General features: G+C 38.5%; 8 protein-coding genes and 1 non-coding gene across 21 annotated transcripts; 6 read left to right on the forward strand and 3 right to left on the reverse strand.

The window, feature by feature from the left end:
- The first annotated feature begins 4,820 nt into the window (after positions 1–4,820).
- LOC132911557 (U2 spliceosomal RNA) lies at positions 4,821–5,012 on the forward strand. The gene has a single exon (XR_009659035.1). It is a non-coding gene; the product is annotated as a U2 spliceosomal RNA (small nuclear RNA).
- A 908-nt stretch (positions 5,013–5,920) lies between these two features.
- LOC132911535 (disks large-associated protein 5-like) lies at positions 5,921–8,698 on the forward strand. Its single transcript, XM_060968240.1, has 3 exons — positions 5,921–8,026; positions 8,102–8,230; positions 8,316–8,698. The coding sequence occupies exons 1-3, from the start codon at positions 6,247–6,249 to the stop codon at positions 8,354–8,356; spliced, it is 1,950 nt and encodes a 649-aa protein (XP_060824223.1). The 5' UTR covers positions 5,921–6,246; the 3' UTR covers positions 8,357–8,698.
- A 1,066-nt stretch (positions 8,699–9,764) lies between these two features.
- Positions 9,765–17,516, forward strand: LOC132911206 (microsomal triacylglycerol transfer protein). 2 transcript variants are annotated; one of them, XM_060967642.1, is made up of 5 exons: positions 9,765–10,029; positions 10,470–10,493; positions 12,557–12,750; positions 13,846–14,499; positions 14,968–17,516. In XM_060967642.1, exons 1-5 carry the CDS (start codon positions 9,963–9,965, stop codon positions 16,711–16,713), a joined length of 2,685 nt encoding a protein of 894 aa, XP_060823625.1. In that variant the 5' UTR covers positions 9,765–9,962; the 3' UTR covers positions 16,714–17,516. The 2 variants fall into 2 exon arrangements, with proteins under 2 accessions (XP_060823625.1, XP_060823626.1); XM_060967643.1 differs by lacking the exon at positions 10,470–10,493.
- Positions 17,517–17,527: 11 nt separating this feature from the next.
- Positions 17,528–18,936, reverse strand: LOC132911209 (uncharacterized). The gene has a single exon (XM_060967648.1). The coding sequence runs from the start codon at positions 18,934–18,936 to the stop codon at positions 17,707–17,709; it is 1,230 nt and encodes a 409-aa protein (XP_060823631.1). The 3' UTR covers positions 17,528–17,706.
- Positions 18,937–20,117: 1,181 nt separating this feature from the next.
- On the forward strand, positions 20,118–29,786 carry LOC132911207 (long-chain-fatty-acid--CoA ligase 1). 2 transcript variants are annotated; one of them, XM_060967645.1, is made up of 8 exons: positions 20,118–20,251; positions 20,812–20,935; positions 21,131–21,467; positions 21,891–22,359; positions 25,511–25,801; positions 27,624–27,845; positions 28,000–28,317; positions 28,592–29,786. In XM_060967645.1, exons 1-8 carry the CDS (start codon positions 20,177–20,179, stop codon positions 28,727–28,729), a joined length of 1,974 nt encoding a protein of 657 aa, XP_060823628.1. In that variant the 5' UTR covers positions 20,118–20,176; the 3' UTR covers positions 28,730–29,786. The 2 variants fall into 2 exon arrangements, with proteins under 2 accessions (XP_060823628.1, XP_060823627.1); XM_060967644.1 differs by lacking the exon at positions 28,592–29,786 and having other exon boundaries at positions 28,000–28,482.
- LOC132911210 (vesicle transport through interaction with t-SNAREs homolog 1A-like) lies at positions 27,383–30,964 on the reverse strand. Of its 2 annotated transcripts, none has more exons than XM_060967649.1 (5): positions 30,836–30,964; positions 30,645–30,703; positions 30,044–30,391; positions 29,665–29,898; positions 27,383–27,843 (listed from the first exon to the last, which is right to left on the reverse strand). In XM_060967649.1, exons 1-4 carry the CDS (start codon positions 30,927–30,929, stop codon positions 29,740–29,742), a joined length of 660 nt encoding a protein of 219 aa, XP_060823632.1. In that variant the 5' UTR covers positions 30,930–30,964; the 3' UTR covers positions 27,383–27,843; positions 29,665–29,739. The 2 variants fall into 2 exon arrangements, with proteins under 2 accessions (XP_060823632.1, XP_060823633.1); XM_060967650.1 differs by having other exon boundaries at positions 28,038–29,898.
- Positions 30,916–35,814, forward strand: LOC132911208 (protein ERGIC-53). Of its 2 annotated transcripts, none has more exons than XM_060967646.1 (11): positions 30,916–31,040; positions 32,002–32,210; positions 32,642–32,698; positions 32,923–33,193; positions 33,283–33,382; positions 33,460–33,571; positions 33,648–33,822; positions 33,891–34,087; positions 34,158–34,351; positions 34,420–34,625; positions 34,718–35,814. In XM_060967646.1, exons 1-11 carry the CDS (start codon positions 30,916–30,918, stop codon positions 34,752–34,754), a joined length of 1,683 nt encoding a protein of 560 aa, XP_060823629.1. In that variant the 3' UTR covers positions 34,755–35,814. The 2 variants fall into 2 exon arrangements, with proteins under 2 accessions (XP_060823629.1, XP_060823630.1); XM_060967647.1 differs by having other exon boundaries at positions 34,161–34,351.
- Positions 35,815–48,439: 12,625 nt separating this feature from the next.
- Positions 48,440–97,719, forward strand: LOC132911051 (talin-1). 9 transcript variants are annotated; one of them, XM_060967381.1, is made up of 15 exons: positions 48,451–48,940; positions 60,870–60,971; positions 79,380–79,569; positions 80,100–80,501; positions 80,870–81,140; positions 81,490–81,993; positions 82,340–82,437; positions 83,644–83,666; positions 84,062–84,520; positions 84,793–84,828; positions 85,235–86,259; positions 86,653–88,555; positions 88,681–89,427; positions 92,252–92,890; positions 93,296–97,719. In XM_060967381.1, the coding sequence occupies exons 3-15, from the start codon at positions 79,431–79,433 to the stop codon at positions 94,325–94,327; spliced, it is 7,278 nt and encodes a 2,425-aa protein (XP_060823364.1). In that variant the 5' UTR covers positions 48,451–48,940; positions 60,870–60,971; positions 79,380–79,430; the 3' UTR covers positions 94,328–97,719. The 9 variants fall into 9 exon arrangements, with proteins under 9 accessions (XP_060823366.1, XP_060823365.1, XP_060823364.1 ...); XM_060967374.1 differs by lacking the exon at positions 83,644–83,666 and adding an exon at positions 83,238–83,326 and having other exon boundaries at positions 48,452–48,940; XM_060967375.1 differs by lacking the exons at positions 48,451–48,940; positions 83,644–83,666 and adding exons at positions 50,579–50,699; positions 83,238–83,326.
- Positions 97,720–97,778: 59 nt separating this feature from the next.
- LOC132911105 (spermidine synthase) lies at positions 97,779–102,294 on the reverse strand. Its single transcript, XM_060967508.1, has 6 exons — positions 101,963–102,294; positions 100,731–100,937; positions 98,965–99,085; positions 98,613–98,859; positions 98,213–98,442; positions 97,779–98,129 (listed from the first exon to the last, which is right to left on the reverse strand). The coding sequence occupies exons 2-6, from the start codon at positions 100,862–100,864 to the stop codon at positions 97,977–97,979; spliced, it is 885 nt and encodes a 294-aa protein (XP_060823491.1). The 5' UTR covers positions 100,865–100,937; positions 101,963–102,294; the 3' UTR covers positions 97,779–97,976.
- Between the last annotated feature and the right edge of the window lie 361 nt (positions 102,295–102,655).

Here is a 102,655-nt window from a genome sequence, read left to right on the forward strand (position 1 = left end):
CCCTTAGCTTCGACGTCTGTTCTCGCTATGCCTCCCTCCTCGAGCCCCCGGATCGTTACGCCTGAGACAGAAATTTGATAAATTTTCTGGTGTCTCCGGTTTGACGACTTTCTTACACCGTGATCGTCGGATTTCGAGGGTGAGGATCGCGCCAGCTAGCTAGCCACCGATACAGCCACAGATTGTTTCCAGCGGTTTGTTAGCGAGCTCGAGCGAACCACGAAGATATCCAAATCTATTTATACTATCGATCATAAGAAATTATTTTTTAAACAGTATGAAAATTCATTAAGAAGTGGAAATGTAGTTGGTCAGTCAGAAATTAACTGGAAGTTTGTGCAATTTTTATTTATATTATTATATAAACGATAAAATTGCGATTTTACGAAACTTTTTATCGCATTAAGGAGACGTGATAATTTGTTTCGTCGATTAACGAATAGCTCAAGGCAAGAATTCTATTTGAGCGCGCAATGCATAATATATATTTTTAAATATTTGGTCTCTGCAACCCCAAGCGATTATTTAAGCGTAAACCCCCTGGAAACCGAGATGCGCATATGTTCCTGGACATGCTAATTCATTTGCTCCAAAGTTACAAACTTACAAAGTAGTCGGTTCTTTCAATTAAAATATTTCAGCGTTCTTTCCCCTAGATAATATATATATATGAAAAAGAATGTTATTGATAATTAGCAAAATAAGTAAAAGGGTAGAATTTAATTTTATATAACGTAGAAGGCGTTTTGTACGATCGTATAATAGATTAAATATTCTCTCGACTGTACCAAAACACTCGTAAATATATCGAAGAGTTTCGATAATTCGTCGGTACTAAATTTTATTGCGAAACGTTAATCTGAGGAAAAAAAAATACCAAACAGTTTCAATCGAGTTACACTGATTAAAAACGCGAGTAATTAACGCGGTAAAAGTTAAACAAACAAACTACGAAGTTTGTTCGTTAAACAAAGACAAACCGTTTTCAGAAGCAAACTCGCGATTCTGCGAATAATCGTTAATCAACGCGACAAACATCGAGCGCCTCGAAGCGCAACGAATTTGTCGAAGAGATTTCTTTTCAGGAAATTAGGAAATTGCGAGATAAGATACACGTTTCCGCTTTCCACGAAAGAAACAAAGCTTCGAGGCTAATATTAATCCACGGCTATATAGAAATCCTTCCCTTACGAGTTAGAAACTCCATACGAAAGACTCGTAAACGTGGCCCCGTCGTCGACGCGGGGCATAGCACGTGGAAATCTGAAATGTCGGTTAGTTACCGGGAAGTTTATCGACTTACAGGGCAAGTTTTCGCCTCGTGAAACGGCAGCATAAAAGTAAGGCAACCAACGTGCAAGGAACTTTAATAAAACCGAGGTTCCTCGCCCCGAGTGTGCCAGCTCCAAACCCCCTTTCGCCTCTCTTTCTCTCGCTGGCACAAAAAGGATGAGTTTCACGATATCACAGTGCAATTATCTCCGAGGAAATGAGCTTTGCATAGGCCGCCAGGAACGTGTGCAATACCCGGTAGAAAACATATATATGAAAGAGGTCGCGCTAAGGCAAAGACTCGGTATTTATACGTTTCACGAGGTAAAACGACGTCTTGGGGCGTTCAAGCATTTATGGTGCACGTTCCACTTTTGAAAAGGACGGGGCGATGCACGAATGAATCGCCGTTCTCTGGCCATGATTTTAAAATCGCCGGGGAAATTAGTTGACAGAACTAGCCCGGCCAGAAGAGCGGTCCGGCGAAAAATCTCTTCGTTAGATTTAATAGGGATTCGACCTTCGCACAGAAACGCTCCACGTTGATGGACCATGAATCTTTCATGGGATTTTTGCGTGTGCCGGTTCTAGGTTTAAGAAACGATTTCGAAGGCCGGGATCAAACTACGAAACTGACTGCGGTCTGAATACGCCTGTGATCGCGTAAAGGAGGTAAGAAAAGGTAGAGAGAAAAAGGAGAATTGAAAAAGTCGCTTTCACGTTGATACGCTCTTGACTGAAGCTTCTTGGGTTGGCCGATTCAACCAAACCGCGCATAATAGCAGCTCGACTAACCGTAATTTCGTCCTATTTTGTCGGATAAATCCTACCGACTGTTTCGAGCGACTGGCGTAAAAAGTAGTTTGCGTGGAGCTTTCAATTGCGACCGTTTCGTTCCAAATTAATTTTCAATGTGTAACGAGGAATTTTTGGCGGTTTTACCTGGAGATTTAATAAATTTATCCTTCGATAAAAAGCGACAGAATTTAATACATTTTATGTTGGTTTATTACGCGTTACTTCTGTAAATTAAATCCTTTTGCTGTTTTTCAACGAAAGATTAAAAACGCGATCGTTTCGTATATCGCCATGTGACCGCATGTTAAACGGAAAAGATGCTACCAGAAACCGATAGAAAAGAAAAGAAACAAATCAATTCTGTCTGTCCGTTCGTTAAACCTACAAAGATCCTTCCAACTCTCGACTCCGTATGAAATTGTAGGAAATCGGCCTTAAGGACTCGCGTTAATCTACGCATCGAAGCGAACGGAGGAATTCTCAATTCCTGCAGTTTTCCAGCGTGTGCAAGCAGAGTCACCGAGAAGAAGCAAAGAGAAGGAAGAGAAGGAGGTGGAGAAGGTGAGAAGGGGTCCTCGCAGAGAGGGGCGTCCTCTAAGCTGAATAATTCAAGCTCTCATTAGGGCGACAAAAGCACCCTGATGGATAGCTGCTTGGCTCCGTTGCTTGTCGTTTGTATGGAGCCACACGTACTTACACACTTCGCGTTTCATACGCTACCTGGCCGTATACGTATGTCAGTGGTCCCTTACTCGGCCCTGGAATATACATATAGGCGCGCAAACATCCCGTAGACCCGACCTCTCCCGACCACTCGTTACGTTTCTGCGTTCTCTACCCCCGTCCACCTTCCGACTCTCTTTCGCCCCGCTTTATCGCTATCAAGATGTGTTTTCTTTTGATTTGTTCGACCTGTAGGGTGTAGATTGGAGTCGCTGTCCAGCAGATGCGAGCCAGGGGCTGATACTTCAAGGGTGATACTTTCGCTGCGTCGAGGATTGGGATGAGCGAGACTTCTTCGGTCTTTGATTCCAGTTTCAATACGTACATGCACTCGCGTGTGTACATATTTCTAGGTGGCAGTAGAAGGTTTAGAGCGAACTGAGAGACGAGGTGATCTTAAGAGTAAGATAACTTGTTTTTTGTACGAATATGTGGGCTAGAAATGTCGCTGAAAAGCAGAAGGATACACGCGACATGTGAAATATAACGTAGCAAAATGTAGGATTTATTTTCACTCTGTTTTCCATGTTTGAACAATAACCGTCTTATAAAAGTTAATCAGCGCGTTGAAATTCGCAAAATTTATTCAAATAAAAGTCGATACTGCACCGTTCGATCTGCGTAAATCCAAAACCGAGCATCAACTGGAAAATAAACTTGATCGTTGCGTCTAAAATCTCTATTACAACCACCTGCAACCCGAGAACCGTTGCATTCCAACAGTTTTCTCCTTCTCATTACCACTTATTATCACAAAGACTCGTTCCCGGGATTGTAAATATCTTTCTACTATCCTATTTATCTCTCTAACTCTCCTCCCTTCGGCCTCGTCCCCAACCTTCTTCCGACTACCTTGTACCCTCCACCTGCAGCCTCTTGCCCATCCCCTGTCGCAGCCTCTTTGTTTTATTTCGAATGTTCTTTCATTTCTTAAAAGGTTCTCCGGTGATAATTAGCACAATGCGCGGCGGCATTAATTATTACCTGCGCTAATTACCCGAGGATAAATCGCTCTCGGCGAGGGGTAGCCGGCGTTGGCGGCGGATTCGAGGGTCGTCGGGGCGGTTTCGAGGGGTTGGGCGGCTGGTCGAGCTGGCCCATTACCGTTATTGCTGCAACAAACCGTCCAACAACAGCGATAAATACGGGCGAGAAGCTGGCGTTACAAATGTCTCTCTGAGTTATGATTATTTAGCGCGACTGCTGCCGGCCGGATCGTTCGTTGCGGCCTGCAAACCGACCGGTTCCCATTTCTGCGAGAGTTTATGCGGCCACAGCTTTTGTTGCTGCACGTGTTTCGCGTATTCCTTTTACGTTCAACTTGCTTCGCTTTCTTTACAGCTCGTTTTTTCGCACGTGTTGTCTTAACAGAGTCCTATTCTTCCGCTTATTCGGTATCTTGTTTGATTTAATCCCGTAATGCATAACCCCTCGTCTTATACGAGCAATCGTTAATTTTATTAACCATTTATGTATATATATATATATATATTTTCGAAAATTTCGATCTAATCTAACGATCAGCGCGAAACGCGGCTCTGTATAACAGTTACTACAAAAATAAATGAAACAATTATTAAAGTTTAATTTATAAATGTATTCCTCTGTATGCATTTATAAAAATAACTAAAAATATTTCATGCGAATTTCGATAATTTATTTATACCATAGGTAATACAGGTACAATACTCTGTGTATATTGAACGCATAGACACTTTATATAGTGTATATAGAAACATTCTTATAACGTAGGAGTGTGTGTGTGTAGGTACCGGATTAGTTGGGTTGGACGAAAAAAGTGATACGAGTTTGATACCCACGACATATGTACGAATGCTCAAGTATCTAAAGTTGTCAGTGACGATCCACCTTAGCCCCTGACGAACTGTAACCGTGTTCTGTCATTTGTAGAGGGGTAAAGATAGTTTCCGTACAAACCGCTAGAGGTAGTATACTTGCTAGTGTCCTTCTCACAAGCGAAATTACTCACCATCCGATTTATAAAAGCTGCTGAAATTAATTTATTTATCGCTTCTCGGCCTTATGGCTAAGATCAAAGTGTAGTATCTGTTCTTATCAGCTTAATATCTGATACACTCCCCATTGGGGAGTCAGAATATTAACCTGATTTTTGAAACTAGACGGAGATGAAGGGCTTGCTCTTCCTCTGTCACGAGTCGGCCCGGCATTGCAGTACAGCCGGGAACGGCTCAATAATAAAATTCTAAAATTAAATATTTACTATATATATAACTGATTTCTGGTAGTTTAGTATTTTTCAATAAATACACTGTTAGTTTCATTAAAAGCTTTAACTCTGCAAAATGTCGCTAATTTATTTGTAAGTGAGTGTCTCAAATATCGGTGCTTACACCGATGTTAGTCTTTGGATACGCTTCAAATAATTCTGTGCGATAAAGGTAAGTTGATACATGTACGACAATTGCAATCATAAATAAAGTCACAGATAAACAAGCATCCCGTATTCATCAACACTTATGTGTAGTGTGGTATAGCTACAAGTAATAAGAGGACTTTCAAGATCTATTTAGTGTAACTTTCATTAAAGTTATTGAAGATTAGATTCGCAATTTTTAAGACCTTGTTAGTGCATCCTGGTGGAGGCTTACACAACTTGGTGGATTGAATAGTTATCTATCGAACACACGTTTCTTTGCTTACTGTAGTTGAATCACAACCGTGATGGCTCGACGTTCTCTAGAGTGGCGCTAACTAGCATAGGTAGCATAGGATAGCATAGGTTTGCCATTTACCAACCGTTTCCCATGTTCTGAAATACCGATCGTTCTGTCATAGACTTTAGTCACCAACGGTTGTTAGACATCTTAATTATCATTCAGTAAGAATAAGATACTGTATACTTGCCTAAAGTCGTATACACAGGTCTAAAAACTCCAATGGAAGGAGTGAGATTCTTACAAGGGTCAGAAAATATTTCCCAAGGCGTTCCAATCGACTTGTTAGGCTTCGTGATATAGTACGCCTTATGTTTGTAATCTGCGAACGTAAATTTATTATCATTTATTTAAAGTAATTTAGTTCATATCCTTTATCTTCGGTGGTAAGCGCTATCTAGCAGCCAATTTGTAAAACACAACATAGAATATCAAACTATTGAGAATCTTAGCTCCTCCATTGCTGTTTCCAATGTTCCAGACCTATTGTGGTTGTGTATTATTGGTTATGTTTATACGACTGTGCCTTAGTGCCTCTGGCAATGCTTCAGTTACAAATTATACATGAATCTATGATGGTTCCATATTATTATAGTTTACTGGTTTCGTTCGACTGTGATGATTGTGTTATGTCCCTTACAAGCAGCGAATGTAGAAATTACATGAATGTATTTTAATATTTATATATATTTAGTCAAACGTGCTTCATTTATAAATATCTAAATTTTTTAAAAATAATAGTAATGAAAGTAAAATAATGGCTAGTACGGACAAAATACGTAATACTAGTGTTAAAGAAACAAGTTTTTCTTCAAATAATAATGTATCTATGTCAGAACAGTCAAATTTTCCATTTATTCCGATTATATTTTCTCCTTATGTAGTTTCTAGTCGTGGAAAATCCAATGCTAGAAGAGAACAGCAGTTAAAACGTGGTTTTAGTCTTCGTCATTCGCCAAGCGATGATGATGTTCCTACCAAAGACACTATCATGAAATGTTTAAATATTTCGATTGAAGAAGAAGAACGTACCGCACAATATTTTCACTTTCTTTTGAATAGAGAAACGGATAGATTAACCGAATTATGTGAAAAATGGATGAAAATTATGGTAGAAGCTGAAATTACAGAAAATGATCAATGGGAAATAAGTCAAGTTATTGAACAAACACATTTGTTAATAAATAAAAAATTTGATAGATTTCGTAAATTGGTTACTAATTGCGAAACAGGGAAAGGAGAAATGTTAGTTACATGTAAAGATTTGCAAGGATTTTGGGATATGATGTACATGGATATACAAAACTGTGATTTACAATTTGAAAAATTGAGGGACCTTTGTTCGCAAGACAGGAAAGAAGATGTGCTTATTAACAAATCAGTTACTAAAAAAAAATTAAATTCCATTAAAGCTACCTTAATAAAGAGCAAACAGAAGATGACAGAGAAAATTAGAAACATTGGTGGTAAAAGTAAACTTAAATCTAATTTATACCAAACTTTAGGTGATAAATATGATAAGAATATAAGTTCTGGGATAAAACACAGAATAAAGGCTATATTTAGTAGTTCTAATGAAAAAAAACTTTCACCTGTAAAGTACGCTAAAAGATTAAGTTTACTGCAAAAAGTACAATTATCTGAAACACTGACGAAACAAAAGCCTTGCTCAAAAACAATAAATCTGAGTGAAATATGTAAAACACCAGAAGTTCAGTTAGATGATTCGATATCTTATATCAATTCTAATCAAACACCAGGAAAGAGCATATTAAAACAGCCAAAGAATTCACCTAAAATAGGATGTCTCATGAAATTTACAAATAAAGTTAATTTTGATGATCATATAGTTTTAAATGAAGTACCAATTGACGAAGAAACAGAGGTAAAATTAAATTTAGCTGCGGCATTGTCAAGAATAGATAATTTAGATCTTGATAGCTCTAATGAAGTAACAGCTTTTAGTGCAGAAAGAAACTTTTTTTTTGATGATGTTAGATCCGATGAATGTAAAAATGATATCAAAGAAAATTCAAAAGATAATAAATTAACGTCTCCACGAACGCAAACGACAATAGCATTTCAAGAATTGAATAAAAATCTCGGTACACCACAAGAAAGAAGCACGAGAAAACAAAATTTTGTAGATAAAAATATGATACCAAATCAAACTCTGCCATTCGATAGAAATATTTCCACACCAATTAAAGAAAATAAAGATGTTAAAACTGTAAATACACTAAAACAGAAACATACTCCTAATTATAACAAAAAAGAAATCAACAATAGTGATGAAAGTATAAGAATTTTAAGAAATAGAACTATTATTTCAATGGATACATCTCTACCTAAGAGAAGATCTTTTAGCAAAATGTCTATGGATATAGAAGAACGAGAACATAAAGAAAATGAATCACCTTTAAAGAAGAAAAGAAGAACAAGTTCTTTCAAAATTAACGTTGATAATAATGAAAAAATGAATATAAATGAAAGTAATAACAACAAGGGAAGATCTATTAAAAACGTCAAATTTTCTGGTACTGATAATTCCCAGTAAACTAGTATTTTATTTGTTCTAAATGCAATATTCGAATAAATATGTTTTATTACAGGAAAAGAATATAGTGCAGAAAGAAATAGACCAACCTTATCTATGACTTCTCGTGTTCAAAGGTGTAAAATAGATTCCAACAAATACATTCCAATAGAAGATTCTATTTCTTTGGAAATGCAAACGAAAAGTAATTATTTTATTCTAATTTTTCTTAGTTGGAGATTATACTTAGATATATTATTTATATGTATATGTACATAACTTAATTTCAGCTCCAGAACGAATTAGGAGATCTAAAAGCAAAATATCATAGTTTGTATGACTGATGTACAAATATAAAGTTTTTATAATTTTTAATCAGTTTAATAAAACTTTCAATTGTTACACGTTTTATCCACGAAAATCCTCAAGTATTTATATGGATTATTTTCATTGAAACTACATTTTTAAGCATTTAACGTCTTCGTTTTTAAGTTTAGTATATACTTTATACAATATTAATATGTAATGTTAATGTACTGTATATTAATATTAGGTTAAATAGGATTTCATCGAACAACATATTTGTTTATAAAGAGACAACCAGAGGAAGTTAGAAAATTTGTGCGTCTTGTATAATGATATTTATATTAATAAAATTTATTTTTTGTCAGAATCATGTGTATGATTTATGATCACAGATTACGAAAGATAGCACAAAATTCGTTGACCTTGTCATCTATGGAAAGACATCTATCCTATTAATCTAATAATGCGTAATCGCAATATAAGATTTCTTTACCTACAGTTGGATTGTAGTAGGTAATGTCACATTAGATTTAGGAATGTACCACTAGCACCGTTTTTAGTTCTTAAACAAAACCTTTAATCCACCAAGGTCATTTTGTCGATAAGTAATTATCGACATGTAACAAAATATGTTACTTTTTTCTATTCATGTCGATTTGACGAATTTTATTGCGAGAGTGTAACAGCTTCGGGAGAATAAAACAAAGAATAAAGCTTGTTTTGTCGTGTAAACACATGAATTTATACGTTATTACTGAATTGTTATAATAATCAAAATCTATTTTCGCTTCTGAATCTAAACATAATTTAAAAGTTGTTCTATCTGAAACTGAATATATTATCTCATCTTGTAAATTTTTTTTTAAAATATCTTACTTCATTTATTTAGTTCTATATTTTATTAATACTGTCCTTTCTTTCTAATATCGATATTTGTTCTTAATTAAACGAATAAAATATTTTGTATAGGACAAAGCGAACCAGTACTTTTTATTTTAATTTATTATCACGGTTGTTTCCTTTGGCATTTCATAAAATTATATTTTCCGATAGAGTAATATTTCTTTCAAAGATCATTTTCTACATTTTCTATTTGTAAAGCTGTGAAATGCCATTTGTTACGAAGAATTTATCCAAGTAGACGATACATGATGTGTACTACGTTTCATATAAATCATCGTTGTTATGCACTGCCTAGCAACAATTACTCTTTAAAGTTATCTTAATCCCTCTTACTTCGCGGAACGCATAATAGTCAATTCCTACATACAAATAAGACAAGACCTAAGAACAAGACGTCTCGTTTTCGAATACACCGCGCCTGAAACCAGATCACCAAATATCCCCACATTCCATTTATTCTTCTTCCACCGTAAAAGCAGGTCCAATGGAAGGGGTTGATACATTATCCTCGTGATATCGCGAGCAATGGAAGGGGAATAGTTCCGCGTGGTGTGGTGGGGAATGTTAGAGATGGTCGTGGGGTTCGATAACGCACGCCTGCCTTGTCTAATTACTTTTACTTGTATCTGCTCATATTTACTGGTAGAAGGAGAAGAGCCGTACGGAGCAGCATAGAACACGAGCTCGGGGCAGTAGGCACGAGGAAGGTCGTCTGTGAGAAACGAAGGATGGCCTGCTCGGGAACGCCGGTCACGACGCTTACAGTCTCCCTCGTTTATCTTCTGACACTTTTCGGTGAGTTACCAACTTACAAGTTGGCCCGCCTGCTTTCACGTTTCGATCTTATGTATTTTCCCGCGCGACGTTATGCATCCTCGTTAATTTTTAAATCCCTTTGCTATATTATTTGTCATTTTTCAATGGTTCGACCAACTATCGAGGAAACTATTCATAGAAGTGGTTGACGTTGATTAAAATTATTCAAGTGACTGTTTAAACAGCTGTATTTGACGCAGTGTTTGTTTCTTTGTTCAGTGTATCTATACATTCCTTTCTGGTATTTCACTTTCTATTGGTTTGGTTAATCAAGGCTACAAAATTATTTTCTAACTTGGGGCATAGGACAATTATAGTAATTGGCAACAGAACTTTAGGATTTAAGAACAAAAGATAATTCTTTAATTACTTTAAAGTGCTACGAAGATCGTCTCTGATAGAAGTTTCTTGTATTTCAGGTTCCTACTGTCAAATGGCCCCAGGTAAATTAACATCTTTTTATTTTATATTCATGATATACTTTAATATAAAAAAACTAAAGGAAAATAAATAATAAATGTGATTTTTCTCTGTATAATTTACTTTCAGCAATTCAGCTAAGTTCATTAGTAAGATATAAAATAATTGAAAAGGTTGTACATACGCGGATCTATAAACTAAATATAAATTTGAACCTGTTTGGCAGGATAACTGATCTGAGGTAACATAATAATGCTTAGGAATTCACGATTGGATTTTATTCCGTTTAGCGTCGATAATTTTACTCGAAATAGAAGATTGAAACGAAATCAAGCACCATATTCGAAATTCAATTTTCTTCATTTTTAATTTTTATTAACGTACTTTGGTTATGGCTATTTTTGTTTAATTTCCTTTTCATCTTCGATTACAAAAAATAGCTCGATCCAAAAAATAGCCGCAATTCATCCTTTCATTAATTACGAGAACGGAGTTGCTATTTCCGTTTCCTTGTCGTGTAGCAGGGACTTGGTGAATTAACGGTGTTTATCGTTGGAGTATATTGGTGATGTGCGATTATACATTCGTGTACACAAGTAAGGCCTGTGCCTATATATGCATGCATCTCGTATAGAGCACATCGAGGGCTTCGTCGCTTTTAGAAGAGCGATCCAGACTGTGACGATTTTGTGTGCGTAGATACGCGTACGTTAGTATACAGGGCGACTCAAAAATAGGGATTTGTACTATGTAAAATATGAATCCACTAAAAGTTTATTTAATTTTGAGAAAATATATCACAATGAAATATCTCCTTTTATTTCATTACTTTGTTTCCTAACTTTATCACATAAATGTCTATAAAATCACGCGAAGAACTATCTCTCGAGAAAAACGTTTATTTCTGCATTTGCAATAAGAGACTACAAAAGCAATATTCGTGGAGGTAAGTCAGCGTGTGTCAAGCAAATTGATTAATTTAATTATTACGGAAGCGAATTTCAAGGGATTAGGTTTAGTATTAAATTTGTTTATCGTACGTTTATACCAATGATATATCTATTTCGACTTTGTTATTTTTAAATTGGATTTGTGAACGTGCAAACTAATATGTATCGTTTAACTGTGCCGATGCTGGCTGTATTGTAAATTCTTAGACTTCTGATTTTACCTTCTTTTTGTTAGCAAACTTATTCGTTGTTATACAAAAGATCTATTATTGCACATCAAAAGGCACTATTTATTTTTCCTATTTTCGTCATATTTTTGAGCCACCTTGTATATACAATCGTGTGAACATATTTATCTTCGTGTACCCATACGCTGCATTTATAGATCCTTAAGTGCCAACGCTGATACATATTAAGTGTTTCCACAAACATGTAATTAGAATCATAGATCTTATCTGTTTTTCAAAATATTATTTTCTTACATCAAATTAACGACATAGAAAGTAGTGTAGTATAATACGGTAGAATGACTAATTACGACGTGACGATTTAGAAGCAGATTGGCAAGTTATTTTTTAAATGCAATTATCGCATCGATCGGTATAATTACATTTACGTACTAAGTGAAAAAAAGCTAGCTACTACAAGTTATTCTACTCTAAAGTTTCGTATAAAAACAGCTCATACACTTGCTAACGAGTACAAACTCGAATTAAAATAATCACTGATTCTTCCTTTTGTTCTTTGCAGCTCTATCACTCCAGGATATCGGTAAACAAAAAGGAAAACGATAAAATATATGTTTTATAACTTCGTAATCGCGCCAAACATTCTACACTCACGTATCTAACCACACGCAAACGTCAACCAACGATCAACGTCGCACTTACACACAGACAACCGCTATTCAGTGTGTCCCATTCTCATTGGCTTATAGACGAGCCATTACAGAGTCCATGGAGTAACAATGTTTGTCAGTCGACCGGTGACTTTGCCAGATCGTATACCAAAATCGTCGCGTCGAACCTCGATCGATCTTCGCCGGGTTTTGTCGGAGGACAGGGCGGAACGATAGATCCACGTTGCTTCTGTTATTTTATCGATCATGTATTGGAAAGTGTGCGTGATTTTTGCAGCCATGGCTGGTGCTACCAGAGGTTGGGAACTGGCAAGCGGATTGAAATATAAACTAACGACGACGTTGCTGTTTAGCGAGGCAGCGCCGTCGAAATCCAGCGGGGACGTTGGCTTTCGATTAACCGGCGAATTGGACGTAACCGCCGTTTGGCAGAAACCGGATGATCCGAGTAGCTTTTTGCTGAAAATCGAGGTGGGAATCGTTACTGTTTTATACAACTTCATTTATTGACACGAAATTTTGGCTAGTGTTCGATCAAACGAATTTCCGTCGAGTGGATTTCTTCTACTCTTTAACGATGAATTGTCGTCGCTTTAACGAGAAGTCGTAAATGGCAGGAGACTCGCTGAATTCCTTACCGTATACCTAATACGTACTTTGCAAAGTTTTGGTAAAATACGAATTATTTGTAACTCGATGTATACAGATTCCAATTCTTATCTTTGCTGTTCCTTCTTTCCAGATACGTTTGTATTAAATTTCTTTCTTTATTCGCGTACCATTCCCGTGCCATTGATAGCACGCATGAAAGTTCTTATTCAAGATATAAAATATCTGATATTATCGTTTATACATATTTGTGTTTTATCAATAGCACAGTGTTCAGTCTATAATCGCCGAGTTCTATTGAATTTAACGAGAACATATATGAAATGAAATAATTTATTCATGAATATTTTATCGCGTATGGAACACTAGGATTGATAATTTCAAAGTTGCTACATGCGAAGGAAAATCATTTTTATCGAGCAACGAACGATAAGTGAGAAGTTCGTATTAGGAATATTAAGCTATGATAACCTTTTCTTAAAAGATTAAAGTACAGCACGTTTTACTAGATACCGTGAATGTATAATATATACAGTCGTCTCGACAAATAAGTTAACGGTCTTACGTTTAAACTTTTAGCGGAAACGTTAACTTATTTTCCTAAGCAATTATATATTATCTTCCTTGATCACTGGCAAGGCTTTGATCGAGGTGGCCGTCATGTATCAGGGCTGTCCTCGTGCCTCTTGCTTTTACAAAACTTTTCCTTTTTCGCCTTTTTCATATACTTACCATTTAGGACTTGCCAGGAAAACATCGAATGACGACTGCATGACTAGCCTGTATACGCTTCCTAATGACTCACGAAGGTTACTGCACAAAATATTTGGAAAATTGATTTGTTTTGCAGGGAATTCTGCTTAGATCGGTTATTATCATTTCACTATCGTTTCATTTCTGCTACACATTTTCACAGTAATCGTCATGGATAACGACAAAGTTTTGTATTTTCCGTAGCTCCTGCAACCACAACTGTGGATCAAATCACGAAGTGCTTCGGAACTGGAAGGATTCGTCGAACACTCCTCCAGAATAAACGCCGTTGCACAGAGACCTTTGCTGATATTTTGGAGAAACGGCAACGTAAATTCCATCTTCATGGATACCGCAGAGAGCGTCTCTTCAGCAAACCTCAAACGTGGCCTAGCTAGTTTATTCCAATATACGGTGTTCGATAACGACGTCGAGGAACGAGACGCTTCCGGTCTCTGCAAAGTAACGTACCATTCTCTGGGTCCGAGGACAATGGGAAAGCGAAAAATATCCTGCAAGCAAAATATTCTACCACCAAAGAAACGGCATTCGAATCCATTGTTCGGCGTGAAGCTTACGAGTACTCGTAATTCAACCTACGAGTTCACGGAACAGCTTTTGCCTAGCTCGATTCGTGACGAGGAGAGTCATCGAATGGCACTTACCGCCAGACCGGAAGTGGGCGCCATCGTCACATCGGAGAGGATACTCAAGCTGCTTCCTGGCACGCTCAGCGCAAAAACCGTGCAGGCTGATACCTTGAATCAAGCTCTCGCTGCTATGCAACCTGGATACAGAGAAACGAGTATCGAGCTGCAATTGGAACCGTCCTCGTGCCCCGACTACGGATGCCCGACGGTTAGTTCGTAAAATTCTTTTTCCTTGTTTTTCTTCAGAACGTACAGTTTCCTATTAATTTATTCTAATTTAATACATGCAATTTGCTAACCTTCCTCGGCATCCCATAAACATCTTACGTTGTTATGGAAATTGATCTTTCGCCAAAATCAACAGCGTGCTGGTAAGCTGGGATACTTAAAATTATCTTCGTTTAAATCAACAAGTTTATTTGTCGAGTGTTTCCTGTTCTTTGTTTGCTTATGAGTAACCAACGATAAATGAATCAGGTAGGAAGTGGAAGAAACGTCACTCCATAACATCTCCTCATAAAGCCATTCATTTCATTATCCTACTAGTAAGTTAATATGTCCAACAGATTAAGGATTAAACAGATTAAAGTACAAACAGATTTGTGCTATCAAAATTATTGGAAATAATCGACTATAAATAAATACTTAATCGTATTTTTGCAATATTTGATTTCAGATCGAACAAACGATCGAAGAGTACCGCAGTGCCCTGGAGAACAACGCTTTGGGTACTGGAAAATCTGCTTCGGCGTTCCTCAAGTTACTACCTCTAGTCAGATCAGCCTCTCCGGATGAACTGCAGAAGCTTCTAAAAAGTCCACGATATCGTCAAATAAAACCTCAACTATTAGACATCTTTGGCGCCGCCTCGACCATAGCAGGACATCAAGCGGTCATGAAAATTCTTCGACAAGACGAAATAGGAAACGAGACCGAAAGATATCTTTGGGCTCTGTCTCTGTCTCCAACGCCGAATGCAGATATCGCCAAAAATATTCTGAGACGATCGGAAGAAACCAATCCAAACGATAAAGTGTCAGAAACGATAGCTTTAACCGCAGCAGCGATGGCACGTCATTTGGAGTCTCCAGCTATGATCGAGAAAGCAAGAATCAGTTTGGAAATCGGTCTCGATACTTGCACGGGGGAAGAGTGCAAGCTCAAATTCCTCAGGGCTCTAAGAAATTTAAGAACCAAGGCTGCGATCCCGACGTTGTTAAAATTTGCAACGAACGAGAATAAAGCACTCAATGTCGCTGCTTGGAAGGCCCTGTCGGCGCTACCCAGAGATTCGCTGACGCCTGAAGTAAAAAAGGTAGCCAAACGAGTCTTTTACGAAATAGGTGGACCAAAGAGAGACAGTAGCTCTAGGACTATAGCCTTGGATATTATTCTTGAAACGAATCCATCGAAGGAAGATATCAGACACTTGGTAGAGTATTTAGCGAACACAGATCTTGATTACGAGGTCCGGAAGTATCTCAGTCAACGATTGGAACAACTCTCTGATAAGGATCTTCGATTTGCCAAAGATCTGAACGAAGTTTTGAGCACGTGTGGAAAGGATATCGTTAATTACAACGTGTATTCCCAGAAAGGTCTTAGCACAGCGTTCACGAGAAACTTTCTAAGGTCAATAGATAGTAACGGATCATTGGTAACTATTCAAGAGATTCACTCAGGTTTGATGAAGCGTGGAATAGTCGACGTAGTTCTCCAAGTTGAAGAGCACGAAGAGGCGTTATTCTCTCTTGGCCTATTCGCGGGAGGCCTAGGAAGCTTCGTTTCGACTTCCAGTCAGGAAAATGACGTTCAGGATGTCGAACCACCTACCGCAGGAATGGAGCTCGATTTCCTAGGTGTTGGTATCAGGCCATTCGTCTTCTTCTCTGGCCAAGGGGAACTTATGGGTCACGTCTGGTCCGGATCAGCGTCCGAACGAACTCCAGCCTTCCAGGCTTTAGCTACTCTCCATAACTACAACGAATACATTCCATTGGCCTCGGGAATCATAGCCGAAGTCGACGTCCAAGGTGCGGTTAGCTTCGATTTAGGTGGACAAATTCAACTGAGCCTATGGTCCAGAAACGCTCAGTCACTGGTGGATCTGAAGGCTGGAATTATGATCCAGGGAGGAACGAAAGTGCGTTCCGACTTTGTGCAGAGCATGGCTGAGTTCTCCATGTCGATGGAACCGAAATTGGAGTTGGCCACCGACGTAGACTTTTCCGGACCGGTATCTCTGTGCATGAGACTTAGCCAACCAGAGAACGTGGTGAAGTATCAGGTATATAAGGTTGAAAGGGTAGCTGGAAGTAGGCACAAATTGAGAAAAACCAGGAGGATGAGATTGCATAATCCTGGAAGGTCTTATCTGTTGAACAGAAAGAATAACGAGATGTGCTCGATGGTGTTCAGTTAATCGATGAAGACTGTTCGGGTTTGACATAGAACTTTATAGAATTTACGAAGACAGTTTTTATCGAAGATGTTACTTTCTTCTTTTTCCAATCGTGTCTCGTGCAATGCGTCGAGGAAAGGGAATCGCGCGTGCTGCACGAAGAGGAACTGTATAGGTATATTTTTGTTGTAATTTTGTATTTTGTAATTACATTTTTTCTATTTTGTTATAATTTATATAATTTATGTACTCGGTACATCTATGATTTACGGGAAAAAAGAAATTTTATTCCGATGAAAATTGCGCGAACTCGTTCCACTTTTATCAACGCTATTTGATTTGCGATCCATTTTGATTCAATTTTTTATGGTTGAATGACCCTTAATAATCGAATTATCTCATAGCCTTTTACATACGTGCTTTGCATATTTAAATGATACGCTAAGCGTAGAAGCTATAACGGTTCTCATCAATTTTAATCAAAATATCTACGAGTACGCAAAATATTACTTCAAAATCGATATTAACAAGCGAAGAAATGTAATACATTGTAGAGAGTTAAAAGTATATCGAGTTACTTATTTTTTGATGAATTTATAATTTATGAAACTTAATGTAATGCATGTTTTATACAAGGAATATTTTTATTCAGATATTGCTAGTTCAGAGAATATCGTATGTTGAAAGATATTATATTTTATGATATATATAGGGAGAAGTGGAAGAAGGCAGATCTAGGATTTATATCGATATATTGTATTGAAGAGAAATGAACATCAGAAAGTTTATACATTTTCTAAATTAAATGGAGAAATTTTAATTTATTTGTCGGAATATGAGATAAGAGATATAAAAGCTGATCTTGCATAAAGTAAATCGTTGGAATAAATTGATTGAAATGTAAGGATTAAAAAATGTCTTTTCTTTCGATCTTTAAGAACCTATCTTAATTTTCATAAAAATTCATGTTCTCCTTACTCAATTGCCTAATTTTAAACCTATATTTTGAACACTTTAACGACAGCCACACTCGGCAACGACCATGTCTTCGTAGCCGTACTGATAAGTTAAAGTTCCACTGGCATCCAGATAAAGCAGACTGGTAGGCGCTAGTCTCGTCGGTACGCAGCAAGCTCTGCCAACAGGTTTGCTGCCGCCCTCGATAGCCTGGAGAGCACCGTGTACCAACGTCTGCACGATCGCATGCTTCGTGGGGCTAAGATGATCGCCGAACGGGTAAAAACACTTCCCAGAGCACTGATAGGCTTCGTACCCGGGTGGAGCAACGACCCATTCGTCGTACGCGATCAATGCAAAGTCTACGTAAAGAGATCGTCGCCTGCAGGAATTCTTACGTCTTCTTCGGGGACCGTCGTCTTCGTCCGTCTCTTCTTCTTGAATGGAACGCCTCGAGCGCCTCTTCCTCACTTTGGCGTAGCTCAATAACAAGATTGGGCCGTCTCCGCAAGGATGATAACCGACTCTACCGTATACTCGGAATCTGACGGCACTACCACTGCTTGCAGCCACTGCAGAAGTAACATTGAAAGCCCTCCAACTATCGTCTCTCCTCGATTTGCAGCTTCCAAAAGCGTCCGTATGATCTAAACGCACTCTGAGAATGGATCCAACAACGCCAAGCAACTCCGCTACCTCTAGAGCTTCGTCTGGGTCGATCGGAGGTATCGAGAATACCAGAATCCTGGCTCCTTCGTTGGTCGGACCTGACACATGAATCGGTTCTAACGCTCGAACTATGTCCACGTCTGATCTGCGCTGGTACAGCTCTAGCATGTATTTAGATACGACTCCACGATACTTTTTATGACTTTTGCCGATGGTTTTTCTGTTCGTTTTGTTAGAGAATCGACGGAAAACGGATGGAGAAGACGATGGAATGGAGAGGTCGAACTGAATCGACGCTTTCGCGTGTACCGTGGAGGTTCGCCAGGAAAGAGAACTGGTCTTCCACAATCCATAGACACAGAAAGTTCCAACAAAGAGTAAGAAGATATATTGAGAAGGGTTCATGACGAAGAGCACTGGAGGATTTGCTGATGGTTTCAGGGATTTTAAATCGACGCGAAAGAGTGAAAAATTGGATGATTTCGAACCGAAGTCGACCGGATTTGGCATCCAACTGCCAACGAATCCTTGGCCGGTGGGTGAGGTTGAAGGACGGCTTTTAAATAACTGCCAATGGGAAGGAGGGATTCGAAATTGCTGCTGGAATGTCCTTATCATCGACAGACTGCCACTCGACCTCCAGGCTAGTCCGAGAGTTCGATGGTGCGCTATGAATCATAGCGGTGTGCAAGTCGGTCCAAACTTCAAATATATGACATATTCCTTGAGCTAATTTTCACAATGGGGTTTTTTGATTGATTAGGAAATTCAAAGTATATTTATACTAAGATCACTGTTGTGAGAAACAAGATACCTTATATTCCTTTCTATATTCAACGTTGATTTTGGAAAGATTTCAAAGTATGTATCGGCTGAAACGATAGGCCTCGAAATGATAGCTTAGGCAATAGATCCACAGCGTAGAAGGATGGCATAATGTTATCATCGTATCGTCGTCATAATAACTGTCTAATTTATAACTGTGAAATTTATTTCTAAAAGCAAACACTAAGAAATCACCAACATCGTCTCCAAGAGCGTCTGCACGTCCCACCTCGATCTTTTAGGGTGCTCTCAGACGATCAATAATATTTGAAATATTATATTACCTTTGATACACCTTTGATAAAAATTTGATCTACTTTCGATCATTATATTTAGTCTCTATAAATCGTAATTCAATTCGATTCGTCGTAAATCAATCTTAGCCCCTGCGGAGCGCCGGTAGCATCAACGCAAGCTACTCGTTGGAAAACGCAGATGCAGGAAGATCAAACCACACTTAACGTCTAACGTTTGATCGATATTGACTCTTCTTAAATCGATAGCACCGACTGGAACGCTTACATTAATCGCGAGCACGATGACTCTCTCGGTGGTGGTTGAAAAAGCGGCTGTCGTCGTTCACGGAAGAATCTTTAACGAGCGCTTTCAGCCAGCTCGTTCGACGTTAAAGTCCGATGGGTTGATCGATTTTTTCGCTGGCGATCATCCAACAAGTTCGGTGGCTGTTGAGGACGACGCTCGCTCCACCAGCGGTCCACTATATTTAAATATAGTCGAAGATCGTCGTAGAGAGATGAGCAGCTAGTCTTATGTGCGAGCTACTGATAGCAGCCGCTCCTCTCGGTGGAGCAGCAGCAGCAGTAGCACTTCTGACAAGCAAAGTGATTGAGAGGTGAGCTCCGACATTGAAGAGGTGGTGTCGATCCCGTGGCCGGTACGGGCCCTCGTCTCGTTTCAAGTGACCGTGCGTATCCCGGGCAAGATCTTCAGCTGAAAAGGAGCAGGACGTCGGCCCGTGGCCGCTCGTTCAACGGGCTTTCTCTGTGTAGCGTTCAACGATCGTCTCGAGATTATGACGTCCAGTTGTTTCTCCCCTCCGCCTCTTCGACCACCGATCGACATCAGCGATCAATCCGACACAGTCAAGGTGGAGTGTTTTCTTAGTTCTCCGATTCGATCGGTTCCCTGTTCAAACCGTCCCATTAACTTTCGTTCTTCGCCATCTCCGGGACCACCTGACGGCATGCTAAGTTAAATCTTAGAAAATCGTGAACAAATAACCGCGATACAAAACCATTTCTCCTGGTTTATCCCCACAACAAATGGTCGATACGCATTAGACCATAGAAGGTTCTGATGAAATCCACGAGCCAGCCTGTCCGATGTCGAAGCACGCGCGTGTGTAGGTGGGCAGACTTGTTGCACAAGCGACTTGGCGACGTTGAATCGTCGCAAAGGCGGTAGAAGAATGGTGGAAGGAAAAACAGGAAAACGAAGCTCGAGCGACGGTCGCTTTCCATTGTAGGGGTTTCGTGATTTCGAGGGCGGGTTGATACCTCGACGTACCACCCCATTGCGTCTACGTGCCATACAATATCCCCGTCGCACGACGTGTCCGATATTCTTAGATTTGCACTTGGCATTCCGTTATATAACGATGAAAAACATATGTCGGATTTCACGTGCGCAAACGTGTGTGTTTTGCAGGGTACTGACCTGATCAAAGTGTCGAGGTTTTATAAGGACAGCAAGGAGGGAAAGTTCGTGAGCTTCTTGTACGAGGATACAAGGACTCTGTACGACGGATTCCGTAAAGGCGCCAAGGAGTCCAGTAAGTTCGAACTCGTCCCAGCTTGGTTTGCGAATCGTTAACACGCGAATCGTCTCGTTTTCGCGTCTATCCTGTCACACGGGACTACAATTTCGATAGACGCGCGACTTGACAAATTCTCATTTTTGTAAATACGTGTGATCTTTTCCGGACGTACGTGGCTATTATTCGTTAGCTGGTCTTCTTGACACACAGACAACGGACCCTGTCTTGGCTGGCGCGATGGACCAAACAAACCATATCAGTGGCTACATTACAACGAGACCCTGCTCAGGGCGAAGAATTTCGGTTCTGGCTTAGTGTCTTTGGGGCTGATGCCAGGATCGCACGCACTCGTGGGTCTCTACAGTCAGAACTGTCCGGAATGGATCCTCGCCGAGCAGGCTTGCTACACGTACTCGTTGGCAGTGGTGCCTTTGTACGACACACTGGGTCCTGATGCCTGTGCCTTTATCATTAACCAGGCTGAGATCAATTTAGTCGTCTGCGAGAACGACAGCAAGTGCAATTTGCTGCTCGACAAGGCGCCGAGGTACGTGCCTTTCGTCGGAATTTGTTCGAGAAGTATAATTTTATCGAACGTAAGCCTCTTGCGTTAAAAGAATCGAAGACGGAACGTTTCAACGTGTTTTCGACCAGACAGTGATACGAGTTACAATTCCGATCACTCGAGAACGTGATAGTTGGGTTGTTGCAGTGGCAGTATGCCACGAATCGATATAAACGCATTTTTTACAACATCGACGCGCGACACGATTTACAAATCTCGCGTGGTATTGCAAACAAATTTAAACGTTTCCGTGCAGTGTTCTGAGACATCTTGGCACGGTAAACTAACGTGACTTTTTATCGCGATTTCGATTTAACGTAACAAAGTAACGTATTTTAAAAAAAGCCAAATCTTGCTTATCCCCTGACTGGACTCGACCGATCGGATAACCGTCTTTCATTCCAGATGTCTAAGGAAAATGGTGGTGATAAAGGAGACGAGACAAGCGACGAACCAGAGGGCGAAGAACCGCGGCGTCGAGTTGTTCAAGTTCGAGGAAGTAGAACGTATCGGCGCCCAAAAAAATCATCCGGAAGTTCCGCCCAAGACGACGGATCTGTGCACCATATGCTATACGTCCGGGACCACGGGGAATCCGAAAGGCGTGATGTTGACGCATCAGAACGTGATGGCGAGTATAAGCGCGGTTTTGATACAATTAGGCGAGCACAGGCCCTCGTACAAGGATACGATGATCAGCTTTTTGCCCCTGGCACACATGTTGGAACGGTGCTGCGAGAACGGCATGTACATGGTGGGCGCGTCCGTGGGTTTCTACAGCGGTGACATTAAAAGGTTGCCCGAGGATATGAAAGCCTTGAGGCCTACCGTGATGCCAGCGGTGCCGAGACTGTTGAATCGAATGTACGACAAGGTGAGCACAACTACTTACGAAATTCACCGATTTCCCAATCACCTCGTACCTCCTTGTTTCCAACTTTTCTGCCACCACCTGACGCTGGTAAATATACACCGAATTCATTGTTTCTAGTTTTCTTCGCGTAATTTGCCACGAAACCAACACGGTAATTACCGGTGCGGTTGAAGTGGAAGTTGATTTTCGAAATAATCGATATTTAGATCATTAGCGGAAAAACGCGCACTCGCGTTTCGCGTTCGTAATTATATTCATAAATCAAACAAGTAAAAACAATTACGCAAATAAAACAGTGATTTAGTAACTAATAACTTAAAATATCTTGAGACAGGTGTAACTCTTCGAAGAAGAGATTAATTTATGTTTATTACTACTTACCACGAAACCTTGTGCCTCCCTTCTGATATATCTTTTCCAAACGTTCGTAAAACACTTTTCCACGCATTTGGTCGAAAATAGCACTAAACGAAAAGTTCCTCTCGCCGCAAATATAATTATCTAAACAAAATACTTGACGCGGATGTGTTTAGAAAATTTCTATTCCGTGTTTACCATTTGGGTGGCAGTGGCGAGTGTTCAAGTGGTATTCTTGGCGATCAAAGTTACCGGAGAATCGAAAAAGATATTTTAGAGTGCGCTCATCGAGATGCAAGGACGGATAACCCGTAGGGCGTAGGAAATCGCGTCCCACGGAAATCGTGGAATTCGTGACTCGTTCGTCTCCAACGAGTAGCAATTTACGAGTGAGGTGATATTTTTACCCTTGACGAAGTATCGGAGTGCAAGAATACGCGCTAAGTAATTTATTCCCGGACAATTTATCGGCAGACGAGATCGGTCATCTTGTGAAACGCTTAATGAATTTCCCCTTGTACCGGTGGCTAAAAATAATTTGACGAATATCACGAGTCGCCTCGGCTACATTCGAGTTTGATGGACAGTTGCATTAGCGAAATTATCCAGACGTGTTTGTTTCGCGCGAATGTCTTCTACGTATACGTATCTCTGCTCACGGTCGAAATAATAAACCCTCTTTCCTTGTCTATTTTCAGATCGATGGACGATTAACGTATTCCGTGTCGCGAGAAAATGTACTCGTTTTACGAGTATCTTAAATCCTTGCGAAAAGAAGCTACGTTTTAGGAAATTTAGAATATACGTATATTTCACGACTGCTAGGGTAACTATCCTATGGTCTAGGAAAATTTCTTGTTAAAAAATACACCGATTTATATTCCGTTTGCAACTACTTGGACGATTTATGGTTATCTCTTCAGCTTCTGATTACTCAAAGGGGATTAACAAGTTTCGCTTTACACGTTCTTTGACAGAAAATGGTCTTTTAGTTGTAAATGTATGGTTCTTTGTCTATCGAGTATAAATCTGCGAGGCTCAAGAGACTTATGAAAAACGTATGAATCAGCGGATAATATATTATCGAGTCAATCCCGTGCGATTTTTCCTTAACTATGTGTTAAGTGATTCTTATTTAACGGTAAGCTTATTTTTCTAAGGTTTAGCTTTCGATGATTTATGGAAACTTAAACACAGTTAGCAAAGATTTATTACCTTCGTTCACTTCCAAACATTACAAGTCTTTGTGAAAACAAATTACGCGGGATAAGATCCTATTCATCTCGTTGTTATTACAAATGAAATTAGAGGAGTTTCGATAACACGGGAATAATCGATCACAGATTTTAATTCCATATATATTTTTCTAGGAAACTTTTTGCACTTTAAAAACGAAAATATTTTCGCGATAGTACATCGACACGAAGTGCATACGTAAGAATATATGTCGCATTTTATTAAGGTCAATGTTACGTAATACATTTTGAGACAGTACTGGCAGAACCAGATCGAGGATGACAGGGATAGCGCGACGAAACAGGTGGAGAGGCAGTTCCATCTTCTACCGTGACCCTGATATCACGAATGAATGGAATTTGTGCATTTTATGCTTTCATAATAAATCTACGTATCAAATTCGTGATGTGAATGAATATGTACACATGTTTTCTCTCGTTTCACAAGTTCGATGAAATTGAAATATAATAATAACGAATATAAAATTTAATACAAAATTTCTCGGATATTAGATTCAGCAAAAATCCGCTACCGCTACGATTAATATCAGACTTGACAGTTGACACAGCGATACAGCGTATCAACGAGAATTTATAAAGACGTCGCAATTTTCTTATTTATCTCCGAAGGACGTAATTTTAATGTCTAATATAAAGATTACTGCTTTCGATACGTTCGTAACACGTAATCCGTGCAAAAACGCATAACTCTATTCTGTTCTTGAATGTGCTACGCGTGAATATATTCGCAAAAATAGCCAGATGGCATGACTTTGCTTAGAGCCGTAAATTAATGCAACACTTGAAAGTCCACTTTATCGACTAGCGTAGGCTCGATGTTTTCCTCCGATTCTAAAGAACGACGATGACAGTCGAATAGAAAATATGTCGATTATTTAATATTATATCGATCAAATTTTATTTATTTATCAGAATATTATTCTAATTATTACGTTAATCGTATGGAACGGAGTTACAGATGTAAAATCTATATAAAGCTGCTATACTCCATAAATCTCCTATTACACAAAACTGACAAATTACCCAAACGAGCATTCTAAAGGTGTATCATCGCGCGATCACGTAACTCATCGATGCCAGTAAACAGCTTTTCTTCAAGGAAATCGTCCACTCACGCACAGTTAAGATTCAGAAATAAATATTTCGAAAGTAGGTTTGGAATAAACCGTAACAACCGTACAAGCCAGAAATTGAACTCCCTGGTAAACAAGTCTGTCTTAATAGTACAGAGACATCAAAAAGATCGATTCTCCCATCTCTAACGTTTCGAAGAAGTTCCTCGAATTACAGAGCTGTCAAGACGATGTCTATACTTGACTGTTCCGACATGGAAAAGCGAGAGATCTCGTTTCGCTTTAAGAATGTGTCGATCGAGCATCATCTAAAATTTCTTTTCGGGTATATAAATGGAGCTCTATTGTAATTCGTTCACCCGCCGGTTGCCAGTGTTCTTCGCGAGAACAGTCCACCACCAAGCTGGATCGCTCGATCAACCACGTTAAATATAGCAGGCATAGTCACCAATCGGCATCTTGCAGGTCCAAACTGAACTTCAGAGTTCGTGCTTGAAGAGGCTGGTATTCAGCCTGGGTATGCGGGCGAAGGAGGCAGAGATCAAGAAAGGGATCATCAGGAACAACAGCGTATGGGACAAGCTGGCCTTCGCGAAGATCAGGGAATCGACAGGAGGCAGGTTGAGGCTGATGGTCGTTGGATCTGCCCCGTTAGCGGGCAACGTTCTCACCTTCACCAGATGCGCTCTCGGCTGTATAGTCGTCGAGGGATACGGTCAGACCGAGTGCGGTGCACCGATCACTCTTACTGTCCAGGTTAGAATGGTTCAAACGCTAACGACTGGGCTGTAGATGTTTATACGTCCTTAAGTGCATCGCACAAATTTCACCTTACGTTTTTACATTCTTTTTTTTTACTCGATTAATTCGTGCGTTAAGCAATCGATCGTCGATCAGTGTTGATGGTACTAGACACTCGGCGCTTAACACCCGCTAAAAAGACGATTAATTTCTATGTTTCGCTCTAACAAGAGATTAATTAGTCAATTACTTGGATAGCTCGCGGAACAGAAATTTAGATAAATGTATCATTTGACTCGACGTAAACAAGATAATTGAGACTAACAGTTAACAAGATGTTAATTTTAACGCCAGTAATTTTTTTATGGCACCGTTATTTGAATCTACGATCTGTCTTATCGTGAAAAGTATTAATTTGTTAAATCGGGAAGCTTTTTAAACGACATGTGATTAGTTCTCTTCCTTCCAATTCCACGTGTTGCACATAGCTGAACGTGACAACGTTGAATCGAAGACATGCGGTTACCTCAAAGTATGTTTGTCGTTTGACCGTTTCTTACTCGAGTAATGCTATACATATACACGTAGTGAATGGAATGCAACGAGGGGAATAAACGAGGTACGTTAACAGACGTTTCAACTCGAAACGGATACATAGCCGTATCTCTCCGGCGAAAGAGCCGGTCAATAAATGCTCCGTAAATAAATCGCTCGTGCACTCGCTGACCTTATAAATCGCGGGTTACAGATTTCAGCCAGCTAGAAAAGCAAGCCATTTTGTGTTAAAAAAATAAATTATCAGAAAGTTATCGTCAATTTGAAATACGATGTTTACGCAAAGGATTCTTGCAGCGTTTGATTCGCGAATAATAAATAATAATTTAATTTTGATGGAAAATTCGCTTGTTAAAACTAATTTTTTCTCTTCGTTGGAATTGATAGCCTCCAAATGGAAACAAATCAAGAAACAACGGTGAACACGCGACGAGATCGTTCGATTTCGATCGAGTTCAACCGTACAACGATCAAGTGACACGCGTGGTCACTATTCTTGGCATATTTACAAGTATCGATGTATTATACGTGGCTAGACGAAACCAGCTATTATTTATACGCGGGCATAGGTATATTCTTGTCGGGCAGACCGGCGAGAAAAAAATGTTGCAACCACGCGCCAAAGCACGTGGTAAATCACGTCACTTGGTAAATCATCACGATCGACCGTGTAAATATATGTATGCATACGCGTCTACAATTACTGTAAAATATTCTATCATTTTGTACAAAGTCATTATGGTCTAAATTACGTTAAAAAGGGAACATTTGTAAATTGTTCGACGTACAACGGTACACGGTGTAATGCCGAGTGATGACATAGAATACATAATTGCTCAGCTCGCGATGACAAACAGCCGTTTTGTGTAAAATATGGTTTTACTATGTGTCGTAACTGACATTCCGATATAACGAACAGGACTAATAATTCGAGGTAAATTATATAGGTCAGATAAGATATCCGTAATTTATAATTTCTACTTCGGTGTTTAAACTGATAACTGGTAGACTTATTGTTGCAATCGTACAAAAAAAACCAAATTTATATATTTCTCGTACGTATGTTGATTTGCAGATTTATTCGATTTACATAACACGTTACACAACAGTTTAACAATATTTGCAGCGAATGTTTCAAGTAATTACGAAGCGTTCGCCCGAATGAATTATCAGTTTAAAAACGTACAATATTAAAAATACAATGAAAGAATTAGCTAAAAATGTTTTCGATATCTAATAGTGAGAATGTGAATTTATCTACCTTTATGCGTTATTATTATAGGGCGATCATGTACCAGAACATGTAGGTCCACCAGTCCCTTGTTGCTGCATTAAATTGGTGGACGTTCCGGAAATGGAATACTTTGCGAAGAAGAATCAAGGCGAAGTGTGCGTAAAAGGCACCAACGTTTTCGTAGGGTACTTCAAGGATCCCGAAAGAACTGCTCAAGTTATCGATGAATTCGGCTGGCACCATACCGGTGACGTTGGCATGTGGTTACCTGTAAGAGGAAACGATATAATTAAACGTATTTCTTATGATACATCTGGTTCAACGCAAGTCCGAATTAATGTTTTTTGTTACAAATAGAACTTTTACTACTATTTGAATATTTTCTATTTGAATCAATCAAATTAATACAATTCTTTCTTTCTAGAACGGAACACTTAAAATAATCGATCGAAGGAAACACACCTTCAAGCTTTCGCAAGGAGAATACATAGTTCCAGAGAAAATCGAGAATATTTATTTACGCAGTCAATATGTTCATCAAGTGTTCGTCCACGGGGAATCCCTAAAATCTTGCGTTGTAGGAATAGTAATACCACACGTGGATGTTGTAAAATGTTGGGCGGTGGAGAACGGTATACCAGGTACACTCAGCGTATTATGTGCTAATCCGCAAGTCAAACAGTTGATCATGGACGACATGCTTTCGTGGGGAAAAGAAGCCGGTCTCAAATCTTTCGAACAGGTGGGAAAAATCTGCCAATATTTTTACTTAAAAAAATTAATTTTTCTTTCATTTGTTTGCGCGCATAAAGAAAAACAAAAAAGGAAAGTTTTTTTTATCGACGTGACAATTAAAAATATTTTTCAACCAAAGTATCCAAGACGTTTAAACGCACCGCTCACGTAACGTTTAAAAGATAAAAATTTTATTGTAAAGTGATATAATTTCGAAGTAACTTCTATCATTGACACAGTTTGCAAGTTATATACAACACTATCGTTTCTGTTCGTATCAGGTGAAAGACATTTATTTACATCCGGATCCGTTCTCCGTACAAAATGGCCTTCTTACACCAACATTGAAAATGAAACGACCTCAGTTGAAAGACTACTTCAAACCGCAGATAGAAGATCTCTATCGACATTTGGACTGATTTAGACTGAGCATTGTCTTTGATTCTGTTTTCTTTAGCATCGAGAACAGCAACGCGAAAAATCGAGACACGTTTGCGTCGCATTCATAGAGAAATCACTTTCGCCATCGAATATTTGTTACCCCGCGATACTTTATTATATCATTTTCTTCACAATTACATAGAGGCGCAAAAAAATAAACAGAAGAAAAGCACCGTTTAGGCTATCAAGATAATCGATAACGTTATAATAAAATGTGTTATTATTAGGTGCGTCTCGTTTTCTCTTGACTATAGTCATCCTTTGATATTTGTCGCGTGTATTTACAGATTTCTTCGTCTCCCTAATTCCTGTATTTTGATACAAATTATTACCGCCTTTATGACACACTTAACGGTACATTATAGATGTATATTTTTATCGATAACAATAGTCAAACGAATTCTGAATTATGATCTAGTACAAAGTAGGATATTTAAAAACGAACAATCATTTATTACCGTAAAATGCCATCAGGTATATGTGCAATGTGTAAAACGAACTTGAGATTAATGTAATAAAAATCGATTGCAAAACCGGACAACTTAAAAACGTATTACAAGATGATTCTAAATACATGGGAACATTTTAATAAATTCCGTTTCTGTGAACAATGTTCACATACGGCGCTGAACAGATTAACTTTTTATAATTATTAATAATACATTAGAACTTTTCTCTCACTGTTTGATGTAATTCTGTCATATTTAAGCGTTTCTTCTTGTGTGGTAACATTAAATATATATCGAATCCATACGGAACTGTGATTAACACTAATGAGCATAGAAGGCTTAAATTATAATGATACTAAATGCTCCAAATGAGTGAAAAGATCAATGAAAGGATGATATATAACATTCCTTCGTGTGTAATTTAATAATCCCCTAACAAACATTGTATTCAATAATCATAATACCTGAAATTGAGTGAATATCAAATATGGCTTCTCAACCAATATCTCCCAACCAAAACGTTCGTTCTACTTTCGTCTTTAGCTTTTAGATTTAAAGCTATAGTACATGACAATACAAGCAACAATTATAAGCGTTAATGCCACTACTGCTAAAACAATTCTTTGTTGAAGACTTCTAAACATCATTCCCGAGAGTAAACGTGAACCACGACCTAGCTCTGCATCCGTATCTCGTAACTAGAAAAAATAAATTATATTATCGTATCAATAATAACATTGTAACAGTAACAAAGCAGTTTGAATACTCATATTTGACAAAAATTTATATATATGTATGTATATTTATATAATATATACATATAAGATCAAACTAATATCTTACCCTTGCTCTTCCTTTTTGAATCGTCTCTCGTTGCTCGTGCAGTTCCTTCAATACTTGAGAACCAATTTCTTCTGTTTCTAATACCATTCGATATCCATTCTGTAAAGTTCTACCTGTGCGGTCTATTTGTTCCGAGGTATCTAATAATCTTTTTTTCTGGTCCTCCGTAATATTATTCTCCCATGAATCTTCCCTGCTTATCTCAATACTTTCATCCTTTGCCTTTTTGGCCGATTGAAATTCTTGTGTCAATCGTTTTAATTCTGCCCTATGACTCTCTACTCGACCGCGCAAGCGATCACGTGCTGCACCATTCACCCCACGAACCTCCAATTCCATTTGCTCGAGCTACAGGTCAAACATAAGAACAACAGAAACTATCAAAACTTTATATAGTTATTCAGTCTTTGATTAAATACTGTCATTAAAATATATGATCCTTTCATTCTATTTATTTTCATATGCAAAATAAAAATAAAAAATCAATTTCACTCTAACCCTAAAACTGAAAATATAAACTTTCTGAAATTTTTAGCAAACTGAAACTTTGATGTATTAGAATGATTTTAAAATAGAAGACAAAATAAATATTTCATTTTACCAGTTCTTGAGCCTCTTCGATCTGCCTATCCACATCTTGAATGGACAGTCTTTTCTCATCTGTAAATTACGTCACGTGTATCGATTATTGTTGTTTAATAATGCCAGAGGATAGACAGCGTTCACTTTAAAAACAACGATTTGTGCTCCACAATATGAGGACCACTATGATTCTGTTTTGATCGTACTTACTGCCGCTTTGTGTTCTTATTCTACCAATTTTTGCAGTAATGTCAGCTGTCAAAACGGCGTATTGTTGCTCATAGTTGTCAATGAGCGACGCCATCTTGAACGTATTTCCATTGGAGACGAATATATGGAAAAGAGGACGTTCACTATCAGAGATTACACGTCGAATAACTTGTAACAGCTGCGTTCTGAAATCAGCTGAGAAAATGTATGTATTTGGCGTTGTATTTGCAATCATTCTCTACATGAAAAAAAATAGATATGTACATATTAATAGCTGATTTTTGTATCATATCGTATCATATATTGTATCGACCTTTTTGCTTAAACAGAAAATAGAAACAATAAAATAATTATATGAAATATTAATATACTTTAGCTTTTTATATGTTTACATATACTCTAATATATCCGAAAGATTTGTAAATTATATATTTGTGTCTGCATGAACTATTTACATACATATTTTAAACCAGTTTGTTAATATTCGTAGGGATTATATTTTCTCTCTGGTATTGTACATATTGAAGTTTGTAAAATTTAAAGATACATATGATCGAATACAAGGATAAGCAAATTTTATCAGTGATACATCAGCGATTTCGAAAATTTCGCTTTATCAGCGACAATGAAATAACAGTTTTATCTTTACATAATTAAATATGCGCAATAAGAATACTAAAAATATATATGTACTTAACACGTTTAGTAAACAATTTCTCAATGTATATGCTATTTTGTACTGTCTATGAATTATATATCGTCACAGAGTTTTATCAATAATATTTGAAACTATTTACTCTACAAAAGCTGCATTCATGCAATTCTAGATGAATGAAGTTCATTGATAAATTCTTTATTGGTTGTTAAATGTACTGGACGCTTGATTCATTATAACGCCATGTTTCTTTATGACACGTCCTCAAAAAACAGAGAAACATAAATTCAGCACATAAGGTTCATGGTTGGAAACTAATAAACTTCTATGTGATCCTTTTACCAAGTCGAATATCATAAGAAAATAAAAAGTTACAATACCAGTAAAATAATACAATAGTGGTGGAGGGTGAAATCCTCGAAATATGGCTACAAAATTGACACGTCATTGGTAATACACCAATCAAAAGAAGAATTTATAGAGTACTACCAATCGTTTTAACTGGTTGCAGAGTCGACTACGGTCAATCTACTTTCGATTCAACAGTAGAAATGAAGATGGCCGCCGAGGTGAGGTGGCTTTTAATTTTTCATGTGTTTTGTGTAATTTATGCGGTTCTCGGTGAGACACCCCATCGAAAATTCGAATATAAATACTCGTTTAAGCCACCGTATCTCGCACAAAAAGATGGGAGCGTGCCTTTTTGGGAATACGGAGGAAGTAAGTAAAGTATCAACCTAACCAATTACGCGTGTTATAAAATACTGCCGTATGTTCTTTTCTTATAGTCGGCTTTTTGATTATTTAAATGGAAATCACTATTATTTTGTTTAGAAATTCCAATTTTAATTGAATTTCATGCTCTTGAATGAATTTATGTATTAAAATGGTGATATTTACTTGGTAAAATTTGATGAAATTTCAACAATCACAACACATGTACATGTTGTTATTTACATTTGAAATACTAATTTAGTTTATTCTAAACATTTAAACTCAGCTAATTGTTCGAAATCTATTTTCATATGTAGGAATTCAATTTTATAATTCAATGTTATGATATATAGAAGTTTATTATCATATCCATGAACTTATGGTACATTAATTTTTTGTTGTTCTATCATTTACAACAAATACTATCTTTATTTCAGATGCAATTGCAAGTGCAGAAAACGTTAGAGTTGCTCCATCGTTGAGAAGCCAGAAAGGTATGTGAAAAATTGATTTTATTAACTTTTACTTTTAATTTTCTTAAATTATAATAAAGATTACTTCTTAGTGTAAATAAAGATATTTTAAACTGTCACTTGGTAGTTATTATATGACATCCAATATTATTATATCAGGCATATGGGCAATAGAAGTTAACATAATGTAATCCTTTTATATTAATAAAAAGTGGTATGATATTTGAATTTAAAATAATATTTAGGTGCAATATGGGTGAAACAGCCTGTTACCTTCAATTGGTGGGAAGTCGAATTAATATTCAGAATAACAGGAAGAGGAAGAATTGGAGCAGATGGTTTAGCCTTTTGGTACACTGCTGAAAAGGGTGCCTATAATGGCACTGTCTTTGGAAGTTCTGATCAATGGAAAGGTCTTGGAATTTTCTTTGACTCCTTTGACAATGACAATAAACACAACAACCCTTACATCATGGCAGTCCTCAATGATGGCACAGAAAGCTTTGATCATACTAAGTGAATTAGATTTTTTATAATATTTTTTAGTGTTATTAGTGTTAATTAATATTTTCAATGAATGATTCTTTATCTTGATTTTAATATAGTGATGGTACAACACAGCTATCTGCCGGTTGCTTAAGAGATTTTCGTAATAAGCCATTTGCTACAAGAGCAAAAATTGAATATTATGAGAACATTCTAACAGTAAGTGTATATATAAATTTATATGTATTCTAATTTGCTATTATACTTGTCATATAATTTTTAATGCTTAATTAAAGGTGCTATTCCATAATGGTATGACAAACAATGAGCAAGATTATGAAATATGTTTCCGAGTTGAAAATGTTGTTCTACCAAAAGGAGGCTACTTTGGTGTCTCTGCTGCTACTGGTACTTATTATAAGAAGAATATCAAGTTAATCTTTATTTCAATATAATTACAATTTTCTATAATGTTTCATTTAAGGTGGTTTGGCCGATGACCATGATGTTTCACATTTTTTAACACATTCTCTATTTCTTACTGGTCAGATGAGGACTGAAGAACATAAAGTATCTCTCGAGCTTGAACAACAAAAGCTTAGTCAGGAGTATATGGATTACCAGAAAAAATTGGAACAACAGAAAGAAGAGTATAGGAGGTAAAGAACATAACACAAGCATATTTCAAGTATAGAGTGTGTTTTCACAAAATAATTTAATTCAACAGAGATCATCCAAACGAACATCGCGAGAAAGAGGAATTTGTAGAATATTTTGAAACTGACAATCAAAGAGAATTGCGACAAATTTTCTCTGGTCAAAGTCAAATGTTCGATGCGTTGCGAGAACTTAATAGGAAACTCGACGAAATAGTTGGAAGACAAGAGCGATCTTTAAGTTTAATATCCCAACTTCAAGTTGGTGGTAAGGTCTTATTGAATCATCGATAATTAAACATAAATGTAAATAGGAAATTTAACAACTATAAAATAAGTAGGTGTGCAAGTGGGAGGCCAACCAGGACAAATACAGCTTATTGATACAATTCGCCGACAAGAAGTCGATACTGTATTAAATAATCAAAAAAATATAATAAGTACAGCAAAACAAATAGAATCCTATATAAATGAGGTGCATTCCAAGACTGATCTTATTCTTAACAATCAGGCTCGAAGTCCTACCGCTCAGGTGTTTATTGATATTTAACTTTGTTAGTTTCCCATTAATATTTTCAACTAAAAATGAATATTATATAGGTGCAGCCGATGGGATACGATTATCATTCACTTATTTCGGAAATGCGAGATGGACTTAATACATTAAAAAGAGATATTACTCAAATAAACACTAAAGTAAGCAATGGTGGAACAGATTGTCCAACAACGAACTGTTTAACAACAACGATGTTCTTACTTTTTGTGGCAGTTCAGATGATCATTTTACTAGCGTACAGCATGTACCGGTAAATATTTGCTTTATTTTAAATGTTTACTTTGTCTTATATAGATGATGTAGTCATAGTTTATCGGACTTAAATTATCTTTTTGTTTGCAGAGACAACAAAGAAGCACAGGCGAAGAAGTTGTACTAATGCTTGTTTTCAATCCTACAGTGCAGATGTAAGGGTATAAAGATAAATTTCTACCTTTGCGTACTGATTTAATATTTTTATCACTTGTTAATCTTATTCGTAAAACATGCATTTTTGCTGAACATTTGTACAATAAACACATTCTTCATCCACGATAGACCTAACGTGATATGATAAGGAGCAGTCAATGCTCCTAAAGTATGATAAAAAAGAAATCATTAATTATGCTCAGCTTGGTATAATTCAGACATTTTGAATATAATTCTCAACGCGTCATATGTTTCTTGTCATCGTAAACCATAGACAGATATATATATATATATACAAAGTGGCAGAAAGTAGACGCGAAATTGAGGTGAATAATCTAACATCTCATTGATATTCAGTGATCTTCGAACGTGACAAATTTTGTTGTGTTTAAATGGTTGTGTACGATATATATTCTTTTATCATCGTTCATTAGAAATATTTCGTGTTATGTGCACATTTTTTCTTTTTTGACTAGTTTTCTTTAAAAAATAATTGTTTCTTCTTACGTATTGATTTATCGTAATATTAAAGAAACGTATAAATGTTTATATGTAAATTTCGTATCAAAAATTGGCATATCGAATAACGGAAGCTGAGACAATTTTTTTCCCGAGAAATTCAATAATTCTTATTATATTACTTATGATATTTGTCGATCTGGTACTACATTCCCTTAGGCGATCGAGCGTGTAGGTAAGTTCCACGTTTCTAACGTGTCAGATACTTAAAATTAAAAATAAGAAACTCGTAATATGGCTCTATCGAATTCAAAATAAAAAAGCAGAATGGGAAAGCGACGTCGAACAATCACTACGTCCCCGAAGCTCTACTATAAGAAAAGTTTTTATTAATCGAATACGTACTTTGTAAGTATATATGGTGTATCGAGTAGAAGCGTAGAGAAAAACAAACTCGAATTATCCGCAAACTCGATATTCTTGTCAACTTTATTGCATTTGTAAAAGTTTATCGAAGATTGTAAATGTATAATGAAATATATCTGATAATAAAATTACTAACCGAAAAAATATGATTTGAAGTTTAATAAACGAGTTGAACTTCAAAAAAACTTGCACGAGACTGCGATTATTTGAAAAATAATTGTATATATCGATATATTGATATATCGATCAACCGTAATCGTCGAAACGATCGAAGCGATTGATCGAAATCTAATGTAACGAGTAATGTAACAAATTACACAACGGTTTTGCTGAGTCTTATCAATTTTTGAAGAATTGGATATGGGTATGTGATTATTCCGTAAAGTTTTAAAACACACATTATATGTTAAACTTTATCAAATGTCTTTTGTACAAATAATTGCATTTTTATCTCCTTTACAAATAAAATATAATTTTCTTTCGTACCATGTAGTTCCCTGATGAAACGGTATAGAAAACTAGATAAAGAGTGAAACGAAGAGTTAAAAAGCGTAAATTAAAGTATCATGGTTATAACCTATAACGTAACAACGAAACAGAAAAACGGTGAAGCTTCATAACTAATTAATAAAGCTTTTAGCAAAATTTAAAAAATTAACTATTAAATAAAACTGTTATTTAAATAGAATTGTCCAGTTCTGTTTATAAGCATAAAGCTATTTCATTACTAATTTTATTGATTTCGCTAAGGATTATTCCATTTATCAAGCACTTATGCCTAAAGAAATATTTGTTTAGCGTTGTATATCGCAAAGTAATATTTTTTAAAATTAACATTTTTATGGAACAACAACTTTATTAATTCGGTATCAAAAATTCGCACATACAACAACATAAGTTTCACGATAGGGTTCTCTTAAACATTCAAATGCATAATATTAATTTTGTAGTTTTTTATATTGAGATAGTTTTTGTTAAGTTTCCAATTTAGTTATACATTATTTAATTCAGTATTTCTTTTCTTATCAGTGGTTCCCAAATTTTCTTTAATCACAGCGTACTTTAGAAAATGTACAAATATTTTGATCCACTTTGTTGATAGATTCTAAAATTTACTCGAAAGAGGTATTTATATGTATCAAGATTGGAGTAAATTAGAGATGTGTAATACAATTAAAAATACTGAAAAATCGTAGATACGTACGTTAGTCTAGCGGCAGCGGCGCACCCTATGGGAACCACTGTCATAGACAAAGGTTCCTTCGAGTTTGCTTCTTCAAATTTATAACGCAATAGCAGAATTTTAAAAGTTTCAGTAGCCAAGTCACATAAATTCTAGACTACGAAACTTGTGATTTATAGGTTCGATTATTCTATCTTTTATTCATTCGCGAACACTCAAGCACTTTGTAACAATCAGTGTCAAACGAGGCGAAAGAGAGAAAACGCGTTGTGGTTAAATCTTGCGAATGATTCAATGAAAGCTGAAACGATGCTTTTGGAAAGAGAAACTGATGCATATTTGCAATGAGATAAGTACGTTGTCTTCTTATGACTGAAAAGATGATCCTATTTTATCTTTTTTTATAACGGATGTTTCAACTTGTATATACAACGCTGTGCTTGATAAAAATGTTCGCGTAAGATACGTGAGATAAGGTACAGACGTACGGACGTTGTTTATATTCGTAAATATTGTATGCAAATCTAGAAATTTGACACGTCTTTGAACAGATATAACTGAAATGCAAAGCGAATAAGCAGTACCGGAAGTCGAGGATACAGCGCGTTGAATTAGAACATACGATATTATATCATCTCTTTATCATTACTCAAGCGAGATGTGGAAATGAATAAGCGGTTCTAGAAACTGATAATACAATTCAATATCGTTATATTCTGTTTAAATTTTGATAGATAAGTTTCATTTTTGACTAATGACAATACCTTGAAATACGAAGAAGAACGTACCAAATTCAGTTACCCGATATTTTGCCACATCTTCCGCATACGAAGAAGAACCAACGACGTATCTTCTTCCACGGACCATCTCGACTATTAAAAAAAAAGAGAAAAAAAGAATAAAGCAGAAGAAGCTCATCGAGACGTGGAAGTACTCGTAGATGGTGGGCGTTCGAGAAAAGGCGGTAAGGGGTGAGGTAAAAATTGGAAATTCGCTGTATTTCACTCGGATCGTCCATTTCTGGGAATGTTTCACCCTGACACGGTGTACCAGCCCCTTTGGCGAAAATGTGACCAATAAGAACGGTTATCTAGTGGCGCAGAATCCGCAGAATTCAACCCTTGTTGCGGCGAACAGTCTCGATTGGTGCGGTACGATCCAATCGCACGCTAGCCGATATTGATCTCCTTGAACGGGGGTTGAATTGTTGAAACTTTTTTATTGGCAAAGTTGTAAAGTGTTTTATGGCTGACGGGGAAACTGGCGGCGGCGGTGTTACGCGATGACCATGAGTTATTAAAATTGTCGAGGACGCTTCGATGCTTTTGCGAATTAATGGAGAGGATTCGCTGAAATGACCAACGGAATGGTTATTATAATTTTCTATTTTGGAGCGTTTGATAAATTTCGTTCTCCCTATTATGTTATCCGTTGCCAAATTTGCCACTTGATTTAAATGTGAACTCTTCCCTAGGTTATGCAAAATTGAAATATAGTTACCACCAAAGGTTTCCACAAACGTGTTTCTTAATACAGATATAACTATTTGGAAATTGCGGCTCAGAATTTCAAATGTTCTTTGAAAATATCGTCTCGTCGAATGTTAGATGCAGATTGTTGTCATAACGAAATGGATATCCATTGGGAAGGCGAAAGATGAAAAAACAGCCTCTCTTAAAATAACAGTTTAGAGAAAAACCATCGCCACTTTACTGTGTAAGCAAAAGTTACCCCCCGTTGCGATATAATGGCATGTCGCACTCGATAGTATGACAAACTCTACAAAAAATGCACAGGGAAGAATGAAAATATGTCAGGCATTTATAAACCTAATCAAATTTATTTTCTATGGAGAAGATACGAATAGATTTGGCTTGATGCACGTGACGATGTTGTGTTTTTATTTTCCGAATATCGATCGAATATCTCACATCGGATATGAACATTTCACAATATTATTTAGAAATCAAAATAGAAGGAAAGTGAGTGGAGGATAGAAGAAGAAAGCGAAACGGTGGAAGAAATAACAAGCTTTTCCTTTAAGAGGAGGATCGGCAAAGAGGGTATACAGAGTAAAAAGAGGGATGGGAATGGAAGGAAAGAAGAGGAAAGAGAAGAAAGAGAAGTAAAATTGCAATACGCGTAACAAAATCAAAAAAACAAATACCACACTTTTATTCATCGATATATATACTGTAATTTACTAATATTTCAATTAGTTAACAATAATATAATATGTATTCGTAGAAATCAAACGAATGATTCAATTATAAGTTAGATTTCATTTAAATTTCATTTTTCCCTCGGACAAATGTCTCGTGTGCGCGAGTCACCCTAATAAATCAAAAATTCAGTTCTGCGTGTCCAATCATCGATAGTGCGAATCGCAGAGAGAATATCGGCTATAACGAATCGAAATATATTCCGTCACGTGCGTACATCTGCAAGGGTGAAGACGATTGTCTAATAGATTCGTACAAATAGACATCGATATACACATACAAATATACACGGTATTTCAAAAAGAAATGTTTCAACAGTGACGACCATTTCTTTTAGTGTTACCCTGTGCTCGAAGGACATCCTTCACGCAGTAATTAATTTTATAATAACGCGAAATCATAAGAAATAATTGCCTGATTCTTCATGAATATCGCGTTATTTACTCTTTGTTTAATTGTGAAGTGTAAACATATTGTAAATAATGTCAATGCAGCAGACAATGAAACTTTACGTCATTTTTCAAGAAAATGGTTGAGTTGCGACCTGTAGTTCCTCCGAAATCTTTTGTTCCTCAACAACCTTGTTTGAGACGAGTTCTATACGATGCAATAAAAAATTGATTTTAATATTTTAATACAATAATTAGATAGTGGTCACGACGCTTATTTTTTATACATTCGGGACAGTTTAATCGGTCATCGATGTTTCGAGTTCATCTTCTCCCCGATATTCCTTAGGTCGATACTCTAAATTAACGTTTCCGCTGCTCATTTTTTGGACAAGTACAAACTTTAGGCCAAACTTTACGGAACACCCAGTATATACATTATATACGAAAGCGAGGCGTATAGAATGGCGCAATACACGAAATGCGCGATTTATGTAATCGGTCCCGATGCAAGGAGGATGATTTAGGATAGTGGGAGACGTAATTCACCGAACGATTTGGTTGATCGAATTGCCAAAACGCGTCTATCGGTTCGATTGATTAAAAGCTCGGCTGCACTTTTGGGGTGGCCCGATTGAAAGTCATATTCATACGGGAACGGGGAAGGCTGCGTTTTGTCGAGATCGTGTTATCGTTCCTCCTGCTAGGATCAACCCCTACGACGAACAACCCCTAATTTTATTCATTACGTATCTGTTCAGTTTGGTTAAATGTAGGATTGTGCAGCGACGATTAACGCGCAATTTATTCGATTAACGAATGTATTGAGCAATACGCGAATGCTGTAAACGAACGAATAAATGTTAATTGGCAGATTTGAGTGGGTTATGGAGTTTGTACGATATGTACGAACCTATAACGAGGGATTGAAAAAAATTGGATACATTGGGATCGTCTTTAGGTGTTATACAAAATAACAATACATACGATACTACGATGTCGAAGTATACGATACTATTTGCGATTGCCGATGATATCGCGTATTTTTTTCATTTCTCCGAGAGAAAACTTTCGCGATAAAGAATAAAAATTGATCGTCCATGGAATCGCAAGCCTGAGAGTAGACTTTGTTCGTTAAGGTTCGTCGGGCAAGGAACAATAAGAATTTATTGAGCAAGAAAGAACACTAGGGATGATGACATTTATAATCTTTCACGAGAATCATAGATCAACGATGTTTTTGCTCGGCTTACAGGGGTGTCTTTGCACACTGAATTCGATTTTAATTATTATTAATCGTCCTTCGTCACCGGCAGGGGACGTTCCTCGCTTTCCCGTATAGCTTTCATGCTAATGTTCATTAGCTTTTAATCTTTCTGACAGCGAATACAAAGTTAGCAAAGAAATTGCTTCACACGAATTACGCAATTTAAACGATCAATATGACAACGATAATACGTTGACGTACGTGAAATAAAGATATCTGTAGCGGCACACGAGTTAGAGGACAATTCAATTTATGTTGTAGTTTTGCCTCGGAGTATCAAAGTCGTTAGGATACACGTAATGTAAGAATACATAAACTCCGGGCAAAACAACATCCCCGCTACGTGCAACCATCGAACGAAGACGAATTCGAATTTTCCGACTCTCCTCCGACCAGTATAAATAAACGAACGCAATGGAAAAGAGTTACAGTCAGTTGTCGATCAGTTATCACTCAGTTATCAACGAATTATCAGCGATCTAATTAACGAGTCATTAGCGATCCTATTTTACGACTTATACACTGTACGAGCGTCTCAGCGAATATAGCTTGTATACTAATTTATTATTTTAAATATATTCGACGGTTTTAACAACGAGCAATCAATTCTCTACACATAAACCTCTATATATCTACTATTTGATGTGCAAAATCTCGGAATATCGATACCCTAAATTGATTATTATTTCTTCTTTTTTTTTTGCAACTCGTTAATAGGTAATTGATTATGGTGTTACAGAGAACGAACCACCGAATGTGGAAACGTAGGCTTTTATCGCCGTTGCAAAGTGACGACCGAGGAAAACAAAGTAGCGACTACTTAAGAGGAGAGTATCGAACCACTTAAGCTCTAATCTGTCGAGGAACGTCCTCTTTATTCGGCCCTGTCAGGGGTGCTTTGTGTACACTGGCCAGTGTACGTGGCAACCCCTTGTAGGGTGGGGTGTATCCTGCGTAGCTCGCCGCAAGGGTAAGTAACTTTTGTCTCTCGTGGACACGCGATTCTACTGGCAGGGCTCTTTCACGAGAATTTCGGAGCACGTAGATGGAAGCTAGCCACTCAGAATGGTCAGTTTATGTGGTTTCTGGATATTTATGGGGTGCAGGAACGATCCGAGGGACCGGATCACCGCTACCAGCTATATATCCTACAAATTGGACGCGGAAACTCGTGAAAATGCGAGCCAATGGCATGATCGAATTTCCGCCTTTCGCATTCATTCGCTCTATCGAGCTTTCGAATACTCGTATCCCATTTAATGTTTTCGAAAAGACGGGTGGTTTATCAACGACTCTCGAAAGTATTCGAACGTTTACCATGGAACATTCTACGCTAAATTTTTTGAAACTTCACTAACGCTATAACGAGATCGTAGTTACGTTGGTAAAGTTTGAAATAAAAAAATAGAATGTAAGAATAGAATGAAAGAAATGGATATGAAAAGGAAAGGTGTTACTGAGGATCTTTTAAAAATACAAACTTTAAAAAAGCAACGAGTCATACGTATTGCAAGGTATCGAAGCTTAATACGAAGCAAATGATACGATGAATTACGTGTAGCTGTATATGTATATTGCGTTATGGTGCGCTATACGCGAGCACTTGTAATTTAATATTCGCACCCTGTGAACACGTTCATTACTTAAGTCCACACCCGGTACAATGCATCCCTTTGCTCGTATATCCATGATCATTCTACCAGGACTAATGCACCGCGTGGCCAAATGCTCGATGCGATTTAAATGCCAGGGGTTAGTCAAGTATCTCGTCTACGGTAGTTAACACCCTCGACACAGTTTGCGCGAGCAATTCCCTCTTCCTTCTTTCCTCCAGGGACTTGTTAACAGCCGTTTCATTCGCAATCCACGTCTGCTATCGTTTATTTGCATTTTTTGTTCTTTAAGCTAATTTAGTAGCGTAACGTTATCGCGTTCAGTTGAAAAAGTTTACATCGTTCGGAAGGAATTACATCGATCGTTCTTTGTAAGAAGAAATGCACGAAATTACTTTAGCCGTGGAATAAAGGACATAGATAAAGATAAAGATGAAGGAACAGTTTTTATAAACTCAATTATCGTAACAATCGCAAGATGTAGTAAGGTTTCGATAAATTTTCTTACGGCTTCAACTTGTTTGACAAGTTATGCTATGTGATATTTCATTTTGGTGGTCGCTGGGGGTATTTCTTGCGTTGAAACGTTTGACGCGATACATTATACGAGGGAGTTAATGTAACGAGCCAAATTACGAGCGACACGTGTGCTAATTCGAGTTTATAATTTTAACGGCGCGTACAGAAACGATGCGACGATTCTCGCTGATTTAATTAACCCCAGGGGTTCCATTTCGTCTGTCGTTTCGAGTAACGCGTCCTCGATGCTTTTTAAGAACAGTGGTCATGGAAATAGCGACCAACTGTAACGAATCAGTTTATAGTAGCGTTGTCAGTCGGTAGACTGTTGCTATTAACAGCAACGTCTTAATAACTTTTATGTTACAAGATACAGAATACACCAAATGAAACGAAGTTCTTTGAAATAAACGAAATTAATAAAAATTAATTATCGGAAACTCGCGGATATTTACGACGTCGACGAACCGTCTACCGAGGCAGGGTCGTTCGAATTAATTACACTTCGATGCAATTTTTCTCTGTCCCATGGATACAAATCGGAATAGAACTCGAGGGAAGCTCCTTGGTTTCCATGGCTCTTGGATTTTCGTTGTATCGTTAGGGTGGTGCCCTGCCGCGCTTCCGGTATCCGGTTCCGCCAGCTATTTTTATACCAAGGGGACCAAGGGAGCGATGATTCCATGGAATCTGAAAAGTCAGTCGGGCGAAAACGGCGACCGCGTACGAAAAGGGAGGACGAATCTGTAAGGGAAGAAACAGTGGAGATAGAAAGGGGATGAGACGAGCTAGCGATACGTCGTCACATCCGCTTGGACGAACAGAGAATCACGACGTGTCATTTGTCAGCGAGATGCTTTTTCCGGAAACTCGCCGTTCGCAGGGAGTTCGCCGGAAGTCGCCACGCTAATCGTTCTATAGAAAATGTGCACGCTCGGTGTTTATTCGATTGGATCGAGCCGTGGTTGTATATAACAATAGAATCGTAGAAGAATACGATTACGACAGCTTTATTGTCTTTCTTATTGTATCAACTTTATTGTATCGTTCAAATTATTAAAATTAAATTAAAATTAAATCGAAATATGTTCAATTTTTGATTTCATCGAGTTCATTTTGAACTTTAGATGTTATTAAAACGATAACTTATATTTACATACTTGGCGACCATAACCGAAAACCCTCTTAAACTCTGTACCAAGCAGTAAAGAGAAACGAATATCGTAGAACGTCAAAGTGATTATGAAACATCGTTATTAAATATCCAAGATCGTCGTGTTATAAATCATCGTCTTCGTCAGAGAGAACTCGAGCAGAAATCGTTCTACGCATAAATTCTCTTCGAATTTACGATTCACGGTTGCCGCATTAGACACGGGTAACTTTTTATGGTGATTTCGATAGCCGCACACGCTTCGCTCTTGCTCTCGGTGTGCACCCCCCACGCGTATCGAGAATTTGTCGAATCATCCTCGACTGAACTCGCAAGGGCTTGTTCCATTGTACTCTTTTAGGGTCTTGTAACGTATCAGCATTCCCTTTCTTCCGGCGGCGAGAAAATCGTAAACTATATGAGGTAGAAACATCTAAATACGAACGAATTGTGTTGGATGAATATTATAGGACCGACGTGATTTCACTTTTACCACGAGTGTATATCTGGTAAATGATAATGCTGCGAACAACTGGAAAATTATAAGAAACATTTACAAGGTAGCGACAAGATTTGCAGACTAGGGAACTTCACCTGAAAATTCTCTTTCTGCTGTACGTTAAGCGGAAAAACACAGACTTACAAGAGTACTCGTCGTCTTTGTGACTCGTCGAATTCGCGTGGAGAAGTTCCTTACAACAGTTCGCACAGATAAACAGATCGAGATAAATGGATTCCTCGAATAAATTCTGAGAACTATCTTTCGAAAGACGTATTTATTCCCTGGCTCGCATAATGCAAACTTGTATCTTATCTACATATCTGAAGCAATAGTAGCGGGTAGGGTAGACCATAATCTGGCACGGAGACGATCGAAACCTTTCAGAAAAATGAATTTATTCCTGGATTTATGTCCATCGTTTGGCGTCGTCTCGCTCATAAATCATCTGTATCCAAAACGGAGATGAACTCGCACAGTAGCACGCGAAGGAACACCCTTTCGTACGAAACTTTGGCAAGTTTTCCCTCGATTGCGTATAGAATTCTTTCAATCCCTCATCCCTTGCTCGTAGTTAATCCTCCTGTATTGTTAAACGTCACGTGAAACGCCGTGTCCACACAACGAATTATGATTCTCCCCCGAGAGAATCTTTCTTTCTTTTGTCACGAGTGCGCTGGAAAATATAGTTTGATAACAGAAGTGGATTTTTGTAACGATATCGTAACAGTAGTTTGCCTTTTCTAAAAAGTAATTGACGTTGCTTCGGGTATTTATGCCAACAAAATTATGTTACGAATAACACAGCATCGATTCCTTCTTTAAGGCTATAACGTATCATCCGCGGTAAATAATCAAGAGGAAGAGTTACAATATTATCGAAAACTATAACGATAATAAAGAATTTAGCAAAGCGAAAACTCATCGACGACGTAGTTTTTGGGACGAATTTCTGGGATAGAAGTCAGTTGGAATTGACAGTAACCAGGAGAAGTCGGGACATTGGCTCCAGACTTCCTGGCGCCGTCGCGACGCTTCCCAGCTTTTGGCAAAACATATCCTATCTCGTCGTATCCTGAAGCGGGCGCCTAGTTTTTTTATGGCCACCGCCAGTACGACCCCCGGTTCCAGGCTTCCGAAGTTCCCCCATAAAATCTATTCTCCTCTGCCCTCGACGACTTCTCTATGTCTGGTTGCATCCTCCTCTGCAGACTGTTCCTCTTCTTTGCGAAAACTACCTTGTAGCTTGTGCCGATGGCGGAGATTCTGTTCCTGGAATGGGAAACGGCACGTGTCGGTCTAGGAGATTAATTTCGGAGTAAGAATAGGCTCGAGTGCTCGATAGTCGAATTGCTACAGAAAGACGATACAAGGATCTAGCGTAATAATTCGATTGTTGGTTTGACAGAAAGAAGATCGTCAATTTTTAGACATTCGCAGAGATTAGCGGTTATTCGTCAAGATAAAAGTTTCGTAATCGGCAAATGAGATTACTTAACGAAGAAATTGATAAAAATTATCTCGAGCGATATGAAACCCTCGCACGTTACATAATCGAGCAAAGTCTTTCGCCAGTTTCGACATCCGCGACAAATTTCTGTTACTTTCAAAATTCCACGCTATATCTCTCAATCTTGCGCAAGCAAAATCGTAGAAACAATTTTATTCGACGATTTCATCTGAAACGACCCTGCTGCCAGCATATCTGTCACAAAAGGAATAACGACGTTTTATACCCCTGAAAAGGTTCAAAAGCTCCGATAACGTTAGAACGCTATGTTTGCTAGCGGGCAGACGTTCGGCTAGTTGACTCATTCTTACAACTTCCATGTATCTAGCTCCACCGATATCAATCTGATTCGGTCCTCGATAAAGTTTCTCCTAGGTACATGAGATGTATATAATGGAGAAAGTTTCTAGGATGGGTGTAGCAACGATTCGACGACAGGGTGCATCGCGAATGGCGGATAGGACAAAGGGGGTGATAAACTTGTCCGAGAGAGAAAGGAGCGGGAAATTGCTAGATGGAGGCATCTCCGGGGGTTGTTCCTATATTTATTGCCATTGAAGGGCCGAGGAACGGTGCTGGTATCTCCCGGTTTGCTCCAAAAATGAGTTGCCTGGAGATCGCCTGACAAACTGATTCATTCGTGCAGGATCCAGCAGCCTCATGGAGATGTTGATCGAGTTAGGACGTCGGAGATGGATGCTTAGTCTTCCGTGTTTGCTTCGCCAAAATAGGAAGAGGGATAACGAATGATTTTTAATTGCGCGACAGCGATTTATGGAAAAAGCGCGAAAGAATTTCGTTAGCGAGCAGTAAGAACTTCGTGAAAACTTTAATAATTCAATAATTCACGTGTTGCAAAATTATCATTATTAATACATTCGCGTGTAACGTATTGATCGGTGATATTATTCTTTCTATATGCGCGACGTAAAACGAAATAAAACAAACAACAGGGCAAATGAACGAGTACCGCTTGAATATTACTTCAACTTTGTAACATTTTACGAATTCTGTGATTATAAGGGTGCACTCAGACCCTGGGTAGAAGAGAAGAATATTATTTTTATTATACTTTTAGGAAGTGCGATAAATTGTATTTTTCAATTAACGTTTGTGGCGATAAAAATTTCACAAACCTTCGAACGTAGAATAAAAATTTATTCATTACACAAAACGCTTACATACTAATAAAAATGTATTATCAGCTCGACGTAAGCGGTGCTTGCTCCATCTTGGAGTCCCCGCAGGAAACGGATGATAAGGCAGGCCAAGGCTAACGTTTTCCACAAGAGAGAAAACATTTTCCTCGCGCGGTAAAAAAGCAGAAATGAATGAAAATTGGATTATAAGCGCCGTCCTGGCAACTGTCCAACCGAAACTTTTCTCTTTGACGCTGGAAGCGCAAGATTTATCTCGTGCTATCCACTTTTCAATCGATGTCGGTTCGTCCTGGTTTCTCAAATACACGCTTCCGAAACCCCCGAGAACGTTCTTAAAATGTATTACGTTTATTTCCTGTAAAAGCGTGTCGTATCGAAATAACCTTTGCGCGTAAAATGATAAAACGATTCTCTTCGTACCACTTGTCTATTTTTTTATCGACGGAACAAGCGCAATTATTACAGTTTTGAAAGACGGACGAATATAATTTGAAAAATGATGTGTTGGACGAGAATCGGTTGTTAAAGTTGTAACGTTGCTGTAACGACGACAAAGTAGAGGTAATTATTAAGATTTTGGCAACGAAATACTGGCCCCGTTCCTATTCTCTTCATGCGTGACGCCAAGTCGGCTATGAATACGCTTTTTCCGTGTCAATAGATTTCTCAATTCTGATGATTTTCTTCTTAAAAAAATTACTTTGTATTTTACAAGAGACGTTTGCACGGTTATCGCATAATTAGTATTCAGCTTCTCGAAAAATGAATTACTAACATAAGTATATTCATCGCGACAAACTGTTACAAATAATGGCAAATTCCAACGCGTTTGGAAAAATATCGTTCGTAATATCGTCGCTTGCTCTCTACTTGCGATCGCTTCGTAATACAAAAGTTGCATAAACCGTACGTCGAACCGAGCGAACAAGTATGATTAAAGTTTCCGGGCTGGTTGAAAAATCACGTAAACGCAGTCGGGTTGTCCTCGAGGCATTTGAAATGCAGGTCGTGCCCACGTATCCCGAGCTATTTGCCCGCTACGTATATCGAGCATCGCCCACGCCCTGCCGGTTTATGCACAGGTGCATTTTGTTGGGCGACAACGACAACGTGAAAAAGACGCCTACGTTTATTTTTCTTTCGTAGCGCCGCCGACGCGCGAAGAATGCGAGGAACGCGCGAGCTTACGCGTCTTGTGGGTGGCCTACGCGATTACAAGAAGCAACAGGCTGTTAATCGTCCTTCTCTTCATTTTATTCGACACAATTTCACGGCGTGTCGATCGCCGTGGACGCTGGTCGTCGCGTTGCGAGGAAATCGACGACCACTTCCTTCGTGTGTAGATAAATACCGGATGGCCGATATGTGTCATACTTTTCCGCGTAACTCTTTTAATTCCGACCTCGTTATGTAATAATCCAACGAGAAACGAAGACAACAACGATTTTCAGCAAGTCGCAGGGGAGAAGCATACGGGAATCATGCTGGTACACGAACGTTTATTTTGAACGAATAATGAACTGGCGACTGGTACTTGGCCTGGTAAAAGTGGTATATGCAGTAGAGCGAGTGGCTCGTTTTAGAGGCTGTATAGTGGATTTAAAATGAAGCGTGAAGATTTATGTTTGTCCTGTGTACTTGATACGTTCGATATCGGTTTTTCTACGATATCCAGATCAAGTTGAAGTTCGCGATTAAGTGTGACTCGAATCAAGAGTGTCGATTTTCGAAGGCATTGGACTTTTTACGACAAAGAAGTAAGTTTGTCAATAATTAGCAATATCACCTACTCAAATAACATCGGCGTTCACTTCCTCTACACTTCAGCAACCTTATAACTTATTCGTATCGTGGGTCAGAGATCGTGCAATTATACGTAATCGTGTATTTCCCGTTGGCAAACCGTAAGACACGTTTTCTGTATATTCTATGTCTCAAACCATACAGACATCCTAGAAAACTCGAGAGACAGAAAACTCGTTAAACGAAAGAAGAGCAGTTTTTTAACAACGCAAACTACGCGAGTAATATACGATAACGAAAAAACGTGATGTCATCGACACATTCATACTGTAGGAAGGAGAGTAATATTTTTGGATTTCAGTCTCACGCTATTACTCAGCAGGTTAAATTTGCATGCGACAAAAACAAGATAAAAGATTGAAAAATCGGGACGGAGATTCTCTTCCGTTTGTGTTCGTTTCTAGCGAGTTCTTGTTATTTGATTTCGCGGAATACGATACACGGAGTAGCGTAAAGCGCGTTACATCATTGCGTACTACGAAACGTACACGGTTCTGAATGGAGACTGGCTAGCATGACCAAATTTGGTGCGGTCTCGATTCTGTACCCGATGCTGGATTTGTTTCCAAGTTTACTTACAACTTGTACGGACCTCCTAACACGTTTTTATGGAAATCTATTATTTTTCGAGCATTTTGTCAGATAATTCTCAGCGAACCAGCAAACTTTTTAAATCGTTTTCTTAATGTCGTTAGATTTCACGGCTTTTCAGGAAGCGAGACATTCGGAGATCGTTCGCTGTGTTTTCTTGTCATGCGTGTGATTGGTTCTTTTTATTTTTAGAGGAGAGTCTGTTTATTTGGATTAGTTATTTGGATGAAGCCAGGGAAGTGCGTAGCGCGGCGAGGCCCGCGCGAGATTCTTATCGATCATCGTGTTATTGAAATTTTCTGAAACGAAGAATATCGCGTACTTGAATATCTTGCGATTTGCAAATTACCTGCTGATATAATAATCAGAAATTTTTTGCATAATTTCCAAATTTATTTTATATACAGTTTTATATACATAATACAGTTGATTATGAACATTTTTAACGAAATATAAAATGCTTTTAACAAATTCCTAAACAAGTATAGTAATATTGATATCTTGAGGTAATACGATTTTCAAATGAATTTTTAAGAGCGAATGTAAAGATAAAAAAACTTTTAAGGATTTAGCGATAGGAATGTAATAGTACTTAAGAAGATATACTTTATTGCTATTATTCATCGTATTTATAGACATACTAATCCGACTATGCCTAATACACGAAACAAGATTTCTAAAAGATAATAGCACTTTTATTTATTTATTTGTAACTCGTATAAAATTATTGCACCTTTTATAATTAAAATCTTCGATCGGATATTACGATTACGGATATTAGATATTGGACATTAAAATTTCATTGTTGTAAATATCGCCGCAACTATACGTTAGAACGCGTTAAAACGGTATAACGAGTATATTCCTGTTCGAAGTAATCCAGTTAAAAAAGAAATTAGAAAAAAAAACGTTTGTCAATTGCCGTCTCGTTCGGAAAGGGTACTCAAGGCGCCTTAATTTTTTCGTGACACGCGCCGTCACTGACCTTGAACGAGAGGAACGCTCGAAACTGAAACGGCGGAGTCGCAAGAGTGTTGTCGGACGTGTGGTTGTGCCCGAAGTGACAAATTGATTTTGTGCAACGAAACAGGGCTTCTTTTCTGTCTATGGATATTTTTTACGGTGAGTAGAATGTACGAATTGCCGGATAATATCGCGAAACCGACGGCTGGTGGCGATGCTGCCGGTTCCTATTGATTTTTCCGTGATTTCCGACAGATGGGCGTGCTGCTCTCGTTTAGACTTTTCCAATCGTTCCTGCTCGTTTTCACACCGATAAAACGCGATCTCCCGCATTACTTTATTAATCGCTTAGAGGCATACAACACCTGCCTCTTGGCCGTATATGATCGTATACGTCTGAGAGTCGAGGCGGATTACGGGCGAGCTAACCTCAAAAACGAAGGGGGTAGGACCACCAAACGGGTGTCTCCCGAAATAGAGATGATTCACAACATCGCGACAAATTGACAGCTCGTGGCCTCTCCGCTCGTGCGTCTGGGCATCAACTCGTGCCGTTTGTTTCACGTTTCGCAAATCGATCATCGAAGTAGATTTCGCCAACACTTTGCTCTGTTTCGTACTCTCTCCTCGATGCTCTCCTCTCGTTCCTCCCGTTTCTCTCTTACGTTTCGTTAAATGCGCGACGTGCCAAAACAATAGGACCGGAGAAAATCAATAGGCAGGCTGTAAGAGGTTAAATAGGGAAACCCATCTGCTACCACTGTTCGCGAGACTTTATTAAGTTTCTGCGTTTGGCCAAGTTCGGGACCCTAGAAAATTTTTTCTGATTTCGCATCGACGATTTACCACGGTTTTTAATTCCTCGCGATGTCATCAGGTCTTTCGTTTTACTTTATTTCTAATCTTTTTCGCTTTTTTTCATCCGCCTAATTTTCTCCAGGAATATTAGATAAGATACCCTTTTTCGTATTGTACCCTTAAGGTCATTTTTTATTTTTTTGCTTTTTGAATCCATCGAGGGAAATATATAAATCAAGTCTTCTTTCTTCGGCGGTGTAGTAATAAATACGTAACACGTCCCGTATCAGTGTTCGATTGACCTTAAATTCTTTGAGGATATCGTCGAAGTAAAATTGTCATGGCTCTTTTTATGGTCTTTTAACGGGTGGGTCATAGTGATTTTTTAAAAGCATATTGGTGATTTATCGGGTCGCGACGTTCGATTAATTTTTAGCCTTTGACGATTGTTAAACTACTTTGCAATTCCCCTTCTTTCACGCGTGCCTATTTTTTTTCTTTCTTCTTTCTTTTTTGTTGCATTCGTTTCATCGGTTTTACTCTAACGTGAATTCTCTGAATAACCTGAAACTACCTAATTTTCTATCCTTTCACTTTTAATAGAATTTTTTACGTTATAGAATGTTATTAAGTTTGATAAGTCGTCCGATACAATCGGAATAAACAGAATAACAATGGAATACAAATAAGTTGGTAAAGTAGTAACAAGTTTCCAAACTAAGATTTTTGTACAACTATATAGGCGTATATTTATAAAAAATAGGATCTTTTTATTAAAAAAAAAAAAAGAAACTGTAAATTCGAAACGGTGGAAAGCGCGATGAGAGGAGAAACATTTTCTCATTGCAAATTGCCTTTAATAGAAAAAGGAAAGAAAAAAGTTGGTTTAGCGGATGGTGAAACACACAGTTTTCCTATGTTTGCCGTGCACTTTCGGATTTAGAGTTCTTAATTCGCGCGGTGCGTGACCGATGCTCCTCCACAGATTTATTTCCGTGGAATTGAGCCAGACTCACAATTTAATTATCGCGATCCACTTGGAGCCAGTTGAGAACTCGGCTTTAAGGTTTCATTGAGTTTATCCGAAGTGACGATCTTTATTCTCCGATCGACGCGAATAAAAAGGCCTCGCGGAAGCGGAAGGCCTCGAACAGCCCTCGTGACTCATTTCCAACGGAGATATCGCTCGGGATATTGCCATTCGAACGAATTGCACGATATCCAATCATTCGTAACCTCAAACTTCTTCAAATTTAATTATAATTCGTTTCAAATTCTCCTTTTCTCTTTTTTCCTTTGTCAACAGTATCGGATATGAAATATTTTAAATTCTACCTATATCTCTAGTTCTTTCTATACACACGGTTGGTTAAAGGCTAGGAATCCCTAGGCGCAGGATTTAAATTATTTACTAATTATTTAAGTTTACTTATCGCTAAGCCTCGGATGTTTAAGTAATTGATTTTCTAACAGACATAGAGACGAACAATGAGCATTTATTTCGCTCCTTAAATATTAGTTAATAATAACTAAATATTTGAAATGCATAGACATCCGCGTTTGTTGGATATACTTGTTATTTATATAAATAGCGCTTGTGAGATGTACAGTTTTAAAATTTCGTCATTGTTTATCATGATAATGATCATGAGCAAATTGCATATAGAAATTGAATATATGTACCGAAGATCGCAAGCATACATTGAAGATATCTAATGGAAGAATTTTAAAACGTTCGAAAGAAAATATTCAGGAATTTTCTAGTACCAAGAATTGTATTATATCATACGAAGGACTGTGAGTTACAAATTTGACTAAATAAATCGGTAGTATGTGAAAGTAGATGGTCAGAATAAGATAGAAAATATGTACATACATATATGGAAATGACAATCTAAGAGACATAAAAGTATCGATGCATCATTTCTTCTATGGACGATGATGTAGAAATCAAGATTGCATTATTACCGATGCAGTTATTATTACCGATGCTTAAACGCTTCCATTCAGGAATTAGATATTATTATTCATGCTGTCGATAACTCTGGTAAGCTGAACGGTCGCTCATTTGATTTATTTCGTAGAATTGATTTACTTGCCATTGAAAGCGGATGAATGAACCGAGCAAACTAACTTTATGCTTTCGTACGATTTTCAAGTCGCCAGATCATTACAGGCAATTTAAATTTCTTTAGAATCCTTGTTTATTTGATTTATTACTGTTTTTTATACGATAGTTTCGATTCGAATTCATGGTTTTCAATTAGAAATTCTACATATCCTCGATAAAATGTTAATGTTGATTTCTTAACGTAGATATTAATGAGAGTAATAGCTAATTGAACGATTAGTTAGTCCAACTGTTATGTAACGTATAATACATTAAACTTACAGATTAATCAATTCTGAAATAACTATTTAATGTTTGCAATTAAAGAAGAATATACTTATCCGTTGTTTTAATTATCTACGAAATAATTGGCAGATTCGTAATATATTCGTAACACGTCGAGTACGTAATATTTTAGCTAACATTGCTAAGAAATAGATAACATAAATGGCATAAATATAAATCGTAGCAACGCTACTTTCATCAAGCATTGTGATAAAGAAATGTATTCAGATTTTGTCAAGTTACTCTATCGTCCCACAACCACGATACACGATTATCGTCATCCTTGTAGCTACAATTACAATAAAATTGAATTTCTCGCCAGAAATTAATCTTTTATCTGTGTATATGGTATAGGGTTATTCATAGTTTGCGAACGCTTGTATCATTTTTCTTTTCGAAACAAATGCCCGATTAAAACGTTTCATTATAAAAGCTGATGGATCATCGTATGGCAAAAATTGCGTCTGTAAAGGGATTACGCTTTTGTTGAACGGAGTACTTCATTTTCGATTATCGATTCATTTTCGTCACGGTTGCGACAAAACATTTGGCTCGGCCAAAACACGCGTTTGTGCCTTTGGAAGACACAGTTCCGGTACGAGCTGTATAAATAGAAGCACGCGTATGTCCGGTGCGTGTAGAATATGCGATGCTTCGAAATAACGCGTTCTTTGTGCACGAAATACGTACGCGCGCGCAATACAGGCAGTGTGCACGAAGTAACTACAGGGTTGCTGTGCGCACGTGTTTCTGCGAAGATCATAATGGAGTTACGCGCCTCGGCCAACAGCCAGCGATGACGGGTAATCGCGTGAAATCGATTTTGTCATCGACTGGTTGAGATTAAGCCGAAATGCAATACTCGACAGATACAAGTTACGCGTTCGAATAACTTGGAACGTGTCATTTGTAATAACATAAATCACCGATCGAAACAGAGTTATGGATGAATTGTGATAGCTTCTATTTAAAACATTGATTGTACGACTTCTTTTAGAACACGTTGTCACGTTCGAGGTTCCAATGAGAAGAGACAAAGGAAAGTTTTCGAAAATAAGTTTTACTTTGAACAGAACGTGTAAAATGTAGAACTAAAAGTGTTTCCATAAGAGGAACAGGTATTTCGTTTATGGAGATTTAAAAAGTTCTCTATTGTAGTAACAAATATTGAATACTATTCGATGAATAGTACTACGAAGCGGTATTAAATAATTATTACAGTCAGATTGATATTTCGAATATGTTATTTATCTGTAATTTACATGGACAATTCACAGTTCAATGTTTATTTGTGTTATATACAAGTATCGTACTAAGGTAATATCATACTATTCGTATGTTTATTGAATAAAAGATATGAAAATCGTGATATAAGTAATTAATATTTTCGTATGAAATATAAACCGCTATTTGTCTGTTTAAGGGTTCGTTTTTCGAAAATAAAGTTCGAACGTGTTTAGTTAAGAATTGGCGCGATACCTGCGTACGATAAATATTCAAATTTATTTTTCTCGGAGGGAATCACGTTGTGCCGGTTTTTACATGTTATCTGACCGGACCCTATGTTATAGGATTGCTATTGTATTTCAGTTTATAATTTTCATCTTTTATGATTTTCATATCTTCTATTCGATAAACACGTGAATAATATGTTATTATATTGTTATGTATAAAACTAGTACTTCGTCCGTTTGGTACTTTTATCTATCGTACATGATCTTGTTTAATACACGTTCTAAAACAGCTTGTGTCCATGGAGCTTTTATTACACAGCTTCTAAAATATCTGTTCACTTGTTAACATTTGTTTCCATAAAAATTTCACAAGAACAGATATTTTCCTAAACGAAACATACAAGTTGGAACATAATTCTTTTAAAAACGAAAGATAACTGTCTATTTTGATCTCTGATATAAACGTTTTGCGTTCGGACGTTTCATATGATCTAGCATTGTTATCTTGTTTCGTCATTACATCACGTTATCGTTATCGTCATCGTTATCGTTGTTCTTGTTATAATAATAATATTACACTACACATTCCATTTGCATTCTTTTATTCCAGCTTGATGCGTTTTGTTCTCTGTCGTTGCAACTTATTTACTATTTATTCCTGTGCTATTACGATTAAATAATTACGGGGAAACAGTTAGAGGAAACAAAACGTTGAAATAAGAATGGAAAAGAATAGAGAATGATGCGTAGAGCATTAAAGAAGAATTTAAAATTTCATAGGATATTGTCGGTGGATAGAAATCAAAATGATTCAACGTTGATAACCCCTGGTTCACGTGTTTATATGAATCTAATAATATTCAAATGATATACATGATATACTATTCAGCATTGACGCGTATCGTCAAACATTTTCGTATTATCTGTATGAAAGGTCTGCGTAATTTCGGATAATCATGTAATTTCACGGTCATTTATTTAATATTCGTATATTTCCCCCGTCAGATTCGTTTCTTTTCTGTGGCTCCGTTTCCCTCGAAGGAAACAAACGACTTCGTTACGGGATCATTATGGCGATTGGTGAACCACATTGAGACGAAGTGGGCTCTCGGAACCAATTATACGCCTTGTTACATTTAATCCTCATTAACAGGTTACGTCGCTAGTTTATGTATAGTATATCAGCGATGCTGATAATAATAATAATAACATCTCGATATCTTGACGTTAAGGAGAGTAACAGGAATAATGATTATTTAAAAGGAAAAAAAGAAGATCGATGAATCGATTTCGATTCGACGACACGTCGTTTGAGAGACACTGTTTGTCACGAATGCACGATCTTGCACGATGCACGCCGAGACAACGGTATGCCTCGTTACTTTTTCTGCGACATTACACGGACTGCTAAGGAATTTATTTAAAAGGGGACGATTGTTCCATTAAATTGCCTTCTTGGGAATAAAAGTGCATCGTTGTCCGTAGACAACGTTGTCATCAAGAAGGATCTTCTGATGTTCAGAAGGCAACGGTGATATTTCGATAAGATTAAAGCGAATTTCTTGTTATCTATCACGCTGTGGAGAAAGTAGATAATCGTATAATGTTTATTGTACAACGTATATATAACGTTTAATGTATTTATTATAAATAATTATAGTATTTAGTATTTAATATTTAGGTACAAAGACTCGTGTAGTAAGTATACATGTGAAAATTGCTCTTTACGAACGTGGATAGGGAAATGAATAGAAATGAATCGCAGGTTCCTCTGCCGTTATACCGTCGCTTTACTTTTATTTCATAAAGTCGTTGTCGTCGGGTATAAAGTCGTGTCTGCTTTCGATTTTTCTCATTTCTTATTCGTATGGTTACGCAAATTACGGACTGGACCTTTCATGATAAGGTAAGGCTCGTTTTTCTGTGACAAAGCCAACGATCGAAACTTGCGTGTATCGTATAATTTGGACAATTATTTCTAACTTGTTATATTATACACGGAGATATTCATCGAAGCGACGCAGAAAGATTTGACGTTTTAATTAATGCGTATGCGCGCAGATTTCGTTAAACCAGCAGCTATAGGAATTAAATAGAACGCAAAATAAAGTGTCCCGGCTAATTGCTTTTTCGATTGTACCGAGAAACGCATTTGCGGCGCATGTAAATCGATTCGAAGAAAAATGTAAGTGTCTCAGCGACGGATTTTACGTCTAATCGGTATCTAAAATGTAAAGATATACTTTCGCTTATTTGATATTCACCCCCTGTAACTATAGAACTTTGTTTGCTTCTTTTACCATGAAAGTATATATATACTTTTATGCAAAGCAATATTCTTCTTCTTCCATTCCGTCTCTTTAAGAATAAAAGTATCATTTCTATTTTCAGTTGTCACGTTGCGATGATAATCATTATACAGATACTTGACGTACGCTTGCGTGATACGCAAGAAACTTTAGCAAATGGCCTTGTTTGTTATCGAAATTGCTAGTTTCTGATATTTGTCCATTGTCATCGTCGCTCACCTGTTTAGCTGCGACTTATTTTCATTTTCCTAGCGGTATGTTCATCCCCACGATCCATCCGGGCGTCACATTTAATCCAAGATCACCCTTGTTTGCGCAGTTTTAGGTTACAACGCGTCTAATGGATTATCCGTACATTCAGCTCAAAGTACCTTTCACTCCGTTGTCATCGATTCAATGGAGGTCCGTGTGCTGCACATAAAAATAACAATGATTCGATGTTTACTCAACTTATTAGACGATTTTACCGTGCTCCGTAGATCAGGGTGGAACATTTCAGCTGACGTTCACAAGTAACTGGCTTTTAGCGTCGACGATCTTTTCGAAACTGTTCCATTTTGCTCCTTTCTCGCGAAAGCGCTCGAAAAATGTTCTCTGTTTAGCGGCACATATCTCGTTAGTTAGTACGAATTGTATAAAGCATAGCGTAGCAAAGGATTGGATGGGAAGAGAAAATGACAAAATCTACTTAGAAATTTCCGCCAAAAAATTAAACTTAAGTCGCGAGTAACGTAAGAAGCATCGAAATAATTATATCAGACTGTATCAGAAGTTAATGCAGGTATGCGATTCAACGTTTGATTGTCTATTGCCCACTTATCCGGCTCACCACCAGATTCACCACGAATTCGCTCGTATCTTCTTTGAGAGTCGTCGAACGTTCGAAAATCGCGTGGATTAGAATCCTAGATCAATTTTAACCGGCCGAGACCATCGAGATCAGAGAGCAGAATCGACAACGAAATTGCAGTCTATCGAGAGATCGTCTATTGATCGGTTGTGAAAGGCAGGCAAGCCATTAATCGCAAAATTTTGCGGAAATGCGCAAGACATTCGGGGACGGGATGACGAGAGGGTGACGAGAGAGGGTCGATGGTACGAGGCGCGTGCCGATTGATCGGATTTACAGCCGGTTAGATTCTCTCTCGTAACGTAGCTACGTGTGCAACAAGCCCGTTATAAGATTACCCGTTATGAGCCGTGGCTTTATTAGTTATCTCTCGCGTCCTTTTTTACGACGACCCAAGAGGCCCTTTATTAGATATTGTTCGGCTCGATCATTCCATCGACCGCGCATTGTTGTCTCCGCTTTTCGACAGACTTGCTCGTTATACGTGGAAATTGCAGCGCTACCGGCGATAAACACTATCGAAAGTGAAGTTTATCGGTGAATAAGTGGCCTCGAGTAAATTATTGCAAATAACCGGTGTCGTAAGCAATCGAGGCTGAAAAATTACACGGTTCATGGGGCTAGGGATCGTCGTGTCTTCGTCCAAAATCTTCTTAATTACGATCGATGTCGTCGGGTGAAGATAAAGGTCGAGAAATATATTAATAAGGCATATAATCGATTACATCGAATAATAATATATCATTTTCGTTATCGAATATATTTATTTGTTAGTGGATATATTCCGATGAGAGGGAAAGCGTCTTTATCGATTACGAAAACGTATTTTTTCCGATGTTCTTGTAAAATTAATTCGATGGGTGGCAAATTCAATTCAAATTCAAATTTCGCAAAAATATTGTACACGCGCTAACTCGATAAATACCAGATTATCACGTGAAACAGGCTATCCTGAAACTGATCGTGCAAGAACTTTGCACAGCTGCCACACCCCGCGGTCCATCGAGGACCTTGACGCCGAAGCTGGCCTTCCGGGTTATAAAATCCAGAATTTATTCCATCTCTGTCCTCGGTGTTTCTCTCGGACCTTACGACGAGTCTCTCGACGCTCGCGAACGTATAGTACGGGGCAGTAAAGGTAGGCAGAGGAAAAAAGACAAAGAGAGAAGGGGTGAAGGTGAAAGAGAAGGGCCAAGGGAGAGGTAAAAAAATGCACCTGTACATGTGAGAAATAGAATCCCGAACTGTCATTGCGGCCACGTAGTTACGTGTACGTGAATATCATGGGAGGGTGCGACATCGGGGGTTGAAATGTGTAGGTATATGGAGCCAACATCACCGGAGCGTCTCGGCGTTGGAGGCGCCAAAGCGTCGCGGCGCCACCCCCGGCGCCCGCCATAACGCCGCCAGCACCCACCTCCCTCGATTCTCTCCAACTCCTATCTTCCCTACTCTTCCTCGTTCTAGCGTTCTCCATTCCCTTTGCATCTCTTCTCTTGGCTTTTTTTCTCTTTCTCTCTTGAACCGTCCTCTCTTTTCGTTCATCTGTGCTTCTTTCATATCGCTTTTTGTTTATTTCTTTTTCTACGGTTATCCCGATGATTAATAATCGTATCAAATCAATCTTTATGTATCGTAACGGTGATTTTATAAATAAAATTATCGAGTAAGCTGAAAGACTGTGCGTCTGACAAAGTGGTAATGACAAAGATAGGGAAATCTGTGGCGAAGGGTTAATAGCTAACTCGTAATGTCTTCCAAACGTTCGACGATTCTCCCTTCGTTTTATAGAATATCTACTTCTTCTCTCGCCATCTTGTCTTTGCACAAGCTTCCTCCGTTAATTGTCGTCTTCGAGTTCGATGTTTGTTCTCGGGGATGCTGAATTTTGCGAAAATCTCGTTGGCGCCGTCTTGCCTGTTGTCTCGCGAAAATAGAGTTCTCCTGGTCCTCTGACATTTCAGCCGATCCGTAAACCCTCTCGGTCAACGTACTTTTTCCTTCTTTCGTTCTTCTTCTCTGTCACGTGTCGGAACAGTCCCGGCTGCACCTGTTCTACCTCTGGAAGAAAATTTTCCCCTTCCCTCCACCCTCCACCTTCCGCCTTTCCTCTCGAAGAAGTTAATACTCGCTCGATGCGTTGCACGACGGAGTTATCGATATGATTTCTTTCCGGCCGTTTCTTCCCTTTGTTCTGGCCAAGAATAATTCAGTGCTTCTGTATCTGTTATTCAAATTGTGGCCGCGTTTTTCGCGCGTCTCACGCCGCGCGCCGGCTTTGAATTTCAAATCCGACGAATCACACGATAGATCGATTGCTCGAAGTAGGAGCGACAGGATTTAGTTTTAGATATTCATACCTGTGACTTTGCGTTCGATGGCACGATGGCATTTTGTCCAAGTTCCTACGTTTCCTTCTACTTTGTTCTATTTCGAATGAAATATTTCAATCGATCGGATACTAAATCGCAACAAAGTACGATAATGTAAAGAGATAAAAAGTAATTGGTTTACTTTGATTAGTTTTCAGAAGTGCCTGAGAAAGAAGCTGCAAGAGTTGTAGACACACACGCGCACAGCAGGAACGAAGTATTCCGCGACGTAAGAGAGAAACGATTTTAAACTGTAAGTACCAACGATTCGAGCAGCCAGTTCCGATTTGCAAATCACGTTTGCTCGGTGGCCGCTTCGCTTTCTCGTCGAGATCCTCGTAAAGCTTTACACGCTTCTGCGGCCTCTTCTCCGGCTTTCTTCGTCCCTCTCGGTCGACTATGAGTCAGACGAATCGTGAAAGTGTCTACTATCCCCGCGGCATCCCATAAACTCACCCCTGCGGACCCTGCCCTCGCGTAGAGTCCACGAATTTATCTCTATTCCGCGAGACAACCGGCCGAACGATCCTTCCTGCAACCAATATGGAATACTTCTGGCCCATAAGCCCGAAAACGCGATACTTAATTGCGACAAATATGGCCCATAAAATTTGAATAGGCATCCGGCATGATGAACGAGGGTTCTTCGGGTCACACGCACCTTTTCCAGCGAATCGGTTGCAGGCTGATTCCGTGGTTTTATATACGACACGGATCCGAATCGGTACATTCTTTCGGCAATATTAAGTTTATCAAGACCCGGAGAAGACAATGACTTTTTATTCGTAAAATGATTTCGTACATGTTTGGTAAACTTGAAACTTTTTTGAAACGGACAAAAATTCAGCTGGTGGATCGTAGTGGATACGGGGCGTGGAGACGAGGATGAATTTCAGGTAGAGCATGGACGAGTTTCGCGAAATTAAATTCTTGAGGGAAGGTTGAAATTTTCGGCTCGAAGGGTTAGAAGCGAAAGTTGGCGTCTCTTGTTCTTAGAATTATTTGGAAATTCGTACGAACAACGTCCGTGAAAAGCGAATCTAGTGCTATGACGCAATACGTCGATACAGTCGAATTTCCCGTATAGTATCTTCCATAAATCAAGTATAGAGTGCTAAACGAACCGTTGCGAACGGCGCCAAAAGTCGAAGATCTCTGCCGACTGATTTCGCTCGTATCTCGTTAAAGTATCTATATTCTCTGTTTCGTGGTGGGTGATCTATCTGACGCATCTGTCGTGCTTTGCACGTCAACGGCGTTTAGCGTGCGTTGAATTTGTTTACTATTTCGTATCGCTATTGGCGTCGTTTTAGGACTTTGATCATAAATTGCATAGTTTATTACCCGAAAGATACATCGGAAAATATATCGTATCAGTGTATCTCGTCGGACATGAATTTTTATGACAGCAGTAATCGCGTATCGTCGTTGAATAATTTGTATTATTTGTATCCGATGTTTACGGAGTTTAGAACGATTACCGATACGAATTGATCGTGACCAGCGACACAGATCGCCTACGAAGAGTTAAGATTCTTAATATCGAGCAGATGTCAGACATTCAATTATCGTTTCCACGTTCTATATTTTGTCATCTGCCTAAGTAAGATATTTAAACGATATTTACTAGAAACAGAATAATCGCATTCACTAGGAAGCGAGCATAGCGCAGAAATTAAAAAAATTTGAGCTTTTGAGACGACTAATTTGGCTGTTGGCAAGGAAGCGATTGGACACATTGATTTATCATGATGCACGAGGACACCGTTCCGAATACGCGTATCTCGGTGAGGTTAAACAAGCAGCCAATGGTAATGGTCCAGACATTTTGGCGCCGACGATACGAACTGTTGTACAAAGTCGTCTACTAACAAACAACCAGCGCGCCAAGTCTGATCCATACAGCACTTCCGGTTTTGCTGACGACCGGCTGGAAGTTGAGATGGCGAGTTTACGTAACCTCGAGCTCCCGCGTCCCTCTTCCCTTTTTACTTTCCTTCTCTTCCCCTTTTTTTCTTTTTATCTCCTCGTTAAATTCTCATTGACCTTTGTTAACTGCAGGGAACATTAAATTTTTACATTGTTTCATACTATAGTCGCTTGTATAACTACGGTGGATTATCTTCTAATCTAAAATCTCTTTAAACTATATCGCAAGTTCCATCTTCTACTTATAAGAAAGAGTATAAATCGTAGTAGTTCCAAATATATATCGCCCAGTTTCTCGAAAAATAGCGTGAAATGTTTCGGAATATGTATAAATGTTATATTCCATATATATCGAAGACAAACGATACCGAGCGTGTTTAATGAAAACGTACTTTTAAAAAGGTTGACACGCGTGCGGCCACCGCGTCACGTTGCCCGATTAACGGTATCTCTAAGCTCGACCATGGTGTATCGACTTGGACGAAGCGGCACTTTCGGGAACAAAATTTTGCATCAGAAGTCGGGGCCATATGGATTTAGGGCGGGCGGTAAGTTGGATCGACAGGCGCATTGTCAGTGCGATTAATCGAACGATAAGTTCGACCGTATACGAAGAGAGTGATTGACGCTACCACGATAAGGCTTGATGGCTCCGAGAGAGGGACAGTCCAATCGAGAAAATAAGAGAGACGCGGAAGGAGTGAACAAAAACCGTGAAAAAGGGATACTCTCAGCGAGGTTCTTAGCTTTGTCCCTGAAGAAAACCACCCCACGTGTTCCCGCTCTACCTTTTTCCTACCTTCCTTCCTCTTATCCACTTGCTCCTACGTTTAACAGAGTAAATCGTATCCACCCTCGTCGTGTTTCACAATTGTTTCGGACCACCTTGCGGCTCCCTTAAACGTGTTTCGATAGCGAAACCTGGTAGTTTCCCCTCGTTTTCTTCGAATCTCTGACGCTGTCGTTCGAAGGAAATTCAGGTTTCTACTTAATTTTAGGTCCGGTAATAGCCCGTGTTTTTGCTTCAATTTTATAAATATTATTTTGATGGAAGATTCGTAGTTTGTAGTAACTCCGAGATGATTGAATCGTGTATCGCGAGAAAGAAATAAAACAGCCTTTACTGCATTATACTGCTTCACGCTTCGATCTTCTCTGCTTCTCTGGAACTAATCCATTTTTGGCCCTGGAAGGGTGAATCATCCCTTGTACCGTGACATTTCGTTGAATTTCGCCTCAACCACTTAATGGATAACAGAACACTCATGGAACAGCAGCATTTCGACAATTTCCTTCTTAAAATTATTGAAATAAAGTTACAATCGATTTTGCTGTTATCGTATACTTTGAGGTATAAAACGCGAGATATCTTGCTACGTTGGCAAAGAGAAATGATAATTCAGTTTAATAATTTAATAATTTAATTTATCAATTTATTACTTACGTGAGTCGGGGAGTTAAGGAAAGAAAGGAGCAAAATGTCGATCGTTGACGAAAGGAAGATCCTGTCCTTGCTTGCGAAGGATGCAAGGTGTTATCATCCCCGTACTGTTTTGCAAGCATTCATGGTCAGCTAGCTGACGTTGGAACGAAAGTGCCGCTGCATAAATTGCCTGTACATCTCAATTCACCCCCCGGGATGGTGACCATTCTCTTACACGTCGTGCTCCCGAGTGACACTCTCCTGCCCCTCGATGGCTGACCTCCCTCCTGCGAACTCGCATTACCATCCCTTTGCACCCCCTCATCTGTTATAGCTCGATCCTCGTCCAACCTTTTGTGCGCTTGCTTGTTTAAATTCGGCCCCAAGAAAATTACCAAAATCGTTATGAAAATTTTCGACTGATCCGGGATCTCAAAGCTCGTCTTCCTTTGACAAGAGGTTAATCGAACGAATTGGCCCTACCCAAAGCGAAAGATTGCACGCTGTTTCTCCCCCTCTCTGGAATATTAGATTCTTTTTGGATTTTACTTACAGGGTTTACATACAGAAACAGTTCACGGAGTTTTCATTAATGAAATAGCTTTGGGTTAGTCACATTTATTTTTCATATCGAAACAATCATCATAATCGAGCTTGTATCGTTCTCCCAAAATTTATATTATTCGTCGTATCAAAAGAGGAGAAGCTGAAACTTTCTTTAATTATCAAAGCCCAAGGAATACTTCCATCGTCCCATAGTCAAGACGAAAAGACGAAGAAAACGGTACCGCAAGATGATTCTTTGATACATTTTTTAAAAAATGTTACTCGACAACTTCGTTTAGATCACCAAAAATCAAGACAAATTTTCATACTAGCTGATCAGCTCGGAATTAAAAAAAAAAAAAAATATGAAGAAGATCGTAGCGAAAGATAGCTAGATATTGTTAACTGAAATTTCAACAGAAACGTTGTTCTTTCTGGCGCGTATGTATGCGTGCGCGACGATGCCCAAGAGGGGTGGCTGGATCGCTGGATGTGACTCAAATTCAGTGGGGGTAGAAGGAAAACTACCACGATCGGTGTCGACCAATCGGCGTGTTGAGTCAACGTCGTTCTATCGGCGCATGTGCATCCTCTCTGGTGGTGTCTTTGGTTTGGGTACCGCGCGCAAGGCCGCAGACCTATCACTTCTTTGGCGACAGCCGTCGGGGTAACATCCTTGTTCTCTTCCTAGTCCTCGTCCTTGCATTACCCCTCAACATCACGAGTACCAAACTTCTCTCTCGGTCTCTTCAGTTTCAATTTCAAATTCGTTTCTCCTATTATCTCCTTGTTTCCTCCGTTCGTTTTCCTTTGCTCTTCTATATTTGTTCGTTTCTCATCCTTTCTTTCCTTCTTTCGTTACGGGAATTTGTTTATCCTCGGTTAAAGGTCCCCGTTGACTCTGTTAAAATTATCCGTCGACGCGTCCTTTGGTTTGTTTTCGTCGCTAGTTTTCCAATTTTCTTCGGGGACGAATTGATTTTCGATTTTGTCACGATTTAAGATAAGTTCTTTCCTTTTCGAGTATTTTTCTAATTTTCTTTCACCGTTCGCAACTCGGGTGTCGATTCAGTGTCTTTGGTTTGGAAATTTGGAGGCTTCTTTCGAGATTTGCCTCTGTCCTGGGTACTTCACATTTTTCGAGGTAACAAATTTTTATTTCTTCTGAACCCTTTTTAACGTTTGATAATTCTGTTACTTCGTGACTTCGATTACTTCAACTGCGCATAGTACGTATTATATTTTTCTCCCAGAGAAATAGAACTTTTCTCAAATGTTTATCTTCTTATTTTCCCGAATCTTGGAAATCATAAATTTCGAAAGAATCGTTTCCTCGTTTTCAAACACAGAGAAATGTAACTTCGCTCGAGGAAGTTTGCCCACGTTTACTCAACGTTTATTTCGAAAATAATTTACGTCGGTATTGCTTGTAATCGGTAATCGTAGGGCTGTCGCGACAGGAAAACATCTCCCGTGCCTTAAAGTGCCGTCCAAATTCGACCTGGTGACAATAAGCTAACGCTTTCATTTCACCTTGTTCTTTTCTTCTTTCTTTTTGTGGAAAAGGCCGTCCACGCTGCTCTCGTGACTTGTACAGATGACTATCTCGACTGGTCAGAGCCTTACCGAAACTGTGATCTTTTTAACCGGTCGAACTCACCGTTCGCAGAGTTTCGATCGAAAAATTTCGTTTCACCTTTCGAGCTTACTTTTACGAATTGGCTTCGTGCCCGTTGTGCGCGAACCAGTTGCCTTAATTCGAGTTTAAGGGTCATTGAAACTTTATCCCTATCCCGACATTCTCCTCCCCTATTCTCCCTCGGATTTTTAACGAAATTTCGACGAAAACCTCGTCCGTCCTCTCCTGTGCCTTTCGAACTTCACGAAACTTCTCTCTCTCTCTCTCTCTCTCTGTTCTTTTTATTGCGAAATTGAAACTAGTGTCAAACACGCGCTCTTACTTACACATACACATCGATACAATCGTCGCAAAGAAGGAGCAAAACGGTGAGAAAGGAAATTTCTGAAGTTTTTTGAACTGCTTTGTGCCGTTTCGTACGAAAATCCAGCGACAAACAGAAGAAACTCTGTAATCCAAATGGAAATCGAGACAAGCGAGTGCATCATGAGTTTCGACCGGTGAGTAAAAATCGCATGCGTGTACACGTGTTGTTATTTTGTAATACGTATCTTATGGTAGTATTGGTAATTTTATTTCGCTTGATCTCTTTTCTGTACGTTGGTTAGTTCTGTTAAATCTAGGATAAATATTGCTTCACCGAACTTTCATTCTGTTTCAAATATGAATTTTCTGTTTCTATGAATATTGGCTTATCGGGCTTGTTAATCGAGTAACAAGCTTTACTCATTAGGAATATTCCGATTGAAAAATTTGAAATCGATTCTTCAAAAGTTTGATAAAGATTTCTACGTTGGAGAAATATCGTGACAGGTATTCGAATGGAAACGTTAGTCAGGAAATTTTTCTGCGTTTGTTCGGTGATATTAAAAAAGTGCGCCAATTTTAGTTAAAAAGATATTTACGCATGCAAAGATTGCATTAAAACGAACAAGACAATTTTAGGAATGTGTTAAAAGTTTTATTACATGTACAATAGTCGCGGAATCGATCAGAAATTCCGCGAAACTTATCTCTGTCTGGAATAATCTTAGCAAAGTTTATTCGCTCGTGATATTATAAAAAAAACCGGGAAGAAAAAAATGATAAGTTCCCTGGACAAGCGAACAAACGAGACTCTTTCATCCGAACAAAGCAATTGATTGCCGTGAAACAATCAAGATAGGAGACTCAATTATCGGGAGGGATGAATCGCAACAGACGATCTCGAAGGTCTCGAAATCAGATAGTATAATGCGAGGGTCAACTTTCCTCCCTTCGTCGAAGTCGTCGAACAGGGAAGGGGTGGTAATGGTCAGAATAGAGGGGTTTCCAAGAGTATATTTTTTAGGCCACAATTAAATCGTTCTTCCGGATAAATCTAAATAGTGGGTTTCCTGTCAACCGAACCCCATGCTTTTGTGACCAATTAGTGGCTTGGCGAATCGCAATTATGCCACGTATTGTGTTTCACGTGGCACCCTAGGGGGTTGAAAAGTATAAGTCGTTGGAATTTGGGGTTCACAGGGTAGTTATTAACCGTGATAACGCATTAACTCGATGATTACTCTATGATCGATCTCCTTGCTATATAAGGTTTAATATTAACGTTGTAATACAAGATTTTTCTAATTTAATGGTACCAAAGTTTCTATCGTTTATGTTAAGGTTATTCGGAGTATGTGGAATTAAAGAAACGCGTGGGTAAATTGTAAGGTATTGTAAGTATATATATTGCGAATATTAAAGTACAAAGTGTAGAATACAATGTAAGCTGGTGCAGATCCTCGTGCTAGCAATGTTACCCTGAGACTAAAAGAACCGTCGAAACCAACGTTGCACGTGTACCGCTTATGGTCTGTCATCGACGCATTCTTTTGTCTATGCGCTATGGATGACCTCGGCGCTTGAGAAACCGAAGACCAGATGTAGAGTTTTCTTAGAAGTGGCGATCACTTCAACAGTTTAATTTTCTAAGTTTCTGTATGTTATTTCGAACGCAACTTAAGTACCAAATTTCATCGCTTAATCGATATTTTTAATAGAGAATAACAAAGATCTCCACAGGAAATTTTATAGAAATATCTATCTCTCTGAACAGTACCGTATTAATGTCAAGGAATATTTCAGTATTTCCCAATATATATATTCGTCGTACTTTGTTCGTTTTCCTTGAAACAAGCTTATCAACGCACCAAATACCTCGGGTTCGACCAAACTAGCCCAGAATCTAGCGTTCTAAAGACTCTAACCGACCGTTTCCATACCGCAGGAACGGCCACTTCCTATCTCTGCTTCTCACGAGTGCCCGACGAAAACAGAGAATTTGTTCCAGCTCGCACGTTGTTCGAATTTTCCACGGCTGGTTTACGGGGGTGTGTTACTGGGGCAATAGTGCGCAGAAGCTCCGAGCATCCCCGGTGTGAATTCACTAGCACCCTCCTGTCGTCTCCTTTCCCCCACCCAGGCCTTATTTACTTCCCCTCGTCCCAACCCCCCTCTCCCATGGCTCGAGGGGTGGTTTCCCAACAATCCTCTCGGTCGCATTCGAGTCCCAGCCGAGACCGCGACGCATTCAGTTCTCGATCGCCGGTCTAACAGCACAACGTGTTAGCTCTGCTCGTGATTCCATCGAACAATTCGGACCACGCGCGTGTCTTTTAATCGGTTCGTTCGGTTTGGCCGGTGGTTCGCGATGACTCGTTCATTCGTCGGTCGATCGTCGACGTTGAAACGTTGTGCCGGGTTTTGTGAACGCTTTTCGCTTCAGATGGATCCTCGACTTTGACGCGACCGAGTGATGAAATAATACGTAGCGCGTTGTTGTCTGCGTTGGAAAGCGAGTCGACGACGCAATGCTTCGAGGGTGTTTACAGCCGCGTGTGATGGGGCAGATGGTGCGACCGATGTTGGGTCTTGCATACAGGGAGGCTTCTGGCTTCTCTATCGCTCGCGTTTATTTAGCTAGCTTCGCATTTATTTCGAGGATGATATTGGAACATTATTTTTGAAATTCAACGTGATATTTTTGTGGGAAAGTTCGTGCCAATATGGACATCTTTCGAACACCAGTTTCGTGAGTGTTGTATAACAATATACATATAGGTTAGTTGAAATTTTCTCAAGCTTTCACTTACTTCTATCTACTTGCTTTTCTTTGCATTTATTTTTAAATTTGATTCAACAAATTTATTTTTGCATTAAATTAATTTTTACATTTTGATAGTTCTCGTACTTTCTTGTACTTTCATACTTATATTACGCCATATATTATCAGGTATACGAAATAACCCGCGATTAGAGTAAATAGATTCGGACATTAAGAGGTTAAATGAGAATCTCGAGTATACGTGAACCCTTTACGAGGCAGCCTAAATATATCGCGTGTAATTTCTATTCATGAAGGAATAAAACACTTTACTTACTAGTTTAGGAATATTTTAAGCACGAAATATCACTATATTATAATAAAATAGTTCAATTACGATACAGGAATTTAAGAGGATCTTACATCATAGATACACTGTTAGGGATTAATGATAATTGTTTCGAGGTACGTCTTTATTATCCGTTGAGTGATTTATTAATGGGAACCTCGATCGAACGATAAGCTTTCTATTTGCAATTCGTAACTGGGACAGGCCATATCTCTTTTTCACTTGAAAATAGGAAAAAGTGACGGCAAAAAATAGTTGAATGGTTTAACGAGCTCTAACTTTCTATAATCGTACTTTTTTCACTAGTCCAGCGGTGCAGCTGCAAAGTGCAATTGCATTCGTCGCTCTAACAGAACCATGCCACTTTTTGCATAAATCGATTGCCTTTATCATCCGATGTTTCAAATTCTTCTTCCCAACTTTTCTTTTCTTTTTAAAAGAAAGACATAAAAAGTGGCACATCGATTATCAGATCTTTTTACAAACGAAATATTTTATTATTTCTTTTAAAAGCACGTTAATCCAATAAAATACATGATATTATTAGAATACGTCGAAGATAGAGGAATTAGAAAGACCGAAGTCGATGGATGGTACGATACCAAATGTGTTCAACCACTGTTTGTTGCATCGTTCATTGTTCGTCATACTTGTATACGAAGACGGATAGTCATAGTTCGTGCGTTATGTGCTGGTATACCTTCATGCTGGTCACATGGTATGAAACGTATTCAATCTTGCGGAAGAACATTGTCAAAAAGGATAGATAACGAAAGTTCCTTAGTTGCAACATCTCGTAAAGCATTTAGCTTTTTGCACTTTTTCTAGATTACATAATTACATTTCTTAATTACATCTATACAACATCAAGTTATTTTGAAATACGTATGTATGCCCTTTGTAACGAAAGTGTTAAGGCGTCGATTATATTTTAGATCTTGTTTTACTATTTTACTTCCTTTTTTGCTATGTTCGAAGCCTATCCCGGTTACACTTACTTACTCCCACTTGAATGCATAGATGAAATTTAAGAGATGAATATGTGATACTTGATAGAATCCAAGGTGGATTAAAATTTGGGTACGTAATTATATAGAAGAGATATTGATGATCTTCAGATATGTCGTTAAGGTCAACATTCTTCAAGGTATCGAAGATATTCGTAAAAATACCTTCTTTTGCTATTCTTTATCTTGGTGTAGATTAGGTTGGATTAGGTTTATCTACGGATGATATTATAGGTATGTTGATGTTGCGATGGGTTCGTACGTCTCATCTTTCGATTTGGAACCACAGGGAGATAAGAAAGGAACTCGGCTTAGCTATGCGAGAGCTACGAATATACATACGCATACGTATAATATCATCATGTCCGTACATAAAGGTAATCCGAAGCTAACTCACATTAAGATAAAAAGTAGCAAAAGTATGAATATCTGGGAAACTAAAGCCGAGTCGCGGTTATACGTATAGAAGAAAAGTTGTTTAAAATCATGCTCTCGATAATATATTTGAAAATCATTGGAATGGGCGAGCAGCACCCTCTTCTATATAATTACCCCAAATGTAAGTTATCACGTATTTTTATCATCAAACGTAGTCTACTGTTTGATTAGAATCGACCGAGTAGATTTGCTTACTAATTACGCAAACATATTCTATAAACGTTTCCGGCACGATATCGAAACAATCTCAGCGAATCGGTTCTCCATTGGAAGAAACGCGCGTTGTAATTTAACACAGATCGAGACTTGTAAAGAGTTCCCCGTTTTTCGATCGTCCGCTTTATTCAAGTCGATCGTTGATCGAGACTTCGTTAGGAAGATGACAACGATAAATACGCGAGTGACGTACACGAATCGAACGATTATATTTAACAGGCGGTTGTCATCGCGAGACGCGTGGAATTGAATCGAATATTACAAAGATTCACCCGATAGAGATCGAATTGCTCTTTTAGCCCCCCTTTCTCTCTTTTTTTCCTTTTCCATCGTTTTAGCGAACGTGCCAGAATTTCCAGGTGGTTTTTCACGATAGTGTGTGTGAAAGAGAGGGAGAGAGGGGGAGAGATAAAGAGGACACAGCGGAGAATAGACGTAAATCCGTGCTGCAGCTTCGTAGGGATAGTTAATTATCTTTACACGAGGAGCCTGCACCGGAAACGAAGACAGTCAACGTCCACGTCAGCCAACATTCCACGATCCTGGGTATCAGAGGAGTAGCCCAATTTCCAATTAGATACCTTGGATGCTGTGTAGTTGCTACTGCTGCGCCATTCGCGAAATTCAGTCGCACCGATCGTCGAGGTAGATAACCGGGATTCTTGATCATCCGTGACACATGGATGCCTCGTGGCTGGGAACCTTCACGTGCTTTGGTTGGCAAGGGAAACAAGCTTTGGAAAGAACGCCGACAGACTCGTTGTTATATAAATCTACGTTATACACAAAAATTTATTCGTAATAACTAATAATTATTTACTCTACCTGACTGACTCCTTAATAGCATTTCTAACTGTAACATTGCGAAGCGTTAGTCTTGGAAGGGTTAATGGGTAAAATTGGCTACATATAGAATCGAATTTAAGCGAAAGGGTTGAACTTCCCTTTGAGGGAGCGAAAGGACAATGAAGTTGAATATTCGCTGTTAACGTAACGAAGTTAAATTGATACGTAATGCGGCGATTAAAGTATATGCCACGTTGCATTTCAATTGCTGCAAACTGAAAGTAACTTTCGCTTTGATCTCGTTCATTTATACGAATACATCTGTAAATAACTAAAAAATGTTAATCTTTACTAAATACCGGAATGTGCTTTCTTTGAGCGTCAGTCAAACGTGTAATTTATTACTGTGTGTTACTTGCAAACATCATCTAACCATTTTTTAAATATTAAGCAAGATTTGGACAACGATTATTTGAAAATCGGGAAATAACTGGAATCATTCGTATTCGGAATGATTTAATTATTTATATTTTCGCGAGTTTATTTTAATTCATCTTTCTTTCTGTTAGTATTTTTAACGATAGTAAGTACCTGCCGCTTTGCCTAAAGTTAGGTTTCCATTCGACGTTAGAAAGAGGAAATGAAAAAAATGAAAGTAAGAGGTCGATGAGAATTTTAGCCGACGAAAGAGTTGGGGAGAGAAAGAAGTTGGTCCAACCGTTTCAAAGACGTCTGAAAGTTTCTAAAAAAAAAAAGAAACAGTAGGGCGTCGGTTTTCCCCGGGGTGTAAGTTAATAAGTCATTCGAACAGCTCGTAACAGAGTTGGTAGTTACGGTCGAGGTCGTTCTTTACCAACTCCTGACGGGACGTACAAAGGAAAACTATGCCATTGGACATTGTTGCGGAATCAATATTTGCCCAGATGAAATTGTCTCGATATTGCGCTGATGGATTATTTGTAGAAGTACAACGCCGTTATTAACAAAATACAGCAAGAAATAAAATAAACTTTAAAAGTGCATGGGTATGTGAATTTCGAGTTACAGACACATAATTGAAATATAGAAATCTCCCCTACGTTCGGTCAAAATCGCTGCAGAAACGTTGCAAACGCGTCGAGAAGCTTCCGAAACAATTTCGAAGTTGAACAAGAATCTTGCATAAATTGATTCGATGTCAGTGTGCCGTTGGTCGCGTCACGAAACGTTGCGACGAGCTGGTTCGTGACGAAGGGCGCCGAGGACGCGATAAAAGGGGATGGTGTGAACCACGTGGCTCGATAGGCGACACGAGGGTGGCACTGGGTGGGATAGCTTTGGAAAAAGACGAAGCTCACGAAGTGACGATGGAGTTAAAAAAGCTGACGATGCTTGGTTGCGACGCTCGAAGATGGGCGAAAATAGAGCGTTGCAAGTAGAACGCGGTGTCGATCGAAAGTAAATGGCCGTAAGTGGTTGCGCAATCTCGATGGTTTTTGATCGAGGAGAAAAGCGAAACAATCTTCCTTGTTTCTTCCGTGAACTTCCGCGGGTGGCGGAACTGCACTTTCCGTTACTCGGTTTTGCGCTTCGTGTCGCGACATCGTTCCTCGTTCCTTGGTTTCGCATCGATATCGTGCTTTTCACGTGTTTGGAGGTCCGCTTTGATACACGCCTAATAGATTCAGAGCTTTTCACTGTGAAAATTATTCCACGAATTTTGGTAGAGGGTTTACTCGATTTTTCCCATGTTCGGCTGATCGAACTTTAATATTATTAAATTCATCGATGGTGGATGCAGGAAATAAATTGTACGAAATAAATTGTCGCGTTTTTGTATCGATAGAGATAGAAATTAACGAAATTTCGCAGATTATGCACATCGTTATGTCAGCTATGAGAATCAAAGGCTTATACATCGCTGTAGTACCCCCCATGGATCCCAGCCAATACCGCGTACAGGCGAGGCGAGTGAGTTCGGCTAAGAGCACTTCGCTCAAGTTCCCCGTGCTAGTTAGTGCTAAACAGAGGGAGAACATTGACTCTATATTAGTTTTTGATCCATCCGAAATTAGTAGCAATTCCCATTTAATCGTGCCGATCGATATATACTTATCAATTTTATTCGATCTTATCGCTCTATTCTACTCGCAAACGATTTGTGTAATTTCGCATTTATCGAACAAATCCGTTTACGTTCTAAACTCGTCGATACAAAAATACACCACGAAAACGATCGAAAAATTACACGGAAATCCGAATTTACCGTCGTCCACGTTCATCGATTAACTAACTGGTCATCGTTCCGAAATATATGTATCCTTTAGTCGCTTCGAATAAAGTCAATGAACAAAAGTCGAGCTTAAACAAGCGAAGTTAAGCGTAAGATTATTTTTCATGCTCGTTGTATCAACAGCGGGGTACCACGTGATTGGCACGTATGCCAGGATCCATTAGGAGCACCGAACCCCTGATTACCGAATCTTGTAGAGCGTGCATAATCGTGTCTTCGTTACCTCGTAGCAATCGACGGACCCTCAATTAGTTGCCGTCAGGCGTCATCACCGTGGAAAGACACTGACGTCTAAATTTAGAGACTGCGATCGATCCACTTTCGGTTAACACGCCGATCGTATTGCTTCCTATTTATTTTCTCCTTGTTTTCCCTTCCCTCTTGATCGTTGTCAGCCTCGTCGATACCCATTGCCACCCATATCGAGCTTATGAGCGTTCTGCGTTAACGGACTCGTTTCCTGATTCGGAAGCCAGTCGTTGCTCCGATTGACTTACAATTTCATCGGAGTTTCATTATTATCATTGCACGTAGCATCGGAATCTTTGCTAATTCCTGATAAATCGCTAGTGTTTCTGTTCACTTACTGACAAAAATTCTACTGACCTACTCCTTAAACGACGAAACGACGCGTTTCAGCCTACGAGGAATTTTTTGCGAGCTGGCTGTAAAATATTCATTCGTAAGGTGGTTTGGGTAGAACCGTGACCGTTTCACACGGTCTACTTAAAAGTCTCGAAGCTCGCTTGGTAGAATTTTTGGGTTATATACCAACGCTAAAAGTGTGCAACACAATATGCAGAAAGTTTGGAAGCTTCAAAAGTATATATTCGCGTGATATATGTATGTATTACTGTGTTACAGATTTTTAGAGCGTGCAAGATTCCTTTTTGTATCTAATGTACAAAGAAATTCAGACATACGTAAAATAACATGCGTAATAGCGTTTGATACGAAGGTCGAAACGTTCAAAGAACGATTCGAACGACGTCGGAGCGCATCGCAGTTGCATAGTCGCACTCGTACGGTTGACCTAATTACAGGTAATGAGGTCATTCCTCTAAATACATTCCATGGAAATTGGAAAGTGACGTATCGCGGTCGAGCGAGTAACTTTGTAAACGACGAATCAGATCTGTCGCAAAATTTCGATTATTTCATACAGATGTATCGTTCGAGCTCTCCTCCCTTTCGAGCCAAAAAACGTTCGATCCAGAAAGAACGGGATTTTTAAGTAATTCAGAGACCAATTTTCATCGATTTGAGAAATCAGCGAAATATCTTGCTTGTTCTTACTTACGACTCTCATGAATACCGAACCACTGAACTCGGTTAAAGATAACGTTAAACGAAATTATTAGTCAAGCAATTGTACAGTATCATTGCATACATTATTGGGCGGCTGTTTTAAAGCGAACTCGAGACAAAGTTTCGTGCAAACTTGCACGATTATCAAAGCAGATTCGCTGCTGGCGTAGTACCGACAGTTTATTCATCGCACGATCATTTTTGACCATACACTTCTAAATTATAACAACTACCCTTCGTTTACTTTTTACAATCTCCAACAACGTTTATTTATTTACGTTTAGTAATAATAACTTTGGTACAATTCATCCTCCAGTTTAGGTGGAAAATGATCTTACGGTAGATTTTGCGTTATTGAATTTAGTCAGTTGTTCCTTTCTTTTTAATATAAATGCGTAAAATTATTCAAAGTCGTTCTTTAGTGAATTTTTAACACGAACTCGGAGTTGAATTCCTTGGCGATAATTTGATTCCATTTACAACGGTTAACGGACCAGAGAAGTAGCTATAAAACAAGATCATGTTCCGAGTTCTGAGATATCGTTGAATAAAGAGGCGCTGAGAATTATAATATCTCCTTGGAAATGTTTTCCACTTTGATGTTAATTGCAGTCGTTGTCGCGAATTTGAACACGCCCTTCTTTCTGCTTACATTAAAGCTAATCGTATTTAACTATATGAAAATGCGTAAAAATCGAAAACGATAAAATTGCACGAAGGCAGAGGTTCGAGATAGCGACACGGACGAATGTGAAAATAATGTAACGGAATGGAAGAAAAATAAGGATAGAATGAAAGTGGGAGAAGAGGGAAGAGCTAGAGAAATAAAAATACCGATGAGAGATTTGCATGCGAAAGAGTAATATAGAAATTGGAAAAAACGTAGAGCCAAAAAGGGTGGGTAATAAAACGGCAATAGTAGTGACAAAGAAGAAACTAGCAAGCAGGGAAGCGAGGATAATAAGAGGAGATAAAGCATGAAAGAGAAACGAATCAAAAAGTGAAAAAGGAATGAGAGCACCGTTGAAAGCCGATAAAGAGATAACAAAGAAAGCGCTGCGCCGAGAATAGTAGAAAACGAGACACCGGAGAGACAATAACGCCAACGATCTAACTAAAACCGAGGAAAAAGGTGGAGGAAGAAATAAAGATAAGAAACAAAGGAGCAAATAAGAAAGCAAAGAAAAAGAAACGAAATAAGACGGCAAGAACGGAAAATTAGATTCACGGGAAAGAGGAAAGAAATAACGAAACGCGAAAGAAGAGGAAGAATGTATAAAAGTTGTACAGTGATAGGTGTAAAGATAGAAATACGGTAACCGAGGAGGAAAAGAGTAAACAAGAGAGGCCGATGTACAGTGGCGAAGTAAGGAAAATGGAGAAGAGAAAATGAAAAGAGAGAGAAACAGGGGACGAGGATCGAGGGGATGGACTCGTAAGAAGGGATGGTCTGGGGTGGTTGTGCTTGAGTTTGACACAGTCAGAGACCGGCGTTGCCTGGCAACCTCTAAGGGTGGAAGTTCACATTGGCGTAGGGTGTACTTGCAACGAATTTATGCGCATGGACCACCCCCCTGCTCTGCCATCGAGACGGATATAAAAAAAAAAGAGTCGAGTAAACGAACGAAACAGCCTATAATTGGCGGCCTCTGCTCGTTTAGATCCTGATAATATACCGTGTGTCGCGATAGTCTACGGACAATGCATTCTTCTTTCAGAAATTCTCGATTCACAGTTCTAAACAGAATATCGTAATTTCTCGTTTCTTTTATAAGCTTTGAATCTTTGAGATTTTCGTATCTTACGTCTAGGGTGGACTTTCGGAAGATTTTTAGAAAAATGTCCTCTTCTTAGGAAGTTGATGCGATCGATGTAGGAAATCGATAGCTTTATTTTTATTCTTTCATAAAATGATATCAGAATATGCAGAATGTCCCTTTTTGCTATTAAATTCCTAGTTCTATTAGTTTTTGTTAGTAGAGTTCTCGGTCTGCAGGAAGTAGCCTTACGTGTTCCCTCTTGGGCCCAACTATTTCATCACGAACGGAACTTCGTAATTAATCAACTTTCCAATTAACATAACCAAGGCTGTCGACGGTCTTTTCATTCTCGCGTGATATATTTTTCACAGGGGCATAGAAATTTTCTTTCAGTCGAGAATGCAATTTTCAACAAAATGGAATTTTACATTAAGAAATTTCCACTAAAATATTGAGACATAAAATGTAGCCAACTTCTATTCATTCTTTAATCTATTTATTTCAACGTTTCTGACAATTAAATTGGACGATCAAAAGGATTCTCAGCAAGGAGCGTAAAGTATCGAAGTCTGTTTCATCAATGTGATTTATTCGACAAATGTACGGGGATTATTGGTAATTTGTTGATGCAAACAGAGCATGGCGGGTGGTATTTCTCTCCATGGGGAGTAGATGAGAAAGATTCGTATCCTCGGATCGATTTAATTAGCCCGGAGCCGGTGACAATTTATTTTTATTAGCCGAATACCGTGACGTGGGGTGGGTTCTACGCCCGTGCTGGATCCCACACTGCACCCTGTGGCAAATTCTATGGCAAATGTACCATACCTCGGTAGATCAATATATAGACAGAAGTCCCACGGTTGCTTCCTCTTTCATACGATAGCGGGACATTTTTAATCCGTTGCTATGTTAGGTTTCCCAGAAAACCGATACAAAACGATGGAACGCACAGTTAAAAAATTTTTCTCTCTCTCTTCTTATCTTTTTTTTATTCAGCGATCAGCTGCAAAGGATACTTTTCGATATTCGTAAATATAAATACTCTTTCGATCGATTGACATCGTCGAATGTAAGTAGGTAATTAAACGGTAATGTCCCAGTCAAGAGTTATTTTATTTTTATCATAATTTTATATATTTAGCTGTTTCATTTCCAACAGAAATAGAGAATTTAACGATTTCTTGAAGCAATTACAAAGCGAAGGATTAAATTACTCTTCGTAAATCGATCTAGTTGCACATCCAAATAGTTTCATCGTTCGCGATTATTACGTTGGAACTCTTCGGCGTAAAAAGGGGAAATTAACGAGAGAGAGAAAATATTCGCGCACAACAAGCAAGAACTATCCGTTGTTTTATGATAATGTGCAATTACGCGAATGGTTAGAACGGTGACCCGCGAGCAAGCACAATGCTCGCCCTCTTGCAACTTGTTGCACTTGATTCAGTAAACTAGAAATCGCATATTCCCGTAGTACTTTATGTTCTTCGTAATACCGTGAATCGTTCGACGATCAAGCGCTGCATGTTTCTTGTTTAATACTAGCTCCAGTAATTGCGAACAAACACGACAGACGTGCATCTACCGGATCAGCGTACTTCATTTTTCAACGTTAACTGTATCGTTAGAACTACAAAAACTCGACAGAACGACGAATTCTTTTCGTCTTACAATTGAATTGAAATTGTAGCCGATATGAGAAGATTTCCAACAGGGCTAAAAATGGCATTTCTGTTTATTTCGAGCGAACGATTTGCGTCGTTTATCGTTTGAATAATTTTGTTTTGGTGTTAGTCTTCCCTAAATTGTTCTAAACGTTGCTAATCGCTGCAACAGGTTATATATTCAAAGGAAAGAAAGAGAAAACAGTAGAAGATAGAAATCATGCTAACTAATCGACTTTATTTTTGTGTTTCAGTCGTGTGATTCCGGTGGTTTTCGAGCACACAGATCATCCCAGGCAGCCGCAATGGCCACCTTATCCTTGCGTATCTCCATCCCGGAGAAAAACGCCACGAAGATGATGCAATTCGACCCGAGCACATCCATTTACGACGCTTGCCGTATTATCAGAGAGAAACTCGCTGAAGCGGGTAACATGGGCCAACGTAAGCTCCTACTTGCACCTGCAATATCCTATGATGCTGTACTAACGAACAAACGAATTTGCATTTATCTCTTCCCTTCTGTCCCCTTTATTTTTTCGACGGTATTCTTTACGTATGAATGTTAGCGTTAACGACAAAATTGCTGACTAAGAAACACGATTTTATCAAGTTAGTCGCGTTGAAGATTCTGTCTTTTCCACGCAAACAGCCCTTGCAATTCTACTTCGTTGTCTCGGTCACTTGTCGCGAGAAACTGCTCCTACAACTCTCAAACTTTGCCAAAAAATAAAATACCTAACCCTCTAAACCGCCAACTTCTTAATCTCTATTAGCCAGTTCGAGGCACAAACCCACGAAAATCCTTCCGGAATCCCTAGCAAATAGTCGAGCAACTATTCTAAATAGAAAGAAAGTAAAACTCAATAACGAAGAGAAAAAGCTGGTCTAAAAGCTAACGAGTCCAGGAGAATTCCATGCATAACCGTGTAGCACGATGATAATGACCGCGCGTTTTCCTCTTGCTTCGACAGCCAAGGACTACGGATTATTCCTTGCCGACGAGGACGTGAAGAAGGGGGTTTGGCTAGAGCCGGGCCGGAATCTCGATTATTACATTCTGAGGAACGGCGATCTTCTCGAGTACCGGCGTAAACTGCGGACCCTTCGAGTGCGCATGTTGGATGGAACGCTGAAGACGTTGTTGGTGGATGACAGTCAGCCCGTCGCCAATCTCATGGTAGTAATTTGTACGAAGATAGGCATCACGAACCACGATGAGTACTCGTTGGTGCGCGAGCTGGCCGACGAGGAGACTGAGAACCAGAAGCCGGGCAATTTCGGCACCCTCACGCTCAAGAGGAGAAAAGAGGAGAAAGGCGAGCGGGACGCGAAGATGGATCAGTTAAGGAAGAAGCTTAAAACCGACGACGAAGGTGAGCAGCGAGCCTTGATGTAGCCGCGATAAAAATTCGGACTTATTAAACTTACGGAAACGAGGAATTTAATGTTTGCGGAGAAATACGTGGAAAGAAAGTGTTGTACGAGCGACCGGCTATTTCGTTGTTATCAAAGTCTTTTTTAATAGTAGAACTTTTTTTTTATCCTACTTTAGCCGTGATATAGACTTGCAACCTTAGTTTGATCCTCGCATACATTTGAAAAATATAATCTTCGCGCAAGGAGAATTAAGGCTACAGATATATATATATATTTTTTTTTTTTGGTAAAGATTTTCAATGAATCGTCTGCGTACAAATCATAGATTTTCATGGCGCGATGAAATGTCATTTTGTTCTTCCAGTAAACTGGATAGATCCCAGTAAGACTTTACGAGAGCAAGGAATAGACGAGTCAGAAACGGTGCTGCTGCGGAGAAAGTTTTTCTTCTCAGATCAAAATATCGACAGTCGAGATCCGGTGCAATTATCTCTTTTGTACGTTCAAGCAAGAGACGCAATTCTAGATGGCACGCATCCGGTTACTCAGGAAAAAGCTTGTATTTTCGCTGGAATACAATGCCAGATCCAGTTCGGTGATCACAAGGAAGACAAGCACAAGCCGGGCTTTCTCGAGTAAGCTTTTTCAGATAAGAAATATTGATTCCTTCCGTTTCTACTTATTGCGATATTTTTAACAATAACTGCACGAGAAATCTGATGCAATTAGGATAAGAACATCGCTACAGTAAACAACGCGAAAAGATTCAAAATTGCAAAGATGAATTTTTCTTTTTCTTCCTTTAAACAAATGACGACATTTTTGAGCATTTTTTGTTCAATCTTTGAACGACGATACTTGAAGAAATAATATCTCGCGCCTGTTCAACAATCTATTACTTCGTTCGTGTAAAAGGTTACAAAAACTCTGTAAAAGATCCTTCGAAATAATACCTAATCAAGATTTTTCCATCTGATGCCGTAGCCTCAAGGAATTTTTACCGCAGTCCTACTTGAAGGTGAAGGGTATCGAGAAGAAAATTTTTGCGGAGCACAAGAAGCACATCGGTCTGTCAGAACTGGACGCCAAAGTGTTGTATACGAAAACGGCAAGATCTTTGAGTACTTACGGCGTCACGTTCTTCTTAGTGAAAGAGAAAATGAAGGGAAAGAACAAGTTGGTGCCTCGTTTGCTCGGCGTCACCAAAGACTCCGTCTTGCGACTCGATGAAAAAACGAAAGAAATCTTAAAAACCTGGCCGTTGACTACCGTCCGACGTTGGGGAGCCTCTCCGAACACGTTTACGCTCGACTTTGGCGATTATTCTGACCAATATTACAGCGTACAGACTACAGAAGCGGAACAGATACTTCAGCTAATCTCTGGCTATATCGATATCATTCTTAAGAAGCAAAAAGCTAAAGATCACTTTGGTATCGAAGGAGACGAAGGCTCAACCATGGTTGAAGATAGTGTATCGCCATTGAAGTAAGTACAAGTACAACATACGTATTAACTTTTAGTACAAGTACAAAGTTTCGTTAAGTGAAACGACGATGGATTGTTTATTAGGGCAATTATCGCCCACTTTGCCAATCTCGATTATCCAATATCGCTTATTGAATATCGATTGTTCGCCGCGGCGGTTTCGTTTTTTGTCTTCTCTTTTTTTTGTTATCGTGGATGAAAAAACGATATTATGGAAGAGTTTTTGAACAAAAGGCAAAGAAGTTATACGAAAGCGAAAAATAGAGAGAAATATTTGAAGTAAATTTCCAGACTATGCGCGTTGGATGTGTATTGTTGCCAGTAAACGCGCGCTTTGTTTTTACAGAGCAACGATCATGCAACACGAAACGAGCAACGTCGGCAAAGGAAACGTGGAAGCTGTGTCAGTTGCCATACCTGCGGTTATGAGAACCGGTGCAGACGGTAAGAATTTTCAGAAATTTTTCCTAATTTCGTGAACCTTGAAATCAGTGTCTTGTATCATTCCTAAACTTTAAAAAATATTAATACGCAATTCCGTTTTATCGAAGAAGCTGAGAGAAAAATACGTATCAAGATTTCATAAATAATTTTCAACGAATTAGAAACAAGACACTGTATTTTAGCGTGGATATTCAACGATTTGTACGATGCCAAATAATATATCGTGCCTTGCGCGCTGCCCTAAGAAACGTGTCTGATTTTTGCTCCAAAGAAAATCATTTCTATTTGAAGTCAGTTGGTTATTTGGGAGCTGTAAAGAAGTAAATTTTATCGTACTATTTATCCAGCTATTTTCTATACATAAATAGATAGACCAACTATCGAAAAATGTACACGTGTCGTGTGGCTTCGATTAAACTTTGTCCTTTCCAAACTGTCAAAGCGGTGAGAAAAGATGCAGAAGCTCTAAAGGTCTTTGCACGATTGCCTCCTCGGTCTCTTACAATAATTTTGTATATATCTATTTCGTTATTCTTTGGATGATTTCCGTTTTGTATAATTGTTTTGTACATACCTATACATTTTTTAAAAGTCGCATTTTCATTTTTTTAAATCTTGGACCCTTTATTTTGTATGTACCAAACGAAATATCTGACGCTTATTCGTGAGAAATGCTCTTGCTTCGCAATTCATGGAGCAGATCTGTTTGCGTATTCAAGCTTCCCTATCGGACGATCAATCGATCCCGTGGATCGATCTCTGTAAATATCATTCGGATAGTTGCATGATACGGTTTGTAGGGGCTCGACCATATGGGACCGGGCACATGGGCGGTGCTCAATACACGACTGTCAGCGGCCAGGTGAACATCGCTCACGCTCCACCGATGGTAAGATTTATCAAAGGCATAAGCTCCTGCTCACGTTGAATTTTCAATGTTTCCTGGCCGAAAATAAAATATATTCTAGATTATTTTTCTCTATATCTCTCTATATAAATTTTCTGTAGAATAACACTGATCATTCGCTTGAGCGAGAGCTGTTGAACTGCTTTGTTATGGCATTAGTTAGTAATACCATTATTGTATGGATCGCAGCGAATATCAACGGTATATTTAAGTTCAACATCAATATAATAAAACAATTTCGTTGCATACCGAAGCAATTCCGTAAAACTAATTGACGGTTAAATTTGTTTTCATGCTAGGCGCCTTCTATTGCGGACACAGAGTAGGTACTCGATGATAAAACTTTTTGTTATATATCATTGGCATTTAAGTAAATTTCTGTTACGTCATTCCAATTCTTAATTTCATTAAGTTTGATTTTCGTGACTAAAATATATTAAACTTCACCGAGATATAAAAGTACTTGGATGGAATTTACCTAATCTATTGGTGAATTCTGTATCGTAAGAATTTTTATTCAGCATATGCATTCTTTATTTGTACACCTGTCATTGAGGTAGTAATCGATTTGAATGGGCAATTTGAAGGCGTGGAAAGATTCGCTGAGAAGACGGAGCGCCTTCAAATCACCTCGATCGCGATACGTCGGTACAACACGCATCCGTCCGTTTAACCATTAACTAATTTTTAAGTTAATGTAAGTCTAACCGTAACCAGGTGCAACAAACCAAGGTCACATCCGTCCTGTCCGAACCACAACGTGCCTTACTGTCGACTATCACCGCTGGTCACGAGGTGATCCACATCGCGGAGACCGAGCTGTCCTGCAAGGCTCAGCTTCCAGAACTGGGCAACGATCCGGCCTCGTTGAAATGGATCGAACAGACGATCGATACGCACAAACAGAATGTTGGCTCTCAGATCGCGGCGATGAACGCCGCGACAGCTCAGGTGGTCACCTTGACTTCCGGTCCAGCCGACGACGTGGATCACACAGCGGTAGGTGCAGCTATCACAACGATCGCAACCAATCTGCCGGAGATGACGAAAGGCGTCAGAATGATCGCCGCCCTGATGGATGACGACTCTTCGGGAGACAAACTGCTGGATGCAGCAAGGAAGCTGTGCTCCGCCTTCTCCGACTTGCTCAAAGCTACCGAACCTGAAACTAAAGAGGTATGGCATCTTGGTATTCTTGTGGAAAATGCTGAGATATTCGTATGGATTTCTTTGGTATTAGGAAAAGTGTATTGACTCGTTAACTACGAGTACGTACTATCATTGACTCGTACGTGATCACAACAATTTGCAGTAGATTCGCGGAGACTTTACAGCAGATTTAAAAGCATTTAACAGCGGCGGAAACTATTATACATTAATGATAACTTTCGATGTTCGATTCGTTAATTTTGAAGATTTTTTATCTTAAACTGTACCTTTTTGTGCAGCCTTCCTACGTAGCGCTCTCTTCCTCCGAACGATACGTAAGCACAAATATCAGAGAAAGTTATAGAATTTTGCAAATTATTACGGTTCTCACTTTTTTTACATTCGTTAAATATCCTTATATACGTGGTTTATTTAAAATTATACGCATAGTGTTAACTTGCAGCTTTTTCGGGATACTTTGACATAATTTGATGAATATTTTCATTGCAAGCGAAGCAAATTAGTTTTTCTTTCATTTAGGACGAAAGTGAACAAAATGTTTCTTTTCTCTTATGTTGAGTGAACGAATAACTCGGTAACATATTACAGATAGATGCTAAAGCTATTTCACCAAAAAATAGAAAGTAATTTATTCGTGACTATTTTGCCTGCGATTTACTTTGACCTTTTCACCGATATATCGCTCAATATATTTATTTATTAAACTTCAACTTACTCCAGCCGAGACAGAACTTGCTGAACGCCGCATCCCGCGTTGGCGAGGCATCTCACCAGGTGTTGACAACGATAGGAGAGGAAAATGACTCGAATCGAGAGCTCCAGGACATGCTATTGGCATTAGCTAAGGCCGTAGCCAATTCAACCGCCGCTCTGGTGCTCAAAGCAAAGAACATCGCAGCCACTTGTGAGGATTCAGCGACTCAAAATCGTGTCATCTCAGCCGCCACCCAGTGTGCATTGGCCACGTCGCAATTAGTCGCCTGTGCAAAGGTCGTAGCTCCAACTTTGCACTCTCCAGCTTGTCAGACGCAGCTGATGAACGCAGTTCGTGAAGTGACAAAGGCGGTCGAAGGTCTCTTGGAAGTATGCAACGAAACCTGCAGCGACGAGACTCTTCTGAAGGAGCTAAATGCTGCTGCCACTGAAGTCAAAACGCGAGCCAGGGAAGCATGCGGCGGTCTGGAATTAGATGCAGCCGAAGAATTGATAAACAGTTTGAAAGACGAGTTAAGAGAGTTCTACAATGCCGTGGAAGCTGCTTCTCTAAGACCTTTACCCGACGAGACGCCAGAGTCCACTGCTCTCCGACTTGGTGCTACCTCGAAGAACGTCGGATTCGCTATGGCTCAGCTTCTATCCGCTGCTAAGCAAGGAAATGAGAATTACACTGGAAGCGCAGCTCGAAAGACAGCGTCCGCCCTTAAAGATCTAACTTATGCTGTTCGCGGAGTAGCTGCTACTTCGCATCAGCCTGATACGCAAAAGAAAATCTTGATGACCGCGGATGATGTTATTCTAAAGTCGTTGAGACTGGTTAAAGAAGCTCGAAGAGCTCTGAAGAACGCTGACAGTGTGGAGAACGAAGCTAATCTGGCTGCAGTTGCCAAGGATGTGTCGAATGCGCTGAATAAATGTGTGTCTTGCTTACCTGGACAAAGAGACGTAGACGATGCAATTAAAAATATCGAAGACATGACTCAGGTCCTCGGCATGAACGAGTTCCCACAAACCAATAAGAGTTACGGGTATGTATATCCTTCTTCGCCGATAAGAGGCTTGTTATCAAATGGCACACTGATATTTACCTTTTCATTTGCCTCATTTTACTTACTGCTTATTATTCATTGACACACTTTGAATCTCTCGAGATAACGGCCAACGATAAGTTGTCATAGCGTTAAGCATTTAGCATACTAAAGATGTATGTAACTTTAAATTTTATGCTGAATATAAAATAAAATATTATATGCGAGCAACGTAAAATGTTACATTTCATTATACTTACGCATTGTTTATACATGTATTATAGTTTCTTTGTTAACTTAAATAATAATCGTATAATATTATTTATAATAACTAACGCTTCGCTCCAAATTTTTATTTCATTATCATGCAGGCAGCCAATCATTTCTTTACAGACAATTGCAAAGCGATCTAAACAACGCAGCTGCGAATTTGAACGATGCTTCTTCAAACGTGGTGTCGTCAGTACGTTCTCCAGTGCAGTTAGCTAATTCTTCCAAACAATTCACCAACGCTTTTGGAGACCTGTTGGGCGTCGGCATGGAAATGGCCGGTCAAACGGCTATCGAGACTCGAAGTCAGATGGTAGTTTCTTTGAAAAACGTCAGCATGACATCCAGCAAGCTTCTGGGAACTGCTAAATCCGTAGCAGCCGATCCGGGTGCTCCAAATGCGAAGAATCAACTATCGGCAGCTGCACGAGCCGTCACGGATTCCATCAACTACCTCGTCGATGTCTGTACCTCGGCTGCGCCTGGACAAAACGAATGTGACAATGCTATCAGAAACATCCAATCGATGAGATCGCTCCTCGATAATCCTAGCCAACCCATTTCTGACGCGAGCTACTTCGAATGTCTAGAAACCGTGATGGAGAAGAGCAAGAGCCTTGGCGACGGAATGACGGGCATAGCTAACCACGCAAAGAAATCAGAGCACGAACAATTCTCGGTAGCAGTTAGAGGTGTTTCTTTGTCGATCTGCGGACTGATAGAAGCAGCGGCTCAGGCTGCTTATCTAGCTGGTGTAAGCGATCCAACATCGGTGGCTGGAAAACCAGGCTTGCTAGACCAAGCTCAGTTCCTCCGAGCTGCACAGGCCATTCATACCGGCTGTCAAAGTCTTGGAAATCCTACAAGTACCGAACAACAAGTACTTTCGGCTGCTACCATGATAGCAAAGTATACGAGTGCTCTCTGCAATGCTTGTCGCGAAGCATCGAACAAAACCAGCAATCCTGTTGCCAAACGTCACTTCGTTCAGTCAGCCAAGGATGTTGCCAATTCCACATCGGTCCTGGTGAAAGAAATCAAGGCGCTGGATCAGAATTATTCCGAGGCTAACAAGGCAAAGTGTGCAGAGGCTACCAGGCCACTTTTGGAAGCAGTTGACAACCTGTGTACGTTTGCTGGATCTCCAGAATTCGCCAGTCAACCTGCAAAGATATCCGTCACAGCTAGAGCTGCCCAAGAGCCAATAACTAGCGCCGGTAAAGCTATTATCGATGGTTCTTGCGCGATGGTGCGAGCCGCCAAGAGTCTCGCCGTCAGTCCAAAAGACCCTCCAACTTGGCAATTATTGGCAAATCACAGCAAGAGCGTGAGCGATTCGATCAAGTCTCTAGTTGCTTCCATCCGCGACAAAGCACCTGGGCAGAAGGAATGCGACGTTGCGATCGAGAAACTGTCGGCTAGAATTCGAGAATTAAATGCCGCGTCTTTCAGTGCTGTTTCACAGGCACTGGTTTCACGAAGAGAGAATACGATGCAAGGATTCACGGATCAGATGGAGACTAGTGCTAGCGAGTTACGAGAAAAATTGGAACCTCTTCGAACAGCTGCCAAATACGAGGCTGAAAACGTAGGACATGCCGTCAATCAGATTGCTTTGTACTGCGAGCCTCTAGTTTCTGGTGCTATCGGTGCTGCTTCAAACATGGTGCACTCGAAACAACAGATAGTGCTACTGGATCAGACGAAAACCGTCACCGAGTCTGCTCTACAGCTTGTCTGCGTGACGAAAGAATCTGGTGGTAATCCGAAGGCGGTTAATCTGCACACTGAGGTTGACGAGACAGTGGAATCCATGAAAGATGCGCTGCAGGAATTACAAAACACTTTGGAGACAATTTCGACATCTTATGGAATTGTTACTGGGTTAATCGACGCTATTTCTCGAGCCATGGTTAGATTGGAAGATCACAGAATGTCTACGATCGATACAGTGGATTCTTACGTGGATTATCAAACGAGAATGGTGGAAGCTGCCAAGGAGATCGCCCGGCTGGCGCAGGAAATGGTAAGGAATAGTTTTAATATTTTGTTAATATTAGGAATCTAGTCTAGTTAAAGGAAAGAAATGATCAGTACGAAGATCATCAACATATCTTACGTTTAATTTATCTCAATCTTTATCCATTTCAGTCAACAAAATCTAGCACCGACGTAGCCAGACTAAGTCCTCTTATAGTGGATATCTCCCACAAGTATACTCAGCTAGCCCGCGATACGTCCGGCGCTTCAGCGGCCGCATCTAACGCTGACGTGTCTGCGAGACTTCGCGCAAGTGTCCAAGAGCTTGGCAAAGCTTGCGTAGACATCGTTCGAGCTGCAGGAACTTGCCAAATGTCACCAGGCGACGCTTACACTCAAAGAGAAGTCGCAGAGCACAGCAAGATAGTCACGGAAAAGGTATCTCAGGTGTTAGCTGCACTTCAGGCTGGTTCTAGGGGTACTCAAGCTTGTATCAACGCTGCGAGTACCGTGTCAGGCATTATCGGTGACTTGGACACCACGATCATGTTCGCCACTGCTGGAACCTTGCACGCAGAAAACGAAGGCGATACTTTTGCCGATCATCGAGAGAACATCTTAAAGACAGCCAAGGCTCTCGTCGAAGATACGAAAACGCTAGTAGCTGGAGCAGCCTCGTCTCAAGAGCAACTGGCAGTAGCAGCGCAAAATGCCGTTTCGACTATCGTTCAACTTGCCGAAGTGGTTAAATACGGTGCTGCCAGCTTGGGCAGTCAGAATCCCGAGGCCCAAGTAATGCTGATAAACGCGGTAAAAGACGTGGCTTCTGCACTCGGCGACTTGATACACGCCACTAAAGCGGCCAGTGGCAAACCTATCAACGACCCCAGCATGGCCCATTTAAAGGACTCTGCCAAGGTAAGGTGAATCGTTCCTATTCTCGTTGCTTTATTCGTAATTACGTCGGCGTTTTGCCGATGATCGAGGGATCTCCTTATCGTTAGTAGCTTGATATTAACTTTGTCTTGGAGAGACGCTTGAGATGGAGAGGTAATGGTAACGTTTATAACAGAATGGCAGCGTCTAGGATACATCAGGAAGTAGAGCTTTATGAAGGATACGTGTATGCGACTAATAATATGTGACTAAATGATGTTCGATCTTGATTTCCCAATTAGTATAAAATCAGACATCTCAAATTGAAACGAATCATAAGCATTATATGTATTCCGAGCCATTGGACCTGCAGAATTTTACATTTCTACGAAAATTTTCACAAAAATTATTCAAAATATACGTTGAAGTAGCGAATCTTCCTTTTATCAGTGTTGATTTAGAACGCACGACTCGAGTAATAATTTCAGATGTTAAAGAAGTCAAAGTTGGGAAAGGCTTGATTAAACGATATTAACCGCAGCAGGAATCGCTTTAATCGGAGGACGAGTCGAAGCAGGATGCGCGAAATCTCATTATGACGGACCTAACGGCACTTTGTTGTTGTTTTACTCGTTAACATACTAAATTTGATCTTCACGCTTAACATCACGAACCAATTTCCCGTTATTTTGTGGGTGGACTTTAATCGATATACATTTCCATTTCACCTCTAACCGACTAAAAAGATAGAAAGATAGAAAAAATACGAAAAGGTACAAGAGTAAATCGAAAATATGTAATTGTCAATGATGTCACTCACTAGGTATTCGGTGAAACGGTCTCGACCGAAGATTCATTGTTAAAAACTATTAAAGTCCACCTTGCACTTTCCTACTCGTTCGATGTTCCATTTTTTCGTGTGTGTGAGACACTATACACTCGATCTTTATGTTCCCTTGATGGAAAGTGTGTAGAATCGCTGAGCGAGGCAGAACCGATTTTTGCTTCAACCATAGACAGAATATATTCTTATCCGGCTTTGTTATCTTTTTTTTCTTTTTTTTTTTTTTTCCTTTGGCTTGTTGACGATAAGATTTACATTTACGCGATGAAAAGTAGAGAAACATTTTCTCTCATGAACTTGGTGGACTTTAATTGTGAGCTTTCATTGACGATTTTGGTCTGGCCGATCCGGATAGGTGTTAGAACAGCAGCTACACCAGCAGCTGATGCCTTTGAGTGACGTCGGTGGCTCGGAGTCCGAATGGTTCGTGTCCGATCAAGAGGAGGAGCTGATACGTCTGCTCTCAGCCTCAGAGAGCGAACAACCGTCTCAGAGAACTTCCGATTTGCTGTTACTCATGTAGCCGAAGCCTTGATTTTTTACACCTATTTCGTTCGGTTCTCGATGAACTTGATGTTTACCCTTTTGGTACATTATCGTATCGGGGTCGGAAAGAAAAATTTTTATCACGTCTGTAGCCACGTATCTTCGTATAAGCAGACAAAAGCGAAAACAATTGATAATATTTCACTATACAGTACCGAAAGGGTGGAAGCAAGACTCGTTATTCTTTTTACACTCTTTTTACAAAAAGAAAAGAAGAAAAAAAATGAATATCTCAAGAAATTCCAACAGAACAATATTAACAAACATTTCCCAAATACTAATTCACCGCGAAGAGAACTTGATGACGAATTTCTCGACAAATTTGCATTTTACAGTTCTCCTTCTCTTCAAGTATTTATTTTCGAGTTACTATACATCGAAGCATTTATAGCATTATATGATACTAATTAATATAATATTAAGAAATAGTAACACGTGATGCGCTTCTTTGCTACGTGTTTAGTTCACATGCATTCGTATTGTAGATATTCTTGCTCTGCAAACAATTGTATCGTGTTTCAGTTGAGTTACTATTATACTTTGTAACATACATCATCATTTCTTTATACATTTTTTCTCTCTCTATATTTTTTTTTGTAATAAAGAAATAAATCATCAAATTTCTATTACGCTACTACATCCTTCACACGAATATCTTAATTCATCCGTGGACAGACATTTTTTTTAAAACAAAGCAACTTTTAGGTACGTACATTCTACTTGCAAACGTGTGTGCATTAATGATTAATAGCACCGTGCTTTAATGCTTCGTCGACTAATCGAAGATTAATACGTTATTTAAATGAGTTTGTTAAAGGGAATATGACGATAATAACATTTCTAAGCAGATTTCTTTTCGTTATTCCTAACGATATTCAAATTTGGACATAATGATTTTCAGTTTTTAATGATAATTAATAAGACGTACGAAATAAATGCAAATAAAGTGAAATAGCGAGAAAATATGGTCAAATATTATTAACGATCTCGCGATGGATATCGGAGAGATAAAATAAATTGTCGGAAAGGAAATTAGTCTTATTTTCTAATATCATTTTACAGCTATTGATTTAATATCTTTTCAAATATTTTATCTAGAGTCTAGATATATAGTATTAGAAATTGACTAACAATATTTAAAGAAAAAATGTTAACTTTTCTCAAGGTTCTTGTACAGCAGAACATATCATCGCCATCATTTTATTCAAAACACAAGTGATAACAATTGCATTAACACCGTAACATACTTTCTATTTCATTCGCAGTGCAATAATCTAAAAATCACGTAATTGACAACCCAATACGCGGTAATATTCGATAAAAGGGAAAGAAATAGCGATGAGAATTATATGATTTTTAGATATCCATTCATTAATAATCCATTTTCAACGATGAGTACGAAGAAACAGTACCCAGATCGTCGCATGTAATACCGAATGGAACATGTAACAATTTGCTTTATCTTTTCGTCTTCAGGTGATGGTAACCAACGTGACGTCCCTGCTGAAGACAGTGAAAGCTGTCGAAGATGAGCACACTCGTGGCACCAGGGCTCTGGAATCAACCATCGAGGCGATAGCTCAAGAAATACGCGCCTTGAACACTCCAGAGACGCAGAAGATCAACGTGACACCCGAAGATCTGGTTCGATGCACTAAGAGTATCACCACTTCAACCGCCAAAGCTGTAGCTGCCGGAAATAGTTGCAAACAGGACGACATAATTGTGGCTGCAAACATGGGACGAAAGGCTATCAGCGACATGCTGACCATTTGTAAAGGAGCAGCATATAATTGCGCAGAAACAGCTGAATTGAGAGAAAGAACTCTTCAGGCTGGTCACGACGTCGCTCTTAATTATAGGGAATTGTTGCAAGCTATATTACAAATATCTTCAAGATCTGGTGATGCAAAACACACTTTGCCACCCATTAGTAGAAAGATCGCTCAGAGCGTTACCGAATTGGTGGCTGTGGCAGAATTGCTGAAGGGCACCGACTGGGTGGACCCTGATGATCCGACGGTCATTGCAGAAAACGAGCTACTAGGTGCTGCGGCCAGTATCGACGCTGCCGCGAAGAAGCTTGCTAGCTTGAGACCTCGGAGAAGTATACAGGTGAGTCTTTAGGACGATACTATCGCCGTTAATAGCGGCAATGATTTCTTGTATGATCCGAATTTGCTTATAGATCTCGTCTTAGTCCAGTCAAAATTTGTCTTATTATTAGCTATAAAACAACTGAAATAACGCATGACGTTAAATGTTGTCTCGGTAATCTTCATTCGCTAGGAAGCAGTCTGATTTCCGTAAGATATGTTTGATATTCTTGGTTGTTTTTTGAAAGAATCGACCAGGAATCAAACATATTATTACGGCGGTCAGAAACATCATCGGCAGAAATCCACTGATGGTAAGGCGATTATACACACGTATCATCCAACCGATATGTTAATTCAATGTTGGATTCTGTTAATCCTGTAGTTGTCTCCTTCCACAAAAGTTTTCATTTTTACTTGATAGGAGGCAAACGAAGATATGAACTTCGACGAAATGATCCTAGAAGCAGCCAAATCGATCGCAGCCGCTACATCGGCTCTTATAAAAGCAGCCAGTGCCGCTCAAAGAGAGCTTATCGCAACAGGAAAGGTTTCTCGAACTCCCCTAACCAGTTCTGACGATGGTCAATGGTCCGAAGGTCTAATTTCTGCCGCAAGAATGGTCGCAGCTGCAACTCACAGCCTCGTTGAATCTGCAAACGCTCTGGTACAAGGCGTCAGCTCCGAAGAAAAGCTAATTTCCAGCGCGAAACAGGTAGCCAGCAGTACGGCACAATTATTGGTCGCTTGCAAAGTAAAAGCTGATCCAGATAGCGAGAGCACGAAACGTCTGCAAGCAGCTGGAAATGCTGTGAAACGCGCCACCGACAATTTAGTACGAGCAGCCCAACAGGCTATTCAGCAAGAAGAAGACAGATCTTTGATCCTAAACCGTAGAATGGTTGGAGGTATCGCTCAGGAGATAAACGCCAGATCGGAGGTCCTTCGTATCGAAAGGGAACTGGAAGAAGCTAGAGGAAGACTCACTGCCATTCGACAGGCCAAGTATAAAAATCGCCCAGATTTAGCTGACACCGATACCGATGCCGAACAGAGTGGTTACGAGAGCACAACTAGATACGAGACCAGAGCTTACGAAACTCACAATCAGTCACAGATGAATTACAGCACGTATCAACAGCATTCTACAACGCACAATATTGGCCAACTCGGTTCCGACAGACAAACTCTGGTTAGCCCGGAAAAAGTTTATTCGACGCAGAGCACGTTAGAAAGGAAAATGAAAGAGAGTCAGTATCGGTCTACGATGGAAAGTCAGTACGGGTCGGTCGAGAAAAAGTATAACGAAAGCCAATATGATAGACGGTATGTTTCGGACAGTCCATACCTTGTTACCGAAAAGAAAGTGACCATGGAAAGTTCGTCTGGTCAGTACAGTTCTATCGAAAGGAAGATCAACAAGGAAAGTTATAATACCGAGGCAACCATGTTGTAACGATCGCAACATCTTTTGCAAGTCGATTCGTTAACAACAACGTTGAGTATAATGATAAGACAATGAAAAACCCAATAACGATCGTTCACGCAATATCAGCACGTGCTCAGTTCAGAATAAATTAAGGACTGCCTTCTAGGACGAAAATGACAATCTTTAAAAAAAAAAAGATAGGGAAAGAAAAGAAAGAATCGATGTACGAAGCGAAAATATGAATACGTGATATGGAAGAAGAATAACCGGCGAAGAAGTAACAATTCATGAGGGCCTGATGACCAAATAAGAACTAAGGATTTAGATCTGAACGAAGCAAAGATTCGAAGTTGATGATTTTGTTAATGGAAATCATAGCATTTGCGTTCAAAAGCAATATCTTCAAATTTACAATTTAAGTTCATAAATTTGGAATATATTCGAGAAAAAGGGATAGAGGGGGAGAGAGTGTACGTTCAAACAACAAGAAACACGCGCGTATTGAAAATTTTACAATTCTCGCTCTAGATATTGACAAGCTCGCTACTTGTTTCAGTTTTTATTTTTAAAAGCAATCGTGATAAAATCTTTGTATGATAATCTTTGCGATGAAAAATTGTAGAAAAGTGCCCTTAGGTAGAATTAACTATGTGCTTTCGAAATTAGCCTTTATAAGAACGACTATTGATTGGAATATAACCGTCCACCTTTTCCACGAACTTATTTTTGTTGATCTAATACGAACGATGCTACAAAAAATTGCACGTGATATATTTCCACCATTTTGCATCGACGATTCTTAATATTTTGATAACATATTCCTTTTTGATTCGTTTTGAGACATCTTTTTGAAAATATATTCGAAAGATTTATAAGAATATTTGTATTTATAATTGAAGGAGAATTTGATGGAGAATCTACATTTTCCGAAATATGTATTCGTATTTAATATATAAAAAATTGGATAATTATACGAAATCCAGCGAGAAAGAAAGATGTTTGTTCAAACCGATGCTTCTTTCTTCTATTCTTTGATTTTATTGACAAGCGATTAATAGCCATCGTATACCTGATTTAATTTAGATCTAATTTATCATAATAGTTTAAGTTTAAGACCACGGATTAACAAGAGAAGCAACATATCATTTAATTTTATTAACTTTCTGACACCATGTGGTCTGATCCTATGGTGTCTCCGTCTGTTTATCCTTAATATTTTCCGTTCTTTTTAATATTTTTCTTAACATTATCGTTGTAAGTGCGTCTCTTTTCGTTCTAGAATCTAATCGTTGCTTAAACTTACGTTTCTTCTGTATCGCGCGCTCTTTACCATTCGTTCGCGGTGGCTCGTTTTTAATAATTTCGCTCGTTAGACTTTTCGAGTCAGGACTGTCCAACTGAATTCAGAGGTTTTGAACGAGATCTTGAACACATAATACGAAATCTTATTGTACGCGAGTAGTACATAGACCGATCCTATTCATTGACATCAAGATCGAATAGCGAAAGATTCATGGAGAGGTAAATCCAAGTAGTACGCTGAACATGCAACAATTGTATCATAATGAAAATTGAATTGAATATTTTGTCATGGAACGTTCTGAAGTAGGTGATTTATTTTTATTACTGCAAATAGAAGAAGCATATATTAACTCGTAAGTTAATTTAGAATGCAACATTTAAAGAGGTTCATAGAAGTTGCAAGACTGTAAATATTCTAATGAAATTTGTATAGAAATGTCAACAACGTTATATAAAAGCGAAGTGTTAATAAGAATTGCAAATAAAAAGAATCTAAATATTTAATCCTGGATAACAAACTAGGAACGAGATCATTGGTTACTTTACAATGATACGAATTATTGTAATTATTCTTTTCTGGCATAAAAATTATATCGAAATAATCTATCGAGTATGATTATTTCAATACTGAGATATAGCAAATGATTGCAAAGTATTTATTTCAATTATGGACTTATATAAAAAAGATGAAGTTTTACACGTAAGAATTCGACAATTCTATATATTTTTACAAATTTATTATAATTTTATGTACGAATTTTATATAACACGTAAATTCTCAACTAATGTAACATTATTTGTTCTAAACGTGAATTTCTTTTGCATTAGCTTTTAATAATAATTTCTTGCTTAATGCTCTTTATTCAGACTCTTTGTTATAAAAATAAGATTGCAGTGTAAAACTAAAGAGAAATTTTCACACGAAGAATGTAATTAAGAAGAGTAAACACTATAAGAAGGAAAGTGCTTAAAAAGATGATATTATACTTTGAAAAAGGAAAAAACTATCTCAAACAAGGTGTTGAAGCGTGAAAATGTTCTTAGAAAATTTTGATTGGAAGGTCGATGGTTGGACAGACCTGTTCCAAGTGATAGATTAGTGCAATTATCATTAGTCTTTCGAAGGTCAAGAAAGAATTTGTAAATACATAGATGTTAAATATTTCGCGTAACAATGCAGTGTCTTGACGATGAATCGATAAATGGGTGAAAAAAGTGCCTGAGTCTAATGAGCTACCGCTTTTTTCATATGCTCGTAGCAAACTCGTAGGATTTTCGAATATTACCAAAAAAAAAAGAAAAAAAAACAGATGCTTTACTAATGTTCGATAGTATAATTATAAAACGAAAAAAAAAAAAAAAGAAAAAAAAAGAAGAAGGAGACAAGATGAACGAAGAATCCCTTTGTATAAAAAAAATCGTTTTCAAAAAGAAAAAAACAGGCGAAAAGGTAAATTTGTATTGTCGAACTCTTGCAAAGGGATCTACAGATATATATATATATGTATGTATACATTATTGCATTTAGTGTTATATATTTTCAGAACGATTGCCAATCGTGTTTTTATTTTATATACGTATACATTATACTTATAGGTGTGTGCCATGATATATAGGAAATTATATGTATAAATATAAATATAAACGAAAGGAATTATACAATATATAGATTCTCTACATATATTATATATTAAATATATATGTGCCGTTAATATATTAAGAAGAAACAAAGAGCAACGAGAGAGAAAAATCGACAGTTTTTAAAGCTTTGTATTCATTGGTTTTTGATGACTCAGATTTATATACAGGATATTTTTAATCGTTATATTTAGTACAATCGATTAAGTTTTATCGTGGAATGTTACAAACTGTAATATCATATTACATTATTATATTATATTATATTATACTATATTATATTAATTACATTATATTGGTATTGATTTATTCTTATCATTAGTTATAATGCCGCTGCATATGTATATGCTACATACAGTTAGGAGATGATTATGATGATGAATATCGTTTTATTATAATTATATTACAGCAGAACATTCGCAAATATAGATATATTAGCTTTACTTACATTGAAATTAATAAAGAATTTCTAACATTTAGTTGATGTATCATTAAGAATGTATGTTTCCATGTGCATGTAAGACAAAAGTGTGAATCGTATGATTTAAACAGGACATTCTATTTTAATTTATTAAATTATTTAGTCTATTTTTCAGGCTGATAGCTCGATCGAATCGAATTGAGTTAACAATGATACACGATAATATGAATTCAAGAATTGTAAAAACATCTTCATAATTTCGTCGACACATCTTCAGCGATGGTGCATCAAAAACTGTGAGAAAAGATTTAACGACTATTTTTTGGCGACGACTTCGTTCAATGCTTTTATTATAAACCTTGGGAGAATGAAGGCGGCTCGGTGCACAGCGTCGTCATAATACTTCATGTTCATTTCATCGAGTTCGCTGTGACTGAAAACCTTCTTCGGTTCTTTGAAGTTCGTTTCCTGAAGATGTATTTATCTTTTTATTCGTCTGTTTACATAAGACTAATGAAAAGAAGAAAAGAAAAATTAAAGGATCTACTTACAGGGTTTAATCCTCCAAGCACGAATCCAATTTGTCCCGTGGGGTAGGTAGGCACGGAAGCAACACCGTAAGTTGCAACCGGAAATAGGGACTTACAATGTTGCAAAGTTTGTGTTACATGGCTGAGATTCAACCACGCAGTACCCGCTTGACTGCAAACGATTCCACCAGGTTTCAACGCATTTTTCATTAAATTGAAGTACGATTCGTGGAATAGGCACTCTGCTGGACCTACGTTCATAAACGTTTTATTATTTCATTTCATTACACGTAAGAAAATACTCCTATTGTACATTCTCCGTTCCTTTTACATTAATAAAATTCGACCAAGGTATATTATACTATCGATCAAAATCTAAATGTATTAAGAAACGAACTGTAATTGACAAAAGTTTACTTACCGATAGGATCGCTACTATCGGTAATTATAACGTCGAATTCTTCATTGTGTTGCTGCAAGAACTGGAAACCGTCGCCTACGTTAAGGGTGACTTTAGGATGATCGAGTCCCACACTCATCGTAGGCAAATACTTTCTGGATACCTCTAGTACTTTCGAGTCGATTTCGACTTGTACGATTCGTTCTACTAGCGGATGTTTCGCTACTTCACGAGCAACCCCGCCGTCACCACCTCCAACTATTAACACCTGACAAGGAAATGATCGAAGCAGGAAAAGATATGAATACAAGATACGATACCTTTTCAATAACTATAAAATTTTTCAGAATATTTAATCTATGCAAGATCTTACAGTTTTCGGATTTGGGTGGCTGCACAACGGTAGAAACGCGATCATCTCCTGATACGAAAATTCGTCTTTCTCCGTGCATTGTATGATACCGTCTAAAATTAGGGTCCTCCCATGTGATTTCCTGTATACATGTAATTAAGACAGGTTCCTTTTGAAACAACGGCGAACAACTAACTTATCGGAAGTTTAGTTTCTTTCTGCTTTTTGTGCTTTCTTTTCTCTTTTTAGAATCTGACATATTTCACTAGATCAATAGATTTGTACATTCTTTATATATTTTTCTTTCGCTCCCTACGCGAGTACTATGTTATAAGACATAATAGAAAATTTTATTTCTAAGAAGCATCGTGTTACGGCAACAGTTATCATATATATTTTTTGTATATATATATTTCGTATATGAGGGAGATTAGATATATCGTAACTTACGAAAGACTGCGATAAGCTTTTAAAACTGAATTACACCATGAAAATCGATACAATTAAAATATGATAATAATCGTTCGTATTTTTACAACTAAAAAATATCGGTCTTAAAAATAACACGAAGATACGGCGTTATTATTAGCTTCTTCGTATCGTTTAAAAGAAATTTTAAATTGAAGACTATCTTATTTGTTTTCTTTCCTCTATATTTCTTCTCAGCTATGTCGCGCTTGCCCTTCGATGTTTTTTACTGTTATAGTAAGAAATGTTCTCAAAAGTAACTATGAGACTTGATAAGAAAGAAAGATTAAAGAAACTCTAAACGTTTACACGAAATCCTAAGTTGAAGACCATTTTATTTGTTTTCTTTCCTCTATATTTCTTCTCAGTTATGTCGTGCTTGTCCCTCAATGTTTTTTACTGTTATAATAAAAAATGTTGTAAAAATCAACTATCAAAAATCTCTCAAAAGTAATTATGAGACTTGATAAGAAAGAAAGATCAAAGAAACTCTAAACGTTTACACGAAATCCTAAGTTGAAGACCATTTTATTTGTTTTCTTTCCTCTATATTTCTTTACAGCTATGTCGCGCTTGCCTTTCGATGTTTTTTACTGTTATAGTAAGAAATGTTCTCAAAAGTAACTATGAGACTTGATAAGAAAGAAAGATTAAAGAAACTCTAAACGTTTACACGAAATTCTAAGTTGAAGACCATTTTATTTGTTTTCTTTCCTCTATATTTCTTCTCAGTTATGTCGTGCTTGCCCCTCGATGTTTTTTACTGTTATAATAAAATATTTTGTCAAAACCAACTATCAAAAATCTCTCAAAAGTAACTATGAGACTTGATAAGAAAGAAAGATTAAAGAAACTCTAAACGTTTACGCGAAATCCTAAGTTGAAGACCATTTTATTTGTTTTCTTTCCTCTATATTTCTTCTCAGTTATGTCGTGCTTGCCCCTCGATGTTTTTTACTGTTATAATAAAATATTTTGTCAAAACCAACTATCAAAAATCTCTCAAAAGTAACTATGAGACTTGATAAGAAAGAAAGATCAAAGAAAACTTGTTCCGCTCGTTTTTTAAAAAAAACTCGTTTATAAAAGAAACTTTGCTATTGTCGTCCGATGTTAAAGTATGAAAATTCGATCTCCTCTTCGATCTAACTGTTATAACGTAGGGATCTATAAAAATTTCATAAGTCTGCAACTCTTAATGCACCGTATTCAAAATATCATAAACCTCCAACACGTATTTAGTTTTCTCCAATTATTTTTCCAATGAAAATATCAATATCTTTTACGTTCAAAGAAAATAGAAAAAGTGTAATATTTACGTGTCGATCACCATCACCTCCTGATACTCCGATCGTTCTCGATGAATTACATCGAGGACCTCGAGAGACAATGAAACTCCTGGCCATAGATCGTTGTTAATTTCACTGAACCAGCCAGGTTTGATCGCATCCATTTCTTCTCTTACGCAAGTTTCGATTGGCGAACCAATATCTCTTCTTGTTTCACGATTCGACTGCAAGTAGACACTGTCGGTCGGTTAATCGTGGACGAGGAAAATAAAAGTGCCAACTTTTTTATGTGGCCAAACATGTTTCCCTACGATACGGATCGCCACTTCCACTCCCTCTGGAGCGGAGCTTGAAGGAAGAAATGGTGAAACTCGTTTGTCACCTGTGTATTCGTGCTGGTAGCTGACACGGTATACTCGGTTTAAGTGTGTTTGCAATGTCATTTGATAAATTATTTGAAAAGGCTTGTTTCTATAAGAGTAGCTTAAATTATGTTAGATAGTATCGGCTTGGCGATTCTTGTTTCTTGAAATAATTTTGTTGAACATACGAAGGAATTGAAAGAGTCAGAGTTAATCGATGTATCGTTAATGGATTTCTAGGACTTTTCAAATAAATAAGGTCTCGATCGAAGCTGTACCATAGGAAAACGAAAAAGCGTAAATTTGATACGTAAGAAACGTAACTCGAAATTTTTGCTTGCTCGTTCCAACTTTCGATATTTATTGTATTTGACAACCTGTGTTTACTACTAAATGCTACGTCCTTGTAATGTGTTAATTCGAATGAATTTCAATGGAAGTTTCAACGCGTGAAGTTTGCGATCATAGTAATTCACCATATTTAATCAATATTTTATATTTTATATTAATAGCTAAAGAAAGATTTAAGACAGCGAAAGCGAAGATCACGTTGCATTACAAAATTTGATAAATTTTATGTATGCAATTATCGGTTTCCAGAAGAAGCCACTCAAAAAACAAACTAGAGAAATGTTGTTTTCAAATGTTAATTATTTTTTTAAATACCAAGTTCACTAAAAGTAAAAACTTGACGGTGCTCGATATCACATGCAGATCATGACAAACAATGGGAGGAAGAATCGCTTCAACCCCTTCGACGAACTTCTCTGTAATTCGATGTTTATTTCCAAGAGAATCACTCGTTTCAAATTGAAAGTAAAATTACGATAGCACCAGCACGAATAGTGACAAATAATCGTTTCCATTCTGTGAAAACTAAAAAATTCAAATTCAAATTACTTTACCGATAAATACAAATCACCAGGGTAACCCGAAGAGAGAATTATTTCAGCCGCGCCACAGCGTATAACCACACCATACGATTCTTCCAAGCAAATTGAAATGCAGAAAGAGCGAGAAGCGAACGGTGTACAGCGTAAATGTGACGACGAAGCAATGAGCAGACCTTCGAAACGGAAACACGAGCGAGAATGGAAAGTAGACGGGAGTTTACTTGCCAAACGGATGATGGCCTTTATCAGCCTCCGTCCCTCTGCTCCCAGATAATGACGGTTCAACCACGGACAAGATAACTTGTCTGCGCTGTAGTATGCGTTGCCGAAACGAAAATCAGTTTTCTAAGTCCAATTGATAATATTTGGAAAATTCGGAGAACAGGCGATAAAAGATAAAAGAAAAGCTCAGGGATCTTTCTCCGTCTTGTTATCGTTGCGATAACGATAATGCTTAGATTAAACGTAGATTATATGACGATACATATTTGTAGTTGTAACTGCATTTGAACTTTAATCCTTTCTATCTCCCCATTAAACTTAAACAAATAACACAGTCAAGTGAAAAGACAACAAATTTAAATATAGAAGTACCGCTCATCGCTACAATCATTTCCTCCTTTAAAGTCTAAATTCACGTAAACCTATTCTCTTGGCAACTGAGTCATTGTCCTCTTATTAGTTAAGTAAATAATTCCCC

This window comes from Bombus pascuorum, chromosome 10 (genome assembly GCF_905332965.1).
Source record: "Bombus pascuorum chromosome 10, iyBomPasc1.1, whole genome shotgun sequence".
NCBI classification, from domain to species: Eukaryota; Metazoa; Arthropoda; class Insecta; order Hymenoptera; family Apidae; genus Bombus; species Bombus pascuorum.

Bases quoted from the DNA above. Each gene is read 5' to 3' on its own strand.
- LOC132911535 (XM_060968240.1), top strand. From the start codon at position 6,247: ATGGCTAGTACGGACAAAATACGTAATACTAGTGTTAAAGAAACAAGT. The intron at 8,027-8,101 runs GTACTGATAATT...GTTTTATTACAG, and splicing joins TAAAAACGTCAAATTTTCTG to GAAAAGAATATAGTGCAGAA. The intron at 8,231-8,315 runs GTAATTATTTTA...ACTTAATTTCAG, and splicing joins TTTGGAAATGCAAACGAAAA to CTCCAGAACGAATTAGGAGA.
- LOC132911206 (XM_060967642.1), top strand. From the start codon at position 9,963: ATGGCCTGCTCGGGAACGCCGGTCACGACGCTTACAGTCTCCCTCGTT. The intron at 10,030-10,469 runs GTGAGTTACCAA...CTTGTATTTCAG, and splicing joins TTATCTTCTGACACTTTTCG to GTTCCTACTGTCAAATGGCC. The intron at 14,500-14,967 runs GTTAGTTCGTAA...ATTTGATTTCAG, and splicing joins CCGACTACGGATGCCCGACG to ATCGAACAAACGATCGAAGA.
- LOC132911209 (XM_060967648.1), bottom strand. From the start codon at position 18,936: ATGATAAGGACATTCCAGCAGCAATTTCGAATCCCTCCTTCCCATTGG.
- LOC132911207 (XM_060967644.1), top strand. From the start codon at position 20,177: ATGACGTCCAGTTGTTTCTCCCCTCCGCCTCTTCGACCACCGATCGAC. The intron at 22,360-25,510 runs GTGAGCACAACT...GGCATCTTGCAG, and splicing joins TGAATCGAATGTACGACAAG to GTCCAAACTGAACTTCAGAG. The intron at 25,802-27,623 runs GTTAGAATGGTT...TTATTATTATAG, and splicing joins CGATCACTCTTACTGTCCAG to GGCGATCATGTACCAGAACA.
- LOC132911208 (XM_060967646.1), top strand. From the start codon at position 30,916: ATGAGCGACGCCATCTTGAACGTATTTCCATTGGAGACGAATATATGG. The intron at 32,211-32,641 runs GTAAGTAAAGTA...TCTTTATTTCAG, and splicing joins TTTTTGGGAATACGGAGGAA to ATGCAATTGCAAGTGCAGAA. The intron at 33,383-33,459 runs GTAAGTGTATAT...GCTTAATTAAAG, and splicing joins ATTATGAGAACATTCTAACA to GTGCTATTCCATAATGGTAT.
- LOC132911210 (XM_060967649.1), bottom strand. From the start codon at position 30,929: ATGGCGTCGCTCATTGACAACTATGAGCAACAATACGCCGTTTTGACA. The intron at 30,704-30,835 runs GTAAGTACGATC...CGTAATTTACAG, and splicing joins AATAAGAACACAAAGCGGCA to ATGAGAAAAGACTGTCCATT. The intron at 29,899-30,043 runs GTAAGATATTAG...TATTTTTTCTAG, and splicing joins TTCAAAAAGGAAGAGCAAGG to TTACGAGATACGGATGCAGA.
- LOC132911051 (XM_060967374.1), top strand. From the start codon at position 79,431: ATGGCCACCTTATCCTTGCGTATCTCCATCCCGGAGAAAAACGCCACG. The intron at 81,994-82,339 runs GTAAGTACAAGT...TTGTTTTTACAG, and splicing joins GATAGTGTATCGCCATTGAA to AGCAACGATCATGCAACACG. The intron at 86,260-86,652 runs GTATGTATATCC...ATTTCTTTACAG, and splicing joins CAAACCAATAAGAGTTACGG to ACAATTGCAAAGCGATCTAA.
- LOC132911105 (XM_060967508.1), bottom strand. From the start codon at position 100,864: ATGGATGCGATCAAACCTGGCTGGTTCAGTGAAATTAACAACGATCTA. The intron at 99,086-100,730 runs GTAAATATTACA...ACATGTATACAG, and splicing joins GAGGTGATGGTGATCGACAC to GAAATCACATGGGAGGACCC. The intron at 98,860-98,964 runs GTAAGATCTTGC...TTTCCTTGTCAG, and splicing joins GCCACCCAAATCCGAAAACT to GTGTTAATAGTTGGAGGTGG.